The sequence below is a fragment of the Bos grunniens genome, chromosome 10, assembly GCF_055505025.1.
Source record: "Bos grunniens cultivar Pamir isolate PY7600 chromosome 10, Bosgru_T2T1.0, whole genome shotgun sequence".
Classification (NCBI taxonomy): domain Eukaryota; kingdom Metazoa; phylum Chordata; class Mammalia; order Artiodactyla; family Bovidae; genus Bos; species Bos grunniens.
In genome coordinates, this window is record NC_141174.1 from 40670816 (window position 1) to 40814994 (window position 144179).

A 144179-nucleotide genomic window follows, 5' to 3' on the forward strand; every position below is an offset into this window, starting at 1 on the left:
AGAAGAGAAAAAAAAGTTTGAAAATTCAACTGTCCTTCACAAAAATCTAGGCACACAGATATGATATTGAAACTCTTCTAAACCAGCTTGTCTTGTTGGGAAATCCAGCTCCACAAATCAAATTGCCCATGGATGCCCAGACTACAAGGAACATTCATGGGATCAGAACCTGAAGTCCTTAGACTTCTGGGTCTGTTCATATTTATTGTGTCAGACTTCTTCACCTTGGCCAAGTAGATATTTTTCTTATGAATAAAAAAATCTAGAAATCAGTGTTAGAACAAATCTGAAGGCAGGTAACACTTGGACACGTTAATAGAGCCTCAAAACAAAACAATGTTCAACACAAGGTATTATATCTACAGCAGATATTAGTTAATAATAGTTAGTCCCTCTCAACTAACATACCCCTTTATACCCACATATACACACACATAAAATGGTGACACTCATTTTACATTTATAAAGTGCTTAACTTATGCCTTACAAATGTATGTACAACTACAGAGGAATTTGCTCTGATTGGGTTCTTTTTGAAGATTCCTCTATATTACAGCTGAGTTCTGTTTATAGAATATCTAGTGAGCTCCTACTACATGTGCCAGGCAAAATTCTAGGGAGCAGTGATTCCAATTAAGAAGACTTCTTAACTTAAAAAAGGCAGTTCAGTTCAGTTCAGTCGCTCAGTCATGTGCGACTCTTTTCGACCCCATGAATTGCAGCACGCCAGGCCTCCCTGTCCATCACCAACTCCCGGAGTTGACTCAAACTCAACATCCATGGAGTCGGTGATGCCATCCAGCCATCTCATCCTTTGTCATCCCCTTTTCCTCCTGCCCCCAATCCCTCCCAGCATCAGAGTCTTTTCCAATGAGTCAACTCTTCGCATGAGGTGGCCAAAGTACTGGAGTTTCAGCTTTAGCATCATTCCTTCCAAAGGCAATAAAATAGTTAAGATCTAAATCAGTACTATGACATGAACTGAACCATTTATCATGTATTACATCCATAAAATGGAGCTTCCCTAGCAGCTCAGTGGTAAAAAAAGAAAACCCACCTGCAATCCAGGAGACATGGGTTTGATCCCTGGGTCGGGAAGATCACCTGGAGAAGGGCATGGCACCCCACTCCAGTATTCTTGCCTGGGAAATCCCATGGACAGAGAGCCTGGTGGGCTACAGTCCATGGGGTCACAAAAAAATCAGACACAACTTAGCAACTGAGCATACACGCACAGCCATAAAATATTCAAAAACAAATACCATACTAATGTAACTGTAATTTGTACCAGGGGTCTAATAATCCCTTCTCAACAGGAAGTGACCCTGGGCATATCTTTTAGCATCTCTGTGAAGTCGCTTCCTTAAGAAGAAATGAGATATCTCTCCTTAGGAGAAATGAGATCCCCTTCTTGGTCCTGCTTTTCATTTCCCTTTTCCTCTGTGTCCAGTTTTCACTGCTTCTGTCCTCTTCACTTGAACCTCACCAATCTGTAGCAATTAGCCACTTCCTAGGGTCAGAACTGAACAACTAATTGCAAAGTTTACAAGCATTTTCTTTGTGGTTGTTTAAAACTCGTCTCTAGAGTTGGGTTTTACCAGTCAACTTTTTATGCTGTTCACAGTATTTGCATGGATTGGACAGATAGATGCAAATGCTGGGCAGTTCATGGCTGCTACAGAAATGCTGTTACCATGGAAGGATTGTATTCACCTCCCCAGCTTTACTGAGCAGTGAGGGAAGTAGGGAAAAATTCCCAGGCTGAGTATCACGTAGAAGATCCTTTCTCCTCTCAGAACCACTTTATACTTCATAAGTTCATTTCTTTCTCCGCTATCCATGGCAAATGTCCATTGACTAGGTGTGGTTTGTATTTGACTTTTTAATTTAAATTGTGTTTATGAATTATTCTTTGTATTTTCAGCTCTTGAGTAGGAAGAATGGAGGGTCAAAGGAAAATTCTTCTCCACTCTATACGTGGCTTTAGATCGTCTCCACTGCTCTTGTGCTACAAGGTGCTGCTTTCCATCTCCCCATTCTATCCTTTTTGCCTTTTCTCCTGTTCATGTTTTGGTGTTTCCTTTCCTGCTTTTCATGCCCAGCCTTTCTCCCCTCTTCTCAACAAGACAGAACAGCAGGTGGACAAAGAGCAAGATGTTAGAGAGAGGATATGGGCAAAGTTTTCAGTCCCTTTTTAAAAAATGTTTACCTTTAGTGACTAGAAGAACTTAACTAGTCAGCATTAAATCAGTTTTAAGACTCACGTTTTTACAGATGAAGAAACAGCCTTAAGGAATTAAATTTGGCAATAATACAAGCCAAGAGTATCCAGAATAAATTCAGTGTTCCAGAGTTCTTCCTATTGTTGGATCATGTGTCCCAGTTCTTAGAGTGTAAAATCAAGCCAGCAGTTAAAGAAAATTGTATATGACACCTCTTTCTTAACTTACAAAAAGTGCTTTTGTTTACCAGTTCCTGCTTGAAAGTCCTGTTCTAACAACGTTTGCATCTTCACTCCATTATGAGAGTATTCTGAAAGAAAACAAGAAATAGGACTGTCATCCTCCTTCAGGAAGTTGGGCCCAGACATGTCTCTGTATGTAATGGCAAGGCCAGTGCCCTAAGAAAAACCCCTATTTTACTCCTGTTGAGTAATTGTACTAGGAATTATATTTAGCACCAACCTGGCTGGGGTAAATTTATGACATTTAAGGGATAATCCCATGCTTAGTCACCAACTCCTTTATTTTCATTTAGGAGACTTGGGGAGGCTGCACCTAAGAGAATGCTTTCAAACAAGGCAAGTGCTATGTATCTGTGGCATCCTTCCAAAGGCAGATCTGTGTAGGGGGAGCAATACAGAGACAAGGATCATAAGTATTCACAGCCCTTAGTAGGCAGAGTACAGTACAGCACAGAAGACAGTAGTGAATATTTTCTGCTCTCATAGAATTTTTTTTTCTTAGAGTTACCAAAATGCAGCTAAATTATTCCCACTATGACCCACTTGTAAGAATCCCCTGCTCTTTTTGGTTCTTGCTCCCTAGTCTCTACAATTAGCAAATGAAGCTTTACAATGTGAATGCATTTTGCATCATCTTCATCATCGTGACCCTTACCTGGTCTTAAATGGCCCTAAACAAACTGCCACACAGGATGTCCAGCTACCCCGAGGCTGCCATCCTGGGAGAGAGCCCAAGCCACGTGGAGAGGCCACTCCCAGGCTGTCCAATCAGCAGTCCCAACTGAGCTCAGCCTTGGAGTCACTGCAGCCTGGTCATCCAACATGGGACTGAAGAAGCCGCCAGATTATTTCCGCACCAGCTGTTCAGTCAACCCCAGCCTTCAGGTCCTTCCAACTGAAGCACCAAAAATCCTGGAGTAAAACCAGGCCATCCCCACTGCGCTCTCTCCAAATTCCTGGAGCCCACTATCTGCCTGGATAATCAAAGAGTTGTATGATGACACTGTATCTTGGGTGGTTTGTTAAAATCAAGAATAATTGATCAGCCTCGTCATCATTAATGAAATTTTCACTCTAAAGTTCTGGTTTTTTGAAGCCCTAAATGATTGTACAGAACACTGGGGGATATTTAAAAATGCTCTTCAAACATATACCCATGTATATGTATGACTGAGTTTTCACTGCTGGGTTTTCACTGGTTGTTCAGCCTGGGTTGTCCACCTGAAACTATCTCAACACTTTTAATTGACTATACTCCAGTATGAAATAAATAGTTTATAAAATAAAAAGGTTTAAAAAAAAAAAACGCTACTCAAGTACAGCATAATCAAATTTTCTATGGAGCTATAAGCATTCTCTAGAGCATCAGACCTCATGCTTCCTAAAAAGCTACACGAAGATCAGATTGGGTGATCCCCGTGAAAACCCAGATAGTTCCATAAACTGTGACACTGAGGGAGGTATCCAGGTTCTGGGGACTAGTTGGGCAGGCTCCCAGATAGGAAGGTTTTGCCTTCTCTTTTTTATTCCTGTTTCTGTTCTGACGTTTTTAATAGTCTTAATTCTCTGCTTAAAAATCTTAATATACACAATTAATTAAAATGTTCATGTAATTTGTTTTGGAAAAATTCAAGCCTTAGTATTACTACTGTACAGTATTTCTTTATCTCCAAGCCCACTCCCAAGTGTCACTGATTTTATTTCCCCTTTGATATACCTTGTACCTTGGAATATACTCTGTAAAAACAGTAGTCTAAAACAAGGCACAGTATTAATGGCTCTGAAATAACTTGGGTCAGTTTGTTCTGTGTCGTACTATAAACATCTTGTTGATCTAACACTGGAGATCGTTAGACTGAAATGAAGCCAAACCTATTCCAGCCTGGTCTTGGCCAACTAATTCCCACCCTGCTGTTTATAACATATACGCTATTCCAACAGCTTATGTATAAAGAGCTGGGTAATATATAGGCTCTATTCTGTTTCTGGCTGCTTTCTCTGGTTTCATACATCTCAGAAATTACAAAATCAATGAGACAAATGCCTCCCTGCCTTCCATCTACCTCTCTCTGCATGATCCACTTCAAGAAACCAAAAGCTTATTTGAACCTGCAGAGTGAGACCCTCTGAAGATTGGGAAGCAATAGTCTCTTGCAATAAATACCTTAATATCATTGTTCCTAGACCTAATGAATAGTTTCCTCTTCCTTACCATAGCCAGCCTCTGTCTGCCGCTGCAGCCTCATCTCTGCCAACTTCCCCACTTTGCACTGAGGTGCTACCCTTTCTGAATGCTCTTCCTTCAGTTCTAACCCAGGCAGAGTCTTGCCTCCATGCCATTCCTCTGCTGGAGAGCTCTTGCATCTTCAGCTTTCCGTCCACCCTCAGCCTTCACTACTCGCAGTCAGCTCCATTCTCACTGTGACTCATTTATTTATGGCTGTGCTGCGTGGCTTAAAGGATCTTAGTTCCTCGACCGGGGATTGAACCCAGGCCCTTGGCAGTGAAAGCACAGAGCCCTAACCACTGGACTTCCACTCCTTCTCATTAAAAAAATATTCAAACATACAGAAAATTTGGAGAATATTACAATGAACATCCATATAGATTCACCAACTGTTATTTTGCTACCTTTGGCCTCATTTACATCTTTCTTTGTTTTAAACATTATTGAAGTGTGGTTGATCTATAATGATGTGCCGATTTCATCTGTATCTTTCTGCCTTTCCCTTTTCTGGGTGGTTTGAAAATATGTTGGACAGAGCAGTCAGGCCATTCTTTCCCTGATTCCTTGGGCACAGAGCTCCTCAGAACAAAGACTTTTTAAAAGGACCATCTTTTGAAGTCCTTTCCGATACCCTTTCTCTCCCTATTATTCACATATACACCTTGATTCTGGCATCTGTAACTCGTACTTGATAGATTATAAGCTTATATCCTCTTAATCAGCTGTAAGCTCCTAAGGGCAGGGCTCCTTTTCTTATTATTCTCTGTCTCATCAGAGCCTAGCCCAATGCCTAGCATATGGTACATGTTTATTACCTGTTAGTCAAATAAATGAATGGCTGAATGAGGGTCATCCTTCCTTGGTTTCCTGTCCCGGGACTCCAAACCCCTCACCTCCTTGGGCATCAGCCATTCCTGCCTTGACAATCTGGAGACTGCCTTTCTCATTCCCAGGGCTACTCTTCAGAACTCTTATCACTCTCTCACCCTAAGCCTTGCTTCTTTTACTATCAAAAGATGACCAGGCCTCTCATTTCACATATGTCTGTCAATTCTCCCATCAAAGTCCTTTTCCTCCAACGCCTGTATCTGGCCTTTCCTTCTCAATTATTTCAGAGAAAAAGACATCTTCCTTCCTTTCCTGTGGACACTCGCATCTGTGCTTCATCACATCCTGTTCTATGTGGTGTAGAACAAACTGCCGCAGGGTCTGACCTGGACTTGAGTCCTAGCTCTAACATTCTGCAGCTGTTTCCAGCCTCTCTTCTTCCGGAATATGGGAATTATATCGTTATCATAAGTAATTGTAAGTTTCACTCGCCGCTCTTGTGAAGCAACTACCTGGCGTGTGCTAGCCAGTGAGTCTGCACTAGTTCTCATCTTTGCTTGGTTCCCCAGACCACATTTAGTTCTTTTCCTTGTTGGGTATCTTCGGACGTGTCATCTTTGTCTGAAGTGTCCCTAGCAATTCTCCACCTCGAGAAATTTCTGCCATCTTTCAAGATCTTGTTCAAATAGCACAGTCACTGTAAAGCATTCCTGGAGTGTAACCCTCTCTCTTCTTGAACATCAGGAAACAAAGACTAGGCTTAGTCAATCCTTCTCTGTATTCTCTTAACCTTCCGTAAACACTTCTGCAAAATATTCTCTGTGTTACACTGTGAACACCTGCCAAGGGTCTGTCACACTCACTTCTCTGTGAGCTGTCCATATCTTCGTTTGTCTTACACACCCATGTGCTAACAACCCCAGCACCAGGAACATGGTCAGTTACTCGAGAAACAATTATATTTTACAAAATGTCCTGAATGAGAAGGGTACGGTTTCTGCGTGTTGGTTCTTGCTTGGTTAGCAAAGTGCCTTACTGAAGAACCAAGGTGAAGGCTCCTGGGGAATCTTGGCCAGTGCACAGTAGAAAGCCATCTAAGGAAGAGATCTAAGGAAGCTATGCTTCAGTGATGTCTTCTTATCACTGTACACTCCCTTGAAACAATGCTTAGAAAGTTTTCTATTCTTGTGATTAGTGCAAGAAAAATCTTCTAAGGGATGAAAACGATGAAGGAACTGAAGAACAAAAGGAATCTCCAGTTCATCCTTCCTAGACAAACACACACTCTTCAGCACCTAGGAACCCAGCCAACTCCTTTTCTTTCACTTGTTTTTAAAGACCCGCTATTAAATTCCCATATCCAGTGCTTTCCTTGTGGATATCTGCTTTTTCCTCCTATTGTGTTAGTTACCCAGCAATAGCCATTCCTATCTTTTTTTTCTTTTTTGTAGTAAGAAATATTATACAGCAGTATTTTATAAGAATTTTGGTTTCCATTTAATTACTTTCAGTAAGTACATTTAGTAAACCAAGTTAGCATTCCTGAGAAAACAATGGTTTTGTCAAGATGATAGCTTTGGATTTAGATTATATTTTGATAATAGAATATAGAAAAAAATACCCTTATGTTTTTATTCCATTTTCAAAGAAATTGGTGATGGGTTTTTCTCTTCTAATTTAAACATTTCCCTGCAGTGTTGATAACTCAAAGCAAATCTCATTATACACAGCGCATAAGAAGTAGAAAAAGCTGCTGAATTGAGTTGAAAAATGAAACTGAGTAGTTTTGGCTGGATATAATAGCTGTTCCAAGAATTTTAAAAATACCTATCATTTGGCTTCTCACTATACTAGGTGATGCAGGGTATATAAGAGAACGGTCAGTGGTGGCCCATACTCTCAAGGGTGTATATAAATGTGGGCACAAGTCAAATTACGAAAGAATGCACTACAGTATTTACTCCTATGCTGCTGCTGCTAAGTCGCTTCAGTTGTGTCCGACTCTGTGTGACCCCATAGACGGCAGCCCACCAGGCTCCCCCGTCCCTGGGATTCTCCAGGCAAGAACACTGGAGTGGGTTGCCATTTCCTTCTCCAATGCATGAAAGTGAAAAGTGAAAGTGAAGTTGCTCAGTCGTGTCCGACTCCTAGCGACCCCATGGACTGTAGCCCACCAGGCTCCTCCGTCCATAGGATTTTCCAGGCAAGAGTATTGGAGTGGGATTTATTCCTATAGCAAGTGTCTATAGAGGTACAGATGAAATCCACAGGAAATGGCCGAATTAAAAACTTTTGAGAACTAGAAAGAGAAACTTAAGCAGGGGAGCAGGTTGGTTGAATGGGTAGGTAGGAGGACTTCACACAGAAGAAAAGTGATCATAGCTTTGGGAAGTACAAAGAATAGACCAGTCCTGTTGGAGTACTGGGTAATGGAAGGAATAATATATTTGAGGCTGAGGGATGAAGAAGGAAATGGCAACCCACATTCCAGTATTCTTGCCTGGAGAATCCCATGAACAGAAGAGCCTGGTGAGCCCCAGTCCATGGGGTTTCAAAAAGTCAGACATGACTGAGCAACTAACACTTCAGCAACTTCAGGGATGGAAAGCTTGGTCTGACCAAGTAAGGAATCCAGACAGTGGGGATCCAAGTAGTAAGTGAGCAGCAAAAACATACCTTTTGCTGCCACAAAGGATGGATTGAAATTGGAGAAGACTGGAAGCAAGAGTAGACGTTCAGATACTATTACAATATTTTAAGTTTGAAAACCTGGTGGTGGTAGCAATAAAATGGAATTGAAGAGATGTGAAAGAAGAAGCTATACAGCTTGGTGACTGGATCGATATAAGGGCAGGAAGAGAGAAAACGTGAGTAGAGACGAATAAAATACTAGTGCTTACAGTGGAATAGGGAGCTGAGACATCCTGCTTTAAGGACAAACATGTGTGGGTATGCTTGTAAAAATAACTACTACTATTATTTGAGCATTTACTGCATGCCAGGTAGTCTGCTACTAATAACAGCAAACATTAAGTCCTATGTGCCAGACACTGTTCTAAAAATGCTACCTATATGAATTCATGGAAGACTTTTAAATAAATCCCTATGTGATATTATTATCACATATAATCCTTATAATATTTCTATGTGATATTTTTATCTCCCTTTTACAAAGGATTTCCTGGTGGCTCAGACGGTAAAGGGTCTGCCTACAATGCAGGAGACCCAGGTTCAATCCCTGGGGTGGGAAGATCTCCTGGAGAAGGAAATGACAACCCACTCCAGTATTCTTGCCTGGAAAATCCCATGGACAGGAGGAGCCTGGTAGGCTACAGTCCATGGGGTGGCAGAGTCGGACACGACTGAGCGACTTCACTTTCACTTTCACTTTCACTTTACAAAGGAAGGAACCAAAGTAAGAGAGGTTAAGTGACTTGCCAAAGGTCACACACAAAGTCAGGACTCAAAACCAGGTAGCCTGGCTCCACAGTCTGAACTCTTAACCACTCTACTGTGCTGCTGAGCATTTTACATGCCTCAACTCATCACACTGGACAGAGAAAAACAACAGTGAGAAATGGCTTTTCTGATCATTCGTATTTTACGTTATCAAAAACTGACTCTTAGAAAGTGAAGTATTGTGAGGAATGCCAACACTCTATTGACTGTCCCTGCATGCTAAGTGATTCCGTCATGGCTGACTCTTTGCGACCCTATGGACTATAACCCATTAGGCTCCTCTGTCCATGGGATTCTCCAGGCAAGAATACTGGAGTGGGTTGCCAAGCCCTCCTCCAGGGGATCTTCCTGACCCGAGGATCAAACCCGCGTCTCTTCCATCTCTTGCACTGGTAGGCAGATTCTTCACCACGAGTGCCACGTGGGAAGCCACGCTATTTGTAGACCCCCAGCAATGGTGAGAGAAGGCAAAACCCAGGATCTATGTAAAAGTCAGCCACACGGGAATTGGAGCCCTCAAAGTAGTGGACATAGAAACATAGAGTTAAATCTTGAGTTTTTAAAAAAGTATATGCCAATAATACTTTAACTTGAAATAATTACATTACTGATATAATTTATTCTATTACCAAGTTGTATTAAAATGTTTATTGGCAATTGTGAGCACATGCACTAATGATTTCAATAAAAAACATTTGGACTAGGTTTTATTTTCCTAATTGCATCAGCTTCTCTTTCTGGTTAAATAATGATAATTATATAAGTTTGATATGAAAATTTCACTCCACTTGAGTTGCTTCTTTTCATTTTCCCACTCTAGGCAGTGTATTAATAATTATCAGAATAATTCAGTGCAACATAATAAATATGACCTAATACTATTTAATCACATTAATAATGTAAGTGGCAAAAATTAAATGACATTCGGAAATGTTCCTAAAGTTTTAACGAATCAGTTGCGTTATCAGAAAGGCAAGGAACTTTTTCAAATGGGCTTTGTATTGCAAGACAACTCCTTTAGTTTCTGATACCAGAGACAGAAAGATCCATTATCCTTCTGGTTGCTGTTGAGAACAGAAAAGGACTACTTCTGTGTGTTTCCTCAGGTCCTAACCAGCTATGCCCCTAGTCTGGCACTCTTTCCTACCCCTAAAAGATCCCCCAGTGGCCAGATATCCATTTGAGCCACATCCCCACGATTACTGTTTGTGAAGGGAAAAAAAAGAACTAAATTATTTACAAGAGTAAAATCTGTACCCAATCATAAGAAGCCTGAGGCTAAAAATCTGTTGTATACTTTTCTCCTTTCTGAAATAATATTAAGCTCGGGCATATATAATTATACGGAAACCACTAGGCTATGAAAGATGAGAAAATATAACACAATTATCTCTTCACAAACCTTCACTGAAATCTGACAGAAATCAACAGGAGCAGAGAACACTGCCTCCCCCTCCCCTTTTCCCTCTGCAACTTAACCCCTGCTTTCAATGGCCGTCTACCAGAATCCACATCTGGGAATGGTGCCTGCACTCCTGTCACACAACCGCTGGGCTGGTCCAGAAAGCATTCCGCGGGAGATGTCACATTCAATCCAGGGATAAGGTTTGCAGGAAAGTTTGTTGTTTTGATGCAATGGCAACACTGTGAGCTTCATAATCAGCTGAAAACCAGCCCAGTACTATGGGGCAAAGCCAGCTCTGCTCAGGAACTTGCCATGATGCTGTGGAGAAAGGAAGGAGAGCTGTTGTGTGAGGATGTGGGGGCTGGGGGTGGGGAAATGAACACCAGGATAACTGGGAGAAGAAAGAGAATGAAAAGAAACCAAGGAGTTGATTTCTAATTTGCCAACTAACCCGATGCCTGCAAAAATGCCCTTCTGTCCACACAGGAAAACTGGCAGGCATAGTGTGCAGATGTCTCCTTGGGAGAAGCAGTGCAGTGCTTCCTTCCCCTTGGATACATCTTTGGGCTGGGCCCTCGGTGAGATGCTTTCTCCAGCTTGTTTTCTTGTAACAGCTCTGTCTCTCACTTGGTTCAGTCTTTGCATCTTCTCCTTTTGGCAGTTTCATCTAACTTTGTCCCTGAACACTCTCTGTAGCTCTCCCACCACACTCTGCAGCCTATGGGACAGCCTCAACTCCACACCAAACCAGCTCTGGCTCCCAGGACCCTGTGATGGGCAAAGTGTCACCAAGGCACATTGACTTGAACCCTTGAAATTGGGAAAATTTGGTAGCAGAATCATTTCCAAATAAGAACTCAGTGTCTATTTCAAAAATCAGTTTAAGGGTAATTTTCAAATCTCTGAAATATCCTCAAGCCTGTTTCTTTCTCCTAGTAGAAAGGAGAGTGACAAGGAAGGCTTGGAAGGAAAGTAGCTTGTGGAAAGTTCACCTAATTGCTTGGTCTGCATCATCGTTGTCAGAAGTCATTGGGGCCACATTAGACCCTTGTGATTCTACTTGAATAAAACACAGTTTTGAGAAAGCTTGATTCATGATGAAAATATCATCAATTTACTATTGTTTGATTAAAAAAGGATATATTGAAATTCCCACCTACCGCATCGCCTTTGCCTCCTTCACTGATGTTCTGACTGCCACAACTCTCCCTCATCCTATTTGTAGCCACGGTGGTTGGTAGGATGAGGATTCTGTTTACCATCACTTCAGATCACTGATTAGACTTTGCCTTTTCAACCAGAACACTAAATTATAATACATCTTCAGAAGCAGCACAATCCAGCCAAAAGCAAGCTTAAAGGGGAGGGATGGCAGCTGGACAAGACTGGGGCTTTTGTAGTCTCAGAAGGAACTGTGTACATGAGGATTAAGGTAGAGCTAATCATGGGAGCAAACTATGGAAACAACACCGTTTTGCAGCTGCCCTTTTATTGAAGAGTCACAGGGCATCTGTAGCCCTTCACCAGCAGAAGCTGAAATTCCTATTAGTTGGGGGGTTAGTGAATAACTAGCACCTGCCAAATTCTAGGTCTCTTGGAAGATCTCCTGGCTCAGAGATCTAAGTGAAAAACTAATGGAGGGCCTGCACGTAAACAAATAAAGCAAGCTGAGTACCTAACGGCGTATCAACAATGCAAAGTACAGAGCAGGATTAAGAGGTGTTTGACCAAGGAGTGACCAGAGTAAAGCCATGTAAAAATGTTTCTTAGATTATTTGCTTTGTGGTATTACCAACACTATTATTTCCTAGTTAGTGCATATAATTTAATTGACTTAATTTTCCAATATTCTGATTCTTCTCCTTACCCACTGCTATTGGCAGAACTGTGTGCCCCTAAAAATTCATGAGCTTCCCAGGTGGCTCAGTGATAAAGAATCTGCTGCCAATGCAGGAGCTGCAAGTTAGATCCCTGGGTAGGGAAGATCACCTGGAGAAGGAAATAGCAACCCACTCTAGTATTCTTGCCTGGGAAATCCCACGGACAGAGGAGCCTGGCGGTTACAGTTCGTGAGTCACAAAAGAGTCAGACATTACTTAACGACTAAACAACAACAACCAAAGTTCATACATTGATGCCCTAGCCTCCAGTACCTCAGATGTGACACTATTTGGAGATAAGGCCTTTAAAGAGGTAATTGAGTTAAAAGGAAATCATTCAGATGGGTCCTGCTGCTGCTGCTGCTGCTAAGTCGCTTCCATCGTGTCCAACTCTGTGCGACCCCATAGACAGCAGCCCATCAGGCTCCCCCCGTCCCTGGGATTCTCCAGGCAAGAACACTGGAGTGGGTTGCCATTTCCTTCTCCAATGCATGAAAGTGAAAAGTGAAAGTGAAGTCGCTCAGTCGTGTCCGACTTAGCGACCCCTTGGACTGCAGCCTACCAGGTTCCTCTGTCCATGGGATTTTCCAGGCAAGAGTACTGGAGTGGGGTGCCATTCAGATGGATCCTAATCCAATCTAGCTGGTGTCTTTATAAGAGGAGATACTTGGGGCACACAGAGAGACACTAGGTTGTGCAGACACAGAGAAAAGATACCATGAGGACAGGGCAGGAAGGCAGACCCCTGCAAGCCACGAAGAAACCAAACCTGCCATCACCTTGATCTTGGACTTCCAGCCTCCAGAACTGTGGGAAAATAAATTTTTGATGTTTAAGACCCCTCATCTGTGGTATTTTATTACTGTAGCCACAGAAAACTAATATACTCCCTCCCTAAGAAGAATTGATGTCACTTAGCCTTGTGTTTTGCTGTATATCAGAAGAATTCCAAAATAACAACTTTCATGCTAAGTCAATTCAGTTGTGTCCAATGCTCCTCTGTCCATGGGGAAATAGCAACTTACAAGGCAATCAATATTTATCTTGTGTGGCAATTCCGTGATCATCAGGGGTCAGTCACCTTCTGTCTTTCTGTTCCCCTTCCCAGCTCTGGCCTCTGTGATGGTTCTGGGCTCATTTGTCTCAGAGTTTCCTAACCCTTTCCCTGCTCTTCCGTGTGCTGTAGGGAAACTGACTCCTGCAGCTTGAGTTTGCTTGGTTCCTGGGATCATAGACTTCTGGCTGTATTTCTGAGCCAGTGAGAGGCACTGGCTAGAGTTTGGGGCACAGGAGGAGGGAAGAAGACTTTCTGCCTTGGGCTGCCCCTCTGAAGCAGCTGTGTCTTCCTGGGGCTCCAGCTCCAGCAGGGCAGGTCCATTGTGTTACAGGTGATATGAGATGATTCTGCATTCTGGCTCTAGCAACACTGTCTCCTCTTTTGCCTTCCACTATGGCACTGGTAGTGATTACCTTCTTTTGCTCATCTTTAGGTCTTCTCACCATTCTGTTTAAGCCTCTTGGCTTTTCCGTATGCTTTTTTATTTTTATTTTTGTTTTGACCATGCCATGGGGCATGTGAGATCTTCCCCAACCAGGGATCAGAGGTGTGCCCCATGCGTTTGGAACACAGAATCTTAACCCCTGGACTGCCAGGGAAGTCTGCCTCTCAGCTTTTCCAATACCTATTGAAGCAGTTCCCTGCTTTGAATTCCATCAGTGTTAAATACAAATTGTAGTTTTGTTTTCCTGGTAGACCCTGCCTAAAGCAAGGCTCGGAGAAGGCAATGGCACCCCACTCCAGTACTCTTGCCTAGAAAATCCCATGGATGGAGGAACCTGGTAGGCTGCAGTCCATGGGGTCTCGAAGAGTCGGACATGACTGAACGACTTCACTTTCCCTTTTCACTTTCATGCATTGGAGAAGGAAACGGCAACCCACTCCAGTGTTCTTGCCTGGAGAATCCCAGGGATGGCGGTGCCTGGTGGGCTGCCATCTATGGGGTCGAGCAGAGTCAGACACGACTGAAGTGACTTAGCAGCAGCAGCAGCAAAGCAAGGCTATGGTTTTTCCAGTGGTCATGTATGGATGTGAGAGTTGGACTGTGAACAAAGCTGAGCACCGAAGAATTGATGCTTTTGAATGGTGGTGTTGGGGAAGACTCTTGAGAGTCTCTTGGACTGCGAGGAGGTCCAACCAGTCCATTCTAAAGGAGATCAGCCCTGGGTGTTCTTTGGAAGGACTGATGCTGAAGCTGAAACGCCAGTACTTTGGCCACCTCATGTGAAGAGTTGACTCATTGGAAAAGACTCTGATGCTGGGAGGGATTGGGGGCAGGAGGAGAAGGGGACGACAGAGGATGAGATGGCTGGATGGCATCACTGACTCGATGGACATGAGTGTGAGTGAACTCCGGGAGTTGGTGATGGACAGGGAGGCCTGTTGTGCTGTGACTCATGGGGTCGCAAAGAGTCGGACACGACTGAGCGACTGAACTGAACTGAACTGACTGAAAGCAAATTTTGGGCTTCCCAGGTGATGCTGGCAGTAAAGAACCTGGCTACAAAGAAAACAGAAGAGACCCAGTTTCAATTCCTGGGTCAGGAAGGTCCCCTGGAGAAGGGCATGGCAATCCACTCCAGTGTTCTTGCCTAGAGAATCCCATGGACAGAGGAGCCTAGCGGGCTACAGTCTATGGGGTCACAAAAATGTCGAAGTACTTCAGCATCTCCAAACTTGATTTCTTTCTTATTAAGCTCTATGAGATCTGATACTTTTAAATACACATAGCCCAATATTTTAAGTTTTCCATGCAGACAAAAGATGGGAAGTTACAATCTGTGCAACTTCAGGAATTCTGACATTGAGTTGTTCCTCCAGTCAAACTCAAATAGGCTCTCACTTTCAATTCTGTGTAATGATGGAGGGCTAATTAGATTACTCTGCCAATCCCAAGTAACTATTCACAAACAAGCTATTAGTGTGGAATCTGAGAACCAAAGAAGGATAGAGAACTATTCAGATTATCTGAATTATATCTCAGATAATCTGAATTATATTTTGCAGCATTAAAATTTCAATTGCTCTATTACAAACCACCCCAAAACTTTCATCTTGAAACAAATATTCATTTGTGGTTAGGCTGGACCCAGATGGGGTGTTTCTTTCTTAGGGTGTCTCATGGAGTCACAGATGGTAACTGGGGGGTTTCAGTCTTGTGAAGTTTGGCTGAGCTGGACATCCAAGAAGACTCACACTCTTGGCTAGAAGTAGGTACTAGTCATGGTCTGGAAGCTGAGCGGGGGCTATTGACTTGTATAGCCTATGCATGGCCTCTCCGTGTGGCTTGGACTTCTCACAACACTAGAACTGGGTCCTAGAGGCGCACTAGAGCGCCCCTAGAGGCTCAAGTAGAAGCTACTCAGATCTCTCACAACCTAGCCTTGCAAATTTCCCATGTCACTTTGCTGCATTCTATTGGTCAAGCGGATTCAAGGGGAGAAGAATCAGCCTCCATATCTTAATGGGAAAGTGGCAAAAATCACACCACAAACACACATGTGGGAATGGATAATAAGCTATAGCCATTTTAGAAAATGTAATTTGTCATAGTTACTAAGAATCAAGAGTTTGGTGTCCATTTCTGTGTGACTTTAGTTTCAATGTCATCCCTCTCTGGGTCCCAGAGCTTCAATTCTTAACCGAGAGAATTGAACAAGATACACTTTACAGTTTATTCACACTAAAGACATCCAGCGTTTGGCTCCTTGTGAAAGACGACATCTGTATCTCTCTGAAAACCAAGAAATAGTATAAAAGGCACAGCTTAAATTGCCAGCAATTCTCATAATGTAGCTTTTAGACAGAGAATGTAAGAAATTAGATGATTAAAGACTTTTCACAAAAGCACACCATGTTTGAAAGCTGTAGAGCAGCAAAGAAGCATTATAATTCTACTAAATTAAAAAAGCCTCAGTAGAAAAAGGGAGTGTGAAAATGGGGAGTATCCTTTCTCAACAAGAACCACCCTGTGAACATTAATTTTCTCCTGCAAATCTCAAAGCATTTGACACATTCACTAGCCTAAGGTTTTACTATTTTCTTTTTATTGGAGAGGCACCACTGGCACAAAGAATGTAATTTTATCATAGAAAATTAGAGCTGAAGGGGACCTCAAGGTCATCTTATCCAATGGAATGATACAGGGCAGAAGAGTTCAAATTATATACACCCACTGAGATCGTAATCTAGAGATTAGATGATTTCCTCAGCATCAAACAATGAGTCAGTTGTGTCAAGAAGGTAAAGTTCCCAGCTTCTCAGCAACAGACTAGCAGAAGTCCCTTTAGCCCCTGACATTCAAAAAATGCTTTATGATTTCAAGATGTTTTTATTTCCTCCCTCCCTCCTTCCCTTCCTTCCTTTTTTTTCCTTCCTTCCTGTTTTTCTCTATTCTTTCTTATTGATATATTATGTATCAGAAAGTGCTACCTAAATTATTTCATTTTATCCTTACACCAACTATGATGGTGCTAAATACTATTGTCCACATTTTACAGCTGAGGGAAATGGGTACTTGTAAGTGAAGAGACTTGCCAAAACCGCAGAGCTAGTAACCAGCAAAGTGTTTCAGGTGAGGTAGTGAAGTATTGACTTCTATTCCAGCCCACTTTCTCTTTCCTTTCAGTCCTAAGTATTGCTCTAATCACTAAGATTTACTAAGTCTTTTCTATGTGTTGGGTTCGGTATGAGTTTATTTTTTATAGTTTATTTAATCCTACACATAATTTCATATCTTTATACGACTTTCTGTTCTTACCCCAAAGAACTGAGGTCAATTGCATAAATGAAAGTTACCTTTTCACATCAAAACTTAGATATTTATTGGTAAGTTGGAGCTTTGCCCACTGTTCAAAGGACTCAGTACAGACTACTGCTAGATGGTATAATAGAAAAAGAATATATATGCAAAATATACCTCTGACAGGGTGTTAATATCTAAAATACACAAGGAACACATGTATCTCAATAACAGAAAGACAAATAACCTGATTTTAAAATGGGCAAAGATCTTGAGTAGACATTTCTCCAAAGAAGATATAACAATGACCAACAGATATGTGAAAAAAAAAATACTCAACATCCTTAATCATCAGGAAAATACAAATGTAAACCCCAAGGAGATGTTGCCTCACATCCATGAGGATGGCTGTTATCAAACGAAAAGAAAGCAAAGTGAAAGCAGAAAACGAAGTTGGCAAGAAAATGGAGAACTAGAACCCTCATACACTGTTGTTTGGAATATAAAATGACATGTCATCTATGGAAATTAGTGGGGAAATTCCTGAAAAAACTAAAAATAGAGCAATCATATGTTCCTGCAATCCTACCTCTGGGCATTTATCTTAAAAAAATGAAGTCAGATTCTCTTAAAGATACTTGCATTTCCATCCTTATTGCAGCATTATTCACCTAGCTGAGAGATGAAAACAACCTTTAATAGCCATTGACAGATGAATGGATTAAAAAAATGTAGTATATACTTACAATGAAATACTATTCAGCCTTAAAAAGGAAGGAAAATCTGACACATGCTACAACATGTATGAAAAGTGAAGAAAGTGAAGTCGTGTCCGACTCTTTGCAACCTCATGGACTGCAGCCTACCAGGCTTCTCTGTCCATGGGATTTTCCAGGCAAGAGTACCAGAGTGGGTTGCCATTTCCTTCTCCAGGGGTTCTTCCAACCCAGGGTTCAAAGCCAGGTCTCTTGCATGGCAGGCAGATGCTTTACCTTCTGAGCCACCAGGGAAACTTGAGTACATTAAATTAAGTAATATCAGTTATGAAAGATGAAAAAATTTTAAAGATGTGCTGTACAGCCCTGTGCTTATCATTAACAGTACTTCAAGGTTTGTTGAGAGGGTAGATCGCATATTATGTGTTATTTATCACAAATAGAAAAACATTTGAATGAATGAATAAATGGATGAATGAATGCCTGCTTCAGATCAGCCTTTGCTACTCAATTACTGTATGACATTGGACATGATATTTAACTTCCCCAAAGGGAGAGTTGGACCATAAACAAGGCTGAGCACCAAAGAATTGATGCTTTTGAACTTGGTGTTGGAGAAGACTCTTGAGAGTCCCTTGGACTGCAAAGAGATCAAACCAGTTAATCCTAAAGGAAATCAGCTCTGAATATTCATTAGAAGGACTGATGCTAAAGCTGAAGCTCCAATACTTTGGCCACCTGATGCAAAGAACTGACTCATTGGAAAAGACCCTGATGCTGGGAAAGATTGAAGGTGGGAGGAGAAGGGGATGACAGAGGATGAGATGGTTGGATGGCATCACCGACTCGATGGACATGAGTTTGAGCAAACTGTAGGAGATGTTGAAGGACAGGGAAGCCTGCCAGGCTGCAGTCGCTGGGGTTGCAAAGAGTCAGATACAACTTAACAACTGAATAACACCACCACCAACAACAAATCCTTAGATAGTAACATCTTTTTTAAAAGTGGTGATGTGTTAAAGATTGGACTTGTGGTTGCCAAGGAGGAAAGCGGGGAGGAGAGAGAGGGACTGGGAATTTGGGGTTGGTAAATGCAAACTATTATATTTAGAATGGATAAGCAGTCAGATCCTACTGTATAACACAGGGAACTGTTTCCAATCTCCTGAGATACACCATAATGGAAAAAATATATTTTAAAAATGCATATATGTGTAAAACTGAGTCATTTTGCTGTATGGCAGAAATTAGCATTACATTGTAAAGTCAAATATACTTCAATAAAAAATTAAATTAAAATTTTAAAAGTGGTGGTATGAAATTGAAATGAAATGATTATTAATTATAAAGAATTATAAAATGAAAGATAAGTTTATTACTGTTATCATAAATTGTATTAGCATTTCCCCACCTGAAGAAGAGATTGTCATGGGGATGTGGTTGATGTTGGCAAAATTTTTCAAGTGTAATCGGTAATAAAAGTATTTAGCATAAAAAATACTCTCTAAGAAAAAGCTTTTAGGTCTAATGGCCTACTTGTTTCAAATAATATTCAATTTTTATTATAGAAGCCAAGTTTCAGCTCCATAACATTAATCTTACTAAATGTCACTGAGTAAGGTGTGATTTAGGGGACATATATAAGCCCTGAAAGGGTGAAGTTAGCTCTTGGGTTTCTTCTCAACCAGTTAATATGTCAGGAGACAAAGATGCTGCAGCCTGACCTGAATTTTTGTGTCAGTTACATCTGCAGTATTCACATCATTTTAAATCATATCAAAAGAAAATATGTGAAGAATTGGTGACCCCAGTGACTTGATTCCCTCTTTATTCCCCCATTTCTAGGACTTAGTTTCCGTATCCCGCATATCAAGTCTTGGATGGTTCTTTACCAGGATGGCTTAGCCATATCATTCTGTGCAAGAAAAAAGCTAATTAAACTATTGCAAATCAATTGCTGTTATGTTCTAAGAATGATACAATTCTGTCAAGTAATAATATTCTAGTTAAGCTGAAAATGAAATCAGTTTTGATGTAGTTTATATGGCCTGAGCAGTACACAAAACTTTGCTCACAAATGTCCATTGAGAGAAATGAAGATGGAAACCCTAGACACTACACAAACACCACTGGAGAGGAGGAGGAGCGATTTCCCCAGCAACAGATCATGCTCAACACTAATGCTGAGTACATAAATGCTGTTGATTCATTTCCTGAACACAATGAACACACTCAGGTTTAATTCCCATGGCCACACCAAGACTCCAAACAGCAGACCATGAAGAGAAATGATTAGTCTGTGCACATATTTTTATGTCAATTTCTCCACCTAAAAGCAATGATGTTTAACTTCTAAAAGTAGAAAAGCTGGTAGTTTACACAAATTTGAAAATTCTTAAATTTGCATTGTATTATAAACTCGGCATTAGGAAAGCATGGCACTTTGGTATTTAGCACCTACTGAAGGCAATATTAGTTGTATATCTTCATTCTTCTCAGAAAAAAATCAGCCTTGAACATTTTATTTGTGTTGATATTTGCCTTGTTTTTTTATAAGTAGACAATATGCATCTAATGTATTATTATTAGCGTTAGCATCACACACCAGTATTAGCATAGCTGTTCTAGCACATGGATGATTCATTCTTCTCTGTGAGTCGAGGCACTGGGGCCATGGCTGAGGGAGATATTGACTGCACAGAAGAAATGCATTGTGTCTTCACTGAGTTTAGTTCTGGTAACATGTAACTAATCTTAATATTTTTCAAGCAGCATGCATTTAGTGACCCTGTTAATACCTAACAATAGCAAAATCCAAGAGATGCTGAGGACAGATGATCAAGAGGCAGAATTCTTTAAAGGGATGGATATGTTTTGTTTCAGTTGATACAGAGCCATCCTCAGGAAGACAGACTCAATAGTCTTCACACTTAAGCAGTTTCAGCAAAAAGAAATGCATTACAGGCACCACTCCCCTCTTCCTAAAAGATGCTGATACCTTCTTGCAGCCACATCAAATGCTGCCTGCATCAAGAGAAGAGTCATGCTTGCATTGGCTTCATGTGGGCTATGCAGTTTTATGGAGTATTCCCAGTCTAATAATAAAAATAACAGCAATAGTAACAGCTACTAACATTTATTCAGTGTTGACTATATGTTGTTTGGTACTGTTCAAAAAGTTATGGGTATAAATGTGTGTGTGTGTATATATATATACATGTATTTAATGACTATATATATTTTTATGACCGTATCATATATTATCATTTTTTTTCCTTTTTAAAAAGTTGAGCTAGGGACTATATCCATTTTACAACAAGTAGGGAAGCACAGAGACATGAAATAGAATGTAATATCCATGAATGCAGGTTTTTTTCACTAGTTCACTGCTGTTTCCTATTCTTTTATAATGTTTGAAACCTACCTTGTTGAGTAAATGAATGAAGGAATGAATATAGTTTGTCTACGGCTACTATGCCAACAATTATCCAATTATAATTGAAAGTTAAATGTTTAGCAAATTTTAAGACCATTTAATATGAGGACTCTATTTTTTAAAATTTATATTTGAAGATTTATCACAATGATAATCAGTTTCAATGACAAATTCCTTAATTATTTATTCCCATGATATTAATTAAGATTAAATAATGTTTTGAAAGACTCACAACCTTCTTCCAGGCCTTCTCAAATGTTTCTACTGAAGAATCCCTACAATCAGATGAGAAGGAAACTTTCTCTTCAAGGGGTCTTGTTGTATATCATGAAAGACCCATTGAAAGCATTAACTATTTTTGGTGAGTCATGTTTTGTCATAAAAGTCATGACAGTTTTGTGCAATATCATCCAATAAGTTTTCTCAGAATCCCTAGAAGACAGAGCCTTTAGGCAGGTTCTCTCCTGTTAACTCTTCAGTGTTGTTAATGCAATCCCACGGTGCAAGAGGGAAGGAGAAAGGGCATGAAGTGGAGAAGAGAAAGTAAAATGGAGGACATTGCCCAAGTAGCCATTACCTATAGCAAAGGAAACTAATGTGCGCATCTGACGCAAGTCTTTTTAAAGGCAATATGCGGACTACCGTGTTGCAGAAAAGTTCATTGGAAAGTGTGGGGGGAGGGGATAGGGAGGAATTTATCTACTCGTCTCTTTCCATATTTATTACAATCTGTCCCACTGGGAGTTAACCCCTCTGCACTCTGGATTGGACCATATAGACCCTGCAAGGAACCATGGAGCAAGCCACATCTCCTATAGGTGTGGTAGTGCTTTGTCTGAGTCCAGAAATAGGGGGAAGGTCCTGAGATCACTAGTGGGAGCCTCAAACCAAAAAATCTCTAGGATCCTAGGGGTAGGTGAGGCCCAGAGGGTCTGAGGCTGACCATATGAGGAATCTAATGTAACTCATGAGTAAAAACTGGCATCAGGGAGTGGCATGTTCCTGTTATGGCTTTGCATCTGCTTTAGACTCCACTCAACATCTTTAGGAGAACTAGTAACCAGAGGAAAAGCACAACCTGATTATGCGGAGCAGATCTGAGAATGGGCCAGAAGAAAAGTACATACTGCCACAGAGCCCACTGGAGAACAGGTGGGATCATAGAGAGGAATAGAAATGACAAAATTGGATATTGTTTATTTAAATGAAAATTGTGAATATTTACTCTCAGCCATTGTCCAGATATAAGAAGTGGATGGTACATTCCTGCACAGTGGCAAGATATATTGTTAAGAGGACTTCAGTCATTTATAACCTACCTGGCTCTTAGGTGGATAAGTCATATTATAAAATCATTTGCAATGGTTCACAAGTAAAATCAAGTCCTGAATTGGGGCCAAAGAGAAAAACTTTCAGTGTTTACATGTTTTAGAAGAGTCATTTCAATAAGTTCCAACCTTCTGAAACTTTTGAAAGTGCTTCAATGACAGTTTCATCCATAGACATGAAGAATTATTATCTAAACATAGTTGACTAACTTCAAAAAATTTTCAGAGGAATGATGCACATAGATTACATGATATGAGATTCTGAAAAAAAATTATCTCAAAGAGGTTTAGGACATTGAGTAATAATGCATTTACCTAGGTTACTAACATCGTGGACATATAAAACAGTGAAAATGTATCACACAAGTTCTCTGTTGCCAAATGTGGTGAGGCCTCAGGGTAGCTCCATTGTCGTTCTTTTCGTCCCCCTGGTCAGTCACCCTCCAGCCCCCTCCAACTCTCCTTTCACAGTTGTCTCCCGGCATATGGTCTCCTTGTTATTTCCATATGTGTGTCAAATTTCTTGAATGAACACATAAAAGATAGTCTTATCAAAACTGTAGGTGACATAACTAAAGTAGTGTTAATTATGACAGACAGAACAGCCCAAAATAATTTGAAAGACTTAAGCAATGGAACAGACCTAGAAATACCTTTTTTTACAGAGATAAAGTGGAAGCTCCTACACTGGTGAACTTCTACAAATAATTCTGAACGTTTGCTATAGGCCTGCCACTGTGTCTGTACTGTGGATACAGTGACGGGCAAGACTGAGAGTTTCCCTGCCCTCAAACATCTTACAGTCCAGGAGAGACTCTGAGCAGGGAAGGAAGATCATTTAGCAGAACTAAAATGTGTGGCTAAGTGCTATAGGAGTAGAAACAGTGTTGGGGATACCTAATTTATCTGGTACATATCTTCCAAATCCCAAGAAGTGACATTTAGGCTAGAATCTAAAGAAAGATTGGGGGTTAGTAGGTAAGGCAGAGCTGTAGAGTGATTCAGAATAGCATGTGTCATGGTTATTCAAAGAACTGGAAAATGTAGCAAAAGTCAGATCATGAAAGTCCTCTTAAGCCACAATAAGTGATTCCATTTTACTAAAAAAGCAGTGGGAGCACACTGAACAGTTTTAAGCAAGACAGTAATATGATCAGATAGGAGTCTTGGAAGTATCAACCTGGAAGCATGTGGAAGATCGACAACTGTAGGAGAAATCCAGGCAGAAGAGTCTGATGACCAGTAGGAACAGAGAGAAGACATGTCTTAGGTTGAAGCAATTGGATGTCTTTGCCAAGTTACTGAATATGAGATATGAGGTGGTGGGGAAACTCATTGATGATTCTGACATTTCCAGCTTGAGTGTGTATGCTTATGCTATTCGGTGAGATGAAAATACTAGAGGGACAGCGGTTTAAGCAGTTTAAGAAAATAATGACTGAAATTTGAGTCATGTGGAATTTATGGGCCATCCCAGTAGAGATGACCAAAGTACAGTGGGACATAAGAATCTGGAGCTCATGAATGAGTCCAAGTTCATTGACTGAGCTATGTCTATGAGAGTCAACATATACATGATGACTAAAACTATTGGTTTAATGAGGCCAGAGTATTAGAGATAGAATATATAGGAAATAGGGCTTGACTATACATTCACTAAGTTCACAGAGTCAAGAACACAATGTGGCTAGCAAATGTGAAGTAACGATAGGATGCATAAATGCACCATTTGGCTCCAAAATAAGACAGTGGAGAGCTCTGTTCTTCTTGGGGGTGATCAGGCCATGCTGAGCATCATGTTAACTGGTGGGTACCACACTACAAGCAGATTCAGAAGAGGTGGTGGTGATGAAGAGATGGAAAACCAAGCTAAAACATAAGAATTACTTATAAGAATAAGAAGCAAGCATGAATGTTCAGTCTAAATAAAATATGATTCTTCAAATATTAGAAATGCAGTCATATAGAAGCTGAATTAAAATGATTTTAATATAATGATAAAAATAATATCAGTAAAAATGTTCATTTTTTCCACAATTATTCATTAAAGTCATGGAGATAGTACACTCCTTGTCACTGGGGACATTTAAACGTCAGTTCAGTGAGGACCTGGAAAGGACTTTGTGGCTAGAATGACAAGATCAGGTAGATGAGTAGGTTAACAACCTTTAATGTGCTTCCATATGTAACTAATGAGTGTGTGCTCAGTCGCTCAGTTGAACTCTTTGCAATTCCATGGACTATTGCTTGCCAGGCTCCTCTGTCCATGGGATTCTCCAGGAAAGAATATTGGAGTGGGTTGCCATTTCCTTCTCTAGGGGATCTTCCAGACCCAGGCATCAAACCCACGTCTCATACATCTCCTGCATTGGCAGATGGATTCTTTACCACCGAGCCCCCTGGGAAGCCCCCGTATGTAAGCAGTACCCTTCAGTTATTCAGGTTTATCACACACGTGTGTTGGTGAGATGAAAGGACTTAAAAAAGAGGACTTCTGGGGAGGCAAAGGAAATGAGTCTTGGCTGATTGTGCACATTGGCAAAAATGGTATAAACTGATTGAGTCATAGATAAGCCATTTTGAATCATGACAGTTGATTCAAATATTTTAATAGATTTAATACTGCTCAAAAACCCAGCCAGGAAAAGGAAAAGGAAGGGTTCCAATATGATGGCAAATATCAGCTTAGACTTGACATTGCAAGGTAGATGGATGATATATGTTCACATTCATCATCCTCAACAGTTACACTTATATTCAGATTTTTTTTAAGTATGCTTCTAATTTTAGTCACCCCTTTGCATATCATCTTTATATGGATAGTTGGAATATCTTCAGGCCCTGCTGACCTGTTCAGAAAAGGCTGAAAACTTGAACATTTCTCTAGGAAGGCAGTCTCAGACAGCATGTGACTGAATCCCATGGTAAAAATTGGTTTGGTTCCTTCCTGAATGAGGATGTAAAATTATACCAATCAGATGGCAACTCCCAGAGAATTTGGTCACAAAAAGGCTTAGCCATTTGGTTATATCTTAGAGTGGGGATTCTGGCCTTATAAAGTCAGCTTCTAGTTCAGTGTGGTGATTGGAAAGAACATTAGAAGGTAAACAGATGGCTGGATTGCTTTCCTTAGTGTCTTTTCCCTAATATTCCAATGTAAAGGCTTGCCCTGGGCATGAATAAAATGAAGAGCCTTCAATGAAGAACCCCCGTCAACACAAAAGCTCTAGCAAAGGGGGGGGATATGGCCTCTACAAAGCCTAATTTCTCTGGCCCCACCACCAACCCACAGCCACTCTGCCAACTTATTTGGGAAGTAGGCTGACTGCATATTTCAGAGCAAGGTCCTGACTCCATCCTGCCCCATCTCCTTGGCAGGCCTCTCCTCAAAGCTTCAGCTTCCACGGTGTCTGATGACATGAGCTTGCTGGGGCACACAGCTTCTCTGTATGCATGAATCTGCTCATCATTTCTTTTCTGTTCACAGCTCCTCGGGGGTTTCCTGGGCAGCAGGAGATTTGCTGTGGGGCGGGGAAAGCAGGGATTTAGAGCAAAGTGTTTCCCTGAAACATACTGCCTGGGCAGGCTGGTTCTGCTGTTAAAAGCTCCTCCACGGCCATATGCCTCCATTCCGCTATTAAGTGGAGTGTTACTGTCATATAGACAGAGGCGCCGGCTCCCTCCATCAGTTACACCCTGTGCTGCCCATCTGCACGCATGGCGTTTTGCCCATTTATGAGTTATAGACCAGCTACAATAGGAAACAACTTGAATCTACTGCAAAGCTCAGAAGCTTCAAAACCTAGGCAGTTCTCCCTTGTGGATTTGAAGTCACTGTTTCCAGCGCCTGGCCCATAGTTAAATGATTGTGGATCTGTTCTTGATCTGTTTCAAGCTGACTGTGTATGGTGCAGAAAGGGAAGGAGTGGCAACTGAATGAATCAGTCTTTCATGATAGATGGCAAGAAGAAGAACTGCAGATGTTAGAAATGCTATAGTTGTTACATAGACAGCACCCACTTCCTAGCTTGATTTCAGGCTTTATCCACATTCTCCACAAGGAATTCCTCATTTTCCCAAGAATGGTGGGGGTGGGATGGGAGTAGGGGGGTCAAAGACTATCCATTTCCATTCACGTGTGTACAGATACCCTCTAGACTCCACAAGTTGTTTCTTTTGATTCCTCCACCAGGAGGCACAGTAATAACAAAGCATTAACATGTTATACCTTCAAAATCCACTCAACAGATTTTGGCACTGCAGAGTGGGTCCCAGTGGCACCAAACTTAGAATTCCCAAATCATAAGCAAACTTTGTTCCAAACATCCTCTGTAGATTTTTGTTTCAGAGTTAGTTTTTAAAAATTGGAACTTTTTTTTTTTTTTGGAGAAATGATGCTGTTTCTTAACATTTCATTTCATAATAATTTTGAACTTTAAAAAGTTACAAAAATATACACAGAGCTCTATTATACCCTTCATCCAATTTCCCTCTTCATGTTACATAACCATGGAACAAATAATCCATAATCCAAACCCAGAAATCGACACTGGTACTTTATTTCAGTAACTACTCTGTAGACTTATTTGAATTTCATCAGTTATTCCTCTAATGTCCTTCTTCAGGTTCATCAGGCAGTCCAGGGTCTGCCTTGATCTTCTTTGGTCTCCTGTAATCTGAGACTGTTCTTCATGCCTACAGGCCACTTTTGAAGAGTACTGACTAGTTATTTGTTAGAATTCACCTCAGATTTGAAGTTAGCTATGTTTTCTCTTGATTGAATTGAGGTTATGCATTTTTTCCCAAAAATTCCAATGAAACAATATTGAGCCCCTCTCAGAACATCCTATCAGAAAGTGCTTGAAGTTAATATGTCTTATTACTGAGGCTATTAACTTTGATCTCTTGGTTCAAGTGGTATCTCCCAGGTTTCTCCAATGTAGAAGTTACTGTTTTTCCATTTGAACTGTTATTTTTTAAAGCTAGACTTTCAAGACAACACTCAAAACCTATGTAACCCGTCATAGTAAACACTGTGCAACTCAGGGTGCTTGAAATAAACAGAAGACAGAGACGCTGAAGCATACTTTTTCTCATCTGTATCTATATTTACTGAAGGTGGTAGGCAGCATAAACACTCACTCTGTCCCTGTCACTGTCACTGATGCGTTTGTCTGAAGTTGCAGGGTAATACATTGAGTTCAGAAGCAGTTGTTACTCTCGTGATAAAAGGAGAATGATGTGTCAGATCATCCTCGGTTTGAATCACAGATCTGTGGTTTTGGACAAGTTATTAACCTTCTCATCTACAACATAGTGATAATAAGATCTTTCTTGCAGGATTGATTTGAATATTAGACAACATAAATTCAAGGTTCCCATGTAGGGCTGTGCCCACAATAGGTACTTAATAAAAAGTATTAACCACGTCTGATAGGAGACGGGTGGATGTCATGAACGTTGGTCAGCTGTCCATTTTCATGAAACCTTTATTAGCCTGGTTTGTTCACTCATTCACTCAGAAAAATTTATATTGAGTGCCCACCAGAGGCTAGGTGCAGGTCATACAGTCCTTGCCTTCATGGGACTTACTCTCTAGTGAAAGAAAAGCCAGTAAACAAATGGAAAACATATAAAATGTGAAACTCTTAGAAAACTGGGAGAGGGAACACATGTTGATGGAATGGTAAAAAAAAAAAAAAAAAAACATCATTCAGGAGCTGACATTTACTGTGAAGCACAAAGGATAGCACAATTTCTCTGTGCAAAGAGACAGGGAAAAGCATTTCTAGTAGACAGAACAGAAAAGGCAAAAACTCTTAAGATGCTTGGGATGTTTGTAAAAAAAAGAAAGATGGCCAAATTGACTGGAACACAGTGAAGAGTTTAACAGCTACCTGTACTAAAAGCTGAGTGCCAAAGAATTGATACTTTTGAACTGTGGTGTTGGAGAAGACTCTTGAAAGTCCACTGGACTGTGTGGAGATAAAACCAGTCCATCCTAAAGGAAATCGGTTCTGGGTGTTCATTGGAAGGACTGATGCTGAAGCTGAAGCTTCAATACTTTGTCTACCTTATGCAAAGAAGTGACTCATTGGAAAAGACCCTGATGCTGGGGAAGATTTAAGGCAAGAGAAGGGGACAACAGAGGATGAGATGGTTGGATGGCATTACTGACTCGATGGACATGAGTTTGAGCAAGCTCTGGGAGATGGTGATGGACAGGGAAGCCTGGAGTGCTGCAGTCCATGAGGTTGCAAAGAGTTGGTCACAACTGAGCAACTGAACTAACTGACTGCACTGCACTAAAATAGCCCAACTCTTCAGAAAACTTATTCACATATTTTTTTCCTCTTAGTTAATGACTGTTTAGAGTTCTGTTCAGCTTTAGGCATTTATCTAAGTTACGGGTGGTGTTAGAAATGAGTTTTTCACCCCACCCAGTCCTTACCTTAATTCTGCTCATAAATGAAAGTGTTATTTACTCCAAGGAGTTTTCCTTCCTCCACTGTGAACGTATAAAAATATTGAATGTACACCCACTTACCATCTCTGCTTTCCTGTGTCTTCCATGCCAACCACCATTCTGCTGCCCTAGTAATGATCTTGCCTAGGTCCACTTGCTGATTACACGCATTTCTTCTGCTTAAAAAATTCCCTAGGCATGCTACAAGCAGCATTCCTTCAGCACAGAGAGTTAAGCTGTGAAAACAAGGTTGTCTAGCTCTTTAAATATTGTCACGTTACATTAAAAACACATTATACCTGACTCTCCAATGCTCAGAGGAAAGCAGAGTCATGTAAACCTGTCAGAAAATTCTTGGCTGGCTGAGCTGGAAAGGGTGTTTCAGTTTTCTTGGGGTCTGGTTGCAGATGTGACCATCACAATGCATACTAATGACCATCTCTTTTCTCATTATGTAGCAATGACCCTGAGACCTCATTCTGGTATCTCACTGCTCTGCTTCAAAAACATCTTATGAAAAGTGCAGTCTGCAATCATTGACAAAGAAGACGATATTTACAAATGATTGATTTTCTACAATTATAAAAAGCTTTGATTTGAATGGAAATTTTGCTATAAGAGTTTCCCTCCTGAGAATATTTGCCATCTTATAAAGAACAGTATTAGTGTTGTGTGGACTGAATTGTATTCAAACCCCCACCACCAGCCAAATTCATCTGTTGAAGTCATAATCCCCAGGACCTTAGAATTTGACCTATTTAGAGATAGATAGGTCTTTATAGAGGCAATCAAGTTAAAATGAGGTCCTTTTGGGTGGGCTCTAACCCAATACGTTGTTGTTTTACATGCAAGTTGTGTCTGATTCTTTTGTGACTCCATGGACTATACCCCGCCAGGCTCCTCTGTCCATGGGATTTCCCAGCCAAAGATATCGGAGTGGGTTGCCATATCCTCCAGGGGATCTTCCCAACCCAGGGATCAAACCTGTGTCTCTTGCATTGGCAGGCGGATTCTCTACCACCGAGCCACCAGGGAAGCCCTAATCCAACTGGCATCCTTATAGAGAGACATTTGGAGACAGAGATGGGCACAGAGGGAAGGCAGTGTGATTAGACATAAGGAGAACACTGCCACCTACAAGCCAAGGAGAGAGACTTGGAACAGATCCCTCTCTCACAGCCCTCAGAAGGAACTACCCCTGACAACACCTTGATTTCGGACTTCTGGGCTCCAGAATTTTGAGACGATAAATTGCTATTGTTTAAGCTCCCAATCTGTAGTACTTTGTCACAGCACTACTAGAAAACTAATGCAATTGTTTATCACCTGGGATAGAAGAAAAATGAGAGGGAGAAATCATTGAAAGTGAAATAGGTCTTCTATCTCAAGTACATTCCCTACCCCCACCATCACCAGGACCCCCCTGTTGCTCTAACGCAGTGATTCTCGGTTATGCCTGAACATTATTAGAGTCACTTGGAGAGTTTTGAAAGAAAATTTGACTTCCTGGGCACCCCAGGCCAATTGAAATAGTATGTCTTGGAGCAGAGTCTGGGATCTGGTGCTTTTAAAAAGTTCCCAAAATGATCCCCATATGCACATAGGTTTAGAAAGCTCGAGTTAATTCCATGCAGCGCAAAGTGTGGCACCCAGGCCAGCAGCATGAGAGCCACTCGGGAAACTGTTAGAAATAGAGTCTCAGGCTACACATCAGACCTACTGGGTCAGAAACTCCTGGAGTTGGGTTTCAGGAATCGGTGTTTTAATGAGACCTCCAGATGATGCTGATGCATACTCACATTGCAAAGGACTGGTCCAGTCCTTTGATATTTTGCATGGTGGTAGCTCATGAGAATCGGAAAAATCATTCAAGTTTTCCACCAACAAAAATGTATATATGCACAAAACTTTGTGTTTAATATCAGATAATGAACAATCTACCTATCTGTTCCATGGATGTCTCAGGGTCAAAAGATCCCAGCTTAAGAACTTGAGACTTTTTCTCTTTACCTCCAACTCACCAAACCATAGAGAAGAGAGTTTTTTACCCATTCTTAATTGTGAATGGGCTTCCCTAGTGGTTTAGATGGTAAAGAATCCGCCTGCCAATGCAAGAGACTCAGGTTCAGTCCTTAATTCAGGAAGATCCCCTGGAGGAGGGAATGGTAACCCACTCCAGTATTCTTGTCTGGGGAATCCCATGGACAGAGGAGCCTGGCAGTCTACTGTCCATGGATTCACAAAAGAATCAGCCATGACTTAGTGACTAAACAACAGCAACAATGATTGCAAAATAAGCAGACTTCCAGGAAAAAATCTCCCCCGCCCCCCTCACATGTCCCTCTCCAGCTAAATCGAGGGCTGCTTGGCAGAAACCTAGGCCTCCTTCTTTGGGCCATCGATCTCCATACTGAGGTTTGCATGCCTGTAGCTGAGCTGTGCATTCCCTCACCTGATAACAAATGGCGATATTTTTCCTAGGCTCACGTGAATACAAACAACACAGCTGTGCAAAGATCAGCGCATGTGTCTGTCGTGGTCAGTGAGCTGCAAGTTATTGTTTGCAGCAGGGCACAGGAAGAAGACAGCAGCTTTTCTTACATCAGAATCATTTTTATATGAAAGTGACAAAGATGAAAAGTCATGGCAGAGAAGGTTGGTAATTAAAATACATCTGTAGCTAATTAGAGTCTGTGTTGCAGTTACTGAGATCGTGAAGTCTGCCAGTTATAGAGAGAGGATCCAGAACTCCAATCATGACCGGCTTTTGAGCAGGGCATTGCCTTAGGCAAAAATTAAGTTAGTATTGATGGAGATTATTTATTCATTAAATGGCAACATAGCGCCTGACACATTGCCCCCAGGGCTTAAAACCTAAGTTCCGCATATACGCATACAGGCAAATTGCCTTGCCACTGGTGGTCAGTGCTTGTTTGGTGGCTGTTCTCAAGGAAGTCCCTCATCTTGAGTCCAGATGTAAATCAGACTTCTGTGGACTCAAGCTGGTTTGTGATACCAAGGCCAAATCCAATTCTACTTTTTAAAATTGAGAAAAGAAAAAAAATAAAAGTAATGTGTTCCTTTTCCCCTTTGCCTTTAAGAACCATGCGATCATAGCCATGTAAACTATGCTCCTTTCAGCAAAGCCTTATTTCAGGCCCTAGTAGATTATGGGGTTTAAAAATGTAGAGACAGTTTAGGCATCTTTATTCCCTTGCCGAAATGCTTTTGAACTGTGGTGTTGGAGAAGACTCTTGAGAGTCCCTCGGACTGCAAGGAGATCCAACCAGTCCATTCTGAAGGAGATCAGCCCTGGGATTTCTTTGGAGGGAATGATGCTAAAGCTGAAACTCCGGTACTTTGGCCACCTGATGCGAAGAGTTGACTCATTGGAAAAGACTCTGATGCTGGGAGGGACTGGGGGCAGGAGGAGAAGGGGGCGACACAGGATGAGATGGCTGGATGGCATCACTGACTCGATGCACATGAGTCTGAGTGAACTCCAGGAGTTGGTAATGGACAGGGAGGCCTGGTGTGCTGCGATTCATGGGGTCGAAAAGAGTCGGACACGACAGAGCAACTGAACTGAACTGAACTGATTCCCTTGCAAGGTTCCATGAATAGTCTCAGCTAAAAGCAGCTAGAAGAGATTCCCTCACTTGAATTTGGAAACCCAGATAATCTCTAACTAGGAAGAGAAGTCATGTACACACATGTGCACAGACACACACACACGAAGATTTGTAGATCTTGTTAAATGAAGTTCTTAATTCTTATCATCTGATGCCGTCCCTTCAACTGTCAAATTTTCCAAATGTAAAATCTTAACGTAACATTTATTATTTTTATATCTAAGAAAATATATAATGTATTTTAATCCCCAAAACTAGTACAGGAAGAAAAAACTGAAGTCACATGAGTGAAAGTCCATATTGGTGTGGGATTTGAATGTCTGTATGTGACAGAAAGTTGATTCATATTGGATTTTTGTATATTTTAGAGCCTGTAATGAGTTATTGATCTGTGATAAAGTAAACTGACATTTTTGTAACCCACTATGCCATCAGTATATCCAGTAAGCACAAGTTTCAGTAATATATTATTAGGATCAAGTCATTGGTAGTTTTAGCAAGCACTTGCAAACATTTGTTGCAGAAGAGAGCATATACATATTTACAAGTAAAAGTGTTAGGTATTCAGTAGAGTGCCAGGCGCCTCTGTCCATGGGATTCTCCAGGCAAGAATACTGGAGTGGGTTGCCATTCCCTTCTCCAGGGTATCATCCTGACCCAGGGATTGAACCTGGGTCTCCAGCATTGCAGGCAGATTCGTAACCATCTGAACTACCAGGAAAGCCCCATATTTACATTTTTTCAAGTGTGCATGTGTATCTACGATGTTTTATTCTCTTCTCTACCTACTAGGAAATGTATTTTTCTTTAGCATAAGTTTTCTCACCTCCAATGTGCTTCCTTGATGTCAGTTGATGATGGATTAAGAGGGTGATCTAAACTGTACTTTTCCAAGGCTTTTATTAGGGACTTAAACTCTTGTTTTCAGTCCAGAGTCTCTTTAGATGACCTAGCCTTCGAATCTACCAGGTTGCATTATATATTCCAGGTATTGGTTGGAAGTTCTACCATCTCCACCCAGCCCCAGAGTCAAAGTTGCCTGACCTGGCACTGAATTTCTGAACATCTCCAGAGCAACGAGCCCACTTGTTCAGTTCAGGAGGGAGAAAGGACTTCCAGCGGTTTCTCTCAGCCTGAACAACACACTGCTCTCTGGGATGTTGCTCTCAGGGACTGCAGCTCTCCATTTCTATTTTTAGAAGTAGGGGAGGGAAGGGGGAGCCAGAGGGGTTCTCTGTGGTGAGAAAAACTTGGCAGAAGCTCCTAGTGACTTCTCTTGCTGCCAAGATGAAGAGAAAGGACGGAGGCCTGCTAAGGATCTGACATCTGCTCTGCAGCTTCTTGGAGGCCAAGCACTGTCAAAAGCACTTCACCCCCAGCCTTACCATGTGGGAATTAATACTCTCATTTTGCACCTAAGACACTGAGACTCCAAGGGTTTGGTTATTTTCTCTGAGTCGCACGAGTAGTGATAGACCCGGCATGAGAACCACTGCTCTAGGGATGGCCTGCACATTTCATGGATATTCATACAGTAATGATGATAATAATGCCTCTCTCATGGATTTGCTATAAACACTCACATTTGTAAAGTATCTATTTAAGCACTTGACACAATAGGGACTCAATCCATGGAAACTGCTATTATTATTATTATCATCATCATAATCACCATTATCACCTTGTTAATACTACCCAGGCTCCTATTACTATGTGATGGTGTGCTTGTCACTTCAAAGTGTCTAGTAAATTTTATAAAATTATCTAATTACCAAATAGAAAAAAGATATATTTCCTGGTTCTCTTCACTCTCACACCACACCCAGGTTTTAAAGAACATGCTAGAGTGTGTCAGGAAGGGATTCCCTGGTAGAAATGGTAAAGAATCCGCCTGCCAATGCAGGAGACTCAAGAGACATGGGTTCGATTCCTGAGTGAGGAAGATCCCCTGGAGAAGGAAGTGGCAACCCATTCCAGATTCTAGCCTGGAAAATTCCATGGACAGAGGAGTCTGGCGAGCTACAGTCCCTGGGGTCACAAAGAGTCAGACATGACTGAGCATGAGCACGCATGCAGGGTGTGTCGGTAGCACTTCTCTTGTGCAGGAAGGGTAAGGGCAAGGCATGTCTGTGAATTGGCTGGACACAAGAGGACAGAACGTAGGGACCTGAGGGTATCTCTCCTTGCTGCCAGAGCCGAGAACCACAGGAAGTCCATGACTGTACACGGAAGTATCCTGCTCTCCTAGAAAGAGTGAATCCTGCCTCGCCTTCCCCTCTGAACTCTCTGAAAGAACTTCCCAGGACACCCAGAGAGCCCACAGTGATGGCTTGTTGTCCTAGCTAACCTCTTGCCTTTTCTTTCCCACTGGCAAAGGTTGTGGCAATCTGTCCCATTGGTTGATTGATTCCAAGGTTGATCCTATTTTTACTTATTTTCAGATAATAATCCAATAAATTATACTTGTTAGAATTCAGGCTCCAAAATCCCTTTAGCCCATCACTGTTCAAGTATTCCTCAGTCTCTTTCAAAATCTTTTTTCCTATATCGAGAAGTTTGCTGACTTGAGATTTATTCTAATTAATCTAATTTTATGTGTAACAATAATTAAACCTTTCTCATTTTTCCACTTCAACCTACCTACCCTTTCCTTTAGATAAGCCTCCCAGCATCTTACTGCATATACTTATCATCTTATTTCAGACACAGCCCTGTTTAGGGGCAGCCCTGTTTGGTAGCAGATGCTATGACTGAGTGCCAAGAAACTTGGATTCTATTTCAACATGGGGCTTCCCTCACTCACTAAAGCCCAAAGATCAGTAACTTCCCGGAGCCTCAGTTTTCCCATAAGTGAAACAGCAAGCTTAGTCAAAGATAGTCTAGAATCCATTCAGGTTTTAGTCTATTCTATCAAAAATCACTTGACCTTTAACATACGCATGGAGAAACTATGCGCACTTTTCATTTCCCCTCAGAATAACTACCACTTATTATTAAACCATGGGTTTGGTGAGATCCCTTTGGAATTACATATTTTTGCATAATCCATGAAATTTAATATTTGGACAGTGCTTATGATGAAGTGGGGGAATGAGCAATAAACAGTTAAAAGCAAGCTGTGCAAGATGTTTTGCCTTTGTATTTATGTAACCAATGGAAGCGATGAGAAAATGAGAAAAAAAGGGCCAGAGTAAGCTGAAGTATTTTTTAACAGGCAAAATGATCAAACTCTCTGATGGCAAGAACAAAATTTTATAAATGCTTTTTGCTTCTACTTTAAAACCTCTAGCAATAAAAATAAAACTTTCTTAAGACTTCCTTAAGGCATGGCTATTAAAATCCTCCTACCAAGGAAAACTTCTCAAGAGAGAAATGAAGATTTTTTTGATGTGGATGGAACCTAAAAAGTGAATCTACTAAATGAGAAACATTTATAAACTTGATTATTCTCTTCCAGTCTGTAAATTACCTGTTACTTTCTCTCTTCCTTTAGTTGTTCCTCTGGTTTAGCTGATTCACACGTGTGAAATAGAAATACATGGCACACAGGCTTCCAGTCCTTCTTGCTGCACCCATGGCAGGCATAACTAATCAATCATAGTCCTCTTTCCCCATGCTTTCTTCTGCAGCCATAGCATCTTTGCCAGGGCAGCATCCCATGCAGTCACTATCAGAGTTGGCATAATGCATAACACTTACTTGTCCACCAAGAACTAGAGGCTAACTAGGTCCCTAGTAGTATGATTTTCCAGGCCTACCACCCTCACAGTAGTAGCTTTGTCCATCATATCATTCAATAAAGTTTAAAAATGGCTGTGAGAGCAAAGGCAGTTATAAGGGAAGTTACTATGATTATGAAAGAGGGAAAACATGAAAAATATATAATTAGTAAATTGCTTTTTTGTCAGTTATCTATATAATTTATTGAACATCTACCCTGTGCCCAGGTCAGACATGATGAGAAGGGTAAGCCTATGCCAGCCTTTTGAAGGCCCTTATTTCACTCCTCCTTTAATTCAGCACTATTCAGGACTTCCCTTGAGGTCCAGTGATTAAGAATTCACCTGCCAATGCAGGGGTCATGGGTTTGGGCCCTGGTCCTGGACAATCCCACATGCCATGGGGCAGCTAGGCCCATGTGCCATAGCTGCCAAGTCCACCCTCTGGAGCCCGTGAGCTGCAACTACTGAAGCCAGCAGGCCTTGAGTCTGCGCTCCAAAGAGAAGCCGCGGCAACGAGAAGTCCATGCACTGCAACTAGGGAGCAGCCTCCACTCGCTGCAACTAGAGAAAGCCCACCTGCAGCAACAAAGACCCAGCACAGGCAAAAATAAATAAATAAACATGTTAAAACCCACTATTCAATGGCTACTTAGATTTTATCTTGAAGTTAATCTCTACATAATCATAATGATCTCAGAGAAAGCATTGAGCTGTCCTGAAGAGACATCGTACTAGTTTCCTGCCTAAGAATTGAACCTACCCGCTAGTCCGTCAGGGGCTAGAGGCTAGAAGCAAGGTTCCCTGGTTCTTACCCCGTTTGAAAGTGAAAATGTTTCAAGGAGGCAAAAAGTGTAAAACCAAGTACAAAGTTCATTATTAGAGCTATAGCACAGCATATGGGAGAGCACACAGAGAAATAGTTCGTTTGTCGAAGAGTTGACTCATTGGAAAAGACTCTGATGCTGGGAGGGATTGGGGACAAGAGGAGAAGGGGATGACAGAGGATGAGATGGCTGGATGGCATCACTGACTTGATGGACGTGAGTCTCAGTGAACTCCGGGAGTTGGTGATGGACAGGGAGGCCTGGAGTGCTGCGATTCATGGGGTCGCAAAGAGTCGGACACGACTGAGCGACTGATCTGATCTGATCTGATTGAAGACTGAAACTAGGTAGAACTACACACTCAGAAAGGGTGTGGGCATCCTTCCTAATGAGGAAGAGCACAGTAAAGAGATGACTTAAATCACTTATGTAAGACAGTCCTTCTGGCTCTTTGTTTCCATTTGACCAATTATCTCATTACTTTTCCCACACTTGACCTGTACTAGGACCCTCCCCAACATGCAGGAGCAACTTATTGCTAGGATGGATGTCACTGCAAAGGCCTGTGGGGGTATATCCACACTTACTATAGAGTGGAGCCCCCTCCCTTTTGACCCCAAGGAGCCTTCATGCATATGTGCATATAGGAAAGTTTTCCTTGACCTCGGGAGTGGTCATCTTATCATTTTATTTCGGCAGAACTCAGCTTCTGTCACTAGCTTTGTCTTTGGAGTGTCTGGGGTTGAACAAAACTTCAAATTTACTCCACTTTAAAAGCACCAGTTGTCCAGTCCAGGAGCCCATCTATCTTCTACCTCAATAGGATTTAGGTAAAAGAATATGAGACCCAGTAATTATTGGATATCTGCTGTGTGCCAAGTGCTATGCTAAGGGCTTGACCAATGTGATATCATTAAGTCTTTAACAACCCTATGAGGTTTGGCATTCTTCCTGTTTTATACATGAGAACATTAAAATTCACTGAGGTAAAGTAACATTTCCCATATCAGACTTTTCCAAGGAATTGGAATATAAACCCAGCTTTATCTGTCTCTATGCAGTGCTCTTTCCACTACACCAAATTACCTCTAAAAAGACCTGAAACACTTGGCACTCTTTTTATTAACATATCAGCAAACTGAATCCTGGAAACATAAGTTAGCAGCAACAGAGAGTAGTGGCTGTCTCTTAAGCTATGCCTACACATGTTGCTTAAGTTACCCTCTTACATCTACTGTCAACTCAGTAGGAAAGGAAGGGAAATATTTAGGAGAGCAAAGCCAATATTGGAAAAACAAGAATACCCAATTCAAGATATTCCTACTTTCCAATCACCTTCTTATAGCAGAATGTTTGTCAGTGCTTCCCCAAAATGACTATGGTGCAATGTGTGTGTATGTTTAAGGAAAAGGACAGATGGGACGATTTTGAATACGGCTGTATGAAATAAGAGTAAAATGTTCTTATTTCATATTTGCATTAACATTTTTGAAAAAGACACAATCTGTTGAAATAATACCCTAAAAGAATTTATAAATTCTACAGCAGGTGTACATATTGTTAAGTGCTTAATGTTTACTCTAGTTAGCCCATTAGCTTTAGCTAACTGTAATTTATAACCTGATGTATTGTAGTTTTTATAGGCTATATGTTCATTTTATAGTGCTTCAGAGCCTTTTGTGTAATCAATAAAAATATTTTCATGCTATTTTTATAGGAACAGAAATACAATTTTGCTATTTAAAGTAAATATAAAGGTTTGCATTTGCGTATTTGAATTTATGTCATTAACTACTGCTGTAACTTATACTCGATAACAACACATATTTGGTCTGCTATGCAAATGTTCATGTACATCACTGTGTTTATGGAAAAGAGAAAAGAGCCCATCATGAAACAGCTCCCTTTCTGACAACTTCCAGAAACTTCCTGTAAGATGGCTTTTACTCTTTGAACTTGTAGTTTCATGAAAGAAAGTAGAAAATTAATACAGTAATATAGATGTGTGTGCATGCGTGTACTAAGTCGCATCCGACTCTTTCTGACCCCGTGGACTATAGCCCGCCAGGCTCCTCTGTGCACGGGTTTCTCCAGGCAAGAATACTGGAGTGAGTTGCCATTTCCTTCTCCAGAGTATCTTCCCAACCCAGGGATTAAACCTGTGTCTCTTGCATTTGTAAGTGTGTTCTTTACCACTAATGCCACCTGGGAAGCCCACAATAATATAGACACACCTGGCACAAAAGACTCTTCATGAAATATCCAAATCCGTAATAGAGATAAGAATAACTGGCCCAGTTTTCTTTCTATCATTTTGGAGAGGAGGGAAGATGGAGTGGGTTTATGTGTGTATCATTATGTGAGAACATACCGAAAAGTTTTACAAGGCTTTAGGTTTTCTTAATCAAGATGAAGCTTTTGTTGCTAATAAAATTAATCCCTATTCAATAAAAGAAGAAAAATTCTGATAGTACATAGAAGTGAAGATAGTACATAGAAGTACATAGAAGAAAGTAAGTTCCTTTCTTACATAAAGAAAGAAAATTACGTTTTAAAAACTTAGGAATTTTAACATTTTGATTTATACCCAGACACTCTCCTCATTTTGGCTTTGTTTTTCAAAAATGAAAGCATATAAAATAAGAGATTCTACAGCTTATCTTTATATATTAGTATATAGTAGATGTATTTATATGCACAAAATAGTAACATGTTTTATCACTTTAATAGTTGTATAGTGTTCCAGTGACTGAATACAACCCGAATTTAAATATTCTCCCATTAATAGATACTTTAGGTTGTTTAAAATTTATTTTTATCATAAACAGACTGAAGTATGTGTGTGTGTATATTTATATATATACATATATATACATACATACATATATATATATGTATGTATGTATATCCATGGGCAGTTGCCTAATTCTTTTTAAAAGAAGTAGTTCACAGAGATGGACTGTATAGTTAAAAGGATCAGCATATCTTATGTTCAAATATATAGTGTCAAATTGTTCCCATCAACACATTCAAGAATGCTTATGTTCCATACATACTGAACATTCTATTCTTTTAAATTAATGTCAACCTTATTGAAGAGAAATGATAGCTCATTTTTATTTGCATTTTGATTACTAATGAAAATGTTACCCCTTTTATAGATCAGTTGGTTGAAATTACCTGCTCATATCATTTGCCTTTTTGTTATTGGCATATTTTTATTTGTTATTAATGAAGTATAGTTAATATATTAAAAATATTAGTCCTTTCACTTGCAAAAGAATGAACATAGACCCCTACATCATACCATAAAAAATTAATTCAAAAATGAATCATAGTGTAAAAGCTAAAACTATTATATCTTAGAAGAAAACATACAAGTAATATCTTGTGACCTTGGTTTAGGAGTGGTTTCTTAGATATGACACTACAGCATAAGCAACGAAATACAAAATAGGTAAGTTGGAGTTCACTGAAATTTTAAACATTTGTGCTTCAGAGGACACCATCAAGAAAGTGAAAGACAACCATGGAATGAGAGAAAATGTTTGCAAATCATATATCTTTTAAGGGACTTTCATACTTACTATATAAAGACCCCTTATGCCTCATTAATTAAAAAGGCTAATAACTCAATTTATACATGGACAAAAGAACTTGAATAATTTCACCAAAGAAAATACACAAATGGCCAATAAACACATGAAAAAATATTCCACATCTTTCGTCATTAAAAAAATGCAAAGCAATACCACAGTGAGATTCTATTTTGCAACCACTAAGATGCTGTGACCCAAAAGAAAAGACAGTAGCACATGTTGGTGAGTACATGAGAAATAAGAACTCTCACATGTTGCAGATAGGAATATAATATTATTCAGCCAATGTGGAAAACAGTTTGGCAGTTCCTCAAAAAATGAAATATAAGGTTATCTTAACAATTCAACATCTAGTTATATACCCAAGAAAAATGAAAACATATGTCCATGCAAAATCTTATATATGAATTTTCACAGCAATATTATTCATAATAGCCAAAAAGTAAAAATAACCCAAACGTCCATCAACTGATGAATAGATAAACAAAAGTTGATATACCTATAGAAGAGAATATTATTCAGCCATAAAAATAATTAAATACTGATATGTTATACAACATGGATGAACCATGAACCTTGAAAATTTTGTGCTGAGTTAAAGGAGCCAGACACAAAAGGCCACATATTGCATGATTCCATTTGCATGAAATGTCCAGAACAGGCAAATCTAAAGACAGAAAGTAGATTCACAGTTACCAGGGACCGGGGAAGGAGGGATGTGGCATGCCTGCTTATGAGTGCAGGGTTTCTTTTAGGGCCGATGAGATGTAATTAGACTGTGCTGGTGAATGCACAGCTCTGTCAATATGCTAAAAAACCACTGAATTGTATACTTTAAGAGAATAAACATTATAACTTGTGAATTATATCTCAATTTAAAAAAATAATAATAATAATCCTTTTGTTCTTTCAGTTTCCAGGTGATATTTTTAGGTTTTATTGTATTTTCCACTGTATATAAACATGCATTTTTATAGTAAAAAAGTAATCTTTTTCTCTGATTTTTGGTTTTGTGTCATATGTAGAAACTTTATCCCTATTTGAGGTATGTGGAAACAATTATTTACACTCTTTTTAAAGTTTAGATATTTGATCCATTAGAAATTTATTTGGAGGTAGGCAATCAAGTGTGAAATAGGATTCCAGCTTTTTTTCCAAATTGGATAGCCAGTTTTTTAATTTGGTTATTTAATAATTTATCCTTTTGCTGTTGTTTGACATGCTACTATATTTATATTTAATTTGCATATTAAGATGAATTTAATTTGTACTTTAAAATGTGTGTCTATCCCTATACTCTACTCTGGTCCATTGACTTGAATGCTTATTCCTGCATCACTGAAGCACTGTTTTAGTTGTAGCTTTAATATGCACATTTTTGCATGAGTAAGCAAGAGTTATCTTCTGTCTGAAACTGTAATTCTAAACGTTCTTTAAAGTAGTCTTCAGTACCTCCACACACACAAAAAGCAACTGGGAATTCAGTGGCACCCCACTCCAGTACTCTTGCCTGGAAAATCCCATGGACGGAGGAGACTGGTGGGCTGCAGTCCATGGGGTCACTAAGAGTTGGACACAACTGAGCGACTTCACTTTCACTTTTCACTTTCATGCATTGGAGAAGGAAATGGCAACCCACTCCAGAATTCTTGCCTGGAGAATCCCAGGGACGGGGGAGCCTGGTGGGCTGCCGTCTATGGGGTCGCACAGAGTCGGACACGACTGAAGCGACTTAGCAGCAGCAGCACACTATATTTAGTCCTAAGCCACTTCAGTCGCATCCAACTCTGTGCTGCCCTATGGACTGTGGCCCACCAGGCTCCTTTGTCCATGGGATTCTCCAGGCAACAAAACTGGAATGGGTTGCCATTTCCTCTTCCAGAGGATCTTCCCAACCCAGGGATTGAACCCACATCTCTTATGCCTCCTATTTGGCAGACGGGTTCTTCACCACCAGCACCACCGGGAAAGCCAGAGTGTATTTAGGCTTTCCTGGTAGTTCAGCTGGTAAAGAATCCACTCGTAAAGCAGGAGACCCCCAGTCAATTCCTGGGTCGGGAAGATGCCCTGGAGAAGGGATAGGCTACCCACTCCAGTTTTCCTGGGCTTCCCTGATGGCTCAACTGGTAAAGAATTCACCTCTTGGACATATTTATCACATTGATACTTCTTATATAGAAATTAAATCTCATTTTTCATTTACCCATCTCTCTTTATGCACCTCAAAAGGACATGATAGTTTTCTTTGTATATATCCAGCACATTTCTCTCCAAGTGTGTCCTCAGGTAACCTATGTGTGATTTTCCTTTGTGAATGCAATATTTTCCCATTAAACATGGCAATATCTGTGTGGTATTTGGCTTATAGGAAAACTGATGATTTTTACATTATTTTATGAACTATTGATCTTGCTAAACTCTCTTATCCTTCTATAAATTTTACCATGTTTGCTTCTTTCTTTCTAATATCTATGATTATATTTTACTTTTTTTATTTATTGTTTGGGCAGCACATTCAAAATCATAGCAATAGATGACTGATATCCATGGCTTTTTTTTTCTTTAAGAGGAATTCTTGGATTTTAACACTAAGAACCGTATTGGATTTTGATTTGAGCAGTTTACATTTTCACCATGGTAGAGAATTATCTTATTCTAGTTTTGTTTCAGAGCTGTACTCAAGAGGTATTTAAAATTTTTAATATGTGTACTGTAGTAGTAGGAATACATTCACCTTTCTGGTAATAATCTCTGTGTTATCACTCAAATTGTCCTTTCAATAAATTTATATTTAGCCAAACACTGGCCTAAGCACTAGGGATACAAATATGGTGCCTGCTTTCTAGCCCTCACTGCTGAAGACAATTTCTTTTACTCTCTTTATACTCTGAAGAGCTAATGGGACACAACATAACAGTGGATCACTAAAGCAATGGTGTCCATGAGAGAGGAGAGAAAGACACTGTAGAAACAGGTCACTGATGGAGAAGGAAAAGAGAGAAGGGTGGTGCATAACATTTATCAAAACACCCTATGAGCTATATGACCGCCATGGTGGTCTTTGGACTTTAGTAATGCCTAACCTTAATAACCTAATCCTTAACTGCAAGGAGATCCAACCAGTCCATTCTGAAGGAGATCAGCCCTGGAATTTCTTTGGAGGGAATGATGCTAAAGCTGAAACTCCAATACTTTGGCCTCGTGCGAAGAGTTGACTCATTGGAAAAGACTGATGCTGGGAGGGATTGGGGGCAAGAGGAGAAGGGGACGCCAGAGGATGAGATGGCTGGATGGCATCACTGACTCAATGGACGTGAGTCTGGGTGAACTCCGGGAGTTGTTGATGGACAGGGAGGGCCGGCGTGCTGCGATTCATGGGGTCACAAAGAGTCAGACACGACTGAGCGACTGAACTGAACTGAACTGAACCTTAATATATAGTTTTACAGTTTTACTCTATAAAACTTACATGCATTCTCACAAAGTACTCTACTCCTTACTCCTACTCATGTTACATATTATACCAACATTACAGAAGAGGAAACTGAAACCTGGAATTGTTGGGATACTAAAGCTAAGCAAAAAAACAAAATCTGTGCTCTTTGCAATCACTGTAGTAAAATAATTGAATAAAGTAATATATGGTTTAATGATTTCCATAATCTTTGGCAGAGGGTTTTAGAATTCATTCTTCCCTGTTTTTTTAACCTCCCTCCCCCCAGCAAAGTCCCCATTTCCCACTTAAACCAGACAATCACTTGTTAATCACACCAGGCTTCCCAATCTTTGCTTTTCCCAATCCCTCTGAATTGTAGGACTCCCTAAGGCCAGTCTTCTGTGAAAGTCCTATGTCCTTGTCCCACATTGACTTGTGCTGATCAAAAGGCAAGGGAGGAGGTACTCCAATCAGGACCAGATGCTCTGCTGCAGTATGAAAAGACATTGGTTTTTTCCATCAAGCCCTGAAGGCTTAAGGCCATTAGCGAGGAGTCAGAAACCTTTGCATGGTAGCCATGCTCCTCAAACCAAGCGGAACCTGCTTCCGCAAAGTGGGAGTTGCCTCAGTTCCAGAGTCCTTTTTCCAGTCCTCTCCTTTGACGGAGCACACATAAGAAGAGACTTTTTGGGCAACAGGATGTTGTGTTTTTCTGCCTTTCTCCAACTTAAGGCATATCAGAGGCAGAAAGTGGTAGAGGGAGCTCAGGAGGCCAGATCAGCAATTCAGTCCCTGGTGAAAATTGCCCCAGATCTCACAGCTAAAGTGGAATCTTGAGAGCTCTCTGGCATATTAAATATTCATCAAAAGCCAAACACTACTTTTTCAACATTTGACTGATATAAGTGTAGCTTTGTCCCGTCTCTACTCTTGTGTTGATCAGATATACATCACTCTAAACTACAGTTTTAATGAAGTCAGTTTAAACGATACGGAAAGAATCCTTTGTAGTTTATCCCTGCCTTTCGTTTCCTCTTAATTTAACCATAAACTAAATGGATTCATAAAATGTTTATAGAGGGCAATAAAGTGATGTTTTTAATGCAAAGGTTGCTTATGTAATTAAGCATACATTCTATGACATTCTGTGTAATTTGAAATAGTTTGCATGAAATTAACAAATACTTATATCTATTTTATTTCTTCTTCTGTTAATGGCAAATAATAAAACAAAAAGAAAACAAGTAAGTTCCTGCCTATGTAAGTACCTACATTTTGGAAATTGAAACTGCAGATGTTGCTAAAGACTTTTTCTTGGAAATGTGTCATTAAATTTAATTAGATTCTTTATTTGTCTTCCTTTTCTTTCACTCTTTTGCTCTACTTTTCTGCCCATCTCTCCTTTTTCTCTTCCTCTTTCTCTTCCCTAAATGTTAGGAAAACACTGTATTTTTAAGTGACCTACATAATATAAATGAAAAACTAATCACTATAAGAAAAAAATAAAGTGGCTGTTTTTCTAATCCTCTAAGTTTGACAGTATAAATTTTCTTGAAAATACTGTTACTTCAAAGCTCACTGTGATCATTACATAATATGACAATAATCATGGCTACCACATTCACTTTTCATAAACTTTCTTTTTCTAAATAAGAAGGAAAACTGTCCTTGAAGAATTAAAGTCATATTCTATTTTATCTAGAACTTTTGTAAGGAGAATTGGAAGTGATCTAATCTTTATCGTTATAGCATTTCATCACCTAACTGTCAGGATGTGATTTCTTACTCTGAAATGATCCACTCTCTATTATATTTCATGTTAACATTTCAAATCAAGTAAAATGGTGATGTTCATGTTGTCCAAGATAATTTAGAGAAGAAACTACTGAATTGTATTCCTCTAAGTTCATTTAGAGTTTAGCAGCAAGTATTGATAATCAGAGCCTACAGATGCCTAATTTTACATGGAGTGATGATGGTTTAAGTAAACTAATTTGTGGACATTTTTCCTCATCTAAGAATTAGATGAGAAAGGACACTAAGAAAGAAGTTCCCGTAGCAAACCTAACACAATGATTTTGGATAGTTTCACAGAAAGTTTTTAAAGTATCCATCAGCATTTTTTATAAAAGTATCAGGCTGAAAAGATACCACCAAACCGTCAGCTCAAAAAGGTACTAGGTAAAATATGATGAATTGCCACATCTATTTTTCCTATGTTTGCAAGACATGAATGAGAAGTGGGAATAACCCCATAATTCTCCACTGTGTGGTTTCTGTGTTGGAGGAAACAGTCCAGAGGTGGGAAGGGTAAACGTTTCTCACCTCAGTGCGTCTGAGGACATGTGACTTCAGAGTATATTCGTTAGCCAGGGGCTGCCCTGGTGGCTCAGATGGTAAAGAATCTGCCTGCAATGCAGGAGTCTGCGTTTGATCCCTGGGTCGGGAAGATCTGGAGAAACCAATGACTACCCAGTCCAGTACTCCTGTCTGAAGAAGTCCAATAGTCAGAGGAGCCTGGCAGGCTACAGTCCATGGGGTCACAGACAGCTGGACACACAGGGCAGCTAGCACTTTGCTTTCAGTCATTCGGTGATTCCCTCTTACTCTCTGTAAGTATTTAGCTCATTTAGATTTTGGTGTTTCTCTGGAAGGTAGGAGTTCCCTTGTCCACTAACTGTAATTATAAGAACAGTTTCCAATTTTCTGTTGGATATCCCCTCAGGGACACCATACCAGCACTTTAAGCTCCACTTAGCCAAAACTAAACTTAATTATTCCCCCTGCAAACCTGTTCCACTTCCTACATCCCCGTCACTTATAATATTTCAACTTTTCTTAAATTCAGGAAGACAGAGAAACTTGGAAAAATCTCCCACATCTCCACCTCTGACATTCAAAGATCAGCCCACTCTGCTGCATCACTCATATACATAATCCTACTTTTCTATCGACTCCACCACTGAAGTTGTCTTCTGTCATGACCCCTAATCGCATCCTGACTTCTCTGATGCCTCCTGTTTCTCCAAGCTGTGCTTCTCTCTTGAGAGCTGACTCGCAAAAGTACAGCCTAGATTAGGATGACCTTTTCCTCAAAACCCTATGATTTCTAAACTCTCTGAGTAAAATTTTCAAATTCCAGCAAGTGCCAATTCAGAAATACCATACAATGATCCTATCCTGCGCTTTCCTTCACATCTCCTTCTTTGCCTCCAGAAACAGCAGTCATGCCCCAACTCCACCATGCCCCCTACCACCCACTTCCACTTTTGCTGTCTTCGAGGTCCACAGTACTTTGGCCATAATCCTCTCCCTTTGACACCTGTCTCTCAGAGTGCTGGGCTCAGCTCATATGATCCCACATCATTAAGTCTTTCACAACCACACTGTTATTCGAGCCTTCTTTTTCTGTCTACAGTACTCTTTCTCTGCTTCTGGATGTAGCATCTCCAGCGTGCTGCCACATATGATGTTAGCCTCTTGCATATTTTGTTTCTCCAGCTAGGATGCACACTCTGTCACTCATTCCATTCACCAAATGCATCCAGGCTTCCAGTCCCCATCACTGTTCTAGACAATAATGATACAAAGAGCTACTTCTCTCTCTCCAGAAGCTCAGTCTAGTAAGTGATAAAACAGGTCAGTAATGTGATATGGTGAAATAAGTATAATAAGGAAGTCCAAAGGGCAGGGGATACGGAGACCCTGTGATAAGCACCAACTTAGATTCAGAAGACTCAGGTTCAAGGTCTGGCTGTACTGTGTAAGTTGTGATAAATGGATCTCCTTGTTTGAGTTTTTTTCATTTGCAAAATTAAGATCCCTACCACTTAGTGTTCTTGAAGGCTCAAACTAAAATTAAGTAGTGCATTTCCATTGGTTCCACCAGATTCACTCTCTGTCCTCTTCCTCTACTCCTTGCCTCTAGAAGTTGACCTCTAAGCAAGGGGTTCCCCTCCACATCACCACTGTGTTTCCAGGTTCTGCTAATTGCTCCCTTCTCTGGCTGCTCAGGTCCTCGGGGTAGTCAGGCCCCAGAGTAACTCTCCCTTGTGGGTTCCCTGCACCTTTGCAAATAATTTCTTTATTAAAGGCTCCTAAAATTACCCAAGTCGAATGTGCCATCTGTTCCCTGCCAGGACTCTGACTGATAAAACTGCTTTTCAAACTTGAAGTTGCTGTCTAAATGCAAGTTATTTCTCATTTATCTCTGCACAGAGCTTTACACAAAGCAGATTGCTGCTATTAATAACAAATGGTAAAATGAATGCTTGCAAGGATGAATGAGTGGATGATCCTACCCTCTTCCACTTCACTTATGTTCTTCTCCGGAAAATATCTCCTTGTCACCTTGATTGGATTTTGTGATGCCCTGATCTGATTTCTGTTCTCCTTGGAACTTACTGTCTCTTAGGTGAAACGTTTCTGCAGATAGTCTAACTCAGGCTTTGTATGTTCCTAGCGGTTTAACTTGGAAGTGTTAACTTTGTCTGAAATTTCTAAAATATCTGCCTTCAATAGGCTGCACACCTACCTGTTATCAAAATGGATTTCTTATTTGTTCATTTGTTTGTATTTTTTGTTCATCAACGTAAAAGTTGGCAAATAAATCAAAAGCAAACAAACTGATTGTTCTCCTTTCACTTGAGAACCAAGAGCAAATTTAATGAATCAGTAACCCAGATTGGGGTAATTTTTTTCAAAAGCACAATAAATAAATGTGCGGTAAATGATTTCCTCCACTGACCCCTTTTCTAGGTAAAATCCTAGCCAATGAATGGACAATTGGGTATCATCACCAACTGATCTAAACAAAGATAAATCTCAGAATTCAGTATCTTGATATTTATGAAGAGGTGAGATCATGACTAATTAGACTTTATTATGAAATTAATTTATTTACAGCAATTATAGACTATCTTTTTTCCTTAATCCTCACCTATCTCAATAAAATAAGAGACAAACATTTCCTCTTATTTTAGCATTAGGTGGATGACTTAAAAATGTGAAACTGACCTATGGAAGCTATCTTTATAAAACATAATTTTGAGTAAACATATTTAATGGTATGCTTTGATAATGAGCAGTTATTATTCATTAGCAAATAATTGCATAACTGGAATTCTTAATTAAAATTTGTGGTGAGAAATGACTCTGTTTATCCTGTAATTATGACCCAGAGATTCAGAACATATTGGGATAGATTATGAGCACAATTCCCCAAATTTTAATATAATAAAGGAACTCACAAAGCCTTTAAATAGGGACTCTTGGAGGAAAACTACACATACAAACACACACACCATGCACAGCATGTGTATGCATGGATTCAGATGCAATAATATTTGAAGAGTCAACTGTTGAATGTAACTACCAGTATAACATGGAGATATTCTTACTTAATGATGTGTGATACTATTAAAAATCTCACTATTAAAAACAGCACTACTGGACCTCTCTAGATTTTCCAGAAAGGCTCTTAGCCAATAGTTTCTTATTTTAGCTTTGTAATTGAAATACAAATTCAGACAATTGAAAACTCTGTGAGACTCCTTTTTAAAGCTTTCCTTAATAATACATTTGAAGCAATTGTTCAGCATCCATCACAATTCACACTTTTAGAAGACGGCCATGCAGGAGTCCATCCTGGCCCATAGTCAACTGAATCAGATAATGTTTAAATCTAACTTGGCTACTAGGGTCTCCCTGGTAAGAAATTCTGTTAAAAAAATGAAATAGGCCTTGTTTTTACTTGCTGACTGTCAACATGTGATAGGTTCTAGATTCGAAGACCAGAGAGATCTGGGGACAAGAACATGAGTGCAGAATACCCCGTGGAACCAAGCAAAGGCTAGATAAGCTGAAGGTTTCTCCTAACCTCATTCTAGACCATAAATGAAGCGCCTGTAGCTGGGGCTGGTGGAGCAAGCACTACCTCCTGTCACCTGCTAAGTTGCTTCAGTCGTGTCTGACTCTGTGCAACCCCAGAAACGGTAGCCCACCAGGCTCCCCCATCCCTGGGATTTTCCAGGCAAGAACACTGGAGTGGGTTGCCATTTCCTTCTCCAGTGCATGAAAGTGAAAAGTGAAAGTGAAGTCGCTCAGTCGTGTCTTACTCTTAGCGACCCCATGGACTGCAGCCTACCAGGCCCCTCCGTCCATGGGATTTTCCAGGCAACAGTACTGGAGTGGGGTGCCATTGCCTTCTCCTCCTGTCACCTAGTTTGTGCCATTGCTGACTCAATGCACACCATATCCCAGACCCGGATTTAAACACTTGTTACCCAGATATATCTCCTGTGTGCTGCTGGGCCTTGCCACTGCATCACGGTCTAATAGGGCACTGGGGATTTGAGACAACTCCTCTAATTACAGTGGAGCACTGACAGTGTTTGCTATTGATTTTTCTCCCACAATGTCAACTTCTTCTGATCCTCTGTACACATACTATGCTCACTCCCCTGCATATCAGCAGTGTAATTTTTAAATGACTTTAATAGATTCAATATTAACAAAATGCCCCTCATAGTAAGCATCCTATCTGAGAAAGCGAAAAGAAACAAAGAAAGGAAAAAATGTACTGTGTGCCTTTATTTTGAAAGACAGGAATTACCCAGAATCCTATTCCTTTTTTTCAACCAATAGGTGGCAGTAGTGGCTGCTGGCAATACCTTGGCTCTGTGGCTCCAACGTGGAAAAGTTCTCGTACTTAGAGGGTCATGATGATGATGCTTTTGTCAAAGCTTTGATGATATAGCCTTAACCACTAACTGAAACATTTGTAACCTAACCAGTAAGGTTGATTTTAATATAAATTCACATGCTGCTAAACAGGTCTGTTTTCTCTTTATTTACAAGCAATCCAGGGGAATTTCACGGGTAATAGAATACATATAATGTATAGAGGTTTAAGCTATGTTTTAAACCCCATCAAAGGGTCCCTGACACTAGTTTATAGGTGACAAACAAAAACTAGTAAAGGATTAGAAACTGAAGCACACATTTTAACCTTACTCTGAGTATCTAGTTGAGGATTTTTTTAATGTTTTTATTTCCTTTATAAATCAAGACATGTTTTTTTTTAAACTTATGCTCTATTTTTCAGAGCATAGTGTCCTTGAAAGAAAATTAGGCTTGAGAGCCAAACAGACCTTGTTAGACTCTAGGCTCCATCATCTACTGGGGCTAAAAATCCTGACAAGATGGTTAACTTAAACAAGGATGGGTTTCTTTGTTCCTAAACCATGCCTGTCTCCAAGAGCTGTGTCAGAATTAAGTGATACTATTATGGCTAGTCACAGTTTCTTCTCCCTTTGTTGACTGGAATTTTAACATTGACTTAAGCAATGATAATAATAATAATAGGAAAGGAGGTCTATTTTTAAAAACAAAGTAAAAAGTTATATATTTTTGAAACATGAAATTTTCTAATTCTCTGCCACTTTTGATTATTTTTGTTGTCTTTGTCCTTGGTTAAGACATTCTAACATTTATTAGGTATTATTTGGTCCCAATTCTTCAAGGTCAGAGGCTTGGTTACTGTAGATTTGTGGAGAGAAGGCTGTCAGGAACTTACACAGAGTCTCATAAGCTGACCTCCCCGTATCCTAAGCTTTCCTCCTCAATGTATGTATAAATAAAATTAAGCAACTCAAACTGAGTTAACACCTCTTTATTTGACCTTTCCTTCACAAAGTTTATTTTGCTTCTGTTTGTTCAAAAGATTTTCGATAAAGTGTTGATAGCATCCTGCGTCTTGCCTGTTTTCAAAAGTGCTAGTATTATTAAAGGTTGTTTGCTGTTCATCCTTGATGGAAAAAGAAAAGCCTGATTCTTCTTATTTGTCTTGAGAACTCAGTGTCCTTCCACACAGTGGCACCTGAGGAGTCATTAGCAAAACTAGCTAAGTAACTGATTTATTATTTCCATAAATGCATGGTGCATTCCCCTTCCTTTGGAGTGCACAGCAAAATTAGTCATGCTAAGATGGAGTAATCACAATGACTAAAAAAGCATATTTTTATCATTCCAAACATAAGCAGAACTGTGGTGGTATGCTATCATAGTACATAATAATAGAAGTGAATTATGTCAGTAAAATCTTGAGGTTTAAGATTTATCATGATAAATATTTTTCATTAAAGTGAAATATCTTGGCAGAGTCACTTTCATATGCAGACTGTTGACACAGGAGACCAGCTGTGCCTATGCAGATGCTGAGATTTGGGTCTATATTATTAATGATTTATCATGTCATGGAGAGCTTAGATTAGTTTTGAAAGCAATCCCTTGGCACAAAAGCACTTTCTATAATGTGCGAACGCAAGGAATACTATATGTGCATTCCAAATTAAAGTAATCACAGAAGCTATAGCTACCTTTGAAATTTCAGTACCTCTAGCTTTTTATTTTGAAACATGAAATTCTACATTCTAAACTATGATTCATGAAAATTCATGCAAAATGTTATTTCATATCAACTGGATAGTAAGTGGTATATCTGAATTTATATATATATAATATACACACACACACACATAGATGAGGAAATTAAAGCAATGGAATGGAACAAAAATTTATTGCAAACCTATTGTATACCACGTGCTTTTACCCTAAGTCTCACATTTAGTGTGAGGTTGGATTAAGTTTCTAATCCAATTCTGTAGGATTCCAAGGTTGCTCTGCCTACAGGGCATGTATAATAACATTGGCTAATATTTATTCAGTGCTTGCAGTGTTCCAGGTAAGATACTAAACACTTTACATGCATTATCACACTCAGTTTTCATAAAATCCATTTGAAGTATTGTTATGACTCCTGTTTCACAGGTAAGAAGACTGATGAACAGTGTAGTTAAATAAATTATCCCAGGAGCAGCGGGAGTCTGGATTTGAATCCAGGTTGTAGCATCTGGTCCCATCACTTCATGGGAAATAGATGGGGAAAGAGTAGAAACAATGTCAGACTTTATTTTGGGGGGCTCCAAAATCACTGCAGATGGTGACTGCAGCCGTGAAATTGAAAGACGCTTACTCCTTGGAAGGAAAGTTATGACCAACCTAGATAGCATATTCAAAAGCAGAAACATTACTTTGCCAACAAAGGTCCGTCTAGTCAAGGCTATGGCTTTTCCAGTAGTCATGTATGGATGTGAGAGTTGGACTGGGAAGAAAGCTGAGCACCGAAAAGAATTGATGCTTTTGAACTGTGGTGTTGGAGAAGACTCTTGAGAGTCCCTTGGACTGCAAGGAGATCCAACCAGTCCATTCTAAAGGAGATCAGCCGTGGGTGTTCTTTGGAAGGAATGATGCTAAAACTGAAACTCCAGTACTTTGGCCACCTCGTGCGAAGAGTTGATTCATTGGAAAAGGCTCTGATGCTGGGAGAGATTGGGGGAGGAGGAGAAGGGGACGATAGAGGATGAGATGGCTGGATGGCATCATCGACTTGATGGAAGTGAGTGTGAGTGAACTCCGGGAGTTGGTGATGGACAGGGAGGCCTGGCGTGCTGCGGTTCATGGGATTGCAAAGAGTCGGACACGACTGATCGACTGAACTGAACTGAACTGTCTAATGTTTTCAAAGAATTCACTATTTACCACTGCTGTTAACTGTGACCTCAGTATTAACCACTATTATAACTAAGTAAGAGGTTAGGTTTCTCTTACACAATTACTACCAGCGTGGCCTTAGGCAAGTCACTTAAACCCTTTAAGCCTCAGTTTCTTCTTCTACAAAATGTAGATAATAATAATACTTAACTCATAGAATTGTTGTGCACATTAATATTTTTAAAATGCTTAAAAGAGACTGATACACAGTAAGCACTAATGTTTTATTTAATAGCTGCAATAGTTAAGGAGTGGTATTCTCTGATGATTGATAAACTTTTACAGTTACACACTGATTTTCTATAATTTTCAGATGAATTTTATTGTTAAAGCTGTATTAGAAATGAAACATAGAAACAAAATTTTGAACTTTTCCTAAAGCAAACAGACAAAAAAATAGATTGTAAAAGAAGTTATTACTTATCACATCACTGCTGGGAGATGTATACAGATAACACAAAAGCAAAATCCTTAACTATCTAAAACACAGACCATTTTAAGTATTTTTTCTAGGTGTTAAAAGAGCCAAATATCTTCCTTCTTTCTTTCTTGATTCATTCATTCTTCACTCATTCAACAAACACCCTTGCATAGATACTGTGCTTGCCCTGGGGATACCAATGAATCAATCCCTACTGTGAAGACTGTATTCTCTGGTTCAGCACATAAAAGAGTAGTTGGGAAAGTTGTGGCTTCCCTTGCCAGATCTATTTAACAAGTACTTGTTGAGTGTCCACTAAATGCCAGGCACTGTGCTAGGCACTGGGGTTATCCGGGTAAATAAGACAAGATCTTCGCAGTTAAGAAGCACCCAGTAAGGAAGACATCCTGAGCAATTATTTTCCCTTCCATTTGGTAAATTAGAGAAGTGAACTTGCTAGGAGAATACAGAAGAGAGATGCTTATATCCATCTTGGGGGCTAGTGGGATAAGGGAAATTCGGACACCTAAGTGAAATTATTAAATGATTAAAAGTCAAGAAAAGCAGAAACTAAAGTACCTGAAGTGATGGAGAAAGAGTACCCCAAGAAGCAGACAAAAGTGAAGACATGGAGACAAGAGACAGTGTGACAGCGGGGAACTTTACACAGCAGGGCTATGCTAGAGCCTAAGGGATTCCCAGGTGGCACAGTGATAAAGAATCCACCTGCCAATGCAGGAGATAGAGACTAGGGTTTAAGCCCTGATTTGGGAAGATCCCCTGGAGTAAGAAGTCACAACCCATTCCAGTATTGTTGCCTGGAAAATTTCATGGACAGAGGAGCCTGGGGGGCTACAATTCATGTGGTGGCAAAGAGTCAGACAGGACTGAGCACGCAACAGCAGCTAGAGCCTAAAGCATACTGTAGTGAGCAGAGAAAGTCCAGTCTGACTGGAGAAGTAAACAGGGCTAAAAGGTTAAGTGTGTAAAATCAACTGAAAGGACAAATGCTAATAAACTGCACAGAGTGAGCAGTTCCCTTAGATTTCTCTCCACTAAAACCCAAATGAAAAAAGAGTGTCATTTTCTTGACATTCAAGACCCTGGGAACCAGAGAAATGACTAATCTTTAAGAATAATATTTTTATCTGACCAAAAGTAATATTTTGATCCTTTTCTTTTTTTTTAGATTTCCACTATAATGTGTTATTTCTAAAATACATCTGAAACAAACACATAAAATGTTAAAATGTGTTGAAGTTGAGTGGTGGGCATATGAATGTTATAGCCTTTAATCTTCTAGTTGTTGAAAAGTTCTTTTTCTTACAAATTACACCTTGAATATAGAGCCTGAATAACTCACCTAAGTCTGCACTTTTACTTGGTAAAAGTAACACTCAGTAAAAGTGTTCTTTACCATTCTTTCGGTGTCACTAAACTGTCCACTTTTGTCTCTCTCTTTCCGTACTGGACCAAACATGGGGATTGGCTTTGAGGTGTACACTGCTACTTAGACTGAAAACATGTCTAACCCTTGGCTCGAAATGATCTATCAGCATATTCTTCTGCAACCTAAAAGGTGTTTTCATTCTTGAATTTAAAACTCAGTCTAAGGTAAATGGCACTCTCTGGGGTGGTACTCTTTAAAGCTGGCCATCGCAGAATTTCAACAAAGAATTCACAAATCTGGAGAATTCAACTTTTTTTTTTTTTTTTTTTCCTTGGCTGCTACTGCAGACAGAGGACAACTCGTAAGCTTTCTGCCTCTAGGTGGGTGGCGATATGATTCGTCAAGCCACTGGTCACTCCTTTGCATATTCATTCAATGCACAGAGCCCTCTGCCTGCAGCGGGGCTTGCTCTCTTGATGGAGAAAGGACAGAATGACTGGGTACGAGTGAAAGATGCAGAGTTTTCTGGGTCAGAAGTTGGCTGGGGAAGGGCCCTGACTGCCAAGTAACTTGCAATGATGTCAGAGCCCAGCACAACCCGAAAACACCAGCCAGCCAGCCAACAAAAGCCTTAACAACAACAGAAAAATCACAAAGCTGTGTTGCCAAAGCTGTTCTTTCCGCCCCCTACCCTTTACTTGGAATGGGAAGAACAGCAGGAAGAGAGCTTATATTTTAAAAGACTCCGGATGCATCCTCTTTCTTCCTTTTGGTAACAAAGTGTTAACTAGTAAGGAAACAGTTCTCCGGATGAGTCCTGCAGCAGTTCCTTGGGGTGTCTTTTTTGAGTTCCTTTTCAAGGCTGTCCTGGAAGTTTCATAAATAACTCAGAACCGGGTATTTTTTTTCTAACTGTAAACAGGTAACTGTGCTTGGGAGAAGCAGGAACCATTGAAGAAAGGAAAATACTTTGCCCCCTTCTCTCTTTCACGGTAATTAACCATGCTCAAATGAAAAGTAAAAGTTTGGCGGGAAAGCTTTCATCTTTTTCTTTACATGAGGGCATCATGGTTCATTCCAGCCATTTAGAACCCTCAGTGAGTCATAATTCAACTGGAAATTTTAATAAAACTAAGCCCGTTCTTGGATATGAAGTTTGAATTAAAATCCTCTCGTTTTTAAATGTGTGACTTTTTTCCTTTCCTTTGTGACAGTCAATTTTAAATGATGTCACTTCAAGGACATTTTCATTTCTCCCACAACATATTACACGAAACACTTGCCTGTAAAACCGGCTCATTAGCCTACAAAATTATACTGTACTGAATGGCTTTCATTCAAAGTAGAAATGGGATTTTTAGTAGGCAATTTCTGTATTTTGTAAAGATAAAACAATGTTTGATTGCTTCTCCCCAGCTGTTTTGCTTAGTGGTTATAAAGAGAAGTTGGGGGGGGGGCGACAACGGTAATATGGGGGCGGGCTTGTAAGGATGTGCGTAAAAAAATAAATCTTAGATCAGAAAGTAAGGCATAACTTTACGGAACAACTGTGCCTGCAGCTCCTCTGGGCTGCAATGATTTGTCCTCTAGATGACTGGAGGAAAGCTCTGAAAAATCTTTCAGAGAGAGAAAAAAGAGGGAAAGAGGGGGGAAAGCGAAAAGGCTGCTTCGCAGGCTGCAGCAGCCGCCGCGAGCCGGATGACTGAGGCGCTGGGAGTTGCTGGAAGGAGCAGCTCTTGAGAGGTGGCGAGAGGGAGGACGCGCAACCGAGCGCCGGGGAGGAGGGACGCGGAGGCCACCGAGGGGTCAGCCTGGCCGCGGCGCCGGGCTGGGGGCCTCCAGGCGGCGCTGGCCGCGGCGCTCGGACAAGCGAGCGCGCCGGGCCGCCCGCGCCTCCTGCTGTCCGCGCCCGGGGGTGGGCCCCGCGCCGCGAGCTGCCGAGTGCGGGGAGGGAACGAGACTCCGGCTCGCCTGATGGATTGACTTGGAGATGGATCGAATTACACCATTTGCCGTGCCTCGATTTGTTTTGCTCCCGCTTGGTCCGGCTGCTGCTGTCGCTGCTGCTGCTGCAAGGACTGGTGGCGGCGAGTTTCAGGATTATACCGAAGAAACCAAAACCTAGAGACACAGGGATATATATATATATTTCAATTTTTTATTTTCATTTCTCCTTGAGCGTAACAAGCTTTTATTATTTTTTTAAACCAAGCCTCCCCCCATGAGGTAAGACAGCCCTATAAAAATTTGCTAATGCCCTAGGCGCCTGGTGGGGATCGGACCCAGATCCTTAGAGCCTGAATCGCTTCTAATGTGTGTGTGTGTACGTGTGCGGATGTGTGTGCGTTGGCACTGGAGAGTTGATTTCTTTTCCAAGCAGCTCTCCGCCTGCCATGCAAGGGACGCGCAAAAGGCTGGAGAGGTTTGGTGGACGCGTCAAAACTGGCATTGCTGGAGGCTTGGGGGGAGGGGCCCTTCAACATTGTGCCCCCCCCCCAAAAAAAAAAAAAAAAACGGAGGAGAAGGAAGGAGCTAGCAAAAGTTTCTTGCCAGGCAGCACCAGCTCCGCGCTCCCCCACACCTTAGGGGGAACCCGAGTTGCTTAGGTGCCGGGCACCACGTCTCCAGCTCTCGCCACCGCCGAGCCGAGGCTAAAGGAGCCGGCTGCGGGCTCCGCCGGCCGCTTCCGCCCGCCCGGCAGCCCCGGAGCAGACTCCGGCATCGCCGGGCCAGGCAAGCAGTGGACGGGCTAGCACTCGTCCGCGCCAGGAAAAGGGGCGCAGCGCAGCCGCCGACACCCGGGCAGCTCTTGGCCAACGCCAGCTACCTGTCGGTGCGCCTCGGGGTCGGACAGCCCACCGGTAGTGCCGAGGGGCGGGGGCTCGGGGGACTCGGCCCCTCCCCAGCCCCCAGGCTTCTGCCCCGAGGGCGGCCACTTCCCACCCTCCCTCTCCCCCTGCTGGCCGAGCACACTGAGGCGGGCTCCGGGGCCCGGTGCTGCCCACCGCCCACCCCCGCCTCCCACCCGGCGCCCGGGTTTCTCTTCCCAGCCACTCTCCCCCGCAACTTTCCGTGCTTTGTTCTCCCGCTGGAAATGATTTACGGAAGCGTCTTGGACAGGGTCTCCGCCAGGCGGCAAGAGCCCAGCGCTGAGATGTGTTACGTTCTCATCTACCCATCAATTATGGATGGAAACAAATAAGGAAGAGTCAATTTTGCATGAGCCCCTTCTCCGGCGGCTAGAGGCATCCGCAGCCGGGAGGGAGCCGCCGCGCGCGTCGGCAGCCGCTGGCAAGGGGGATGGTGAGGAGAAGGTAGGGAAACTTTTATTTCCCGTCTTGACAGCGGTGGTGTTTGTTCCTAGTCTGCAGAAACTGATACTGCAGCTGCCTTGGGTAATTTGGAAGGGCTTAAAGCTTCCTCTATCATGTATAACTCTTGGATTGAAATAAAGGTCATAAGGACTTGAAGGTGTGGATGAGAACTGGGTTTGGAAATTTTTTGCCGTATAGACTCTTGGGACCATTGCTGTCAGGTGATTCTTTAAATCCCGAACTTGAGAAGAGCTAAATGCCAAGGAGCTAGAGAGGAGTGAGGTAGCAGTGTTAGAGAAACAGAGTAATACTCTCCGTTCCGAGGTGACCAGTCACTAACCAACCGAAGTTCCAGCATCCCAACCTCTCACCGCGTTCACCTGGGAGATTCACACAGAAGGATTATTATAGACATACAGACTTTGTAAACAGTCATTGGCCGTTATGTCCATTGCTATGGACGACTGCTTTCCCTTAAAAATAACCGTAGTGTTTCCAGTTACTTGGGAGAAGAAATGACTGGGACAGTTTTCCCAAGAACTTCTGGATCCTAAGAATTTAAATCTGCAGTAAAATGTTGCTTTTTAAGGATTATCCTTCCTTCTACTTGATATTTGGGCCAGTAAAGTGGATTCTTTTATTCAAGGCTGAAGTCCGAGGGAAAGGTTTAACATTTTTCTAATCTGCTTTGGTCTCCCCTCCCTGCCCAGAATTGGACAGATACTTGTTTGGAGAAATTTTTCAAGGTTTCTTTCTTGTAGAATTGAGAAATCTTATCCCAGACAGCTCAAGGTGAGGATTTTACTGTTCTTTTGGTGGTTTAACAATAGGTTTTGATGCTGGCTTATTCATGTGGTTGAAAAATCCCCTCCCTCTCTTTGGTATCTAACTCAAGAAATTAAGTTGTGTGTAGTCATGTTTAATGTAGTAAGTGACAGGCATATTCTGTTAGGATGGTGAGTACTATACAGACATTTACCCTGGCTCAGATAAATAGAAATTGCTAAGTAAGTTCTGAGATGTAAGCCTATGTTACCATGAACTTGAACATCTTTAAGTAAATAAACTGTAGCCCAGCCATAACTTGAGTTTTGTATTTTATAGTTGGTGTCTGCTTTGATTTAGGTCCCTGGATTGCTCCCTTAGAAAGACAGTTAAGTCAAAAAATCCCTGAGATTTCCAAATGTGTTGTTTAGCAGACTGTTTTTTTCCAGTGGTATATTTGGTGAGATTTTAACAGCCAGCACCTAGTTCGGACTGGATTCTAGTTGTTACCTGTCTTTGTTTCTATGAGGGATGCTACATAGGTGAACTTTTTTTTTTTGAGAAACATTTCTGTGATTCAGGACAATGTGCCAGGATTATTGTGGCTTCTCCTTCACCAAACAGCTTGTTAACTTGACTTTGATTTAGATTTGTGGGCATTCTGCCCTTGTCCTCTTTTATTTATTTATTAGTTACTTACTTATTTTGAAGTCCTCTAATAGCACCATCTGGCCTTGTCTCCCCTCATTTGATGGATTTGAAAGATGGTTGTGACGTTAACTGTAGAGTGGGGGTTACTTACTTAGAAACCCAGTGGACGTCAGTTCACTCGCTGCTTGCTAAACAGGAAGGATCTGTCCAGTACCTGTTCTGGGGTAAGTAGGCCCCTGAATCCTGTGTGGTGATTTCTGTTTCTTTAAAGCACACAAGCAAAGTAAGCAGGAATCAGAGCTTGGATTCGCGAAGATACCCATAATTGTTAAGGACTTAATGGAAACTGGAGAAGTTCTTCACTTCTTGCTGCTCCATCATAATAAACCTTGGTAATTAGCTTAGTCATTGTTCTTGCATTTGAGTTTCACTAAGTTACAAAGAGTGAAAAATGCATCTGAAATAGGGTCATTTTTCACCCTTCTGATGCATTTTATGCAGAGTTAAGAGCCTGGCTAAATGCCTAACCATTATTGGTGTAGGAGTAGGAGGTGAACGCTTTCCTTAGCATATTGCAAGATAAAATATTACCTTTTATTTCAATTAATAGACTTTAAGCTTGCCCATTCTAGATTCATTCCTAGAGGAAGCAAGAGGCACTTGGGGTATGCAAGGCAGTCAGCATTTATAGAGTCCCTGTCGTTTGCAAGGAGCTATGCTAGCCAGTGTTCCAACATCACATGAGGCAGACGTGTTTCTCTACGTTAAACTTAGTAAGAATCTAAAGAAACAGAGAATGGCAAAACTGGATCATTTGGCAAGAAATGTAAATCTGCATCTTTTTCTGAAGCATGTTATTTCATCCTAAAGGTTTTAAGGCAAGATTGTCCATACCAGATATTTGCAAGGGGCCAATCTTCCTGCCTTCAACAGTAATAATGCAATGTACTAGTAGTGTAATTCACATGTTGGAACTGTCAATGGAGCTGGAGATCTCGCTGTCAGTAGCTCCTGTGAATGGAGACTTAGCATTAAAATCTACCAAAGCCAGTGTCTTAGGTTGCAGCTTATTTTGTGAACAGCTGCCAACTTCCAGTTGGGGGAAAAAAGTGTGTTTTGATTTATTCCCATGACACGTGGTGAGAATGGAAATCATATAACTATATTAAGCATATCGTAACCTTTTCAGTTACGGTGGCTATTGTCAGGCTGACTTTTTCTCCTCAGACCTGACAGCATGGCAGTGCAGCTGATAAGTGATTCTGCTTCCATTCATCCCAACAGGAAAACAAGGAAATGTTCTTACTTTGAAAAGCAACTGTTTATGTAACCAAGAGCAATCAAATCAGTGCTCCACATAGGTACCACATGAGGTATACCTATTTCTCAAACTTTTCTTTTCTATTAAGCTTTTGTTAACTCACCCAGATTAGCATTTTAACAACCCTGAAGTGAACTTCTGCCATTCTCTCTACTTGGACACAGTATGTAGATCATCCATCATTCTGTCCTTGGCTACAACAGGCTGCTGGCTCCATCACCATTTGGAGCTACACAGAATCCATCCGACTGTGAACAACACAGCTGGCTATAGCAATTTTTTCTTCCACACCACTGGCAGCATTGTCTGGCTGTGGTAACTAAAGTTAACACCCAGAACAGGAAGTTTCCATTGTTTGCCAACCTGTGCTGTGCCCCTCACCCACTTTAGGGGCGGTTGAGGCGGGGGGACCTGCAGAAAGACCCTGCTGGCTTGCCCGTGGCCTGTTCCACTTAAGAGGAGGCTTGCCTCAACCTTACAGGACTCACAGGAAAGCCTCTTCAGACTTGATACAATTAAATCACCAGAATTACAGAATTAGAAAGAGTCATTCAGTCATCACTCATCCTAGACCTTTAAAACTCAGTCTACCGAAAAGGGGAAGAAAAGAATGAAATGCCTTTAGCTGGTGATCCCGAATGACTGAAACAGAAAAAGACCCTGTCTGGTTGTTTGAAGAAGTGAACACATCATTGTTTTATCTTTTATCACAAAGAACATGTAATGGACCTAATTATCTGAGACCCAAGCCTAATGGAACACAGTGCATTCTATAACTTTTTTTTTCTCTTCCTTTTATTCAGTTAAGATACCTGTTACAGTAGCCATTGCTTATTAAAGGGAGAATGGCATGAATTAGGTGGACATGTTTGTAAGGTTATGTTGCCAAGCTTTTAAAAGAAAAAGATTTTATAAGTACTGCTTTTGGAGTTTGATATAGGAAGGGGAAAAGACCCTGATGCTGGGAAAGATTGCAGGCAGGAGGAGAAGGGGACGACAAAGGATGAGATGGTTGGATGACATCATCGACTCAATGGACATGAGTTTGAGTAAACTCAGGGAGTTGGCAATGGACAGGGAGGCCTGGCGTGCTGCAGTTCATGGGGTCGCAAAGAGTCAGACACAACTGAGCGACTGAATTGATAGGAGGGGGAGAGGGTCTCATAATTTGGTGGAAGCTAGTCTTCTCACCTCTTTTTCTAATGTTTACTAATGAAATCAGCTACAAGATACCTGGGATGATGTGACGATGATGGTGGAGAAGAAAGAGGAGAAAGCAGCGACCTTGACAACGATCACTTATCATTAGTCTGCTTACTAATTTCTAGGTACTACGCTAAGATCTTTATCTTAATTATGTCCTGTAACACTCAGACAGCTGGGATGGTTAAGGCGGGTTCTGTTATTATCACTGCTTTATCAAAAAAGCAGAAAAAGAAACTCAAGCACCTGAGAAGTCAGGTCATTGTCCTGAGATCATAGAGCAGAGAAGTAGTGGAGTAAGGATTTGAACTCAGGTCTGCCTGACATCTCAGCCCACCGTGCCATCACTGCACTGAGTTGTTTTCAGGAATCCGGACCCCCAGGCAATTTTCCGACTCCTTGATTCTTCTGACATTCTTTTTCAGTAAAAGAGTTCTATTTTGAGGGAAATCTTTGCATTGATTGAAATGATACGTGCAGAATATGTATGCTCTTAACTTTTGGCCTTTCTCTGAACGAAACTGTATTGACACACTCTTCTTCATTTTAATTCCTGTTAGGCAAATAATTATGATATACCCTTCTTTCCAAGTGTCCTAGGGTAGCATCTTCTCCCACCATTTTTTCCCTGTTAGGTTTTCCTGTCCAAAATTGCATGGCACAGGACAAATGGCAATATTCATCACTCTACCAAAAAGTGCTTCTGCATCAGAGTGCGATTGACATTCATTTCCCTGATCTTGGCAGGTGAAGATCCATTATGTATCTTTGTCCCATTTCCCAGGAGTATTTATGGGCCCCATCAGCAAAGACAGTGAGAGCTGCAGCTGTTCAAGCTTTAGTGGCATGATGATGAAAAGTGTATTACTGAAATTTGACTGCATATTATACTATAATATACACTTTTCTTCCTTATAGCTGAGGGAGAATCCTTTTACCTCTGTGAGTAATCAGATATGTTGTTTGAGAAATCATCACCCATGCGTCAGTACTTTTGGTTGATCTTTTTGATTCAGGATTCCTATAGGAGGGAAAAAAAACAAATACACATTACCACTACCTATAGTGCTGAAATTTAAGGTTTTCAACATTTATTTATGGAAAGGCAATACGGGTTTTAAAAAGTCCAATATGTTGGTACATGTATAAAAAATCCTTGGGAAGATCTGCAATTACTTAGCCTATTATTGGAGTCTGTATTCAAAAATAAAGTCAGGAGTTTCTACTCAGGCGAGGAACTGGCACATATGAACCAGAGCAGATGAAGCTCTTTGAGAAAATAACACTTCCATTCCCAGGAGCCAGCTGTCAGTAGACCAGGGACGCAGACTCCCCCAGCACCTACATTGGTCAGGGCCTCCTTTGTCATTAGAAGGGTCTCTGGAAACACTTTTTGGTCTGCAGAGTTGTCTACATATATCACTAAGTCCCCAAACCTCCCCTGGGTAATTGGTAGATCAAGTAAATGTATTTTTAAAAGCTATTGAAGAAGAAGGAGGAGAGATAGAAAAAGGAGGGATAAAGAATGTTGCAGTTGCTTCTGTTTTTGTCATTGCTGGGGTAACCATTTGTTCATACAGCTAATTTTTACCAAGTGTCTACTCCGTACAAGGAGGTGCCAGGGTGGGGAAACAGTTCAAAGAGGAACTGACATGGATCCAGAGCTCAAGGCTCTTACTGAGTGGTGTATTGAAGACGAGGTAAACACACAGCCAAAATAAAATGGCCAGTGTCTTAAGTGCCAGAACACACACGGATCTATGGAAATTGAGAGCAGTGAGAAGTTATTTCTGGCTAGGGTGGTCAGGGAAGGCTTTGTGGAGCGCTGATATTTGAGCTGGTCCTTGAACTAGGTAGGATTTGGACAGGTGGACACTGAGGCGCAGTAGGCGAGGTGCTGAGAGGGAGGGCATTCCAGGCATAGAGAACAGCTTAGGCAAAGGCCCAGGGGTGGGGGTGGGGGGTCTAGCTCACTTGTCCTCTTCTGAGTCCTGACCTAGACTTGCGTTTCAGGTGTGAAGAAGCAGTTTGCCATGCAAATCCACAAATATTTACTGAGTGTCTCTGGTCTACTGTACTGAGCCGATCAGCAGATGGCCTTGCAGCTTAAGCCATCAGAATGGATGGGATCAATCTTGGGATGATTCAGGAGTTTGCTTCGTGATCAGAGCTAAAACCCCCACATCAATTGCCAACTGGTTCAGTGTTACACAGGGCATGGCAAAGGATCACGTGGTTTGCCTCATATTACCCTGCAAGCCGGTTGCCCCCACAGAGGGGTTTATAAGACTCAGACTAGAAGGTTGCTGCATCATGGGCTTCAGCTTTTTGCTTTAACTTGAAAAGACTAGGTGTAGACTCTTAACAAAGAACAGGTTGCACATGTAGATAGGGGTTTGGGGAGGATGTGGAGACAGGAAGTGGAAGAGAGAGAGCAGCAACTTGTTGAAATTGTGAGAAAAGCATGAGTTGGACTCCAGGTGCTCCTTCGACTGCAGGCCCCAGGAGCTTAGACTGTTTTATTCAGCCCTGTAACTTAGCAGAGTGTGTGACACATAGTATACATGTTGCAAATATTGTAGTAAACATGTTAATTGCGTCTTAACTTCTTATTCAATCGTAGTTATAATCTATCATGCCTGCTGAACTGTGCAAGCAATGGGGTTGGAACTCTGGCAACCTTCTCCTGATAGAACAAGTGAAACAGCAGCAGCAAACAATGTGCAGTTACTGATGTAATACTTCCCCTTGGAAGACCCATCCTTGAGGGACCCTGGGGTCTAGCATCCCTTCCTGAGTCTGAGCTTTGAGGATAACTCACCCCCCATTAGTGGCTCCCCCCATCCTGCCTTCCCAACTCTCTTACCTTCTCCCTGCTTCCCCCCATGCCCATCCCTCCTCTATGTGGGGCTGTTTGGGTATGAGGATTCCCACGCCGTTATTAACCCCTTGAGTTACCATAAATTGTAATCAATCCACAGTTACATTAAACAGTGGAGGTGATAAGCTTTCTGGGCTTCCCTGGTGGCTCAGTGGTAAAGAATTCACCTAACGATGCCGGAGACATGGGTTCTGTCGTCCCCTGGGTCGGGAAGATCACTTGGAGAAGGGAATGGCCACCCATTCCAGTGTTTTGTCTGGGAAATTGCATGGATAGAGGATGGCAGGCTATAGTCCACAGGGCTGCAAAGAGTTGGACACGGCTGAGCGTCTAAACAACATAAGCTTTCTGAGAGGAAATACCAGAAGTTCTCAGAAGTATAAGCACAAGAACACATACTAAAGGAAAAGTAAAATGAAAACAATTACATTAAGGGATGATTAAGCCAATTTCTTGGCCAAGAAATGCTCCAGTGGTTCAATTTTCCTTGGTATATTTAAGTCTTTTATAAGTTAACGATTACATGACAGTCTGAGAGCAGATTCTTAGTCTGAAGAATCACTGCCAATGAAAGATCAATCAGAAATGATAAGAGGTCAGTGGGGGAAAAGGGTTAAGCATATACGAATTCAGTATTAGGGACTTTTCAGGAATATTCCAATGACCTAAAGCAGAGAACCTGTTGGATTTAATAATTAGTCTGGCTCCTACCCAATTACTTTCTGAAGTGAAGGGCGTGCCGCCTCCCCTTGCATAGAACACAGTTGCCTTCCAGACAAAACCTAAAATAAACCGTCCTGGCTCAACTTGCCTAATAATAACAGCTAGCCCTCACCGTATGCTTACCGGGTGCTATGGCACTGTGCCTGGTACTTTACGTATATTATCTGATTTAATCCTCATGCTACTCCTGAGAGTGGAGGATGGATGAGTAGCTAACTCAGCGTTTATTAAGTGCTTACTGTGCGCTTGATACTCTTTTAAGTGAATATATTAAATCTTCTGGTCAGAATTCTTTGAGGTGGGTGCTACTGTTATTATTCCTGTTGCACAGGAGAAAACAGGGATGGGAGATTAAGTAATTTTACCAGGGTCAGACAACTAATGAGTACTAGAACCAGGGGACTTGGGCCCGTGAGAAGCAACTTAGTACGGTGGTTAAGGACATGAACTCTGGCACCAGCTTACTGGGGTGTGAGTCCTGGCTATGTGATCAATAAACTGTGCGATTTTGTGCAAATTACTTAACCTCTCTGAGCCTTAGTTTCATGACATGAAAGGTGGACGATGGTGAGTGGTAGCCACCTGGGAGGGTGTTTGTGAGACGTAAATGAATTAATATTTGAACGGCACTACTTGGCCTGTAGTGCGTACTATATTTATCTCAGTGTCTGTTAAGTAAAAGTAAATGCAGTCTGGCTCCAAGGCCCATGCTTTCAGCCCTTATACTATGCAGTCTTTTCACATGTGGTTCTGTCATATCTCTTTGACTGATATATAGACCTTGAAGCCAGTTTTACAACGAGCTCTCCTCCACCCCCACACAGTACGCTTGCCACACATTCAGCCAGACTGGAGAGGGGAATGTGGCAGGGGAGCTCCAAGGCCCTTGAGATGTACCCAGACCTTGATGCCTAGTTGCCTAGCCCTGACCCAGATAGCAGCCATTTCAGATCCATGATGTCAGAAATCTGGCTCCACGGATGGTTGGGCTGAAGGACAAAATGTAGGTGATTGGCATGTGTTCTATGCTGTTTGCCCTCTAGGCCAATTAAAGCCTGAATAACATCATGGAAAATCAGGCCCATTGCTGTCATCACCCACATCTTTGATCTCTACCAGTGGTCCTCAAACTTTAAAATTGATCAGAATCACCTAGGGCTACATGCAGATTCCCAGGGCCCCAGCACCAGTGGGTCTGTGTTGTTGGGTCTGGCATGAGGTCCCAGTGTTAGCATTTTCAGCAAACTCCTCAAGTGACTCACATTCTATGGTACGTTGACCACAAATTGGGAAATGATGCTCTGATGTAGCCAGAGTTTCTCAAACCTCAGAGCACCTGCAGTTTGCCCAGCATCTTGTAACATTCAGATTCCCATCCAAGCAAGGTGCTAGACATCAAGACTAGTGTTGGCAGGGCACTGGGTAGTAGGTCGCAAACCTCTTGCCCACAACACAGGGAGAATACATATGAGCCAAAGGCAACCCGGCCAGCTCATGAAAGAGTGAAAAGAGTAAAAAAATCTGCTCAAAGCTGAAGAAACTTTTTTTTTCTTAGTTTGCAAAGGATCCTCCCGGTGAGCAGAAATTAAGAGAGAAAAAGGGCACTCACTCACTTCTGCTGACTGGTGTATATCATTTCATAAATGGAGTCCTGGTCCAGTATTCGTAGCAACAGTCTTTGATTTAATGATAAACTGAGATAAGGGTAATCAAACTTCATGCTTCAGGGCATCAGGTGATTGCCTGCTGCGGTCAGGATGAAATCTTTTCCCTTGTGCTTTGCACAATTGACTAGATGCATTTGAGACAGGCCGCAGGCTGCGCTTGCAAGAGCTGGGGCAGGAGGTGTGGGCAAAAAACGCCGCTGGATGAGACCACGTGGGAAATGGCCTTGTGTGGGATGAACAACCCCATCATCATTCGGCCTTATCATTTTTGTTTCATTTTAAGATTCTCCATACCCTCTGTGTATATTTCTATAAACCACATGATGAAATCGGCAGCTTGCTGTGTCTGGAATGACTCAGACTCCCAACTTTAGCCAATAGTGGGCTCTCTGAGTGACCTAGGGAAAGCACTGTCCCCCTCGGAAAATCGGCAGCTTGCTGTGTCTGGAATGACTCAGACTCCCAACTTTGGCCAATAGTGGGCTCTCTGAGTGACCTAAGGAAAGCACTGTCCCCCTCGGAGGCTCTGGCTCCTCATCTGTGGACTCGCAGTTAAAATGAGCATCACACAAGACAGTGTTGATAAAAGGGCTTCATAAAAACCAAAGTGCCACTCAAATGCAAGGGATCATTATGATACAATGAATTATACTTTATGGAATCACCATTTATCACAATCATAATATAGCCATCTCATCTCTATGTAATGATATCATACATAATGACAGTGAACATTTATTGAGTTCTTCGTTTCCGCCAAGCACTAAAGAGTTTTATTTACATTCTCTTATTTAATCCTCACGTCAGCCCTTTGGGGCACATATTTTTTTTACTCCCATTTTTTAGATAAGGGCACGGATGCTCCAGGAGCATCAGTTAGTTTCCTGTTGCTGTTGTAACAAATTACTACAAACTTAGATGTCTAAACAACAGGGATTTGACCTGACAATTATGGAGGTTTGAAATCCCAAATGGGCTTCACTGAGCCAAAGTTGAGGTGTCAGCAAGGCTGTGTTCTTTCCAGAGGCTCAAGGGAAAAATCCATTTCCTTCCCTTTTCCAGCTTTTTAGTAGGCTACCTGGTTTTCTTTGCTGTGGCCCCTTTCTCCAAACTCAAAGTTAGCCATCCTATAACTCTGACTTCTGCTTCCATAGTCGTGACTCCTTGGATTCTTCTGCCTTCCTCTTCCACCTTTTAAGGACCCTTGTGATTACATTGGGTCCACCCATGTAATCCAGGATAAATCCACCTGTTTTAAGATCCCTTACTTAATCACATATGCAAAGTTCCTCTTTCCATATATTACAGTATATTCACAGATTCTCAGGATTGGGCATGGACATCTTTGGAGATGAATGGGAACGTTATTCTGTCCACTACAATTATGTACCTGCTAGGAGCACACAGTGGCAGAGTCAGAATTCATGCCCAAACCTGTCTGACTCCAAACCCCGTGATGTCAAACCACTCACAATAAAATCTTGATTCATTCAGTGAAAGAAATAAAATCATAGAATGTAAGTAGTGAGGAGGGCCATGTTACTTTTATAATATCAGTTGGGGTCTTTTAAATCATTATAATAGTAACAATAAAAATATTAACCTTACTGGTCTTCATGTCCTACTTTGTCCTAGGCATTCTATATGCAGTCATTCACTTTTTTCTTAGGAGGGTGAATATTATTTACCTGAATAACTGAATTGAAGGGTTCCTAAATCCAGCTGTCTTTCATGGGGTGACTAAACAAAGAAGGAATGGGGGACCATTTTGGAGGACTGTGCTGCTGCTGCTAAGTCACTTCAGTCGTGTCCAACTCTGTGTGACCCCATAGACGGCAGCCCACCAGGCTCCCCCGTCCCTGGGATTCTCCAGGCAAGAACACTGGAGTGGGTTGCCATTTCCTTCTCCAATGCGTGAAAGTGAAAAGTGAAAGTGAAGTCGCTCAGTTGTGTCCGACTCTTTGAGACCCCATGGACGGCAGCCTACCAGGCTCCTCCACCCATGGGATTTTCCAGGCAGGAGTACTGGAGTGGGGTGCCATTGCCTTCTCCATTGGAGGACTATACAAAGTGTTTTAATGAAGTTACTGGTTCAGCAAAGGATGGCTGATCAAAGGTGATGGAGATAACCAGGCTCTCCTTTGCCGGCTCTGACAGTGTCTCTTGGCCAGTCGGATATGGTTCCTCAGGTGACAGTCACCCCGCCCACTCACAGCCAAGACCATCTCCAATTTATGAGGCTTTCATGTCCTCAGAGGTCAATCAGGAAATCAGATGCTGTGTTTGATAGGAAGTGTGGGAAGTTATCAGAGATCTCTCCCTCACTCTTTCCTTGTCCTCTCTTCTTCTCTGCCACACACTTAATAGCTAATTTGTGAGGCTTAATGTAATTTTAAAGTTCAAAACATGGTCCCGTCACTGAAAAGGCCATCAGAGCAGTTTAAAAAGGAGAGGACAGAGCTGGGAATCTGGAAACCTGGCCTGGCATCACTATTAGCCAACCAGCTATCTCTGGACAAAGCCCTGGCCTTCTGTGCCCCTAGTGCTCTCATTAGAACAAAGTGAGGGTGGGATGGGCATCAAAGAGAATCTAAATGATTTCCAAGTTTCTTTCTAGTAGTAGCATTCCTTAATGTTATATTTATCTTTGTATTTTAATTGCCACATAGTATCACATCTACTGGTGATTTCAAAAAATATGAACCCACCTCATGAATGTGCATATAACCAACTGTACAAAGACACACACACACACAAATAGCCCCACTTCTCAAATTTATTATTGCCATTTACATTTTATAACACTTTGCCCTTTTCTTTCAAGATCACTTAAAACTTCATTGCTGCTAATATAGTTTTTATACTCAATTTTCAGAAATATATAGATAATATTTTCAGTTAGCAGTAATTGCACCTCATTCAGCTCTCAGGGGTTGATACGCTACCATGGCACAATTTCCCTGTAATTTTCAGTTACATCCCTGAAGAGCCATTCCCCATGGAACACATAGGACAGGCAGGGAAAATGAGTTTCAAAGTAGAGAGGCCAAGCCTGATTGGTAGAAGGCTCTTGCATCTGGTGTTGTAGAAATGTGTGGGGCTACATCTAAGGTCAGGGAGAAAAAGGATGCCTTGACTGATTTGCAGAGTCTTCTATGCGAAATATAGAAAGTGCATGGTAGTCTCAATACAGCAAATTTGCCATCTTTGATTTAAATTTTTTTGAGACATTTAGTCCCTTGTACTGCAAGGAGATCCAACCAGTCCATTCTGAAGGAGATCAACCCTGCGATTTCTTTGGAAGGAATGATGCTACAGCTGAAACTCCAGAACTTCGGCCACCTCATGCAAAGAGTTGACTCATTGGAAAAGACTCTGATGCTGGGAGGGATTGGGGGCAGGAGGAGAAGGGGATGACAGAGGATGAAATGGCTGGATGGCATCACTGACTTGATGGACATGAGTCTGAGTGAACTTCGGGAGTCGGTGATGGACAGGGAGGCCTGGCGTGCTGCGCTTCATGGGGTCGCAAAGAGTCGGACACGACTGAGCGACTGAACTGACCTGAACTGAGACATTTATCTCCCTTAAAACACTCATACGTGCATGCTAAGTCGCTTCAGTTGTGTCTGACTCTTTGCGACCCCATGGACTAGAAATCCATCAGGCTTCTCTGTCCATGGGATTCTCCAGGCAAGAACGCTGGAGTGGGTTACCATGCCCTCCTGCAGGTGATCTCTACCCAGGGATCGAACCCAAGTCTCTTACATCTCCTGCACTGGCAGCCACGTTCTTTATCACTAGCACCACCTGGAAGCCATCCTCATTAATGATCTCTGTATAGGTTGACGAGTATTTAGTGCAGATGCCATCTGGCGCGATGTCTCAGAACAGAGCTTGAATTATCTGACCTGTGAGAAGGCAAATAAGTAACTCAGTGGATAAGTAAACTTGGTAATGATTACTTTTGCCAGTTCTTTCCATTTTCTTTGTTGTTGCTGTACAGTGACTAAGTTGTGACCGACTCTTTGCAACCCCATGGGCTGCAGCACGCCAGGCTTCCCTGTCCTTCACCATCTCCCGGAGTTTGCTCAAATTCATGTCCATTGAGTTGGTGATGCCATCTACCATCTCATCCTCTGTCGTCCCCTTCTCCTCCTGCCCTAAATCTTTCCCAGCATCAGGGTATTTTCCAAAGAGTCGGCAGTCTTGGGCAGAGAATGGGACCACTACGATCAGCTTACATGGAGGAGACCGGTTTATTATTGAAAACATGTACAAAATCAGCATTTTGTTACAAACTATTTTCAACTGAACAACAACAGAATTTGTATTTATACGTTGTTATATATGCATGTTGTATACACCCCGTGTAACATTACATAAACATGTTCATGAGGGCTTACAAGCTAGAAAACTTTGGCATTTGGCCAGAAATATTTTTCTGCCATTATGAAAAAATTTTGCATCCCTGGAACAGCACTTTCATTTAATTAGGCAGTTTAAAAATGTAAAAACTATGACATTGGTGGGCAATGCTACAAAAAAGTGGACAGGATATATCAAATGAATTTGCTCTCATATTTTTTTTCCTTTTTTTTCTTCCCTATGGCTTGTTTTAAGTGAGACGTAAGATACCCCTGCCAGGTTTACACTTTGAAACATCATAATAAATACAAGCCATAATTATGAAGCCACTTCTATCTGGAGAGGTAGAGACAGAAACATTAACTCTCTTCTCTTCAGTTCTGAGACAAATGTGAGTCTGTCATCATGAATGTTACCCACATTTTTGCCTTTCTGTCCCTTAATGAAATATATTGCAGATTACCTGAGTGGAAATCTCAGCCTGGCGAAGTCTTCCTTCACTCTGAGTATAGAGTTCAGCCTCTTTTCCTGTTACAGTAATGCAGTGAATCAGATCCTAAAGCCCCATAAAAGATAGGTGAGGAGGCTTCTCCTTTACCTGTCTTTATCCAAATTTGCAATAAGCTATAAAATTAACCACCTAGATTTTCAATATCAGAAATTGCTACTTTCAGGATTTTATGACTGCATTTTTGCTCACCAAAGTGAAACTTCACTCAGGCCTTATCAGATAAAAGTCTCATTCCTTAAAGGCAGGCCGTAGCCCTTGCTCTGCTGTTTTGTGTATAGCCAACCTTCCAAAGAACTATTAGTCTTCAGGAGTCCAAATGGTCCTAAAGGCAAATTCTGTCTGATGTGCCACTCGACCTCTTGGAACCTTGTTTTCCTCACTGGAAAATCAGGATAATATATCTCCTTCATTCACGGTTTGATGTTTTGAGGTCTTTCTTCAGGAGAAATATATGCAAAGCACTGAGCATTGTATCTGACATAATAAAACTCAACAAATTGTTGTGTTGTTATTATTACTACTGTTTTCAAATCAGGGATGCTTGGCAATATATGAAATACTCACATCTGAAGTATTTTGTAGTTCTGCACATGGATAGGCTCTGTAAAATATATCTGGATAGCTACTTCTAAACACAAAGAGAAAAAGAACATAAGAGCAGTTCTGCTAAGAAACTGGCATTTCTTGAGCACATAAAAGTATTGTAACACTACCACATGTAAAGCTCGCTGCTCACATTTTGGACATGGTACTGGCAACTTACTTATGCTGGAGCTAGGAAATTTTGTGTGTTGTGAAGTATTTTCAGATTATGAATTGTGTCACTTAAATAATGGACCAAGTTCTCAGGGTGACTTACTGTATTAACTCAACCTGTCCCTGGGTCTGAGGTGTAATTTTCTAGCTGCATTCTTTCATCATTCACCTACACATTCATTCACTTATCCACGTGATAGATCATTTTTGAGCTTATTCAGTGTTCAAAGAGATGTTCTTCCCCTTGGCCTTCAAAGAGTCACAGTTTAGTAAGTGCTGACATAACTGCAGCCAGGATCAGTTTCATGGATGTGTTACTTGTGCAGTCACACTTGGCCCCATGCCTAGAATGTGCTGCTCTAGCCATCTTGAAATTCTTAATAATTTTTGAATAAGGAGCCCCCGTTTTCATTTTGCACTGGTCCCTGCTTATCATGTAGCCTTGCCTGATTGCTCCTTTTTACCAATGTCATTTATTCTGTAGCATCTGAGTAGATAGACATGAGTTGGAAAGAGGCATGTTTTCTGGCTCTGCACACTCAGGCAAGGCACATAATTTCCCTGGGTTCTCTCAGTTGTAAGTTGAGGCAGAATAGACGTGGTGTTCAGGGCCACTGCTAGTAATCTGCACACTACAAGAGAGTATAAGACTTGAGTGTCAAATGATGTCAGGCCTGAGTTTGGGTTATAACTGGGGGGACTAGACTGTCAAAATTATGGTATGGGGATTATATGAGATCAAAAAAAAAGTAGAAGTCAGGACTCTTCTTGAGAAGTTGAGCTGTATAGCTAAAACTTTTGACCTCTAGACTAGGCCTACATGCTGTATGGTGATTTTATAACATAGAATCAAATTGATTCAGCACTGGAATTATTCTGCTCATTTCATTTGGATCTGTTCTTTCCTCTCTATAGATTTTATGCTGATATCCCAGAGGAGATGTAACTCACTCCAGGACTTTTGCCACGCTTAGAAAAAAAATCTATATCTGAGACTTTAAAACTCTAATATACAAATATTGGCATCCTTGAGAGTTCTCTAATATACTGCCCCAGTTTTGTATATTACAAGGTGATAAACTATTTAGCCAGCCCACTGGCATGGGCCACTGACCAGTCAAAACAGACCCCACAGTGTGGTGCCAAGTGAATGCTGCTTCTGGGTCTATTCTGTGTAGTCTTTTCTTTAACATTTTTATTGGAGCATAGTTGCTTTACAATGTTGTATTAGTTTCTACTGTACAGGAAAGTGAACCAGCTATATGCATACTATGTCCCCTCTTTTTTTATTTCCTTCCCATTTAGGTCACGCAGAGCACTGAGTAGAGTTCCCTGAGCTATGCAGCAGGTCCTCATTAGTCATCTATTTTATACGTAGTATCAATAGTGTATGTATGTCCATCCCAGCCTCCCAATTCATCCCACCCTCCCCTTTCCCCCTTGGTATCCACACATTTGTTCTCTAAGCCTGTGTCTCTATTTCTGCTTTGTACCTAAGATCGTCTCTACCAGTTTTTCTCAGATTCCACATATATGCATTAATGTACGATGTTTGTTTTTCTCTTTCTGACTCACTTCACTCTGATGACAGTCTCTAAGTCCATCCATGTGTGTGTGCTAAGTCACTTTGGTGGTGTCTGACTCTTTGTGACCACATGAACTATAGCTCACCAGGCTCCTCTCTTGATGGGATTCTCCAGGCAAGAATACTGAAGTGGGTTGCTGTGGCTCCTCCAGGGGGTCTTCCCAACCCAGGGATCACACGCGTGTCTCTAATGCGCCTCCTGCGTTGGCAGGCAGGTTCTTTACCGCTAGTGCCACCTGGGAAGCCCAGGGCCATCCGTGTCTCTACAAATGACCCAATTTCTGAGTAGTCTTAAACTTAGTTTTAACTTTCAAAAAAGGTGCCCCTCTACTCATGGTGGCCCAAATATCTAGTTCTGTGGCGACCCAGTCTCTCTAAGGTTCAAGAAAGAGGCACCACCAATGAATCTGCATTTACTCTGTGTGAGAACCATAATTTTTCTGGTTCAGTCATTACGACACTTCAGAACACTTGCAAATTCTGTATTAAAACTTATAGCTGTTGAATGGGAAGCATGGATTTCAGGTATACTCAGGTTTTTTATCAAGTTGAGGTACCAACTTGATAAGTAAATACATATTAAATAAAGACTATCAAAGAAAAACAACTTTAATTGAGATGTAGCAATTATCATTTTTAGATAGATCTTCATTTCTGCCTGGAGCCACCTTCCACTTGAGCAGATTTTAGATCACAAGAGAATTTGGTGCTCCAAGTATCTCTCATCACCCACCTAAACATTTACATCATTTAAGTGGACCTTTTCCACTTTACAAACATGTTGTTGGCCTGTTTAAATACAGAGATGGGAGGCTGTTCTGTAATGTGAAAGCCCACAAATATCTCCAGTGTAAGCCACAGTACCACGAGCCAATTAAAATCAAAGTCTTGATGCTACAGACTTCATCGCTTAAATATTAAGCAATTTTTACTTTGACACTGAACAAGAGGTGTTAATGTAGATTCTTTTAAACAACTCGATTTAAGGTGTGTATATGAGAGAAAGAATAGTAATCTTTTCGACTTTTGAGAGCTGGAAGTATCATCTCTTTTGGCCTCCTAAAAGTTACTCAGTTTAGGAGTTGTTTATTCATTTATTTTAATTTAATTTAACCTCATTTAATTTTAGTTTATCTTGGTAGAGAACATCTTGACTTCTGCCTGTTTTATTGTGTATGTGCAATAAGATGCTTAACTTAGGAGCCTTGGAACCAAGTGGGAGTTTATACTTTAGCTCCCAAGACTTTTCTTGAGCCCCTAATGACTGGCTGACTGATGTGTTTACATTTATATTAGTGTTGAGTGGGCTGATTCAAAAAGGGCTACAGACAGAGCTGATGTCTGACTTGTTGTTGCTCTAATACCTAGAAGCAGAATTATGGGATTATCTTTCTGTACTATGGAATTTATTTTATGACTAAGAAAAATGGCTCAATGCGACCAAATTCTGAAATGGATTCAGTGTTCCTGCAGCCATTTATCTTTTAAAGTAAATTATAAACTGCTCTGCTTGGACATTAGCTTAGGAAAATGTATATTTAATGTTTGGCTACACACACAAATAAAAGTATGTTTAATGCTTAGAATGGCCCTTATGTGGCTCATGGTGAAGTAGGCTGATGACCCCAGCAAGAAGGCTGGCAGAGAAGTCATCCTTACTTCTTGCCACTCCGCTCACCGGGCTCTAAGAGGATGTTTGAAATTTGAGTGAGCCAGGTCTTTCTTCTGCATTTTCCTGTGCATGTTTTTAGGATAGAGAAAGGAGACCTTAAAGCCAATGTTTAAACAACCAGGGTGAAAATGGGTTTGGCTTTAAATATCCAAGGACACAATTGCAACCAGTTATTCTTTTGCTTTTACTGGCATGCATTTGATCACTGAGAAGTCTAAACCAGGTTTTCTTTCTCCTATGTGACTAGAATTCTTAATTTTTAATGCAAAAGACAAACACCATCTTACTAGCACCAGGAGAACAGCAGTGATTTTGAATTGGGATGTATCTTTGTGAAAATCAGATTAAAGTTCACTTTAAAAGTAGAAACTGTTGTTGCTGGTTTTATTTTAGCACTTTATATTTTGGAAACCTAGGAAAGAAAAAACTGAAGGTTAAAAGTGGGGGAGGGGGGCGCAGTGGCGCAGGGTGGGAAGCAAATCCAAAATTATGATATGCTAACTTAACTGAAATCTCTGAATTACCTCCGTTTTCTTTTATTAGATGCCCAGAGTGTAAAAATGATATATAAAATTATAGAGGACTTATTTTCTAAGACATTATCATCTAAAATAATGTTTTAAGAGACAGATTCCATAGGATCCAAGTATTTGTTCTTGGCTTTGGTCAACAGGTCAATAATTGCCTTCATCAGGAAAATGTTTAGCTTATTTGGGTTGGAGAGTGATTTTATATTTTTAATGGATCATCGCTCAATCTCTCCTTTTATAGTGTTAAAAGTATTATTCTTAAAAGGGAAAAATCCTAAAATAGCTCATTTTGCCTTTATTCCCTTTTAACATTTGTCAATATGTATCTCTGTTTTTATAGAGTTGTAATTAATGAACATATAATTTTACACTCTGATTTCCCCATTTGGTATCACATCATAAACTAAGGATTACTGGTCTTCATTATTATCATCTTAGTGGTCGCATGATATTCCATGAGCCTGGTATAATGTACTTTTATTTTTACTACTTCTCCATGTTAAATAAGCATCTTCCTTGTTCTTCTTTAGATCTTTTGCTTAGGATAAAGTATAAGAAGTAAAAATCACTGAATCAGGGTTCGTATTGTTAGCATCATGGATGGGAGCATGTGTGTACACGCTGACAAACTGTTTTCTAAATGTTGTAATTTTTTTTACCCTGCCATGTGTAATATATCAATTAATTCCAATTAACATTATTATCCTTCAGAAAAAAGACATGTATTTGCCTTTTGTAAAAGGTACCTTGTTGATTTAATTTGCATTCCTGATTATTAACAAGAAGCCTGATGTTTTTTTAGAAACTGAGACAAGACCTTTTAGGAACAAGTTTAGTCCTGCTGACACCTAGACAGTCTGAAGGCTGGGAATTGTGTTAGCATCTACATTCTGACCAGCAGCTTCCTGTGTCTCTACCATATACTCAGCTCTGACAGCTAATTTCAGTCTTCAGCTGGACCAAGAGGAGAAAGCAAAACAAAGCAGTATTTCAGGCCCCAGCGAGTACCTTAAAGGATCTAGGAAAGAATTCTCCCCAAAACATGCAGTATATCAATTATCTAGCTTCATTAGAGACCATTGCAAAACTGAGTGTTTAAAATAATTGCAATCATTCATCTGACTCAAAAATCTGCAATTTGAGCATAACTCAGCACTGCTCCACTTTAAATCAAGTAGGGTGACTCAATTATGAGCTGGAGGATCCATTTCACAATTGGCCCACTCATGTGGGAAGCCCACGTGGTTGCCTATAAGCTGGGAGATCAACTAGGGCTGAGCCTTAGTCTCAGAGACTAACCCACAGTCTAGTCTCTCTCTACATGGGCCTCTTCATGAAGGCCTGATTTTAAACAGAATGGGCTCTCTCATACTATGGGTGTGTGTGTGTGTGTGTGTGTGTGTGTGTGTGTGTTCAGCCGTGTCCAACTCTGCGGCCCCATGGACTGTAGTCCACCAGACTCTGTCATGGAATTTTCCAGGCAAGAATACTGAAGTGGGATACCATTTCCTACTCCAGGGGATGGTCCCAACCCAGGGATGGAACCTGAGTCTTTTGTGTCTCCTGCTTTGGAGGGCAGATTTTTTTTTACCACTAGTGCCACCTGGGAAGCCCCATACTATGGTGGCTGGGTTGAAAAAGTATCTGAAGAAACAGAAATTGGAAGCTGCCCACTCATTACCTTCTGGACCCACAGGTGACAGAACATCAGTTGCACCATATTCTTCTCTATTCAGGCAAGTCATATCCTAGACTCAAAGGAGGGATCTGTATACCCACTTCTAAATGGGAACGGTAGATGATATCTGGGGACCATGTTTTTGAGAGGCTAAGAATCTAAATATTTGAAACGTCATAGTCTGGGAGGTATTATAGCATTGATCTCTACCCTTGCTTTCTAGAATACTCCAGGAATGAGTTCTCCAATTGTTTAACTCACCTTTCCCACAGCAGGGAATTCAGTCATTGAGTTGTGTCTCTTCACTGACTTTTCCACAAGCAGCATTCCTTCCATTCCCCAGCCTTCCCTAGGAAGCCAGGTCTCGGGGCTTTTAATCATCTGTGTCATGGCTCTTTTCTTCTAAGACAGATATTAGAAGTGGGCCTGAATATGTGATGCATCTCAAAAAAAAAAAAATAACAACTTTAAGTATATTTGGTGCATTTACACCAGTAAAATGTTTAGCATCTGATGTGCTGGCAGATTCCAAGAGAGAATTTAGAACATAGAAGACACTGAAATCACCAGAGGTGGTCTTCAGGAAAGATTAGATTATCACAGGGCAGGGAACACAGAAACAGAGTTATGTCAATAACGATACTAACAGCAATAACCGTAATAGCTAAGACCACTTATTTGCCTGCACACTTTTCAAGGTTTTCTGAATATTAAGCCTGTAACCTTTAAACAGTCCTTTAAGATAGTCTTCTTGTTCTCTATTTTTTACAGGTACAAGGCAAAGTAGGTTTTCCAAGGTCACATAGCTAATGGGTGGTAGAACCAGAATATCCTTAAACCCCATTTCCTCAGTGAATTGTATGAGGGTGTTTATTCTCAGGCACAGTGAGAAGATGGGCTGTTGACTCATGGCTCCTTCTGTGGGCTTCATATTGACCCCCTTTTTCCAGCCGTTTCTCAGGGTTGAGATGGAGTATGGATAAGAGTTTCCTCTCTGCTGTTCTCTTACTGGTCAGTGATGATAGAAAAGAAAAGAAGTAGACGAGCCTTCAGAGGCGCAGACTTTCCTTCTTACGTGCTCCCTGCCACATCCATGCTGCCCGGCCTGCTGGACATTTCCAGGAAGGGATTCTCAAGGAAAGCTTTCTTTAACCCTGGAGACCCAGGAGCAGAGGGACCTGGTGGGCTTTCCACCCTCAGTTTGTGTCCACACGGGAGGAGCACCTGAACAAGAAGGTTCCCTGATTTTGGAGGTGGGTCCCCATTGCACCCCTGCCCTGTCACCTCGCCCCCCACCCCACACACACACCAGAAGCAGCTTGAAGACTCTGATGCTGGGTCAGAGATGGTAAGGAAGAGGCCCCGGCCACTTCAAAAGGGGAGGTAGGAAGAAGAGGTGGAAACCAACTCCCAAGGCTTAGGGAGACAGGATCTTTGCTCACTTCCTGCATGAAAGTCCTCTTATTATTTTGTTGTTTCATAAAATCTTGTATTTATTTATTTGTCTGCTGCAGTTACCTGCTAGGTCATTAGACTAGAAGAAGACATGAATGCTGTTTACATCTTCAAATAACAGTAATAAAAGCAAGCTAAAAATATGACTATGCTTTTCTTAATAAATTAAAAAGGCCCCTTTCTCTTCTCCTTTCCATTTCTTCTGCATTATATTTTTCTGGTGTCGTGATTAAGACCACAGACATTGGAGTCCAACTGACTTAAGCCCTGCTATTTAGTTTTGTGACCTGAGGCAGATTACCTTTTTATTTTCTTATCTAAAAATTTGGGAAAATAGCACCAGCTTCCTAAGGAGTGTTTATTAGCACAGTGCCTAGTATTTCCTTAGCATTCAACCATGGCTTGTTGTGCTCAGAATCTTCTCCACTTTTCCAGTTTCTAACATGTGCACGTTACTCGGAACTCCAGGTATGTCCCATGAAAATAAAAGAGGAGTATGTTACTAGGCAAGCCCTGCTCTCTTAGAGAAGTGGGCATGGGAAATATTTCATGTAGTGGCCCGTAAACTTATTTCCACTAAGAAGTCTCAGATCCTGCCTTCCAGGAACTCACTCTCATTAGAAAGACAAACTCGTAGATGGTCAGTGCAACCTCCTACCATGGTCAACCCATAGTCAAAATGGATGGAATGTTGCAAAAAGAAACAGAAAAGGGTTCAAACTGGTGAAAAGTCCTAAGGAATGAGTAGGAACTTGCCATCAGAGAAGTCATGGAAACGGTCCCTGGTCCAGAGAACAGCAGGAGACAAGAGTCGGCAGCCCATCAGGGCCCTCAACTTGCAGAGTAGCTGCATCCAGGGAAGGAAGGAAGGGAAAGGGAAGGGGAAGTCGCTCAGTCGTGTCTGACTCTTTGCGACCCCATGGACTGTAGCCCACCAGGCTCCTCCGTCCATGGGATTTTCCAGGCGAGAGTACTGGAGTGGGTTGCCATTTCCTTCTCCAGGGGATCTTCCCCACCCAGGAATCGAACCTGGGTCTCCTGCATCATAGGGAGACACTTTACCATCTGAGCCACCAGGGAAGTCAGGGAAACAGGAAGGTTAATAATACTCATCTGAACCAAAGCAGAAGCAATGTCAGTGTACCGTGCTGTTGCAGACTGGAACTAAATAAAGCACTGATAATAACACTACTACTTCACACGTATAGCACCTTTACAATCTACAGAGTATTTTTACGCTCACTTTCTCACTTGTCCCTTTAAAAAACCATGGTGAGTTAGTCAGCAGTGATGCTTCCTTATCTCACCTCCATAGAAGCACTGGGCCGGCCTAAGAGCGTGGGAGGCTGAAGAATCTGACACGTGTGAGTGGTAACCTTGCCCTGGGATCCCTCTGCTCCTCTGGCCTCCATTTCTTCTCCCTTGGGCAGGCTGGATGCTGCAAAAGACACAGTAAGCAGAGAAGGCGTAAAGGATCACTCAAGACAGAGCTTAGGGCCTGGGAACTTTGGACTAGGGCACCTCTGAAAGGAATGCCCCCACCTCCCTTGGCTTGTGGGTCATGCCTGTTGGTGGTTGCTGCTCCTTGATTTCCTGCCACCCTGAGGGCTGTCTGGGACCTTAGCATGTAAAGCATGACAGAGGCAGCTCTCCGTCCCCCAGCTTGGTGTAGACACAACTTTGGAGGAAATTATGAGGTCCCTCCTGACTTTCTTCTCCAAGTACCACTTACCAGGTCTCTGCTAAATCTCCTTGTAAGCCCACTTTTGTCCCTGTATCCTTTATACAAAAGACCTCCAACCCTCCATCTCCCCTGAATTTTTAATCTTTCCTTTTTATCAAGGAGCTGTTAGTTTGTGATAAGCGTGGATGGTAAAAAGGAACGCCAGCCACACTTTTCCCTCCAAAGGTAAGCAGGCTAATTTCAACAGTGTTCAGCCTGTTTGGATGAATAAAGCATCAATTATTTTTCTATACCTCCCCAGGATGCTGCCTGGGACAGCGGTAGAACTGTGGGCCCCAGGTCCAAGGTATTACTCATTAAAGGAAATAGGTCAGAGAATATTGCTGGAACATTATTGAAAGTCCTGTGTATCTATCCCAGCAATAGTAAGATCAGTGGAAGTCCCAGTCTTACTGTGGTCAGATCTAAGAGACCACCTTCCCCACATACTGTAACATCATTCAGTGTTGCTGTGTATCTGTTACTTGGTGACGGGGGGTAACCTATTGCTAGCAGTTCACCATGAGTGGGAAAGGTGCTCTTCCCAGATTTTGTAAGTTTTCTTTTTTTCTTCAAAAGATACAGAGTTGCATCTATCAACTCATCTAATCAATAAACATTAAAAAAAACCTATATGGTACTGATGAGCCTATTTGCAGGGCAGGACTAGAGATGCAGACTTGGCCGTAGTGAGGAAAGGGGAGGATGGGACCAATTGGGAGAGTGATATTGACAGTATACAATACCATGTGTGAAACAGATAGCTAGTGGAAAGCTGCTGTATAGCCCAGGGAGCTCAGCTCAGTGCTCTGCGATGACCTAGAGGGGTGGTGGGGGAGTGGGAGGGAGGTACAAGAGGGAGGGGACATATGTATACAGGTGGCGGATTCACTGTTGTACAGCAGAAACTAACACAACATTGTAAAGCAATCATACTCCAATTAAAAACAAAACAACGATGTACCCACCACTTTTTAAGAATATATTTATGGATGTAAAGGACATAGTCTTCGCACTCAAGGAATTCAGTGTGAGGCTGGGTGGGGGGAGAGAATATTGAGAAAATAAGGAAGTTTATTTATTCTATTTTTATTTTCTATATTCTATATTTATATAGATACATTTATCTATATTTATTATCATGTACATAGCATATTGTATGCTATGTGCTCTGATAAAAGGCGAGCCCAGGTTTGGGCAACAGGTGGAGGAAAAGAGGGGAGAGCCTGGTGGGAAGTGATCTCTGATTAGAAACTGACCCCATGAAGCAAAAGGGAGGACAAGAAGGGCGCCCGAGGTGATAGGCACAGCATGCGCAAGGCCAACAGACAGGAGAAACAGTGTTGTTTTTAGAATTCAGTGAATTCATACACCCAGAAATGGGGTACTAAAAGAGGTGTCCTCTAAGAGGAGTGAGATCCAAATGCTGACCTCTGGACCTTTTGGGTCTTCATAGTCGTAAGCTCCTTGGACAGCAAGGAGATCAAGCCAGTCAATCCTAAAAGAAATCAACCTTGAATATTCATTGGAAGGACTGATGCTGAAACTGAAACTCCAATATGTTAACGACCTGATGCGAAGAGCCAGTTCATTGGAAAAGACCCTGATGCTAGGAAAGATTGAAGGCAAAAGGAGAAGGGGGTGGCAGAGGATGAGATGGTTGGATGGCATCACCTACTCAGTGGACATGAATTTGAGCAAAGCCCAGGAGATAATGAAGGACAGGGAAGCCTGGCGTGCCGTAGTCCATGGCGTTGCAGAGTCAGGAGAACTCTGTTCAGTGACTGAACAACAACTTGTAAATTCACTGAATGTCACTGTGGAACCTGGGTTTTCTCTTTCTATGCAAATCCACTTTGAGCCTCTCTGACATTAGCCACTGAGGTGATAGAGCAATGAGCCTGGAGACAGATGATCTAGAAGCCTGACCTGCAGCAGTTCTTAATCTCCTGGTCTCTACAATAAAGATTGATTCACTCACTCAGCAAACATTCTGTAAGTAGATACTGTGTACCATACAACACAGTGGTTGTGGTTGTAAAGATAAAGCAGAGAACAGAACAGATGTAACTTCTGTCCTCATGAAGCTGACATGTTGTTCAGTGGAGATAATAATTTCTGTCTTAAACCTTTAAGGACCAAAATAGATAAGGTATATCTGCTTTTAAAAGTGCAGGATACTATAAAAGCGAACAGCCCATGGCCCATGGTCTCTGGTCTGGGATGACTGCCACTGAGAGCTGGGAGTTCCTGATCCCTGCCTATATACACAGAAGAAGTTCGTGAAATACCTCCAGCAGATCAGCTACCAAGTACCTCTAGGAACGCAGAGAAGGGCTAAGAAACTTAGTGGTTCCTGGCGTATGTGACCTGAACTTCCCACAAGCATGTCCCTCAATTTAAAAAAGACATTGAAAATGATCTTTTTGACCAGAGGGAGGGCCCTCACCCCTGGGTCCAGAAGCTAGAGATCAGCATCTAAAGGCAATATTTCCCAGACCACGTGAGTGTGAGGGGGAAAAATGCACCCTCTGCCTTTCCATCTGGCTTGGAGTCAGAATGCCAGATCCACACACGTCAGCCTGTGTGGAGACGCGTTCTGTGTTGAACGCATCTGTCGGTTTGTACTACAGAGCCCGTTTGTGGTTTGGTGTTACAGATCAGAGGCAGCGATCACAGCTCTCCTGTCTCAGGGTTCAGAGGGAGCATGTGCGTTTTGTATCCTAGGCAACGCCAATGCTATAGGAAAAATCTACAAGTGTGAATTGGGAATTCTGTTCCTTTTGGTGAAGAGCCCTTTTCAACTCAGGCACCTAAGTCAGAATCAATAAAATCTAATGACTTAGAAGGACCTTAGGGATCATTGATGTTCTAGCCCAACCCCTTGTTTATAGATGAGGAAACTGAAGCCAGAGGAGGTGGGGCCTCTGGGCTCCTAGAGGAGAATCTAGATTTCTCAAGCCCCTGTTATCTCCAGGTGTGTTTGATATGTTTGATGTTTGGGGTGAGATTAACATCCCCTCAGGTGAGTCATAAGGAGAGGTGAGAATAAATGTAAATAAAGGTCATATAACACTTGAGGCATAATTCTCTCCAGCAATAGCTTGAACCACACAGCCCTTCCTCAAGGTTGTGCGGTTAGCCTTGCACCTTCCTGGTACTCACCTGACCACAGAACAGGATCAAAGGAGCTCAGGGCACCTCACCTCTTTAGGCACCTCACCCAGTCCTCACAGCATCTTTCCCTGAGAGGAGCTGCTAATTCTCCCCACTTCACAGGGAGACAAGCACAGAGCAGTTAAGCAGCTTGCTGCTGCTGCTGCTGCTAAGTCGCTTCAGTCGTGTCCGACTGTGCGACCGCATAGACGGCAGCCCACCAGGCTCCCCCATCCCTGGGATTCTCCAGGCAAGAACACTGGAGTGGGTTGCCATTTCCTTCTCCAGTGCATGAAAGTGAAAGTGAAGTCCCTCAGTCTGTCCGATGCCCGAGGCTAATTAAGTGGCAAAGCTGAATCTCCTCCCTAGGCATTCTGGCTCCAGAGTCATGTTCGCAAGTTCATACTGCACTGCTCAGCACTCACTCAGGTTCCAGCCTAGAGGAGGAAGGACCTGACTGCTCATACCCTCTGGGTGTTGAATCGATTTGGTAAAAATCAAAAATTGGCATCAATTTACATAGACTCCCATTTTGCTTCTGTGAATACAGAGGTTTCTAAAGCTCATAGATTCAGAGCCCAGACAAAGGGCTCCAGGTGACTCCCAGGTAAACTGACTCTGGCCCTGACTGAGCCCTCACAGAGATTTCTCTGGCCATAAAATTCACTTGGGCCATTTATTAGTCCAGGACTGCTGGCTGAACCCTCACTGAAGACTTAATTTGCATCAGTAGAACAAAAGAACATTTTTTAGAAGTTGTTCTGAACCGATTATAAACTAACAGGAAATTGCAACAGTAGCAGAGAACCGTGTACTTTTCACCCAGGAAGTGGATTTTTAAAAACAAGTCACAGTTCTTGAATGGAATACAGATAATAGTAGTGCTATGCTTTAGATCCTTCTGAACAGTTAATAATCATTCTCTACATTTCTCATAGACAAGCAGCTGTTAACTGTGTTTTCAAATAGGAGGGCAGATACAAAGGCATCTGGAAGCCATAGTGCTTGGATCAGGAATTTTGGGCTTTACAAATAAGTTTAAAGTGCACTTTTCTTTCTCTTGGTTGTTAAGTTTAACCCTTCTATAAACCCTTCAGCAACTGTTTTAAGTCATGACATCACCTAGGAACCTCTGGTGAGGGGCCTTGAAGAAGATGAAACAGGAAGACCTGAGCTTCTTCATGTTAGAGTGAATCCCTGCCATGGGCAGGGCTGAGCAATGTAGATCACTAGACTTCAGTGACATCTGGGTTCTACACTAGTTTCACGACTCCTGGACCTTAAGTCCCTTAATTTATCTTTTCATTCTTTCCTAGGAATAGGAGCAGTAACCCATCCTCAATCCTTCCTTGCCTGGGTATTTTTCACGTCCTTTGAAAATCCTAAAAAAAACAAAAAAAGAAAGAGGCACTGTGGAGGAAACTGAAAGCTATGTCTCCATAGAGGCAGCATCAGACATGCCAGTAGAATCAGAGCAAACATGCTCTACTTCTGTCATCTCAGCCTGGAGGGAAGAACCAGGCACGGGCCCAGACCCTATTATACTGAACTGAATGTCATGGCTCAGGCCATACGGCAGCCTCAGCAGGTCAGCTGCTAGAAGAAGCCAATGTTCTGAAGACAGGCTGAGTCCCTTGGCATCTCAGTCATCCCTTGGAACCCTGAGCCCTTCCTTTGTCTAGAATGGTTCCTTTCGTGGAGGCCAAAGGGGAACAGCCAAGTCGGGCTGGGACCACACATTTGGGGGAGATAACAAAGGAAAAGCTTTTCATGTCTCTTGCCACTAGTCAGCCTTAGAAGCCTTGTGGTCCTCCTTGAAGAAAGGACACACAATTGTGTTCATTTCGGCCACAGCAACCTTCTGCTTTCTCTCTCTTTTCAATTGTAGATGATTCCTGTGTTTTGTATTTTCACAAAGCTAGTTCTCATCCTGATCTCTTAAGAAGTTGATGTGTTCTGTCGTCTGCCTGGTTAGCAGATAGTCTCTGCTTAGATTGGGGCTCATCCTCTCATTCGTTTCTTGTGTTATTTTCACTTTAAATGAAGATTGTTTCTGGAGTGGTTTAGCTTTAAAAATGTTACCCAATTTGAGTTAGGATGGACAGGCAAGATCTTGCAGGCAAGTTGTCACTGGAATTATGCTCCCCAGAGCCATGGTTCTGATCAGAGGTTGAATTCTGGGATTCCTGATCAGATTTGCTTAGAATTTGGCAGAGACAGGTTAGATCCTGTTTTCTGTCCCTTCCTGCTCAATTCCTTTTAAGTGCTATTCCTTTTTGAATTATTAATATTTAACCAGAAGCATTACTGATGGAGATATTGTTATGCTTTGCTTTAAGAAAACCTAGGCTTAAAGGGAAAATCTTACATAAGAGCTGCTTTAATTTTCAGAAAACTTCTTTAAATAGCCAGCTTTCCTCATGCATGTAGAATATAATTAAAATAAACAAAACTGACCCAGCTTTTAGGAAGACATTGATTATAAAAGCAAGGCATTAATAAAGAACACAACAGGCTTCCATACCCCACAGGGTGCCCTTTCCTGCCTTCTGCGGTGTCTGCTGCCACCTTTCTCTTCTATCAGAATCTAGCCCCAAGGAAAGATCTTATAAATGTATTCATACTGATTTCTGGCTTATGTTACTCTCTAGCTCTACATACTTTATACCTGGAAAAAAGGCTGTCAGCCAAAGAAAAGAATTTCCCGTTGCAGAGTCTCTAGCATCAGGCAGCCATTAGGCAGGCTGGTTTTTATTTTATTTTTGCTTGTTGGGTAGTGGGGAGTCAAATAGACTTCCTTTTCTGCCTCTGTATGCCCTGCTCTTTAATCTCAGGAATAGCTCTGCTTTCCTTTTCTTGTACTAGAAGACTGTAAAATGAGGAGGAATTTCAGTGTGGGGGTAGGAGGGCGGTGACAGAAATCACTTGTCTTGGCCTGTGTTGCCCATCCCTCCTGGATTAAAGAGCAGTTTGTTAATGATGCGAAGGTGTGAAAAGAGGCATCTGTTGCCATTAGTAAGAACCTGTTGGTTTTGGAGCACCTAGAAGTGCCCGGGGCTGTTGAGGCTTATGTACCAGTGCTGTCAGAGGAAAGTAGTAGACACAAGACTTGGTGTTTGTGGCAATGGTGGCAAAGCATTCAAGCCAAGGCACCTGTGCCATCACGGCTAAGTCAATCACATGTGCAGCCTTTGTCTATTTTTTCTTCTATCCGTTACATACTCATTGAGGACTTCCTTACATGCCAGGCTCTGTGCCTGATGCAAAGGATAAACAGGATGAGTACAATGTACTCTTTCTCAAGCAGTCCTGGTTTAGTAGGGAAAATGTGGAAATAAGTAACATTATGATGAGTGATAAGTTCTGTGTTAGAAGTATTTACACAGTATCATATGATTAGTCATCCTGAGGGAAACAGAGGAGCCTGGGGAGAGAGGGATTTGGAGTATGGGAAGAATGGGAAAGTGGCAAAGGCCAGGGACATTTTGAGCTGGTAAGTAGACAATTTCCAGGAAGAGCTTTTGAGGGAGAACAGTGTGTATAGAAGACACTACTTTAGGATCAAGGTTGGGAAGCATCTAAAGCTTAAACAGAGAGGCTAGCAAGAATCAGATTGTGGAGGACCTTGTACATCTTGGAAATGAATTTGGACTTTATTATGTAGGCCTTCAGGAGCCATAAAATAGTTTTTAGACAAAGAATTAACATGATGCTATTTGTACTTTGAGAAGATTATTCTGGTGGCTTTGTGGAGACTCAACTAGAAGTCTAGAAGGGCAGAAACCAGTCCAGAGTGGATTCTAGAATGTTGAAAAGAGAGAATCAATAGGATGTACTGACAGGTTGAAAATGGGATGGTGGGGCAGGGGAGATGTAGGGTGACTCCCAGGTTTAAGGCTTCAGTGACCAAGTAGGATGTTGAAATACAAATAACAACAACAATTGTTGTAACAGTAATTTCAACAATAATAGTTGTAATTGTTGGATCTATACCAAGTACAAAAGATTTAGCTTTGTGCTTTGAGTAGATTATTTCATTGAATCATTGTAATGTTAGTGCTAAATTATCTTCATTTTAGGCATGAAAACTTGAGACTTGGAGAGGTAAAGTAGCACACCCAGGGTCACATTGCTGATAAGTGATAATGTATGAATCTGAACCCAAGCATTTGAAGCTCAGAGCCTGCCCTCTGTAGGGAATTTAACAAGAGTATAAGTCAAGGCACAGTACCTGAATTTCAGGCTTACACCTTCCAAGTTTAAGTTGCCTATATTTTATAAGCCAAAATATCTAGCAGGAGAGTTGCACAACTGGATCTGGAGCTGAGGAGTATGGTCTCTGCTGGGCACATGGAGTTGAGAATTCATCAGTTAACTGGTGGTAGTGAAGAAGGTGGGTGTGATGTGGGTGAATCTCCAAAGAGCCAGTTGGAGTCATGAAGAACCACATCTAAGGGTGGGCACGTTTGGACAAGTTTGGGAAGGTTGCTGAAATGGAGTAGCTAGAGAAGTGAGGAGTTAACTAGGAAATCCAGAGGTCCAGTTTCAAGATCTGATGGAGGGACCAACATGACTGACTATTTCAGGGAGATGAAAGAAGATTTAAAATGAGAATTGACTTGGATTTGACCATATGGTAGCTGATGGGCAAGAGTTGAAGTTAAACTGGGGGGGGATTAAAATTTTAATAAAAAGTAAGAAAAGGGAGACAGTGAGCTCAGACTTCTTATCATAGAAGTTTGACTGGAGAGGGGGTGAGAGACGGGGAGGTAACGGAGGCAGCCTTAGGATCAGGGGGACCCAGTTTGCGCTGGAGTCACTTGAAATGCTGGTATGTGACGGAAAGGCCATGTGGAGCAGTGGGTGTTACACCAGGATGTTTAACTGAGCAGCCAGGAAAGTTAGAATCTGCCCTCCAACCCCAGAAGGAGCTCACAGACTGAGAAAAAGTCACCAGGATGTTTAACTGAGCAGGCAGGAAAGTTAGAATCTGCCCTCCAACCCCAGAAGGAGCTCACAGACAGAAAAAGTGCTCCTACACTTCGAATGTACCTACCTTTTATTACATGAAGAAACTCAAGCCCCAAAAGTGAAGTGACCTGGTGCCTGGTCCCTTTCCGCCCCCCCTGCTGGTGTCCATGGGAGAAGCAGCCCTGATGCGCCTTCCAGTCCCAAGCTTCCAGTCCTCCAGACCGACTCTTCCCTGCTCCATCAGAAGGCACTTCCTTCTAGATTCTGACGTGTCTGCAGGGCTTCATCTGTGTTGGGGGTGGGGGGCGGTGTCAGAGAGCTGCTTTGCCTTTTCCTCAGCATGCCAGGGGGCAGTGTTGTAAGTTGTTAATTATAAAGTGTCATTAACATAACAGTACAGGGAGGAACCATCTCTCAAAGTCAGGGGGCTTTCAGACAGCTCTTCATGCCCCAGGGTCAGGGAAGACATTTATTCATACCTGGTGCATGGTCCCAAAGCCCTTGTGCAGAAGAGGAGTGGGTGGCTATAGGGTGGAATGTCAATTGAGAATTTCTTAAGTGAGAGAGCTAATGCTCTCCCGAGAGACTCTATCAGTCAAGAATCACTAAATGAGCCTGGATGTAAGAAGCTACCTACGCTGCTCAGAAGGACCCAGAGAACCCCTAACTCTGCTTAGAGGTCTTCTGAAATCCGTGTCATCATCCCTTCTTCTCATCTTCTTATACTCCAGAGGTTATGCTGTCAGCCTGGCTGCCATACCATTCTCATTAAATACTGATGTTGAGCACCAATTAAAATCCATAGCCCTACACAGAATGAACTGCCTAGAATCTAGAAATGTGAGTGCTCTATAAACATAAACTTCTCTTTTGTAATTGACCTTCAATTACAACCCTCTGTGTGTTGGTAGACTCCAAGGAATAGCAATTAACTTTCTTCTCTTCGCTCTTTTTCAGTCTTCTTAAACCCATTGCTCCTTTTCCGTTTTGTCATGTGAGGCTGTCAAGCCATAGACATAACTCCTGTAACTCCGCGGGCCGTCTTTCTCATCGACTGCCATGTGGACAGTGCCCCCTGGAATTTCACAGACTGTGGAATGAATGGTACCCCTTATGCTGCAGCCTCGGGTCCACCCCTGTTCTCTCCTGCTGTTCACAGCACTCTCAAATAAAAGAATAAATGCTATTTGGGAACAGAACCCGGGGTGCCTGTCCTCCCTGGGTTTGCTGCTCTCGTTGTTGTTGTTTTGTTTAACAGTATTAAATAAATCTAAATCAGACAGAAATCCAAAATGCTAATCTTGCCCTGAGAGATTTACCAGAGCTCGTGGTATTCAGGGCACACGATTAGTTCTTTTGTTTCTTGCTTCCTTTACACTTTATTCACAGTTGTGTCAGTGTTGACAACTGTGAGACATGCTTGCCCCAAGGGACTGGGAAAACTCTTCCCCAAGCTCTGAAAAAATTAGGAGGACTTAATTAGGTCAAGGATGGGAGGCAGGAAAGGCCATCCAGAGGGGGAGAGGAGCAAAGACTTGGTGGCATTTAGGTAGCACCTGACACATTCCGGGGTCAGGTGGTAGAAACACAAGCAAAGAGGGAGAGAGGCTTGAGATAAGGCTGGAGAGGGAGCCAGGACTCAGATCAGGAAAAGCCTCATGGCAGAGATTTGGACTTTGTCCTAGGAGTAATAAGTTCCTGGAGGATTATGAAATTCTGTGATGGGATTTATATTCTGAAAACCTCATCTCACTTCATCTACAGAATGAATGGGAAACAAACAAGGGGTAGCCAGAAAGTAGGTAAAAAGGTCAGAAGAATGTGGTAGAAGGGAAGGGAAGGATCCCCAGGGCTTGAAAAAGCTGTGGACCATCATCTGTGTTTTAGGTTACTGAGGGATCCCATGACATAGAGCTAGAAACCATCCATTGTGTTGAGCTACCTGGAGGTCATCAGTGTTTTTAGAAAGGAACTATGGAGAGAGGAGCTAGAATAGAGGAAGGAGAAAGCAGAGTGGAGGGTGCAGAGATGATGACAATGAGAATGAAGAATCTTTTGTCAGTGTCCGTGAATGGAAGGAAAGAGGTAAGTTGCGGCTGGAGAGAGATCTGAGGTCATGGAGCTTTTTCACCTTCTTTTTTTTGAGATGAGAGCGGTTTGAGCAAATTTAAGTGCTGATGGATAGTTTTTATGCAATAAAAAATTATAGAATATGCCAGTAGAGAAAAACATAATCCATGTTTGTTTGTTTGTTTTTTCTGTTCCAGGGAAAACAGCAGGGATTGGATTTAAGGCACATGGAGAGGAGTTGGGGAGTGAAATCCTCTTAAAGCAAGAGAAAAGGAGGAAAACTAGAGGAAGAATCATATAGGTTGATATTCTTGGTAATAGGAAGGGGGAAGGAATAAGGATGTTCTTATCTTAAGGCTTTATTTTCTAGGTGAAGTAGCTTCCAGGTAGGAGGGAAGAATTTATAGAGTGAGGAGGGAGAAGAGATAAGGGCCTTGAGGAGAAAGGGGAAAGTTTAAACTTACTGATTCGGGATGTGGGCAAATCTAGTAGAAAAATAGTGGACCCCACAGTTTTATAACTATGACATTAGTACTTACCAAATTACCATAAACTGTGGTTGACTTAATTGCTCAGCTGCTCTGGAACAGGTGCAGAAGGCTGAGTTCATCCACAGTAGAAACTTTGTGAGAACCTCTGACACAGAAACAAAGGATGAGGGAGTTTAGAGTCCAGGCAAAAGTGTTGTTGAAGTGATTGACTACTGAATATCACATGTAAGATGGATAAAGTGTCAAGACTGGGGATGGATAATGGATGAGAAGAAAGTGGCCTCAAGGCCCTGATGAGAAGAAAGTGTTGTCATGGTGAAAGCAGTCAGATAAGCAAGCTAGAAGGACAAAAGTTTGGGATCAAAGCATATAATGCTTGACTTTGTGATCTGGGGGATGAAGAATCTATAACTAATAGCAAGTCTGAGAGTGGAACCATGGACCAGGACTACTAAAGTCTTTGAAATGTTTTTCTTAGAGAAAGTGACTGGAAAGTTATTAGCTAAAAGAAAGGAGGAGGGAAAGAACCTCAATAAGCAAAAATTTTTTTGTAAAAGGCTAGGAGCTCAAGGTCTCCAGATTGATTTGTGTGGGTCTTCCCAAGGTTTCCCAAAGGCACTGGGAAACTGGAAAGAAGCAACTCCCCTTTCAGATCCTCAGGTTGGGGGAGTATGAGTCTAAGCAGCTCCTGTTTGAGAAGGAGCATTTCCAGAAGAGAGCCAGGGATCTAAAATCAGCGTGGGGTTTTTTTGTTTTTTGTTTTTTTTTTTTTTTAATTCTTTGGACTGGGGAGAAAATTAAGTAGGCCTGCTCTATTTCTGAATTCTCATTTCCTTTGAATTAATATAGTTTTATGGGAGATAGACTATAGATCAGTTTCTCTGTCTGGGATTCATTAATTCCAAATATGGCCACTATGGTTTAACCGTAAAAGAACCTGTATTAACCAACCTTATAAATTTCGAAGAAAAATTTAAGGTTAAGTACTTAAAGAACTTCCTTTCAGTATTTCTTTTATTTTGTGTCTGTTACACAATAAATCTCTCGGTTTTTGCTTGTCATAAACATCTTATCTCGCTTCATTTTTGAAGCACATTTTCACTGATTATAAGATTTTAGGCTGGAAACGTATTTTCCTTCAGCACTTAAAAATGTCATTCTGTGGTCTACTGGATTCCATCATTTCTATTGATAAGTCAGCTGTCAGTATTCTTGCTTCTTGAGAGTAAAATATCTTAGCTTTTAACATTTTTAAAATGTTTATTTTTAGCATCTTGACTATGATGGATATGCGTGTGTTTTTTCTTTGTGTTTATAAGTTCTCAGAACTCCTTTAAATAGGTGTCATATTGTCTTTCATCAACTTTGCGGCCATTATCTTGTCACATATTGATTCTATTCATTTTTCTCTCCTCACTCTCAGGGATTCCCGTATGTAACATCTTTTCACAAGATCTTATGTATCTCTTACTCATTGGTCTGTTTTTTCCAACTTTTTTGCTGTCTGTGTTTCTGTCTGATAATTTCTATTAATGCATCTCCAGTTCACTAATCTTTTCTTCAGCTGTAAGAAATATGTTGCTAAAGACATCTATCAGAAAGCTGTAATTCTGTGCTTTTTAGATGGAGAATTTCTGTTTAATAATTCTTTTTCAGTAGATTCTAGGGAGCTGGTGAAATTCTTCATCTTGTCATCTTTTTTTTTTTTTTTTTTTTTTTGGACAAAATAAACATAGCTTTTAAAACTATATCTGAGAATTCTAGTACCTGAGTCCTATTTTCTGTTGTCTTTTTTCTCTCTTAGTTCTTGAAATGTCTTGTCATTTCTTTTGGAATGAGCACTTTGTGTAAAAAATTATAGCCTCTGGGTGATTATCTTTTCTGTAAATAGCTAGAGGGAGAGGAATTTACATTCATCCAGTCTAGACTTAGTGAGTTTTTATAAGGCTTGATCAGTCTCTAAAGATCTATACTATAATTTTCAGAGGTCCAAATGAAAGGCTTTGAATATTTCTAGGACCCCTGTCCCCCCGCCTTGTTGGTGGGTCCTAAATTGAGACTGCCAAAAATCTGGCATTTCATTATAACTACATTCACACCTTTATATAATTTAAGAACTAGCAAACCCCATAATGTGAACTCAACTGCTGAGTGTGGGGCTCATTTCCTTGTACTTCCCTTTTCTCCTAAATCCTGTCATTTCAAACCCTGGCTATCTTGGCAACTCTGAACTCCTTTAAAGAGCTTTTATCTTTATATTTAAGCTTAAAATCAGGAGTGTAAGGGGAACCCCATGTAAGAAAATCCAAGCTGTACTTACTCAAGTACCCCTGCTCTCTCACTGAAAGGAATGACCTCATGTAAGTAGGTACTTTACTATAAACGTACACATTAGAAATGTGGTTCCCCCCCTCCTCCTTGGAGGCGTCTGTGCCTGTGAAGCTGTACCTTATCTTCTACTGCTAAATCGCTTCAGTCGTGTCCGACTTTGTGCGACCCCGTAGATGGAGCCCACCAGGCTCTCCCATCCCTGGGATTCTCCAGGCAAGAACACTGGAGTGGGTTGCCATTTCCTTCTCTAATGCATGAAAGTGAAAAGTGAAAGTGAAGTCTCTCAGTCGTGTCCGACTCTTCGCGACCCCATGGACTGCAGCCCACCAGGCTCCTCCGTCCATGGGTTTTCCAGGCAAGAGTACTGGAGTGGGGTGCCATTGCCTTCTCCAATACCTCTATTATTGTTATGATGATGTACATAAGACAGTTGTAGGTAGTTATACAAAATTAAAGAGTAAACACTTTTTCCTTTTGCCCCATAAGATGTAACAATAATAGTCATGATAATATTCACTAAAATTTACTAGAGATTTACTATGGACCAGATTCTGTGTTAGTTGTTTTGTATAGATTATCTCAGAAGAACCTGTGAGGTTAGTAAAGGTAATTATTCATATTTTACACTTGAAGAAACTGAGGCTTAAAGAGGTTAAGTCTCCTTAAATAAGGTCTCAGAGCCAGGAAGTAAATGGCACAAGCAAGTTTAAACTCAGATCTTTCTGGGACTTCTTTGGTGGTTCAGTGGCTAAGACTCCGAATTTGCAATGCAGGGGGCCCAGTGTTTGATCCCTGGTCAGGGAACGAAATCCTACACACCACAACTACTTGTTCATGTGCTGCAGCTGGAAGATGCTGCATGCTGCAGCAAAGACTGAAGATCCCACATGGTAAAACAAAGACCCTGCGCAGCCAAGTAAATAAACTCTAAAAAAAGTAAAACAAAACTCAGATCTTTCTAACCTCAAAGTCTATGTTCTTTACCAACATCTCATCCTGCCTCATGTCTTGCCTTCCACATAATTGGTTTGATAGTCTCACTAGCCCTGGAACCCTGAGATTAAATATTTCCTTAAATAAGGTGAGAACAAAGTAGTCTAAATGGTTTACATACAAATAAATCTCCTTGTTGGTCCATTTTTCTCAGGTATTTCCAAATTCTTTCCTTCCCTACTCAGCTTTGCTTTGATATGTATTTCACATTAAATATTTCCAATTATAATTTCTATGGCAAATCTGAAAGTAGTTTTTTAAATACAGCTTTAGGCAGGGACAGGAAGTAATTAGCAGTGGGGTTTTATTTTTGGAAGATGAGATTGGTGGAGAACGGGGTATAGCGAGAAATTGCTTTCTGCAGTGTCAGTTGAATGAGTTATAGGAAATGATGGCTCAGCCAGCAGCTCGGTGCTTGCCAGTGAGTCAGCAGTGATTCCATCCTCATCTCAATGCTGGAATTACAGCTGTAAAAGACACTCTTCCTGGTGAGTGCCCCTCCCTGCCTTGCTGTCTGGGGCATGGAAGCTCTGCCCACATGATGGGAACTGTTCAATTACCTGTCCCAGTGGACAAAGATTCACAGAATTATCTTGTGTTCAGGCAAATGTTTCTATGTTTCTTTAGGATTCATTAGTGTTTCTCATTTTTCCATCTGATACCCAGCAGAAACATCCAGTGTGGTATTGATGTCCTAGCAGAACTTAATTCCTAGGGCAACAGTTCATATTTTTATATTTTTATATGTCCAGGGTCTCTTTTTTTTTTTGGAGTATAGTTGATTTATAGTGTTGTGTTAGTTTCAGGTATACAGCAAAGTGTTTCAGTTATAGACACACACATATATATATTCCTTTTCAGACTATTTTCCCTCATAGGTTATTACAAAATATTGAGTATAATTTCCTGTGCTATATAGTAAGTTCTTATTGCTTATCTGTTTTATCTATTTCATATATATTAGTGTGTGTATGTTAATCCCAAACTCTTAACTTATCCCTACCCTCCTTTCCCTTTTGGTAACCATAAGTTTGTTTTCTCTGTCTGTGGGTCTATTTCTGTTTTCTAAATAAGTTCGTTTGTATCATTTTTATATATTCCGCATATAAGCAATATCATACTTGTTTTTCTCTATGGCTTACTTCACTTAGTATGTAATCTCTAGGTCCATTCATTTTGCTGCAAATGGCATTGTTTCATTTTTATAGCTGAGTACACACAGTGCCCCAGGTGGCACAGTGGGAAAGAATCTGCCAGTGCAGCAGGAGACGTAGGAGATGTGCATTTGATCCCTGGGTTGGAAGGACCTCCTGGAGGTAGAAATGGCAGCCCACTGTCGTGTTCTTGCCTGGAAAATCCCATGGATAGAGGACCTTGGCAGGCTACAGTCCAAGGGGTCACAAAGAATCAGACATGACTGAGCACACACGCACACATGTATATATAAATGTATATTGTTGTTCAGTCACACAGTCGTGTCCAACTCTTTGTAACCCCATGGACTGCAGCATGCCAGGCTTCCCTGTCCTTCACTATCTCCCATAGTTTGTTCAAACTCTTGTCCATTGAGTCAGTGATACTATCTAACTATCTCATCCTCTGCTGTCCTCTTCTCCTTTTGCCTTCAGTCTTTCCCAGCATCAGGGTCGTTTCCAGTGAATCAGCTCTTCTCATCAGGTGGCCAAAGTATTGGAGCTTCAGCTTTAGCATCAGTCCTTAAAATGAATATTCAGGGTTGATTTCCTTTAGGATTGACTGATTTGATCTCCTTGCAGCCCAAGGGACTCTCAAGAGTCTTCCCTAGCACTACAGTTCCAAAACATCAATTCTTGGGTTCTCAGCCTTTATGGTCCAACTCGCACATCCTTAATGACTACTGGAAAAACCATAGCTTTGACTATATGGACCTTTGTTGACAAAGTGATGTCTCTGCTTTTTAATACTCTGTCTATATTTGTCATAGGTTTCCTTCCAAGGAACAAATAAATGTTTTAATTTCATGGCTACAATCATTGTCTGCAGTGATTTTGGAGCATGTCTTCTTTAGAGTCTTTAAAATTGACAAAATACTGTGGAAAAGCAAGATAGGGAGATGCCACTTAAGGAGAAGTAGTAATTGAAAGAGGTTCTCTTCTGTGAAGATTGAAAAATATATGCATGTGGCAAGAAAACTAGAACCAGATCATCATAGTTGTTGGGTTGGGATGGTAGGATTATTAGTGATTGCTTTTTACTTTCTTTTCTATATTTGATAAATAGGCTCAAGTTGTAAAATTTATTCTAAAAACAACTTTAGCATTTTAAACCTTTGGGAAAACAAGTGACCAAATAGCTTTAATATTTTAGGATGCGTTTTTCCCAGACTCTGCCCATGTTGTTAAGGTCAATTTGGTCATATGCATGGTGTCCTACAGGAGAAGAGAGAGGAGGATTAACTTTGCTCAGAATCTGTAGGTGTCAGGCACTTAGTTCTTTTTCACCCAATGGAGAAGGTAGTATTATTCACATCTTATAAATAAGCTAATGCTAAGAGAGATTGAAGAACCTTTCCCAGGTTGATAAGCCAGTAGGTGGTGGAGTTCCATTCAAACCCAAATCCCATCACGACCAAGTTCTACAGTCTTTCAACTCAAGTACAAGATGATGATGCTGCAGGTTCCATTCCACCAGACTATTTTCAGGACATTTTAAATGTGTTAACTTACTACTGGACTAGTTGTACATTGAGTAAAATTGTATTGCAATATTTTTCTCTCCTTTTGTAAAACGAGGATTCCAAATGTTGCATATATATACATGGCTTCTACTTCGGTTAAAAAGATAAATATTGAAAGTGTTACAAAGAATGCATGTGTGTGCATCTGTGTTTTTGACATTAAGAAGATGAAGCAAAAAAAAATTAAAGGGATTTCCCTGGCAGTCCAGTTGTTAAGACTCTAGCCGGGGTGTGGATTCAATCCCTGGTTGGGGAACTAAGATCCCGCATGCTGTGTGGCACAGCAAAAAAAAAAGAAGATGATGATGAAAGAGGTATATAGTAAGTATTAGTTGAGTGGTTGAACTCCCCAAGAATTTGAAGTGATTCTTATGATCCCTGCTAAAGTTTTTAGATATAAAAGACTGAGCCTAACAGTATAATAGCAGTAAGTGACAGTTTTGGTCAAGGAAGGGGTGATACTGTTACGAAGCAGAGCTTTTACCATTTCACAAAAATATCCATTGTCCCAGCAGGGCCTTAGTTTATTTTCATAATTAATTAATAATATTTAAAGATTTTAAAAAATTACAGCTAATAATGTACAAAAAATGCTATAAGCTTTGTTCGTATACTGACATGCAATACACTGCATATATATAACTGTACAACTTGATAAAATTTAGCATAAACCTACACCTATGAAATAGCACTTCAGTAAAGGTAATGAGTATATTCATTACCCCCCAAAGATTATTTTTGTAATGCTCTATTCTCTAAGGAGAAAAACCCATTTAATTTCATTATCTAATTTGATGAAAAACATCTGGATAGAGACTCAGGTGATGTCAGTCTGGACTCTCTGATCTTGCCCTAAATAGTTCCATGAAATTCAGTGAGTCCCTTAATTTTTCAGGCCTTAGTTTTCTTATCTGAAAAATGAGGGGGTTGGACTAGGTGGTCCCTAAGGCCCCATATGGCTCTAAAGCTTAATAAAGCTAAGAGGACAGGCATACTTAGGGTATTGGTTTGTGTCCAAATGCTTTCATGTAAAAATATAGACTTCCCCAGTGGCCTGGTGTCAGCTGTGCTGGTCATCCCTGCTCTGCTTTGCCTGATTGATTGATCGTGAAATCATTTCATTTCTTTTCATTCTCTTTCACCCTGATTCAAGGTCACTCATGTCATTGCTTTCATGCTGTTCTTTCTAAGCTTAGGGAACTGTTCTACTTAAGAATTTAGGGGGTAGCTTGAATAATGCTGGGAATTTGGCAGTGCCTTTAGGGGCTGAGAGGGGCTACAGGCCCATCAGCTCCTTGGATACTCTCGAGGCAGCTTGGGCATTTTGGGGGGATGGGGAGGGCAGAGACAAGCTGTACTGGATTTATTTCAGGGATGGGGGAAGGGAGGCAGATTGGCATTTAATTAAAATTCTAATCCCAACTTTGCCCATCTTCTTGCCAAGTCAGCAGCCAGCATTTCTGTTTGTGGTTCTGGTGATTTTGCTGTGATGACATACGTAGTTACCTCAAAAACTCTTGCAAATGGGCCTAAAAATTCAGTATGCTCACCAGATGCTTTAATCAAACTTGGCAGAATGCCGCCTTTGGCCTGTGTTTTCAGAGGTGTCTCCTCCACCACTGCCATCTTTCTGATGGGAGGGGGACGCTGGAGAGAGCTCATGACGGAAACTGAACTGATTACAAATGGCAAAGCTCTTTGATCACAGCAGAGATCTTTCCACATTCGTTCTGTTTTCCAGGTAGCTAAGTGGACTCTCTGAGGAGGGGCTGCTCTGCCTTCACGTTGGCCCAACCATGAGGTTCTTCCTGCTCTGTGCCTACATGCTGCTGCTACTGATTTCCCAGTTGAGGGCGGTCAGCTTTCCTGAAGATGATGAACCCCTTAATACTGTTGACTATCACTGTAAGTAATCTAAAGAATACTCTTTTCTAAGAAGGAAGGGTTGTTTTGGTTTTAATTTTCTAAGCATATTCATTTTTAGAAAGAGGATTTTATGTCTTTAAAATGTTTTACATCCTCATTTATCCATAATCATTTCCTAGTGTCTGAAGAAAATGGGACAATTTAGTTAGGCACTTTTCTAAAGCAACCTATATATAGGTTATATGTTTTCAGTTAAAAAGAAAAAGACCATTTGGTGATACTCACCATCTCTTATTCATTCATATTCAAGACCTTAAGAAAAGAATTTAGTTAAAACCCTTCTACAACTAGTATATACAGCTAATCAATGCTGTATATCGATTCTTCAGCTCCGTAATCCTGACTGATGGTTTAGCCCGTTTTTACTTGCAGATTCAAGGCAATATCCGGTTTTTAGAGGACGTCCTTCAGGCAATGAATCACAGCACAGGCTGGACTTTCAGCTGATGTTGAAAATTCGAGACACACTTTATATTGCTGGCAGGTAATTTTCCCCTCGTTGGTTTATTAGATTAAAATTCTTTTCTCTTGTGGTGCTTGCATTAATGTGTCTAGTTCATGAAAAACTAATATGTGATTGTGATCAAAAATTGCAAGTAGCCAAAAATACTCACTTGAGAAGAGTCAGCGTTGTGTACCAGGAACAAAATACAGCAAAAGCCTTCAGCAGTCCTGTTTTATTAGTGCAGTCAAGAAATCAGACACCATTCTTTATTCCTAAAGCAGGAGAAAAAAAAATTTTTTTTCTTTAGTCTTTTTTTAACTTGGAATTATTCAAGTAAATATTGAAAGTATGTCTATGCTAATACTGAGTAGTCATTTGACCCATGCCTGAAGAAAAGGACTTTCTTCATTCCCTAACCACAGTGATATATAAAAGCATCTCACTAATGAAAAAGTACTCTTTGTTGACTTTGTTGGAGACAGAGAAAATCCAAATGATCTCTAAAACACAATAAAAGCAGCTCTGTAAAAATAAAATAAGAAGCAGCTTAACATTTTTATGTATTCACATGATATGACTTACTGCCTTGTTTCCAACAGGGATCAAGTTTATACAGTAAACTTAAATGAAATCCCCAAAACAGAAGTAATACCAAACAAGGTGAGCAACTGTAGTTGGCAAATTTATTTGCATTCCCTTAGAACTTGGGTAATGTCCCTCTCCCCTCAATATTTAAAATATTGAACTTTGGTTTTGCTCGATTGATACAGAAACTGACATGGCGGTCAAGACAACAGGATCGAGAAAACTGTGCTATGAAAGGCAAGCATAAAGTAAGTAAAAGAAATATATGATCACTAGATTGAGTCTGTATGGTGGCTTGAGCCCACGATGTAGGCACATGGAATGTCTAATGGTAGTGTCGTTGTTACTTTCTTTAGGATGAATGCCACAACTTTATTAAAGTATTTGTTCCAAGAAACGATGAGATGGTTTTTGTTTGTGGCACCAATGCGTTTAATCCCATGTGTAGATACTATAAGGTAAGTATATTTTATACAATGTGCTGTTTTTAATCAATTCTTCTTCCTCTACTGGTATGGTGTTAGAGTCGAATCCTTTCTTCTATAAATCTAGTAATGTGTCTTATCTCTAACACTATGAAAGAATAAAGACAGAATTTTTCCCATAGAATTTCAGTACAAATAAAGCAGTATTGCCTTCAAACATGTACATTGAACAGATGTGACACCAGCTATTTATTTTTCTTTTGTAGCTGAATACCTTAGAGTATGATGGAGAAGAAATTAGTGGCCTGGCAAGATGCCCATTTGATGCCAGACAAACTAATGTTGCCCTTTTTGCTGGTAAGATTCTTTAGTGTAATGAATATAAATGATTAATGACATTGAAGATGCAAGAGGAATTTAAAGGAAGGAAAAAAGCTCATAACTAGAATAGCTACCTTGACATGAGTGTTTCAAAGACTAAAAGCTATGAACAGATTTTCAAAAAAGAGGAATTATAAGTGAGCATATTATAAGTATTCGGACACTTGGCTCTGTTGTTAGGCCAGTGACCCTGAATAAGCTGAAAGTGAAAGTGTCAGTCGCTCTGTCATGTCCGACTTTTTGCTACCCCATGGACTGTAGCCTGCCAGGCTCCTCTGTCCGTGGAATTCTCCAGACAAGAATACTGGAGCCGTTCCCTTTTCCAGGGGAATCTTCCCAACCCAGGGATCGAGTCTGGATCTCCTGCATTGCAGGCACATTCTTTAACCATCTGAGCCACCAGGGAAGCCTTTTTTGAATAAGTTGCTTACCTTCTTGGTGCTCCAAGTTCTCATCTATAAACTTAGATAATACAGGTCAACCTGTCACAAGTTGATTATGAGCATCAGGTTTTAGATTTATTTGTATATATAGCAATGATGTCAGTGAAAACACTCCAAAGGATATAACAGACTACATGGGAAAACATGGGCTTCCCAGGTGGCGCTGGTAGTAAAGAACCAGCCGGCCAGTGCAAGAGACATAGATGTGGATTCGATCCCTGGGTTGAGAAGATCCCCTGAGGAAAGCATGGCAACCCATTCCAGGATTCTTGCCTGGAGAATCCCATGGACAGAGAAGCCTGGCAGGCTGCAGTTCATAAGGTTGCAAAGAGCTGGACACAACTGAAATGACTTAGCACACACATATGATAATACACTTATTTTAACTGTGGCTATTTTTATTTAAATTATAACCTTGGTTTCAGATGGGAAGCTGTATTCTGCCACAGTGGCTGACTTCTTGGCCAGTGATGCTGTTATTTATCGAAGCATGGGTGATGGATCTGCTCTTCGTACAATAAAATATGATTCCAAATGGATCAAAGGTACCTTTGAAGAGCAGTATTGCCAGGGGTGGCAGGATGGGTACATGGGAACAGGAGCCCTGGCATTGGAAAGTTCAGTGCATGACTTTATATTGTTAATTTAGAGCCCAGTACAAGCTGCCTTGGTTGGCTGCATTAGTGGGAAATGAGGAGACCAGTAGCTATGTCTAAAAAGTAGATTTCTATCTTAGGTGACCTCAAAAAAAAAAAAAAAATCACCATTCTGTATACCATTTGCCTAACTAAATGCACGCACTACTCCTTGCCCACTTCCTTCTAATTATCCTGGAAAGTTTAACCCTGGGAACTGTTAGTTCATATCTTCAGAGTTATTTTGTTCTTTGGAGTCTAGAAATCAAGATTTTTAATTTTCAACATAAAAAGTTTCCTTTACTAGCTAAATAGGTTAATGAATAAATCTGTTGAAACAAAGACCTTTGCTGAAGTTCAGTTCCCTGTAGGCTTTTTCTAGTCCATTAGCTAACATTAAAGACTCTGGGTTCCCTAAAGCTTCAACATACTCATAATGGGACTCCTGAAACTTGGTGGCATATCAAAGTTCTTGGCTTGAAAGTAGCAGTGTGATGTCTGTCAGTCATACCTAGCAGTCGGGCTATGATGCTAATTGAATTATCCTTCAGGAACCAGTTTGTTCTCACTTTCTCTTTCAGAGCCTCACTTTCTGCATGCCATAGAATACGGAAACTACGTCTATTTCTTCTTTCGAGAAATTGCTGTAGAACATAACAACTTAGGCAAGGCAAGTATATGCCTGTGCACTCGCATTGCATGGAATTGAGCCCACCTTGGTAGGTCTTTGCATGTTTTCCAGCACTCAGTGCATTCAGGGCCAAGTGCAGAGAGTTGTGTTGCTTAGCAAGAGAATAGTTGCTGGGAAATAACTGAACAATGGCCAGAGTGGGAACAGCAGCCTTGAGAAGGTTTTATTTATTTTTTCCTGTTACTACAGAGAATGTGCTGCAGGCACCCTTGAGCTATGGATGCTTCTTTAACTCTTTAGAAATCTATTGATAGCTGTTCTTTCTTAGTGTCAAAAGGCAGGATGGAAAGGAAGGGCCCCTGTTCATTGACGAGTACTTCAGTCCAAGTCCGTAAGATTCTAAAATATTGCATCTCCTTCTATGCCAGGTTTAAGGACGGTGCGTTTCATTAACAATATGAGAAGCTAAGTGGGGAATGAAGTATGGGAATGGTTTCCATCCAGCCAGGCAGCCCAGTGGCTCACTTCTTAGGGAGCTTGTTTGGTAGAACAGGAAAATGGCCCTCCTTTTTTGTTTTTCTCACAGGTAAATACAATTTACATTCTTACTCTACAGATGCCTAGAGGGAAGGCTGCTGGAGTCTTCTCAACCACGTGTATCCTTTATCATTTTTTGTCCCTCCCTTATCTGGCAGCTTTTTGCTCCTGTTCTCCCTCCATGCTCATGATCCTGTCGCCTTGCTTTTGTCCCCTGGGCAGGCTGTCTATTCACGTGTGGCCCGCATATGTAAAAACGACATGGGTGGCTCCCAGCGCGTCCTGGAGAAGCACTGGACTTCGTTTCTGAAGGCTCGGCTTAACTGTTCTGTCCCTGGAGATTCCTTTTTCTACTTTGATGTTCTGCAGTCTATTACAGACATAATACAAATCAATGGCATTCCCACAGTGGTAGGGGTGTTCACCACACAGCTCAACAGGTGAGAACCGACCCTCAGCGCTTCAGAAGGCGCTCTGTGTCTTGTTTGTGGGAACCCAGAACAGGTCCGCCGTCCCCTGATGCTGTTCCTCTTTTTCAGCATTCCTGGTTCCGCAGTCTGTGCGTTTAGCATGGATGACATTGAAAAAGTATTCAAAGGACGGTTTAAAGAACAGAAAACTCCAGATTCTGTTTGGACAGCGGTCCCTGAAGACAAAGTACCAAAGCCAAGGTAGGAAAACAATAAAGATGGAAAGGATTTCTGTCCTTTCCTCATGCTTCCAGTGACAAAGCCCTGGAACAAAGCCCTCTGGTCACTGGAAGCATGCATCCTCAGAGAGCAGCTGGGCCCCACTCCCTCTCCAGGAAGGGTGTCCCTGTGCAGCGCCGCAGATAGAAACTCAGTGACTATGACTGAGAGCCTGCATGTGGAGAGCCCACAGAGTTCATGGAAATAATGTTACTCAGAGAGTTTGGCTCACTCTCCTTCCTCTCTTAACGTTTTCTTCCAGAATAGACACCTTTTCCCTAGATACAAATTGTGAGGAGGGGAAAACACACTATTTTCCTTTCAGGCCTGGCTGTTGTGCAAAGCACGGTCTTGCGGAAGCATATAAAACCTCCATCGATTTCCCGGATGAAACCCTGTCATTCATCAAATCCCACCCCCTGATGGACTCGGCCGTCCCACCCATTGCCGACGAACCCTGGTTCACAAAGACTCGGATCAGGTAAGACTGGGCAGACACGCAGGCCCGCTCCCGTTCAGTAGTCCCCCTTCCTGTTGGCCCCCTGTCTAACCTGATTCACCTCCTCTGGCAGGTACAGACTGACGGCCATCGCCGTCGACCATTCTGCCGGACCCCACCAGAACTACACAGTCATCTTTGTTGGCTCAGAAGCTGGCGTGGTGCTTAAAGTTTTGGCGAAGACCAGCCCTTTCTCTTTGAATGACAGCGTATTACTGGAAGAGATTGAAGCATACAACCATGCAAAGTAGGTGTATTATACCAGAACGCTTTTTGAGACTTCAGCGTCTGTTTCATCTAGTCATTTCCTTTCAGCCCTCTATATTAGCAGTGGTAGAAATGGAGAAGGCAATGGCACCCCACTCCAGTACTCTTGCCTGGAAGATGCCATGGACGGAGGAGCCTGGTAGGGCTCGCAGAGTCGGACACGACTGAAGCGACTTAGCAGCAGCAGAAATGGTGGTGGTTAGTCGCTAAATTATGTCCCACTCTTGTGACCCTATTGACAGTAGCCCCCCAGGCTCCTCTGTCCATGGAAGTCCCCAGGCAAGAGTACTGGAGTGTGTTGCCATTTCCTTCTCCAGAGGGTCTTTGCAACCCAGGGATAGAACCCAGGTCTCCTGCATTGCCGGTGGATTCTTTACTTATTGAGCCACCAGGGAAGCCTCAAATTAGTAGTGGTTTGGCTTATTAGTATTGTGGTTTGTTTGTTTTTCTCACTGAAATAAAAACCCAGATTTGGTGTTTGCCTGAGTCTCAGGGTTTGGAGGGTGGACAGTGATACATTTAAAAATAATTCAGCCCTTGTCACCTATGGAAAATGAGAATATTTTACCCCACCCCTCTTACCTTACAGATCTATTTCAGGATGCTGCATCCAGAACTATGCTACAGCTGGTTGCAGATAGACACACACACACACACACACAAACACACACCCACCCCATAATTCTTGCAACCACTGATATAAAAAATTATATGAACCATTAAAACAAACGAGATAGATGAGAGTAATGGAGCAAAGAAGACTAAGGAGAGATCTAGAAATAGTTAGCACAGGAAGATTAAAATGCATTAGAACATTATCCTTTTTCTTCCCTATAGCCTAACATGCTCTTCACAAGTGCAATTCCCTTCTATCATCAGAACAGGAAGCCAGTCTTTAAAAAACCCTTTGTCCAGCCTGAAATTTAACTAACCATGCAAAGCAGTAGAAGATGAATCACATAATTATCACATCCTAAACTGTGTACTTGCCTAGTTTGCTACTGAGAGTATTCCTTAACACCTCCCCAGCTCTCAGTAATTGCAAAAACCAAACCCCACTTGCCTCGCCTAGTTCCTATAGCTCTTGACTTACTAAACATCTACCTTGAAAATGTCTCCCACAATATAGGTGCAATGCTGAAAATGAGGAGGACAGAAAGGTCATCTCATTACAGTTGGATAAAGACCATCATGCTTTATATGTGGCGTTCTCTAGCTGTGTTATCCGCATCCCCCTCAGTCGCTGTGAGCGTTATGGATCATGTAAAAAGTAAGCTGATGTTTCTTTCCTTACCCTGGGTCTTTCAGGATCATGACCTTTGATAATGAGAAAATTCAGGTTACCTTCTGTCTGGTTGCATATAGGTCTTGTATTGCATCTCGAGATCCATACTGTGGCTGGTTAAGCCAAGGGGCCTGTGGTCGAGTGAGCCCAGCGATGCTGTAAGTACACTTTGTCACATTAACTGAGATCTTCTCCAGATGTGCTTCTGTCTTCTCCAGGGCCTCTAAAACTAGGGATTTTAGAAAAATTCCAATAACACTACTTTTCTTTTTTCTTTTCTTTCTTTCTTTCCTTTTTTCTGTTTTTGTTGTTGTTGTTGTTGTATGGGAGAAAGAAAAACAGAAAATCTGGAGCTATGACAGGAAAAGGAGATTGTAGACAGTATAATACTTAAGGGAAAAGGATAGATGGCAAGAAAGAAAACAATTCTCTTCTGCTCTCTTAAACACTCTAGTTACTAAATGTTGAATACAAGTATTCATCTTAGCAAGCTATGTTGAAATGTCCATTTTTCTCTCTCTGCTCATTCTTACTAATCTGTCTGTGTTCTTGGTTCTGCTCTGGTTCTCACTTGTGTTCCTATGAAGGCTGTTAACTGAAGACTTGTTTGCTTTCCATAACCACAGCGCTGGAGGATTTGAACAAGACACAGAATATGGCAACACGGCCCATCTAGGGGACTGCCACGGTAAGACCGAATCTTCCTTTCCCTCCTGGCGCTTCTTTTGGATCACATTTGCACGTGAACATTGTTTTACAATCAGCCTTATATAATGACTCAGTACACATGCCACCTAGCATTTAACTTGAACTTCGCAAAAGCTGAGCTGTTTGATCATGGGGATAAGTTAGAGAAGAATCTTACTTTTTTTTTTTTACTTTCGCCATTTACAATTCCATAGGAAATCTAGAGAAAGGTAGTCTAACCAGTAGGTTCATTTTTTAATTTATAGTCCTTTCTTTTGACTTTTTGAGTTAATGGAATTCGTAAATTTTTGCTTTCTTTTGGTTACTTCTTACTGATTACTTGTTCCTTTAATTCTTTTAGAAATTTTGCCTACTTCAACTACACCAGATTACAAAATATTTGGCGGTCCAACATCTGGTTAGTTTTTTTTCATTTTTTTGAATTAACAAACCTTTTCTTTCCTTCAGTTCAGCATTTTCAGCCCCTTCTCCCCTCCTTTTGCGCAGTTTGGCAGCCCGTCATTTTTGTGCTTTGACTCATAACCCCCGATGGTCCCAAAGACTTTTTCTTACTCAGCACTTCACCTTGTGTAGCATGTTAATAGTCCATCATTGACCAAGGCGCACATCCTTAAGAAAAATCCAATGGATTAACATAGGCTGCATTCCAGCTGCACGCCCGTCCACCTGAGCTTTCTTCTCTCACCCCTGCGCATCGTGAATGTTCCCTGCAGCCATCTATTTTTAATGGATGGCAGAACTTCATTATTTCCCCCTTCTCTCCTCACCTTTCCTAAGACCTAGTAAACAAATACACATTTCCCCAAAATGTGTATTTATCAATTTTAGAGATCTTTTTTGGAATGGTTTGTGGTAATCCCTGGAACCTTTGAATGCTGTGATCTCAGTGGTGTGAAGAAGGTCCCCATCGAATGAAGCTGGTTTCTGATGTATTAAGATGTCCACTGGGTTCCCTGTGCCTCCCCGCCCCCGCCTTGTCTTCATCTGTTCTGGAGTCTTCATCTGTGACCGTTGTACCAGTCTGAATTTGGGTCTCCGGAGTTTTCGCCTAAAATCATACACTTCCATTTTGATGGAAAATCTGCTTGGCAGAACTCAGTAATAGACGCGCTAAGAGGTTAAGTTACTCCCAATCCTGTCGCTGGTTCTAAAATTCACTAGCTGTTTCATTCCTCAGAGGGGAGAAAAGAATGGTAGATCCTATGTATCAGGACACCCTTAATCAGCTCATAAATGCCATTTCTTATGCATGAGTTGCCTCTTACCCTTTGGGAAAAAAACTCCGCGCGCATTCTAGAAAGCTTCAGTGCTTCCCCATGGACAGTGACCCCTCAGTGCGCTCAGGAATCTACAGATGGGCCGGAGGTCTATGCTAAAGCAGGACAGCCTGCTTGTCAAGTCCAAGATCGAGTGTTTATGCAGAACCAACCAGGTGCTTTCTGACGAAGTTACACTCTAGGTTCCCCAGTGAAAGATATACAGCTTCCAACCATCAATCAAAATTATTTTTTAAAAATACACAAAAAGAAATGAAATGATGCTGTCCCACAAAAAGATGAGGAAATCACAGTCTGTGGGATTCATATTACCTTTTCCATGAGTGTCATTAATCACCCCAGAGGTTTCAGTAGGAGTATTTTGAGTGTCTTCAAATTTGAAATCTGCTTAATGTGTCTTTTTGATTAATTTTTAGTTTTTCTTTTTCCCTTGCAAGAAAGGGATTTGGTGTAATCTCCTTAGATGTGTTTTGATGAAATCCTCGAACAGGCTTTCTCATAAAATTTGCTTAAACTTTACTTGAAAATACAACAGTCCAGTCAGAAACAATGGGCTGACATTACCCACGTTAATAAAAATCTGTTTGCCACCACAGACATGGAGGTATCTTCATCTTCTGTTACCACAATGGCAAGTATCCCAGAAATTACACCTAAAGTGATTGATACCTGGAGACCTAAACTGACCAGCTCCCGGAAATTTGTAGTTCAAGATGACCCAAACACTTCTGATTTTACTGATCCTTTATCAGGTATCCCAAAGGGTAAGGCCTCACCAGGGAATTCATCTCTCACTGAGTGGAAACCTGATTCCTAATATCTCTGAGGAGTGGATGGAAGTGAACCCAGATGGAGCCACCTCTGCTATTATCACCGCCTCCACTGGCCGCGGTCGCTCCGGTTTTCTGTGGTTATGTGGAGTGCGTTCCTTAACAGCGACAGAGGTGGAAAGCTGAAAGAGTGGATGAAACAGCCACTCAGACAATCTAACCCATGTTGGCTTCTGTCTCAAGAAGCTGGACCCTGCTGGATATCAGAAAATGCCGAGGGCCACCCGGGCAACATCCCAAAACAAAACTCATTAATTGCAAATATCCTGATACTGGCTGTTTTATTTAGGAGCCTTTCCCAGTCTTTTGTTTAGCTCCAGTTTACAATGTGATCTGAGAAGTATTGATATATGCCAGGCACCAAGTTGTTCGAATACCACACACAATAAAACATAACAGAGCACTTGTCCGGAACTATCATTTTCGTCCCATAATAGAAGCAGTTATCAAATAGCTGCCTGTTGAATTACCTTATTAAAGATCTATGACTCTGGGGGGAAAAAAAAATCTGTTCTTTAGTGCTTACTAAACTGTGGTATCAGGTTTCCAATCAGTTTTTATGGCAGTGCATTGTCATTTATGATTTATGTCTGTTGATTTTGGATTTTTATGTTTTCATTGTAAACAATTTTATAACCATTCTTCCTCTTTTATTTTCTTTCATGATTCCATTTCTCTCTACTTTTCTTTGTCTTTCACATTGCCACTGAATTCCATTGCCCTCAACATTGATTAAAAACAACTAATGTTTGAAGGCCTTAGTACTTACTAACCTAGAGCAACAGAATCTTCAATTCACTCTGACTTATCTTATTCTGGGATAGCTGTGTTTATAGCATGTAACAGACTTGGATACCTCTTAAACTAACATCTCTAAATGTCTGTGGTTGCATTTAAAAAAAGCAATAATTACAAACTAATTCTTCTTCTTCTAGTCTAATTTAAATATTTCCTAAAATATCTCAAAACAATTGGATAATATCGTTTAACTCTAATACATAGTATACTTCCTTAGACTGTCTGGATTTTTTTCATAGCAGACAATTCAAGAGTGCTTCACTCCAAGATGGAATGAAAAAAAAAGCAAACAGGAAAGGTTGTATTTGTAGCTAACAGTGACTAAGCAGATGCTTTTAGTTTGTGAACAAATTATATAGTTTCACGCTAATTAAGAAGAGCATAATTGTCTTAGCATAATTATTTTATCAAAATGTGTATTTATATAGATTCATACATTTCCCTAATCCCAGTAACTGCCCTTTAATGCTGATTTATGAATTAAGAGAAAATCATGAGAAAGAAAAACATATTATGAATTTAAAATGGGCCAGTTAGAAAGTATATAATTTCTAGCCCTAATTTTTAGATAGAAGCGCTTAAAATTTTGTATGTTGTAACAGCTATTTAAGAGGGATTGGAAGGGAAAAGACTAATACATAATACAGATCAATGGAAGAGTTATCCTTTATTTGTAGCAATTGTAAGTGTCTCTGGGGACCCTATTGTGATTAAAGAAACAAATACGAGATTTGGGAGTCCACCTCACTCTCCAAGCTAAGCATATGGACCATGTGAAGGTAGTGTTGCTTCAAGGCCAGCCATTTGCTGGCTAATACAGTTTTAAAGGAGCTCCCCACTCAGACTCTTCTCCTGTGTGTCTGTTGCAGGTGTACGGTGGGAAGTCCAGTCTGGAGAGGCCAACCAGATGGTCCACATGAATGTCCTCATCACCTGTGTCTTTGCAGCTTTTGTCTTGGGTGCGTTCATTGCAGGTGTGGCAGTCTACTGTTACCGTGACATGTTTGTTCGGAAAAACAGAAAGATCCATAAAGATGCAGAATCTGCCCAGTCATGCACAGACTCCAGTGGAAGTTTTGCCAAGCTGAATGGTCTCTTTGACAGCCCCGTCAAGGAATATCAACAGAATATCGATTCTCCCAAATTATATAGTAACCTGCTGACCAGTCGGAAAGAGCTGCCACCCAATGGAGATACAAAATCCATGGTCATGGACCATCGAGGCCAACCTCCTGAGTTGGCTGCTCTCCCCACTCCTGAGTCTACGCCTGTGCTTCACCAGAAGACCCTGCAGGCCATGAAGAGCCACTCAGAAAAGGCCCATGGCCATGGAGCTTCGAGGAAAGAAACCCCCCAGTTTTTTCCTTCTAGTCCTCCACCACATTCCCCACTAAGTCACGGGCATATCCCCAGCGCCATTGTTCTTCCTAATGCTACCCATGACTACAACACTTCTTTCTCAAACTCCAATGCTCACAAAGCTGAAAAGAAGCTTCAAAACATTGACCACCCTCTTACAAAGTCATCCAGTAAAAGAGATCACCGGCGTTCTGTGGATTCCAGAAATACCCTCAATGATCTCCTGAAGCATCTAAATGACCCAAACAGTAACCCCAAAGCCATCATGGGAGACATCCAGATGGCCCACCAGACCCTAATGCTGGATCCCGTGGGACCTATGTCTGAAGTCCCGCCCAAGGTCCCTAACCGCGAGGCATCTCTCTACTCTCCTCCCTCGACTCTTCCCAGAAATAGCCCAACCAAGCGAGTGGATGTTCCCACCACTCCTGGAGTTCCGATGACTTCTTTGGAAAGACAGAGGGGTTACCATAAAAATTCCTCCCAGAGGCACTCTATATCGGCTATGCCTAAAAACTTAAGTTCACCAAATGGTGTTTTGTTATCTAGACAGCCTAGTATGAACCGTGGAGGGTACGTGCCCACCCCTGCAGGGCCAAAGGTGGACTATATTCAGGGAGCACCAGTGAGTGCTCACCTACAGCCTTCCCTCTCCAGACAGAGCAGCTACACCAGTAATGGCACCCTTCCCCGGACGGGACTAAAGAGGACACCGTCCTTAAAACCTGACGTGCCGCCAAAGCCTTCATTTGTTCCTCAAACCACCTCCGTCAGACCACTGAACAAATACACTTACTAGGCCTCAAGTGTGCCCTTCCTTGTGTGGCTTTATCCTGTCTATGTTGTTGAGAGGATGATATGGTAAGGGTACCTTAAGAAAAGAGACTCGCTTGTATTTCAAGAGAAGCAAGTGGCCAAAGAAACTCTTCCTAACTTTGGCAACATCAGAACTTGCCATATGTAGCTACTGCAGCAAGGCTTCTGTGTACTTGCCTGAAAACAAAGGAAGGTGCTGGTCATTCCATTTCTTTTGTTTGAAGCTAAAGAGATGTGTGGCTCTGAGGGGCTACCTGTAACCAGTATAAAGAGCTGATCCAGTGCTCAGAAGAATCTGTCTGTGAGCAAATACTTGAAAATGGGTTCAACTTAGACTGCCATTTTGTGTGGTCTTCCCATTAAATGTGAACATTTTAATATGTATGCATTCACCTTGCCTCTTGCACAAATGTCAAAAAAAAAAAAAATGGTAATGTCTCAAAGAAACGAACTTGTAGATTACCAAACAATTTGCTAAAAATTCAGTCTTTGACCCAAACTGTAGCATCTTTTTCATGTGTGGCATTTTTTTCCGTGCCACCAAGGAACTGTGTTGTGTGTGCATGTGTGTGTGAGTGTGTGTGAGTGTGTGTGAGTGTGTGTGTGTTCTGTCCCCACTAGCATTTGTTTCGGTGCCCATTGCATCTTTTTGTGCTATGGAGTTGTTTACATCGCGCATGACTGAACAAGAGACAATAATTTCTTCCCACAGCAGTCCATTGGGTTCAGCTTTGAGAAAGAAAACCAAGGCTGATTTTGACAGTCAAAATGATTAACTCGACTTCCATGTTACCCAGTGCCAGAATGTAAGAGTACTAAGTAATTTTGTGCTGCTATTCACTGAAACTTCAATTACAGTCTTGCCAGCTTAAGGAGATAGAGACGTTAAGAGGTATCCTTAATTTATCCACCAGTTTCAGTAGTAAAATTCACCAGTCCACTGTGAATCCAAGCCCCAGTGACTCTGTTAACCTTGGACACACTAACAAGGTTTTATTTTGACTGTGTTTGGTTTCTCCCCTGTAGTAAAATTCCTCTTGTTTTAATTCCCCTCTAACCCCAAGATGGAAAAAAAAAAAGAACCACACACACATACAAAACAGAAGACAAAAGAAGGGAATGTGAGAGGCTCATAGTTGGCTTAACAGGAACAGTCTATGGGAACCTAACAGTGGTGCAATCATGTTGTCTTTGTTGTGTGGTGTGAGAACTTTCTCCTAAGTCATGCAGGTAACGACAGTATACTGTAAATATTACATGTGAGTTTACCTGAATCTGTGCATTTTGTGCCTTATTCATGAGAATGATAGAAGTACTCGAATACGTCAAGTGTTTTCAGTATAGCACATCATTTACTGAGTGCCAGTTGTACATGTTTTTCAACCAGCACCTGAAAAGACTTTTCAAAAAAATCATAACAACGACCTAGAACAATTAACTGTAAAGCAATCCATCCAGATAGCCGCATTACATCCTTTGCCATGATAAACATTCCACTCCTGCTTTCACTAAGGATGAATCAGTGATAATGTGAAGTCAAATGAGGTTTCCCGGGTAATGTGACACCTGCAGAAACCATATAGAGTCATTTATTCGTAGTTTTGCAGAAGCCACTTACAGTTGATGATGTGCAACCCTGACGACTGTTTCAGTTAATATGCTGCACACCACGGTTTATTGAACCTCATCTAGAAAGTATCAAGGCAGAGGAATGCTCCTGACTTAGTCAGACAAATAAGTTCAACTGATTTCCTGTGATGATATCTTATTACTTGGGGGAGGATGGGTTGCAAAAGACCAGAGCATTTTTATACAGAATGTAGAATACGGATGCAGTTATTCTTTTCTTTTGAGAATATTGTTTTATAAAGAACATGATTCCCTGAGGTCTCTGGAAGCTCAAAAGCTAAAACTTCTGTTTTTGCAACACTTCAGCTTTGAAACTAAAATAATACAGATTGATAATAAATTAAACCAACCAACGATAAACACTACTCAGTCCACCGCCGACAAACCTGTTTGAATTCACCCTGCCAATATTAATCCTGGCGTGCGGAAAATGGAACAGTAACTGTATGTGAACCCGGATAACATTTTGTGACATTGTGCTGCCTTGTAGTTTGTAATGTGAGTTCTATCAGTATTTATGTTGAGATTTCTAACACAAAATCTAGTCTCTATCCTGTTAATTTAATCTTTAAATGCTTTATTCATTTGTGCAAAGGTAAACACAGATTGTATCTTTTTTAATGGTACGGCATAAAAAGTAACCCTAAAGTGAAGTGGCTCTATACTGTTTTATAGAGTACTTTAACATGTATAGATATCTTGTAAACTTGTATTGTGGATGTGTAAATAATATGTACTTTGGGTTTTTAACACCGCATGTAAAGTCAAAATAAAATATACAAATCATTATATTCTGCCTCTAAATGTGCAAGAGGTTTATAAGGTGTCATATTTTTAAATATCTTTAAGTCAGTCAACACCAGTGAGAGCTTCTTTTAAAATATACCAAAATATTCTTACCTAGAATACTTGCCATCAAGTCATGGTTATTACACATTGCTCTTCTTGCAGGCTGATACTGATCATCAGAGCCCCTGAAAAATGTACAATACAGAAAACCAGGTGAACTGTATTATTTAACAGTCAAATTCTTCAGGCCAGCATCCCAGTGGCTCAACTTGTTCAACGTATTGTTAGTTCAACAGGCTTTTCTTTTTTTAACTTTTTTAGAAAATTTATTTTTAATTGGAGGATAATTGCTTTACAATATTGTGTTGGCTTCTGCCATACAACAACGTGAGTCAGCCATAATAGACATGTATCCCCTCCCTCTGAAACCTCTCCCCACCCCCCATCAGAACTTGCCACAGAGTACCCAGTTGAGCTCCCTGTTTTACACAGCAAGTTCCCACTCGCTATCTGGTTTACGTATGGTGATGTAAATGTTCCAGTGCTACTCTTAGTTATTCCCACCCTCTCCTTCCCCTGCAGTGTCCAAAGTCTGTTCTCTATGTCTGCATCTCTGTTCCTGCCCTGCAGATAGGTTCATCAGCACCATTTTTCTACGTTCCATGTGTATGTGTCTGTATGTTACTTGGTTTTCTCTTTCTAACTTAACTTCACTTTGTATAACAGGCTCTAGGTTCATCCACCTCACTAGAACTGACTCAAGTACATTCCTTTTTATGGCTAAGTAATATTCCATGGTTATACGTACCAAACTTCCATCTTCTTTATTCATTCATCTCGGTTTCTTCCATGTCCTAACTATTGTAAATATTGCTGCAATGAACATCGGGGTACCTGTTTTTTTTCAGTTATGGCTTTCTCAGGGTATAAGCACAGTAGTGGGATTGCTGGGTCATATGACAGTTTTATTCCTAGATTTTTAAGGAGTCTATCTGCATACTGTTCTCCATAGTGGTTATATCAGTTTACATTCCCACCAACAGTACAAGAGGGTTCCTTTTTCTCGACACCCTCTCCAAAGTTTATTGTTTGTAAATGTTTTGATGATAGCCATTCTGACTAGTATGAGGTGATATCTCATTGTAGGTTTGACTTGCATTTCTCTAGTAATGAGTAACGTTGAGCATCTTTTCATGTGTTTTCTGGCCATCCATATGTCATCTTTGGAGAAATGTCTGTTTAGGTCTTCTACCTACTTTTTGATTGCACTGTTTGTTTTTCTGGTATTGAGCTGCATGAGCTGTTTGTATATTTTGGAGATTAATCCTTTGTCAGTTGTTTCATTTGCAATTGTTTTCTCTCATTCTGAGGGTTGATTTTTCATCTTGTTTATAGTTTCTTATGCTATGCAAAAGCTTTTAAGTTTAATTAGGTCCCACTTGTTTATTTCTGTTTTCATTTCCATTGCTCTAGGAATCTGGTCAAAGAGGATATAGCTGTGATTTATGTCAAAGAGTTCAACAGGCATTTTTAAAATTTGTGATTTGTATTCTCACATGAAATTTTTAATATCATTTTAGTCTAAAATTATAACTGGTAAATCAGGTTCCTGTGAATATTGATTGCTGTTTGGTACAGGATGTTTCTCAGTTCCATCATTTCAGTTGAATAAGACTGTAGTAAGATATATGTTCCTCAGGTATTGAAATGGGAGGTAAAATCATGATTCCATTTGGTTCTCTTAGCATGCATGAGTTAGTAGCTGCTGTCATTGGATTTGGAAAAATAAATGAAGGAAGAGACAATAAGGGAAATGTATCTTCAGCCTTGTTTCTCCTTGGCTTTTTGAGCATTATATTCTCTTTCATTTCCATTGTCTATCTCTATTAAGTTGGTGTTTATCATACTGCCTGGCCATTATACCAGTTTTCCTGGGTACAGCGATTTTTTTGTTCTAAAGTGCATCTTTCTCTTTTCCCTTTATGGCAGATTCTAGCCTTTTTCAATCGTAGACATCTTTGATAACTTAATAAATGGTATGGACTGAGAACTGAATTTCTTTTTTTTTTTTTTTCAGGAGATTTACAGACCCTTTAAATCATATCTATGAATCCTCAAGGTAAATGCTTAGATGCCATTTGAAAGAAATGGGGTTAGAGAACTTGGAGCTTTTCATAAGGAAGGCTTTGTAAAGAAATAAATAAATTAACCAAGACATACCAGAATGGTGGTGGTGCCAGAAATCCCATTGGTTGGCATTTAGGTTACTCTGGGAAATAGGACAAATGAAATGCTGGTTCAGGCTAAGAAGAAATGTTGTCTCCCATGCAAGGATCACCGAGGTGCTGGCCAGGTACCAGGAGGACTCACCTTCCTGCTGAGAGAAGCCAGCTTTCTTCTCCTGCCCTCCTAGCTCTTCTTCATTCTCCTTGTTACGGGAGGGCAAAGAACAAGGTGTCCAAAAATAGCTCAGGGTCCAGGTCTGGGAGCTGGATTCAAATCCTGACTCCACTGTTCATCAAGTCACTGCAGCGCTGCACCTCTCTTTTCTTGAACTTTTATTTTTTATTGGAGTGTGTTGATTAACGATGTTGTGTTAGTTTCCAGTGTATAGCAAAGTGATTCAGTTATACATATACATGGATCTAGTCTTATTCAAATTATCTTCCCATTTAGATTGTTACATAATACTGAGCAGAGTTCCCTGTGCTATACAGTAGGCCTTGTTGGTTATCTATTTTAAATATTAACAATGAATACATGTCCATCCCAAACTCCCTACCTATCCCTTCCTCCACCCTTCCCCATTGGCAACCATAAGTTCATTCTATAAGTCTGTGAGTCTGTTTCTACATTGTAAATAAATTTATTTGTATCATTTTTTTAGATTCTACGTATAAGAGATATGCAATATTTCTCTTTCTCTGTCTGACAACTTTACTCAGTATGACAATCTCTAGATCCATCCATCTTGCTGAAAATGGCATTGTCTCATTCTTTTTAATGGCTGAGCACTATTTCGTCGTATATATGTACATCTTCTTTGTCCATTCCTTTATCAACGGACATTTAGGTTGTTTCCATATCTTGGCCATTGTAGACAGTGCCACAATGAGCACTGGAGTGCGTTTATCTTTTGTGGCCATTTTTTCCTCTGGATATACACCCAGAAGTGGGATTGCAAAATATAGTAGCTCTATTTTTAATTTTTTAAAGAACCTCCATACTGTTCTCCACAGTGGCTGTACCAATTTACATTCCCACCAACAGTATAGGAAGGTTCCCTCTCTTGATTTGTTTTCTTATTTTTGAAAGGAGATGGTTCAACATCCATTTCTCTGACAGTTCTATGGTATCTGTCAACTCTATAATACCATTAGCTATTTTATGAATGCTGTGGTTAAATATTACTCTTTCAATAGCTTGGTTTGTAGGCCTTTTATGACTGTGAGAGGCCTATTCCATGTTAGATGTGAGATATGTGAGATTGGCAATAAAATAAGGCATGAAAACAATGCATCTTAAGTCAATCAGCTTGTGTTTATATTTGATGCTTACCTTTTTTGCATATATAACATGCAAAACACTTAAATATCTGCTAACATTGCATTCTTTATCCAATAGATGTGAAGCCATAAACAAGGAGAAACTGGGCAGATAATAAAATCAATCTTTAATTCACAGAGGAATCAGGGGATAAGAGGATGGGGGAGGGCACTCAAATCCTGGATATCCAGACCATGAATCTATAGGGACTCACATATTAAGGAAAACAGAATATTTCTAGACTCTGTCCCATGATATAATTCTTTTTAAAATTAGGTATTGATTATTGATTGATAAATCTCTCTGCTGCATGTACTTTGGCTAATTTTAACCGCTAGTGCTGGGTGTGGGAGAAGAGGAGTATGATAATATGTCATTTGTTACATACACACTGTTACTTTGGACTGCTGTTCATTTGTGTGAGATGGATTCACCTGATGTTACTGTAAAGACTGACTTAAGGCCAGTTAGAGAAGCTGTGAGAGGGAAGATTTGTCAGTGTCAGACAGCCCAGTCCAGCAGAACTTTCTATACTGATGGAGATACTATATCTGTGCTTTCCAATAGGGTGGCTTGGTGGTAAAGAATCCACCTGCAAAGCAGGAGACATGAGTTTGATCCTTGGGTTGGAAAGATCCCCTAGAGAAGGAAATGGCAACCCACTCCAGTATTCTTTTCTGGGAAATCCCACGGACAGAGAAGCCTGACGGGCTACAGTCCATGGGGTCGCAAAAGAGTCTGACATGATTTAGCAACTAAAACAACAACAAAACAGTAATGCTGTATGTTGGAAAAGGATAACATTTGTCATTCCCATTTTCAAGATACAGAAATTGAGATCAGCGGGCCTGTGACAACTATGGAAACATAGATGACAGCCAATTTACAAATCAGGGCTAACTCATGTATTTTCACACTCAGGCCCTGTGTGCAAAGCAGCGCACTCCATGAAAGGGCTGAAAGAGAATATCAGTTTTCAATCAGAAAGGGTGGCCTCTCTCTGCATTTCACATATAATGAGGAGAGACAAAAAGGGTAGGATAATTACAGTGTCCGGGGGTATGTGCCAAACACGGAGTGAAAAATGAAACATTTAGTCAATCAGTCACATGCTTGGCCGTCATAATAAACATGTCAAATCAATTACTTTGAAAAAAAAATCCATGAATTAAGTTGATGCAGTACTGTAGGCTGAAAGCAACCAAAGAGGATATATTTAGAGATGTTAAAAGAAATTAACCTGATGTGACCAAATTGTACCCATCTAAGTTTCTGGGCATCATGCCAGACCTACATCTGTGGACTGTCAGAGAGTCTTTGGAGAGAATTCACTTTATTTCTTATTTTGGAATTTCTTTTACATTGAGCTGGGGTTGTAGATTGGGAGTTAAACACAGTTATATTTTTTCACTTTTCCCTATGGTTGGTGGAGCTAGAGGAGTCAGACTTCATCTTGAAGGAGAATGTATTCTGTTGATATGAGCTACCTAGCCTTCTGTGAGGTCTGCAATAAGCCCATAGAAAATGTCTATCAAAGCATCAAATTTGAGGACTGTCTTGGGGGTTTTATTCTAATTCAGGTGGCAGGGTCTGGCCAGACATTTGCAAATGTTAATGATAGTAAGCAGAAAGGTATATACCACTTCACATTTTCAAATCAGGTTCCCCATCTAGGGGATTAGAGGGTTCTTTAACATTCTGAATGGAGCATGCCAAAGGATTGGAGAGTTTTAGAAAGTGTAAAAAAAGAAATGGAACTTTGGGGTACTTTTGCTAACTTGAAAACCTCAGGTGTTAGCAGGTGTTTGGAGTTTGAGATAGGTTCCAAAATTCAAGGACATTTCAGGTTGAGAGACAAGACCATTCGCTGGTCTGGGCAACCTGGATGTTTCCTGGTCAGTTACAAACCTGCGGCAACTCAAAGTTTAAATTGAACCTTAAAATTCAACCTGACTTGACGACAGCCTGGTCAGACTGCCCAAGTGAAGGCTGTCCCCCACATAAGCCCATCTGAATACCAGGACTTACTTACTAATCTATCATTTCCAATTACCCATGCAACATGTCTCAAGAAAGGTGGAAACTGTTGAACTCTTGATGTTGGATTAATTTACATAACTATCATACATTTATTTAATGAAAATAGTAAAATATTTAACTGAAGAAAGCAATGGAATTCAAATTATTTTGAATACAACTATAAAAAGGAGTCTGGAAAGAAATACACAAAATACTAAAAAGTGGTTGTAATCATTAAAACTAACATATTTTGAAATGTACTTCATTCAAACATATATTTTGCTAAGTTTGCTTTAGGCTTTCCTGTGGTTCAGTGGTAAAGTATCCACCTGCCAGCCAATGTAGGAGATGCAGTTTAGATCCGTTGGAGGGGAAGATCCCCTAGAGAAGGAAATGGCAACCCACTCCAGTATTCTTGCCTGGGAAAATTCCATGGACAGAGGAGCCTGGCAGGCTACAGTCCATAGGGTTGCAAAGATTGACATGAATGAGTGACTGGGCACACATGCACACACACAAGTTCACTTTAAAAAGGAAAAAAAAAAATCCAGGAGACCGCCCCTGATTTTGATTAGTTATCTGGTCTCAAGAAAAGGTGACTTCTGTCTACTGCTGGAAACCAACTCCATGAAGCTTGGATTTAGCTGAGAGGGAGACGTCACCATGATGATCGTCCTCCGTATGCTTTGGTTTCTAAGGTGTCTAAACAGTGTATTTCGATTTTAGCTGGAGATCCTAAGACTGACGTGATGGAATATGAAAACTGAAAATCCCAAAAGGCAGAACAGAGGCTTCCAAGGGAAGACCTGGGGCCCAGGCAGAGAGGCCTAGGCAGCAGCTGAGCCGGGGCAGGAGCAGATGCTGCGAGTCCAGAGCAGCACCTCAGAAAGGAGAAGCTGCCGCAGCCTCCGTCTTCTCCAAGGGCATGAACACCGAAACCTGGAAAGGCCCATTTTCGCCTTTGTCTTCTCCTCCCTGGATTCCAGAACAACAGAAAGCTAGGACGCGCATGAACAGAGGAGAGGTAGCTCTGAGGACAATCAGATTGTTACCGTGATGACAACCTGTGAAAATACAAAATAATTAGTACAGCAAAACCCTCTCCTCTGAGACAGCATGCCAATTAGGGCTGTCCAGAAAGCTACATCCCTTTCCAAAATTCCCTGTGATTCCCCCCTCACCCCTCCCACTGAATCCCTCCCTTTTTTAAAGTGAATTTTCTCAACAAGTTCTCCCTTTGAAGAAACTGACTTTGCCTCTCCTCTCTATTAAAGCATGGACCACCTTAAAGGGATTAAAAAAACTTTGGGGGATAATTTTAACCAATGTAGCCAGCTAAAATAGAATTCAACCTCTATATTGGCATTTAAGCTGTATGTATCATATTTTTTCATTGGTATTTCTGATGGTCTAACTTATATCGAGTGTGTCAGCAACCAAGCGAATTCACTGTGAAGTTCTTGTTCTCTGAAAATAAGCCTAAAATGCACAGTTCAGTTCAGTCACTCAGTGTCCAACTCTTTGCGACCCCATGAACCGCAGCACACCTGTCCATCACCAACTCCCGGAGTCCACCCAAACCCATGTCCTTTGAGTCGGTGATGCCATCCAACCATCTCATCCTCTGTCATCCCCTTCTCCTCCTGCCCTCAATCCCTCCTAGCATCAGGGTCTTTTCCAATGAGTCAGCACTTCATATCAGGTGGCCAAAATATTGGAGTTGCAACTTCAAAATCAGTCCTACCAGTGAATACCCAGGACTGATCTCCTTTAGGATGGACTGGTTGGATCTCCTTGCAGTCCAAGGGACTCTCAAGAGTCTTCTCCAACACCACAGTTCAAAGGCATCAATTCTTCAGCGCTCAGCTTTCTTCACAGTCCAACTCTCACATCCATACATGATCACTTGAAATATCATAGTCTTGACTAGATGGACCTTTGTGGACAAAGTAATATCACTGCTTTTTAATATGCTGTCTAGGTTGGTCATAACTTTCCTTCCAATGAGTAACTGTCTTTTAATTTCATGGCTGCAATCACCATCTGCAGTGATTTTGGAGCCCAGAAAAATAAAGTCTGACACTGTATCCACTGTCTCCCCATCTATTTCCCATGAAGTGATGGGACCGGATGCCATGATCTTCATTTTCTGAATGTTGAGCTTTAAGCCAACATTTCCCATACTCCTCTTTCACTTTGATCAAGAGGCTCTTTAGTTCTTCTTTGCTTTCTGCCATAAGGCTGGTGTCATCTGCATATCTGAGGTTATTGATATTTCTCCCAGCAATCTATATTCCAGCTTGTGCTTCCTCCAGCCAGGCATGTCTCATGATGTACTCTGCATATAAGTTAAATAAGCAGGGTGACAATATACTTGACATACTCCTTTTCCTATTTGGAACCAGTCTGTTGTTCCATGTCCAGTTCTAACTGTTGCTTCCTGACCTGCAAACAGGTTTCTCAAGAGGCAGGTCAGGTGGTCTGGTATTCCCATCTCTTGAAGAATTTTCCACAGTTTATTGTGATCCACACAGTCAAAGGCTTTGGCATAGTCAATAAAGCAGAAGTAGATGTTTTTCTGGAACTCTCTTGCTTTTTCCATGATCCAGCGGATGTTGGCAATTTGATCTCAGGTTCCTCTGCCTTTTCTAAAACCAGCTTGAACATCTGGAAGTTGATGGTTCACGTACTGTTGAAGCCTGGCTTGGAGAATTTAAACATTACTTTACTAGCGTGTGAGATGAGTGCAGTTGTGCAGTAGTTTGAGCATTCTTTGGCAAATGCACGAGGGGGAGAGAAACCACTGAAGAGAAAATTACCCCCATTGTTGAAAAATTTAAATTAATCACATAACTGGACTTGCGTCTTTTAGTTTTAGATTGGTCACTTACTGCCAGGCAATGAAGAAATATCTGTAGAGGAAGAATATTTCTCTCATCTTTACATATGAAATCACCTCAAATGAATCATTTTAATTTCTAAATCTCCAGTACCTAAAATGGGTGGCCTGGGCTCACTAAAAATACATTGGTTGAAACTTTTTGAGATCCCGGCTGCTCTGGGCCTTTATTAGAATCTGATCAGGTGCTAGTCTCACAAAGTTATTGTCCAGTGCGAGAAACTGAAGGTGTCTAGGAGTCAATTCTGTTGCAATCTTTTTTAAATGGTTTTATGCCTTTTCCAGGGATCAGATGTTTTGCTTTTTTTCTTCTCTCCTTTACTCAGACATCATTATATTTAGGGAATTGTTTAGAAAAAATACAGAAGGGATCCAGGTTTATTATATATATATATATATAAAAATTTGTTTGACAACTGTTTGGTTTTGTTCACATCTGATCAAAGATAACAGAAGACGCCATCACTGCTAAAAACAGACAGTGACATAACAAAACAGTACAAAACTCCTCAACAAAATGGTTGTATTTTAGGGTTTTGTGAAGAAATTCCCTTTCATGTTGGAATACACATGGGAAAAGAAGGAAGGGAATCTGGAAAGAATGGATTTCTCACTAGCCTGCAACAGGGGACTTCTACCATTCGGGTAGCAAACGTCATGAGGAAATATGGCATCTTTGGAAATTCAAAACATCATCCCCTAGGAGAAAATGGATCTTCCAGCAGCTTAGAAGGGACAAAATTAATTACTGGCTTTCATTGGGAAAGTAGAAAGGGACTGAAGGACCTTAACAGCTAAATGGGAGTATCAGGAGACCAGACAACTTTTCTAAGCACAAGCAACTAGTTGAAAGATAGAGGATTAGTTAGAAAATACTTTACTTCATAACTATGTTGTCCTGACATCCCAGACAACAAAGCATGAAAGGCAAAAAATCTATACTCACTTTTTTTTAAAGTAGTCAACAGTTATTTTTCTTATTTATTTGACCACGCCACAGAACATGCGGGATCTTACTTCCCTGATCAGGAATCTAATGGTCACTCCTTGTATTGGAAGCACGGAATCTTAACCACTGGACGGTCAGGGAAGTCCCTGTACTCAGTTTTAACTGGACTCTTTGATAGAAGTTGAAGGAGAGAATGGAGGGAAAACAGAAAATTTGGGCAGTAACAGGCAATATTTGGAGAAGGCAATGGCACCCCACTCCAGTACTCTTGCCTGGAAAATCCCATGGATGGAGGAGCCTGGTAGGCTACAGTCCGTGGGGTCGCTGAGAGTCAGACACGACTGAGCGACTTCACTTTCACTTTTCACTTTCATGCATTGGAGAAGGAAATGGCAACCCACTCCAGTGTTCTTGCCTGGAGAATCCCAGGGACGGGGGAGCCTGGTGGGCTGCCGTCTATGGGGTCTCACAGAGTCGGACACGACTGAAGTGACTTAGCAGCAGCAACAGTAGGCAATATTTAAAGATCAATTAAAAAAAAAATCTCTGTATATACCTTACAGAGTTGCCATAATACTATCCTCTTTTGATGTATAAAGAATAACAACCACGTTCCCACACATAATTATATGCATTCTTTGATGACTTATATTAGGCATTGAGGGAATTACTAAAGGATAAACATCAGGTGTCAACATTTGATGTTAGGCTGAAATAAAATAGTTAAAACTATTATAATAACAATAGTAGAATGTGAGAGGAAGAATGACCACAGTAAAGACCATCTATGATGTAATTCTATTTATGCATGCACCTGTATATACAGGTACATGAATATGTATCTTTAGATGAGCATAAGGAGGTGCATGAAAGAATCAAGGTGGTTGGTCATCTACCCAGTAACCTTCTACACACCTTTCCCTACTGAGGTTTTGCTAGGAGAGTCCACTTCCCACTACAAAGGCTGAACATGCTGGGTACTTCTTTTCCAGTCTCTCGGACAGTGAGTACCTGGAAATGTAACCCAATTCTTGCCAACAGAATTGAGCAAAAGTCTGGGAAGGCTTTGGGGAAGTTTTCTTTCCCTCTAGAAGGGAATACATGAGGAGAATTTGCTTCCTTTGGATGTGGCCAGTGATACGTGGTGTACAAATCAGGAACTGCCGTATTAGTACCATGAAGTAACTGGGAGAAAAGCCCACGTGCTGAAGATGGCAGAGCAAAACAGTTATGCAGAGCCACTGAACTCACCAGCTATGAAACCCCTCATCTCTGGATTTCCCATTAAAGGAGAGACTACTGTTCTTGTTGCCCCATTGCTGATGGGATGTTGTTTCTTCCAGTTGAAACACCCTACCTGACAGAGTTACCAACATGCTCGAGGCAACTGTCTCACAACAGAGGGGTGATGGGATGGACATTTCTCTCATCCGTCTCTTTGCCCGTACATAATTTGTTTTATATTAGTGGCTTTCAATTTTGGCTGCATATTAGAATTACCTGGGGAGTTTTCAAAAATACCAATACCTGGGCCACATCCCAGAACAATTAAATCAATTAAGTTTCAGCATCTCTGGGGCGGGCCCAGGCATGGATATATTTAGAGTGTGCTCCACAAGATTCTGATGTTCAGCCAGAATTAAAATTCCCTGCGCTATGGTATGTGTTTCTTGTGTGTCATGAAAATGTTGGTATGTGTATTCGTCATCTAAAATAAACTTGTATTAATCTTCTATTGCTGCATAGCAAATTAGCACAAACAAGATGATTATTAGGGCCTCCCAGTGGCTCAGTGGTAAAAGAATTTGCCTGCCAATGCAGGAGACATAGGAGATGTGGGTTCAACCCCTGGGTTGGGAAGATGTCCTGGAGGAGGAAACGGCAACCTGTTCCAGTATTCTCATCTGAAAAACCCACGGACAGTATGGCAGGTTGCAATCCACAGAATTGCAAAGAGTCAGACATGACTGAGTGACTGAGCATACACGCAGAAGCTTATCAGCATGGGATGTTGTAGGTTAGTGTTGCGGGCACGCTGGACTGGGTTCTCTGCTCAGAGTCTTACAGGCTGTAAGTAAGGTCTCCGCGGAGTTAAGCTCTTACCTGGAGGCCCGGGGAAAGAACCTACTTCCTGCTTTTTCAGGCTGTTGGCAGAATTCAGTTTTGATTGTACAACAGGGGTCCCAGCTCCCGTACCAGCTGTCAGTTGGAGCCACAGACATTCCCTGTTATGTGGCCTCCTCTATCTTTAAGAAAAACCAGAGAAAACTCACTGCATTTAAAGTGCACTTGAGCACTTCAGATGATCGCATCAGGTTCCTACCACAGGGTCAACTGACTTGGGGCTTTTTAATTTTTAAGATACAATCTCTCTTTTTCTAATTTACATTTTATTTACTTATTGCTTTTGGCTGCGCTGGATCTTCACTGCTGTGTGCAGGCTTTCTCTAGTTGTAGTGAGCAGGGCCTACCCTTCGTTGCTGTGAGTGGGCTTTCTCGTTATAGTGACTTCTCTTGTGAAGCATAGGCTCCAGGTATGCAGGCTTCATTCGTTGTGGCACATGGGCTTAGCTGCTCCTCGGCACGGGGGATCCTCCCAGACCAGGGATCGAACTCGTGTCCCCTACATGGGCAGGCAGATTCCTAACCAATGGACAACCAAGGAAGTTCCTGGCGTGGGGCTTTCTTTAGATTTGCAAAATCCCTTCACAACAGTACCTATATACTACATGTGATTGAATAAGAAGAGAGTGAAAATCTTGGGGAGACCGTCTTTAAAATTCTGTCTGCCACAACATCTCACATTTAATGGCTGACAGCAATGATTATGTTCCACCACTGTAGAGGTTGGCAGTTCGGGGAGGACTCAATCAGGACTTGCCTCTGCTCCACACGATGTTGGCTGGGCTTTCTCATGAATCTGAGTCCATCAGCTGGTGGAGCTGGTTGTGATGCTGGCTGGTCTCTGATGGCCTCACATACCTTGGACCTCAGCCGGGATGTCTGGAATGAGTGGACCTCTGTTGTAACAGGATCTCTCTCTCTCCCTGTCTCTCTCTCGAAGAGGCTATTCTAGCTCGTTTCAAGGCATAGACTCCCAAGAGTGGGACTCACTTTTTGAAAGCAACAAAAGCTTAGTTATATATCAGACTTTGCACAGGTCTTCTATGTGACCATTAGTATGATCTTTCTAAAACAACTTCGATCACTAAATTACTCCCTGATTGCTCAAAAAGCTTCAGTCATTACCTTAACAAAAAGAATAAGTAATAAAGCCCAACTTTCTTATTGTTGTATACAAGCCCTTTCCCATATGTCTTCAATGATGGGTCTTCATTTTCTCCAATCATTTCCCTAAGTCATGCTTACATGCCAGTATTGTTTAGACTTTTTTTTTTTTTTCCCCGTCTCTTTTCCTTTTTGGCCACACCATTCGGCCTGGGGAACTTCCCTGATCAGCAATCAAACCTGTGGCGCCCACAGTGGAAGCGCTGAGTCTTAACCACTGGACTGTCAGGAAGTCCTAGAAGCCAGTACTGTTCATTCAGTAATTTATTCATTTAGTCAAACAAAAATTCATTGAGCATCATTATGGACCATATATCATCTTCCAGTTGCCAGAGATTCAAATGTGAACAAAGTATTGTCTTCTCTCCCCCACTCCCTGTCAGTGGATTCAAGGCTTACTTGGGGCCAGGAAAAAAATTGTAAATGGCAAGTAGAATGCACACAGTGTGATAATTATGATAGCTTTCCAACCCAGGTACCTTTTTGCAAACATTCATCCGTTGAATGGACGTTTATTGAGTGTCCACCGCTGAGCAGTATGAAAGCACCTAAAGAAACCAGTGGGGATGCTCTGAGCTTAAATTTTCCAGTGTAAGTGGGCTTCCATGGTGAATGAAGAAACAGAAAACCAACACATAAAGGCCCAGAACAGTTTATCCATGTTTCCCTAAGCAGTGCAGTCCTGTGCAGAAGAGCCTCTAGTCTGAGGAATTGTACAGCACATTGGAAAGTACCGCTGCCCTGCAGCCTAGGAGAAGTACCTGAGTCAAATACAAGGCTGGGGGTGCATATGGTGAGGGTGTGAAATGCAACAGGTTTTCACAGAAACTGGAGGTGGCAGACTTCAGGACAAAGGCCATGCTAACATTCTCTAAAATCTATCTCCCTTCTATTTCCCATGTTTTCTGTTTTTGGTTCTTGGAAGATGAGGAGAGAAGCAGGAGAAAGGGGTTTAAAGGATAAAGTAAACAACCTTTGCTCTGGGGTTATTTTGTTTCTTTTATTTAAAATGAATTAATGTATTTTAATTGGACTATAATTACTTTACAATATTGTGGTGGTTTTCACCATACATCGATATGAATCAGCCATAGGAATACATGTATCCCCCCATCCTGAATCCCGCTCCCAACTCCTCCCCACCTTATCCCTCTAGGTTGTCCCAGAGCATCAGCTTTGGGTGCCCTGCTTAATGCTTTGAATTCTCACTGGTCCATCTATTTTACATGTGGTAATGTACATGTTTCAATGCTGTTCTTCCCCATCAGTTCCCACCCTGTCATGTAATCTCTGGAATAGGCTGTTAGAGGCTGGGAACTCCAGGCTGAGCATCCCTTTTGGTTACCTCATAAAACCCCTCTTCACTCCCATTTGCCCTTCCACCCAAATTCTTCTCTTATAAAGGAGGACAAGAGCAAAATGAGAAAGTCAGTGAGAGAGGGAAGGGGAAGCATAGCTTGAAAGAAGAAAGAACATCAGGAGGACAGATTCACAGGCATGACAAAATCTATATCCCTTTCACGTGCCAGAGGCTCCAGCTGAGCTAAACTTCCTAGTTTCTGCACACGCAGGGTTTTCCCAGCACAGCATCAGTGCATGTATGAAACTTGGGCCTCCTTTAAGGTCCAGTGCAGATACAGCCACCTCCTCCGTGGAATTTCCCCTGATCTAGAGTCAGACACGACTGAAGCGACTTAGCAGCAGCAGCATTGGCTGGAAGTAATCTGACCCGAGGACCCTTTAGTCATTCTCTGAACCTCCTTTATGGCCCTTCTTGCTTTCTATGCTGCAACCGAACTGCATGTGTACGGGTCATTTCCCACTTTTGACTAGAAGCCTGTTGATGGCAGGCTCCATATCCAGTGCATCTTTGAAATCCAGGACAGCGCGGTAACCCAGCCCTGCATTTAGTGAAGTGAAAGTTGTTCCGTCACATCCAACTTCTTGCAATCCCATGGATTATACAGTCCATGGAATTCTCTAGGCCAGAATACTGGAGTGAGTAGCCTTTCCCTTCTCCAGGGGATCTTCCCAACCCAGGTATCAAAACCAGGTCTCCCGCATTGAAGGCAAATTCTTTACCAGCTGAGCCACAAGGGCATAATACACCCTCAAATGTCTCAAAGCCAGGAAACTGAAGGTTTGCGCTTAGCCTGGTTGCCTGCCCCACGTGTTTCTCTCTGCCTCCAAGTGCCAGTAATTGCACTCTGTTCTCTATCTTGGGTCAAGAGATGAGAAAAGCTATCTGTTATTATTAGATGCCAGATATTACACTCATTTCCCTACAAAAGAATTTTATGAATTCTTCTCCTATTAAACTCAACTCCAATAATCCTAATTTGAATGTATTGTTAATTTATTTCTAGGGCCCTAATTGATGCAGATTTTGTCAATGACAATAACAGGTACTATCTATTGAACATATATATATATATATATATTTCCTCTCCTCTGTCCTTACAATAAACTAAGAGTTGAATACTTTAATTTTATCCTTGAGAGATTCAGGAAGGTTAAGTAATTTATCTAAAGCTGCACAGCCTGTAAGGTCTCCATTCAAGTCTTACCTTCTTACGTGAAGCCTTGTGCTCACTCAGTCATGTCCAACTCTTTGGGGCCCCATTGACTGTAGCCCACCAGGCTTCTCTGTCCATGGAATTTTTTAGGCAAGAATACTAGAATGGGGTGTCATTTCCTACTCTAGGGAATCTTCTCAACCTAGGGATTAAACCTGCCTCTCTTACATCCCCTGCATTGGTGGGCAGATTCTTTACCACTAGTAACACCTGGGAAGCTCACAAGCAGCCTCACCTACTTGAAATAACCCCTTCCTCCCAAGCCCTAATGGTATTTTTCATCCCCTTCATAATACTCTTCACTATCATATATTCTGTTAATTGTTGGCACTTTATATACTTGTCTTATCCAGCCAGAATGTATGCTCCATAAAGGCAAGACTTCCTTTCATTCATGGCTTTTACCTTGGAATAGATATGATACTCAGTAAGTATGTGCTGAATGAGTGAGAAAAAGTCGCTTCCTTCAGCCCAGGCTCCCTTTACACTCTGTGTCTCTCCTAGTAGCCTGGGATTTCCTTTCTGTTTGCATCAGGATCTTCAAATCCAGAGTTTAGATCATTAAATTCTATCCCTTCCAGCTCTTTGGCCCAAAAGTAGGGAGTCTCTCAAATTAATTCTGACATTTTTATGAAGGAAATTAAAGAGCCAAGAAGAAGCAAAAGAAGAGAAAGATACAGAGGGTGTTACAGAGAGACACAGAGAGGAAGGGAGAGAGCCAGAGAGACAATGGGAAAAGACACATTGAAGTTCTCCAGGGCAAGCTGCTTGGGGACCACATATAAAGGAGCAGCCCAGAAACAGCGTATGCAAACCTGATCAACCACTCCCTAGATTGCATTTAAGATTGGGGTCCTCTGGTAACTCACAAAATAGTGTGAACAGTCCAAAGATGGTTGACACCATGTACCCTAACGCAACAACAAAGTAAAAATTGTCACATTTAATAAATAAATAATCTTTGTAAGAGTTCAAAACCAAACAGCCTGCAATCTCGAAAAAAACAATAAGAATACAGATTGTAGTGCATGTTCTGGAAATACTATACAATCTATTCCCTTGTGGAAAAAAAATTGTTTTCCACATACTCTCCTAAATTTACTGCTTGTTACTATAGTACACACCTACACAATTTCACATTTAAAATATTTTAAAATTTCAAATGAAAAATTTCAAATTCATATGCTTCTATATATAAAGCAGTCATTTGCCTGAAAAATCAGTTTTGAAAGAAAAAATCAGTTTTGTACTTAACTTCTTGGCAATTCTTTAATTTTGTTTCATAAACCACTCTCTCTGCACAGAACTGGTCCCTGTCTACTAAAGGTCTATATGAAGCCCTGTTCTGAGCTTTTTCTGTTCAGAAAGACAGGATTCAGTTCAACTCTCATTTCTCCATTGTGTTCCCTGTTGCCCACTGTGAATTTCCCATGGACATCATTGTAAGGGCAGTCCTGTGAGCTTTCCAAAATCTATAGGTTGTAAGACCTTGAGCCAGGGAACCTAGACCATGCTTGGCACATTAATGGAAATCAAAAGTGATTCCATTGGCTGGCTCGAGGAACTCAGGGCTTCCTCAAGAGGGTAAATGTCTCACTCCTATTGTGCTATTTTCTTTCCCTAGAAACGAAGTTGTTGCTATATAAGTGTTTGTAATTTTGGTGCTATGTTCACTGTGTAAATATGAGGACACTTGTTCCCTACACACTTCCTGATTAAAACAAGCCCCTGGAATCAGAATGGACAAGCATGGATATCTGGAGGAAAACATCACAGACTAAAATAGAAGAGCGCTGCATAGATGACAAGGTGGGTCAGGAGCAGGCCTGAGAAGTCCTGTTTCTGGCTGTTCATAACTGTAGCAACGATGCCAATCACCACTGAGATGGACCACGGATGAAGGACAAAAACTGCATGTAAGACGCTGCTTCAGCAAACCTAGATAATTTATATAAAGTGTTGCTCTTATTCTTACCAAACAGTTTTTGTGTGTGTATCTAAAATCTTTGTGAATTCTATAGAGATGTCCCAACAGAAATCCTGGCGATCACTGTGATGAGTCCTGAACACACTGTCGTTTTTGGAGAAGAAAATCCATGCAGTGTGTGTCCCAGAGCTGGACCCCGTTGTGGGACAGCTGCCCATCACTGTGATTATGAGGACAGGTCCTGAGAAGGACCACATCCTGCTGAGATTAACTTGACCTTAAGTGAGTCTCTGGGCATAGCACACATGTGTCAGCAGCTCTTTGGCCAAGCCAGTTCTACAAGGGTGGTTTCAATGGGGAAGCCTCACAGACTTGCATAGGAATTGTGAATTATCAGTGATGTGCAATTCCCTGAATCAACCTCCCATTCCTCTTTGGATCAATAAATATAAGTTTCTTCTTTAAGGAAAATAAACACCATGCTATGTTTTGGGCTGTGCTCTTACATTCTTTCAAACAAATTCTATCATCACCCTGAGATAAATGTTTTAAAGCCCAGTTGCTGATCCAAACAAAAATTACAGCAAGATGGAGGGAGAATATTTAACCCAAGAGGTTTTGTTGTTATTTTTGTTTTGCAACTACTTTGTTGTTTTTAAACAACGCAACATAGTTTAGGTTGGAGTGCAAGGGATGGAGCTCAGGTATAGACTCTGCCTCATGAGCCTGAACCCTCAATTTCCTGAGTAACAAGAGGTTACATCAACTAAGCTCTAACATTTATTTCAAGTTTTGCTTTTGTGAGTTTGTGCAGTGGAGCCAGTTGACCTGGGGTTGTTTCACGATCACTGGCATTTATTAGCCTATGCTGGGAAAGACTGAAGGCAAGAGGAAAAGGGGACAACAGAGGATGAGATGGTTAGATAGCATCACTGACCCAATGGACATGAATCTGAGCAAACTCCAGGAGATAGTGAAGGGCAGGAAAGCCTGGCATGCTGCAGTCCATGGGGTTGCAAAGGGTAGGGCATAACTTAGCGACTGAACAACAAGCTGTGCAAATTTGCCCTTCTGCAAAAAATAAACCATCCTGGATTTCCTCATTTGTTAAATGGGCACAATAACAATGTATGTACCTCTTAGGGAGTTTGTGGAGATTAAATGAGTTCCTATATGTTAAGTGTTTAGGCAGCCCTGGCACTAGGAGTACCCTATACATAGGGTATTAGCTATTGGTATTTACATTTTTCGGAGAAGGCACTGGCACCCCACTCCAGTACTCTTGCCTGGAAAATCCCATGGACAGAGGAGCCTGGTGGGCTGTGGTCCATGGGGTCACTAAGAGTCGGACACGACTGAGCGACTTCACTTTCACTTTTCACTTTCATGCATTGGAGAAGGAAATGGCAACCCACTCCAGTGTTCTTGCCTGGAGAATCCCAGGGACGGCGGTGCCTGGTGGACTGCCATCTATGGGGTCGTACAGAGTCAGACATGACTGAAGTGACTTAGCAGCAGTAGCAGCAGCAGCATTTACATTTTTATTATTATTCTGATTTCATTGAAAAAAGCTAAACCAACACTTCAGAAGTGAAAATGCAAGCTGAAAATTTTGTGACTGTTCATGTAGGCATGGGCTTGAGTAGCAAGGTTTAAAGGAGGGCTTTAAGTTTTATGATAGTGAACGATGGAGAAGTGAATGTCCTTGAAACTCTACTAAAGCTTTTGCCTTGTGAACCTCTTCCCAAGGAAGTCACTTCTTTCTGAATAAACAAGTCAGGCCCCATCCAGGGCAAGCACTCCATGAAGCCTCCTTCTTTGTGTGTTATAGGAGTCTGAAATAAGCATTTCAATTAGATTCATTAAGACAGTTATTACTTGGTAATTGAATAGCAACAGATTGCAAAGGAACACTTATTGAGGTCTAATAAGTATGTAGGAGAGAAATCTTCTTCTGTAATTCCATCAGCTATAAACCAGTATAATTAGATTCTTACTAACACATCCAAATTGAAGGGAATGTTGAGGCATATAATTGGCACTTAGGAAGATACCTGCATCACGTTAGGATGCTTTCCATTTACATACTTATTAAGTGTCAGTTTAAGTTGTTAAATAATTGAGACTATTGGACAGTAGTAGGTCAAGTGGTTAAGAATTAAATTCTTAAACATATTAATAAATTAGGACCAGATTTATTTTAAGATATAAAATGCAACTTTACTGTGTCCATAAGTTTGTACAATACATAAAATATTTCAATGCATCTCCTTAAAAATTGCATGACTCTGAAATGATTTTCTCAAGTATGATAGAATCATTCATCCTTCATTTGCAATCATTTTTTGAGCAACTACTGTTTGTAAAAGAGCACATTGTTTACCCTCAGTTTGAAATTGGAGATTAAGATAGGTATATAAGAAAATTTCCTAGTTTGTGGCACAAGCAAAGCATGCTGGGAGAGCATAACAGAAGAAAAAATACAAATTCTTTTTATATTCTTTCCTCTTCATGGGACAAAATTCTCTCTGGGATTTAAATTGTCTACAATTATATGGCTATATGGTTCTACTTCCAAGTCAAAGTACAAATTTTGGGGGAAGGTCCTTATTCTTTATTATTTTTGATGGAAAATAATGACCAGATGCTATGTAAATAGCAAACTAAATTAAGAACTTATAAAACCTCAGATAATTTTTATACTGAAAATTTACTTAATTTTTGGAGAAATTACATTTAATGCAATTACATTAATAGCCAAAATTTGGATAACTTAGGTTGGGCTTTCATTGAAACCATTCATAAGAAACTATAACTTATTCTTAAATACAAATGACTCATATCCCAGAAAGTCCATAGAGAAACAATACCTAAAACGACCGGAAACTGAATTTATAAGGCAGATGTTTCACTTGATCGTCATTGACAGGTGCAAAAAAGTACCACTTTTGTTACTGAAGTCCCCAAGAAGCAAAGAAAAGCCACCAACCCCCTCCATCCTCCCACACCAAAAAGTAGGACTTGATAATACCCACCTTTGATGATTTTCTAATTTATAAGCCTTGCCAGGATGTGTACAGATTGCTAAAAGTTCTTATTGTTGATATTTTCCTTCTCCTCTCTTTTTTAACCACCTATTTATCTAGCAAGGTACAGAGAGAAAAAGAAAATGTCTTTTTTACTATTCTGGCACCATTTTGATTTCACTATCAAAGCCCTGGTAATACCACAACCATATATTTATAAATCCAACTCCTTATCTAGCAGACCAACCTCACCCTGCTCGCTCGTCATCACAGATACCATTGTCTCCCTCGTCTTTCATGCCCACTATCACAGGCATGCATCTGACACTACCCTTTCTCCCTGTCACTAAAAAATGGATGTCACTAAGCCTTGTCACTTTTCTCTACAGCATCTCTAAAGCTCCATCTTAGCCTTCCATGTCTGTTAAACCTTTACCCATGTTTTATCCTGTGTGAAGACATAAAATGGGCTTATGAGACAACCAGAGGGATTTATCTTGAATATAAGGGAGAATTTCTTGACCATGAAGCATTGGAAAAGGCTTTTATAAGAGTCTGTTATAATGTTTAAGGATGACAGATTGACCTTGGATGGGAACCACTGAAAAGTCTCTGAAACCCGATTTTATTCCTCTTCCTATTTGGGGCCGTGCTTTCCCTCTCCCGTATGCCGTCCTCACTCTGGTGCTTCCTCCAGCTCCTATTTTCACCTTCATTATTTCTTTCTCAGCCAAGTAAGTGGACTTCTCTTTTGTTGATGTATTAGCATTTCTTTACAAATACCCATGAACATCCCTCTGAAGAGTCACTTAAATGACCATTACAGCAGAAGCTAATCTTTATTAAGCACTTACTATGTGCCTGACAATGTCACTAGCACATTGCTTATATTATCACATTTAATCCTGTAACAACCATAGAAGTCAGATACCATTATTATCTCGTTTTCTGAATTGGGGAAATGAGATTTAAGTTAAATGACTTGTCCAAGGTCACATGGCTAGTAAGCGCTAAAATCTGGGTTTATGTCTAGGACGTCTCCCTCTTAACTACCCACAGCATAAAATGTCACTTTATTAAATTTCAGGTTTGTTTCCAACACAACTGATGCTTACTGCTGTATTCCAGTATGCATCCCCTTTTCTTTCCTTAAAATCACCCAGATTTTTTTCAATTGTTTATTTGACTGCTCTGGGTCTTAGCTGGGGCACACAGGATCTTCAATGCCGCTTGCAGAATGCTTAGTTGTGGCATACAGGATCTAGTTCCCTGACCAGGGATCGAACCCAGGCCCCCTGCATTGAGAGCACGGATCTTAACCAATGGGCCACCAAAGAAGACCCCAAATCACCCAAATCTTAATGAAAAGCAAAAAAGCCACTCATCCCCAAACGATCCCAGTACTAAGAAAAAGTGACCCACTCACAGCCCCAATGGTGGACCTCTGTTGCTGGAAACCAATCAAGGAATTCCATTTCCTGGGCCACATCATTTATAAGTGGTGGGCACATGACCCAAGTTTCTAAACCGCAAAATCCTCGCTTGTAAGCCTAGGACCAGAAGTGCTCTCCCTGTTGCTGCTTGTGAAAACAACAGCCTGGAGCCCCAGTCGCTCCAGAACTCATCCTATGACCACTGAAGAACCAGCTTCAAGATAAAGCTGCCATCCAGAAGGAAGAGTGGAGACATCAGAAGAAACTGGTTGGGCTACTTCAAAGTCCACCAACCTCTGCAGTTCTTGTTATGTGGCCAGTGAATACCTTGCATTGCTCAAGACAACTCAAGTTGAGGTATTTTAAGGATAGGAAGGTGGCCCATTTGCCCAGGACAGTCTGAGTTGATACATGTTGTCCTGGACTAATTATTAGCAGTGCCTCCTTTCACTCTCAAAGTGTGGATAATAAATCATACAGTCACCCTAGTTTTCCTATAACTTGAAGCAACAAGTCCTAATTAAACCATTCATTTCTTTCTCAGACTTGATTTCTTTTGGGGCTTTTCACAAATATCCTACAACTTGACATGAGAGGATCAGCAAAGAAAGATGCCTTGACAAATGGAACAGGGTAACTTTGGCACATCAAATTCCTGAACCCTCCTTGCTTTTAGCCAGCTAAGAGGAGGTCTCTTTTTGGCCAAATTGAATGAAAAGGCCATGTAGGGGTTCAGGATCCAATAAATTACTGGTGCTGTAAACCGCCTGCAAACTCAGCTGATCCCTGAGTGTGACCATCAGAATCTAGAAGCATCTGCCCCACATTCATTCTGTCATCAGGTAAAGCCTAGGCTGTGCTTTGCTGCTCTATAAACAGCCAAATGTAGCCCCTTAGAATAGAAAGAACCACGCATCACTGAACACCACACTGATGCCCTGGCACCGCACATCAGTGCCGACACCCTGGGAACCAGACTGCAAAGGTGTTCTTGGCATCTGACTCAGAGTTAAAGCAACATACTGAGCGAGCTACAGATTCCAGCTAGGAAAGCTAATTTTAGCAGGCGAAGGGCAAGAGAAAATGAGGGGGAAATGGCTCTAACAGAATAATAATCGGGAACATTTGGATTTATATCCTGAAATGTAGCACAAGCCTCAGGACTTGATGTTTGGGGAAGAGAAAACAACATAGTGATTACCAGGTACAAATAGGAAAAGGTTCAAGCATCCGGATTTTTCATGACCTTTCTGACTTTGAATATTTCTTTCTACTCAAAAACTAGGAAGAAAAAGAATTGTAAATATTTACTTTTGTAAATATTTCCTCATGTTTTATGTTCATCTTCCTTAAAAAAAGAAAAAAATTTGAAATAGCAACCATGGCGACTAGGGAGCTTCCCTTGTGGCTCAGACTATAAAGAATCTGCCTGCAACGCAAGAGACTCAGGTTCAATCCCTGGGTCGGGAAGATCCCTTGGAGAAGGAAATGGCTATCCACTCCAGTATTCTTGCCTGGGAAATCCCATGGACAGAGGAACCTGGTGGGCTACAGTCCATGGGGTCTCAAAGAATCGGACATGACTGAGCAACTACACTTTCGTGACTACTTTCTTACTATAAGTGGGTATCCTATCTGGACAGTAGTTGGGTCTCCAATACTTTGAGGGTCTCTCTTTACACATAGTGGTTGTGACTCGTAGGAGAAAAGGTGGAACTTGTCTGGTGAACCCTGGTTGGTGTCATGATGATGGTGTATCTGAGGGCCCCAGAAGGTCTGCAGCCAGTGGAAGGGAGTCTGGTGAGGAGGGACAGACACGGAACAGGGCAGAGTATCTTGAAAGGGAGTGGAGATCTGATCACAGCTCAGATGATCCTGGAGAATTTGTCCTTATCTGGGAACCCAGGAATCTACTGCTATGTAAGAGATTATCCCCCAGCTTAAAAGCAATGACTGTTTTACATAGGCCAGGAATTGGTTGACTTCTCTGCCATATGTCGAGTTGAACGGGGTCACTTCATGGCATTCAGCTGGTGACTGGCTTCACCTGGAGGAGCCAGAGGCTTTGGCCACGTGGCTGGGGCCTTGGCAGGCATGGCTGGGCCATTTCCCTTTCCGTGAAGTCCCAGGGCCTCTGCACCAGGCTTCTCAAGCAAGGTGCTCGGATTTCTTAGGTAATGGGGCCGGGCTCCGGGAGGTCAAGGCAGAGGCTCCCAGTTCTTTTAAAAGCCAGGGCCAGATCCAGCATAGATTCACTTCCACAGTCCTCATTCTCCTTGTTAAGCACAGGCCAGCCAGAGCCACGGGGAGCAGTCGGGGGAGGACAAACAGCCCCACCTCTCCTTAGGAAGCCTGTCAAAGAATTTGCCCCCATCTCAATTTGTCATATCCAATTACATTATCTCTCTGTGTGTGTTTACACATTAAAAGCATATTTTCTAAGTACTTAAGGGCTGCTCATGTAATCTTGCTGTGGGTACCTTACTCTCTTACAAACTAAAAATGAAGTCATTCTCTCCCTTGTTGACTTCCAAAGTGTTGCCCTGAGCATGTCTGGCACCCACGTTGACCTTAGTCAGGTAAGGCAATACTCAGTACTGTAGGGAGGCAAGCTGAGTTCCCCCATCAGAACTGTGTCTCTGCTGGCCTGGGGGCTGCAGATCTAGGCTCACACCCCCCACACCTGGAGGAGGAAAGAGCTGGAACACTAATTGCTGTGGTATTTTGAGGCACAAGCTTTCTGCAGGAAATCCTGTTTCCCACCCTCAGTTTTCCTGGCCCCACCCTCAGCTTCTGACTCTGCGGGAGCAGTGACAAGGATCACTGGCACCCGGTCAGGAGGTAGTGTTCCACTCTCCCTGACCTGAGGCACAGTTGATTTTCAATTCCTGCAGGACAGCCACAGACACAGCAGCTGTATTCTAGCATCAGAATAGTCCCTCCCCAGAAACACCAAGGCAGGGATACAGAGCACCCATGAAATACAGAGTAGAAGTTTAAAAAGCAGTAGTGATGAGCCGCAAGACCAATTACCCTAGGGTTGGAGTGGAGTGGGGTGGGCAGTTAAGTATGCAAGGGGCTTGGAGCCATTAAGATTTGGGTATTAAAACTCAGTCTGTCCTTACTGAGTGGTGAAGCCTGAGGTGGGTGTGTTATACAGGTAGGATTTTTTTTTTTTTTAATGAAGAAACAGAGTTAAAATAAAACATCCACTAACTACTGACAGCAGACTTAGCAAAAGGAAAGGTGAAAACGATGGAAGACATGTAAAATAATCTTCATTCCACTCCATCTACCTTAGTTCTCCGCTTACAGTTTGTATTTCAGTCCCAGTGGGGAGAGGTAAATCGCAGGTACTCCTGAGCTCCAGTTACAGGCGTTTGTAGAGGTCCTCGGGGCATCCACAGAACAGTCCGGCTTCAGGCTGGAAACTGGGGCTGAACAGCCCAGTCCTTTTTCCCCTTGGGTTCTAAGTGCTTGAACAGTAAGCCTGAAACTTGAGAGGCAAGGACATCTTCATAGAAGCATCATTTGTAATCGTCCTGTGCTAGTTCCTTCCTTTAGTTTACTTCTCAGAAATGTGAATAATATATTTCACCATGAATGGGACTAGTGAGAAGGGAAGAAATTATTAAAGAGAAGCTATTCAATGATCTCATTCAAACTTCAATTTGAATTGTAGCATAACTTAATGTCCTTTAATGAGGTGAAACTTTTAATAGTAGTCATGGATTCTAATGTGTTTAAAGCAATGCTATGTTTATTTTTTTTCTTTTCCTACTTTTCTCCTTTTTAAGATGATTTTTTTCATAAAGGTAAAAGCAATTTGTACTATTTAGATCTACTATTTGAGGTCAACTATAGCACTGAGAAGAGAAAAAATTTCTTAAAAGTCATCTTTAAAATGATATGATTAAATGTTTCAAGAGAAGACACATTGAGATACTGCAAATATGTGTGCAGCCTTATACAATGTATATGTGTAACTACATGTATATACATTTTACAGGAAAGAAAAATATTAATAATCACTTTAATTACCTCTTTTTCTGAGACTAAATCTCTCAGATAGCATGATGAAAACTTAATCTAGCTTCTGAAGTAAAAATAAAAACCAAGGAACATATTGCAATGAAAGATCACGCGTCATTGTGCAGATAGAAATTCAACACATAGACCATCCCTAAATCGTTACAAATTTTCCACCTTTATTGAGATGTAATTGACATATAACAGTGTAAGTCTAAGGCGATGACTTGATACATGTATATATTGTGAAATGATTACCAGAGTAAGGTTAGTTAATACTTGTATCACCTCACATAATTACCATTTTGTGTGTGTATGGTGAGAACATTCTACAAAACCTTCCATAATATATGCCTTATTCTCCTGATGTGGACTTAGAACCATCGTTCTGAATGACGTAAGAGCCACTGGACTTATTCCAGCCGTGGGTGTAGAGAAACACCTGGACCAGCTTCATAGGTAGGATTTCCACCACCATGTGCAGGTGGGCTGAGGGACTCCCACTGTGAAACAGTGCACCCCCTTTAGCAGCTGTAAACCCCAGGTTCCTCTCAGCAAGGCTGCTGCCTGGAGGGACTTAATAAGCCTCTCCTGTGCTCCCAGTTATGCTCAGGTGGAAGGCCCTGGCAGGAGGGTGTGTAGGTCATAGGATGGAAAACAGCATTATCTACTCCGCCACAGCACTGAGACTCAAGGCTGAGAGTGCTAGCGTGAGGGGTAGAAAAGACACGAGCGCTAGGACCCAGCCACAGAAGAAGAGTTCACAGACCAGAGGGGCTGACATTGCCAGGAGCTGGCTCAGAGCTACAGGCTGAGGACAAATTGCCGGTTGGTCTGGTTCAACATGAGCTCTGCTTCCAGAGGTGTGGGGTGAGCCCTGAAACCTGCACTCCTCCTGAGCACGCTGATGCTGCTCCTACAACAAGCGTGGCTCTAGGGCACCTGGTAATTTCAGTGCAGTTTCTGTTTTTAAGCAGGCACTTTTAAAATTGGAAAACATAATTAGATATTCCCATGAAATGGATCTCATTATTCTAGGGACTAAAAATATTGGGATTGATAAGGGGATGGGAGGGCGGATTCCCTGTGGTCCAGGGGTTAGAACTCCAAGCTCTCAATGCCAAGGTCCTGGGTTCCATCCCTGGTGGAGAACTAAGATTCCACAAGCCATGTGGTGTGACCAAAAAAAAAACAAAACGCCCCTAAAATCCTATGGGACTTCCCTGGTGGTCCAGTTGTTGGGACTTTGCCTTCCAATGCCAGAGACTCAGGTTTGATCCCTGATCTAGGAGGTAAGATCCCATATGCCTCCTGGCCAAGAAACCAAAACATAAAACAGAAAGAATATCATAATAAATTCAATAAAAACTTTAAAAATGGTCTGCATCCCACCCCCCCCAAAAAAAGCAAGGGAACTGATAGTGGAGGGAGTGGACAGTGGAGGGTAGAGACTTACCAATAGTTCTTCTGGATCCAGCAGTACATAAATCTTAGGGCATGCATCTTCTAGTTATCAAGCCTACACATGTCTCAGGTGCCCTGTGTTTTTATATTGTTGTTATTATTTATTATCATTATTATAGCATCACAGTAATTCAGTTCAGTTCAGTTCAGTTCAGTCGCTCAGTCGTGTCTGACTCTTTGCGACCTCATGAATCGCAGCATGCCAGGCCTCCCTGTCCATCACAAACTCCCGGAGTTCACCCAGACTCACATCCATCAAGTCAGTGATGCCATCCAGCCATCTCACCCTCTGTCGTCCTCTTTTCTTCCTGCCCCGAATCCCTCCCAGCATCAGAGTCTTTTCCAATGAGTCAACTCTTCGCATGAGGTGGCCAAAGTACTGGAGTTTCGGCTTTCGCATCATTCCTTCCAAAGAAATCCCAGGGCTGATCTCCTTCAGAATGGACTGGTTGGATCTCCTTGCAGTCCAATCACAGTAATTTGAAGTAATTAAATAACATGGAAAGGGGTGGTTTAGTAAGATAGCTCCCTGTTTGCCATTTGCATGACCTTGGACAAATCTCTTACCCTCTCTGAGTTTCTGTTTTTTCTTCTGTAAAATGGCAAGAAAAATTATGCCTCTCTCACTGACTTGCGAGAATGAACTGCAATTAGAATATGAGGTTAAAGAATAAATGAACTATTCAGATATTAATTGTTGATACTGCTCTTATCAACAGTTACATTGCATGGACCCGGTTGTCCTGAACACGCTTAGGTATCTTTTCCTGGGGCCTGCCTGTGTACATGCTCAGTTGTGTCTGACTCGTTGTGACCCCATGTACTGTAGCCCTGCAGGCTCCTCTGTCCATGGGGTTTTCTAGGCAAGAATACTGGGATGGGTTGCCATGCCCT

At 41.3% G+C, this 144179-nt stretch overlaps 1 protein-coding gene, 1 non-coding gene and 1 pseudogene across 25 annotated transcripts; 1 reads left to right on the top strand and 2 right to left on the bottom strand.

Moving 5' to 3' along the window:
* Window positions 1–57065: 57065 nt before the first annotated feature.
* Window positions 57066–58366, bottom strand: LOC147364386 (uncharacterized; annotated as a pseudogene).
* On the top strand, window positions 57731–116129 carry SEMA6D (semaphorin 6D). 24 transcript variants are annotated; one of them, XM_086320723.1, is made up of 20 exons: window positions 57731–57870; window positions 58765–58958; window positions 100917–101080; window positions 101474–101585; window positions 102146–102206; window positions 102317–102379; window positions 102488–102589; window positions 102823–102913; window positions 103806–103925; window positions 104597–104685; window positions 105406–105623; window positions 105723–105854; window positions 106198–106353; window positions 106445–106618; window positions 107768–107908; window positions 108004–108081; window positions 108511–108611; window positions 108972–109028; window positions 110505–110672; window positions 112406–116129. In XM_086320723.1, the coding sequence occupies exons 3-20, from the start codon at window positions 100972–100974 to the stop codon at window positions 113692–113694; spliced, it is 3261 nt and encodes a 1086-aa protein (XP_086176849.1). In that variant the 5' UTR covers window positions 57731–57870; window positions 58765–58958; window positions 100917–100971; the 3' UTR covers window positions 113695–116129. The 24 variants fall into 24 exon arrangements, with proteins under 24 accessions (XP_086176849.1, XP_086176855.1, XP_086176864.1 ...); XM_086320729.1 differs by having other exon boundaries at window positions 108550–108611; XM_086320738.1 differs by lacking the exon at window positions 108972–109028 and having other exon boundaries at window positions 108550–108611.
* Window positions 81733–81804, bottom strand: TRNAH-AUG (transfer RNA histidin (anticodon AUG)). The gene has a single exon. It is a non-coding gene; the product is annotated as a tRNA-His (tRNA).
* Window positions 116130–144179: the final 28050 nt, after the last annotated feature.

What these genes read in the sequence shown, in the direction of transcription:
- SEMA6D (XM_086320723.1), top strand. Translation starts at nt 100,972, where the DNA reads ATGAGGTTCTTCCTGCTCTGTGCCTACATGCTGCTGCTACTGATTTCC. An exon ending in CTATGAAAGGCAAGCATAAA is followed by an intron (nt 102,380 to 102,487) that starts GTAAGTAAAAGA and finishes TACTTTCTTTAG; the next exon opens with GATGAATGCCACAACTTTAT. An exon ending in AACATAACAACTTAGGCAAG is followed by an intron (nt 104,686 to 105,405) that starts GCAAGTATATGC and finishes TCCCCTGGGCAG; the next exon opens with GCTGTCTATTCACGTGTGGC.